This window comes from Gopherus evgoodei, chromosome 4 (assembly GCF_007399415.2).
Source record: "Gopherus evgoodei ecotype Sinaloan lineage chromosome 4, rGopEvg1_v1.p, whole genome shotgun sequence".
Taxonomy (NCBI): Eukaryota; Metazoa; Chordata; order Testudines; family Testudinidae; genus Gopherus; species Gopherus evgoodei.
Genome location: NC_044325.1, coordinates 35,904,284 through 36,034,336, shown reverse-complemented (window position 1 = coordinate 36,034,336; position 130,053 = coordinate 35,904,284). Strand labels below are relative to the sequence as shown.

Here is a 130,053-nt window from a genome sequence, read left to right as displayed (position 1 = left end):
TCACTCTCAGCTTCAGTGCTAGAGAGGGTCTCCTTTGGCCAGATCCAGGGCTTTAAAAGCCCCATTACACCACCCCAGGCCCCTTTACATGGCTCAGACAGGAGTGAGAATCTCATTTTTTGTCTTTTAATCTGTAATGCACTCTGCATATATCTGGCACTGGATACACAATAGTATTATTATTATTATTAATTCAACTAATTAGATTGCTGTAAACAATTAAGCTCTTTCAGGAAAGTTTCTGTACTGTACAAGAGTCTCCTTGCAACAAACTGTGCAGCTTAGATATTGGGCCTGATTCTGATCCCACTAACACCTGTTTTACCTTAGTGTAACTTGATTTCAATGGAATTACACCTGATTCACAGTGTTGTGGGATAAGAATCTGGCTCTTAGCATGTAAAAACTATCACTGAAGAGTTCTCATTGGATCAAAGTCAAGTATGTTAAAGAAAATAGCAAACTAGATTAATAAAATCAAGCTGACTTTACAGCATTATTCTGTTTCCTTTTGTCATTTTCTTCCAAAAAATTTCTTACCAGCTCGATATGTAGTGCCATAGTTTAGTAGATGGCTAAAATTCTGGAATTTGGGGGTTCAAATTCTAGTGATGTCTCAGGAATGTTTCTGTGATGTGAAAGGAAAAGCCAGGGTCATGGAAGAGTATGTATCAAATAAAGAAAATATGTTAGGTGTATTTCAGGACCCTGGACAGTTAAAAGCACATTCATACCTCATGACAGGCCAATCCTTAAGCAAAGCCCTACACTCAAACTTGGGGTCATTTCTCTTTTTTTGTCCATCTGTTTGGATGTTACATAATAACTCTTTAATGCTGTATCTGTTCAATTCCAAAATTTGGGGGAATGTTCTATGCATAAATGGGCGGAACACTACTGGTTTATGTGAATGTCAGAAAAAATCAGATACACACAGAGCTCTTTGCATCTGATTAGCAGACCCAGTTTTTAACGAGGATTCTAATTGTCTATAGATTAAAGAACCAGCGGGTGACAACTCTTCTGCCATAACACCCTCATCTCAACTCTGCCCATCATCCCAATGAAGTTTAAAGTGTTGACACCGAGAATGATTTATCTCCCAGAGAGATAGAAATCATTGAACAAATTACAAGTTCCACAAACTTAACTATTTGTATTTACACATATACCTGAAATAAAGGGGGATGGAAGGGAATGGGAGGCATGTGAGGTGGAAGTGGAGGGATGCAAAGAACCACTGTGTGTGCAGTGAGCTCAGCCTAGAGACACAGTGAAGTGTGTGACCCTCTAGACATGGGTAGGCTAAAACGGGATTAGTCACAAGGGAAATCCCTAGCATGGGAAGCAAGGGAAAATGGAGGCAAGAATGAAAGACCATAGTAAGGGGAAAGGAGGAATGGAGAACACAGAAAACCCCTGGCATAGGCAAGGGGGGGTGGAAAATTGTGGTATGGGAGGAGGGAGGCATAGGGGACAAAACACCTAGCATATAGCAGAAGAGGTAATGAGGGACACATAGTGTCCCTGGCATGGAGAAGAAGGAGGGAACATTGTGATAATTGGGGCCTAGAAGGCCTAATTCAGCTGTGAGCCTAACTGTGGGAAGGTGTATGGAAGTTTGTAAAATGATTTAGTCATCTGTACCAAATCTTGATGTAAAAAAAGATAACAAAAGTCCAACTCAGACTGTTACATGTGAAGAATGCATTCATCTAAACAAAAGGGTTTTGCTGACGTAACTCAAGGACTGTGTTGAGAACATACCTATCTTGGTATCATGTGGTAGTACAGCTGTACTTAGGACCAGATCAGATGGAAAGCAGAAACAAAGCAGGATCATACATGATCACAGCTGGAGTCTCCACTGAAGTGATGGTGCCAACCAGGTGTCTTCATTTGTGTATCTGAAGAATTTTCTTCCCAAGAGGAAGGCCAGCAGGCCTTGTTCTTGGTCAAGGAACTTTGTTATCACCTGTGAGTCTGAAAGTCATCATATCATCATGACATCCAGGCCTCAGCCCATCTGTGGGGATACCTAATTGGCAGTACGACAATAGGATCTGGATCTGTGTCCATTCCTTTTTGTGTAACTTTCTGCGGCACTATTTTTTCCTTCTATCTTATCTCTCTCCCTCAGCTTTTCAATGGATCCAAAAATCAACTGCACACATTACCACAGCAAGATGAAATAGCCCATTCAGCTCTACCCTGTCTGAGGAGAAAGGATCCAACCAAACAATATCCCTGATTGGAACATGAGCCTGGGTCCAAAAAACAGGCTGTGACTGACCTGCCATCCAGTGTTCCAAGGTCACCACCAAAGCCATAAAAGCAGCAAAGAATCCTGTGGCACCTTATAGACTAACAGACGTTTTGGAGCATGAGCTTTCGTGGGTGCCATGTCATGCATCTGACGAAGTGGGTTTTTACCCACGAAAGCTCATGCTCCAAAACGTCTGTTAATCTATAAGGTGCCACAGGATTCTTTGCTGCTTTTACAGATCCAGACTAACACGGCTACCCCTCTGATACTTGACACCAAAGCCATATTTCTCCCCACCTGTTCTGTCCTGTCTCTCCTCCACCTTGTTAAAAATAGAAGTGAATACATCTCACATATCAGAACTGAGAGTAAAGTTAACCTTTTCCTTCTCATCAAAGAAAGGTTGTTCATGAAAATAAAAGACTGATATTTTGCCTCCTAAAGGCAAGAGACTTTAATAGGTTTTAATTAAGTTTGCTTTGCATACTTACTCAATTTCAGTTTCAGTGTAAGTGCTTGTTTTGATTTCTTGTATTTGATCAATAAACTTCCAATTTAAGAATGAAAGCTTCTGGTTGTTTGCCAAAGAACCAGGGTCTCTGTAAAAAACACCGAACCTTTGTATCTGATTTAATATTGGACTGTGAAAGTTTAAACACCTTTAAGTCTTTTGGCCCTTGATATCAATACAACAGCTTACAAGTGAGATAGGCCTTCTAGGCTCCAATTATTAACACAGGATAAATCCCTGAAAGAGATGTGGATAGCAAGGTGGCACACAGGAAGTCTGTGTAGAAATGGAGAGCACAAGGAGCCCCTGGTGTGTGCTGTGAGCTCAGCCCATACAAACTATGAAGTGTGTAAGCCTTTAGCGTATCCAGATCTTGGAGGAAAAAAAATTCCTCTAATCTGGTGTTTCTTAATGAGAGAAGCAAAGATTAAAAATTGACAGATTGCATTTAAAAGGTCACAGTATATCTCTGCATGTTGTTTGTTTGATTTATTTTTTTCCCTATTTCTTGGGGAAAGTGAAAAAGTCTCTCTTTAACAAATACACTCAGTTTATAGTAAAAGAAAAGTAGACATTAAAAATAAAGTTTCTTATAACCTAAGAATACCAACATTTTATTGTATAGCTACAGTGTTTTCTGTTGCAAGTGAATTGTCAATTAGCGAACAAAAGAAATTTGCTATGGGTGATATTCCCTAATTTAGCTAATCTACTTTGTCACAAGACACTCAGGTATGGGGAACCAAAGCACCATTATGATGCACACTGAAGTAACCATATCAGCAATATAGGCCACTCCAGTTAGTGATAAGGATCCAAGCATATGCAGATAATCAGTTATGGAAGATAATTCAGATTTCCAGAAATACATCTGTGAAATTCCACACATTGATCATGAGTTAAAAACAAAGAAACTTTGGATGCCACACATGTTTTTGGTGTATTTCTAAAGACTAATCCTGCCATCTCTCTATGCACAAAACTATTGACCTCAGTGGGGGGTTCATAGTTCTCAGCAAGTATTCTTGCACTTCTGAAATGAGGATGTTGATGGGAGGAACTAAAAAGTCAGAGCTGCTGCCATTATTTTTTCCCTATAAAACAATTGCTGAGCAATAGCAAACGTGTAAACTTTCTTCCTCTCTAAATTACTGTTTAAAGAAACAATTCTTCATTTCCCAGTATAATGCTCAGAGGTTTGCATGTATTTTCACTGTGCAACAAACAGATGTAAGATTAATTTTTAATCTTTTGCCTTTTGCATTCTTCACTGAATCTTCCACAAAATAACCATGCATCCTGTATTCTGAGTGAATATCAATCTATTTAGCAGAAGGAATCAATTTCTAGCCTGGATTAGGAGCAATCACAGCACAGTCTCTTACAGTACTGCTTTCTTTGTCTTTATTTTTCAATTCTCAGGACCACCCCTATAATTAAGAATAAGCCTTGATACCACGTGGATCATAAAAGAAAAATATCTGCCAGACTATCATCATGTCTACAAAATAAATGCTAGACATATGTCAAAAATATTCAAGATCAACAAAGTGAAAATGTCCTTCCAAGGTTGAACTCTGTAAAGTTAGTGTTCTAGAGAAACACATAGATTTTACCTTTAGGCACAGCCTCTGTAAGAAGTGGCATATAGCTCCACCTTCCCCAAATGACCAGTGAAAAGGGAGCATAGGAGGCTAGAGAATGTGGCCCCAACTATATTTCTGTTCTCCTAATACAAAATACTGCATAGTGTTTAAGATTATTTGGAACTATGCACTGATCCTGGGCTAGACTTCAGATCATTTTCATCAACATGGTTCAGATGGGCAATATCAGTGCAGGTTACCAACATTTAATATCCCTGTCATGCTGTCTGAAGTAGCTCACAACTGTGAGTGCCAATCTCAGGTAAGGCTGTCAGAAAACAGAGCAGACACCCCAAACTGGTGAAATATTCTACCATGAGATTTCACCAAGCCAGTAACAAATGTGCAGTCCTGGAACATAATGTTATTCTGACCATGGCGCCACAAACAGTCCCCTTAGGCTCACCAGCGTACCTTGCCTCCCAGACAAACTGGACTTTGTGATACTGGTCTCTATACCAAATATCACATCACATTAGATTACTCCCAACCCCAAGAGATCAGTCACTTACCTCAGGTCAATGGATAAAATCAATCTCACACCAAAGACAATGCTGGCAGCCAATTTCTCTAGTAAACTAACTAAAGATTTGTTAGCTCATAAAAAGAAGATTAAAGTTACTGAGAGGTTAAAGCAGGCAAAATACATTAACAGGTGACTCTACCTTTTTTAAGTCCAAAATGATAGCAGAGATGTAGTAATCTACTAGTTTTCCGTAAGTCTCTCAGGGTTACCCAAAATAAGTTTAGGCCAGATGCAAGACAGAGATACCCACTTTGCTGTGAGGGTCCAAATAGTACAGAAATGCTGGATCTTTTTTGAATCCATATTTATAGCTCCTTTACACAGAGAGCAAGCTGACAGATTCTGCACCCACATGGGCCTTCCTTTGTTGGCTGTGAGTGAGGAACGAATCATAGAATCATAGAATATCAGGGTTGGAAGGGACCTCAGGAGGTCATCTAGTCCAACCCCTGCTCAAAGCAGGACCAATCCACAACTAAATCATCTCAGCCAGGGCTTTGTCAAGCCTGACCTTAAAAACCTATAAGGAAGGAGTTTCCACCACCTCCCTAGGTAACCCATTCCAGTGCTTCATCACCCTCCTAGTGAAAATTTTTGTCCTAATATCCAACCTAAACCTCCCCCACTGCAACTTGAGACCATTACTCCTTGTTCTGTCATCTGCTACCACTGAGAACAATCTAGATCCATCCTCTTTGGAACCCTCTTTCAGGTAGTTGAAAGCAGCTATCAAATCCCCCCTCGTTCTTCTCTTCTGCAGACTAAACAATCCCAGTTCCCTCAGTCTCGCCTCATAAGTCATGTGCTACAGCCCACTAATCATTTTTGTTGTCTTCTGCTGGACTCTTTCCAATTTTTCCACATCCTTCTTGTAGAGTGGGGCCCAAAACTGGACATAGTACTCCAGATGAGGCCTCACCAATGCCAAATAGAGAGGATGGATCACGTCCCTCGATCTGGCAGTGCTCCTACTTATACAGCCCAAAATGCCATTAGCTTTCTTTGCAACAAGGGCACACTGTTGACTCATAGCCAGCTTCTCATCTACTGTAACGCCTAGGTCCTTTTCTGTAGAACTGCTGTCTAGCCACTCAGTCCCTAGTTTGTAGTAGTGCATGGGATTTTTCCATCCTAAGTGAAGGACTCTGCACTTGTCCTTGTTGAACCTCATCAGATTTCTTTTGGCCCACTTCTCTAATTTGTCTAGGTCCCTCTATATCCTATCCCTACCTTCCAGCATATCTACCACTCCTCCCAGTTTAGTGTCATCTACAAACTTGCTGAGGGTGCAATCCACACCATCCTCCAGATTACACTGGTCTACAATTTTTGAGAAGTCGTCTGCTTCAGAGATAAAATGTGATATTTATTATGTATTTTGATGTGCTGAATTCAAACATGACAATTAAAACAACTGATTGGCTACTGTTTCTAAGATATTTAAGTTTTTACATTTTATGTCTATGTATATTGTGTAGACAGTAGAGTTTTAATCATAAATTGTAAACCTAGGTCTTTTCATGTGTCTATGGTTGCTTTACATGATAATATTTCACCTGTCCTGTTTATGTAACACTTTAAAAATCAGCAAAAGGGTTATATAATTAAAATTTATTATGAAACAAAAGGCAAAAAACTATTATGTACATAGTTTAGTCCTATTCAGTGTCTACTCGGCGCTTCTTGGCTTGTCTCTTGTATTCATTAAATGGAGCATCTTTTGTCACTGTCCAGCAATAGTCTGCAAGCATTGATGGGCTCCATTTGCCCTGACAGCCTGCCAGGAGATTCCACTGCTGTAGTCTGGAGCTCAACAGCTCTGCCTTACTCTTGGGTAGTTCCAAATCCCTGACAAGGTCATTCAGTTCACCTTGTGTTATGAGGTGTGGTTCAGAGGAGGAGGATGGGAGAAAATGTGGGTCCTGTGACATTGATGATTCAGGACCAGAAGTTTCATCCTCTTCTTCTTCCTCGTCTGACTCAAGTGAGAATGATTCTGGTGCATCAGGAACCGGCAGTCCTTCTCCGTGGGGTACTGGGCGTATAGCTGATGGAATGTTTGGATAATGCACAGTCCACTTTTTCTTCTTTGACACACCTTTCCCAACTGGAGGCACCATGCAGAAGTAACAATTGCTGGGATGATCTGTTGGCTCTCTCCAAATCATTGGCACTGCAAAAGGCATAGATTTCCTTTTCCTGTTCAACCACTGGCGAAGATTTGATGCACAAGTGTTGCAGCAGATGTGTGGGGCCCACCTCTTGTCCTGATCTCCAATTTTGCAGCCAAAATAAAGGTGATAGGCTTTCTTAACCATAGTGGTTATACTGCGCTTTTGTGATGCAAAAGTCACTTCACCACAAACATAGCAGAAGTTATCTGCACTGTTCACACAAGTACGAGGCATCTCTGCTCACTTTGGCTAAACAGAAATGTGTCCCTTTGCAAAATCAAACACTGACAAATAAGAGAGCACGACACTGTCTGATTTCTAGAGCTGATATAGGGCAATTTGTTCAGCAGAGTGATGTAAGCTTCGTTATGATTGCATCATCCATGACTTCTAGGAATAACATGATGCAATTCATATCATGTATGACACAATACCAGCTTCAGATTGCATCATTCATTGTTTTGCCTAAAAAGCAAGTACTGTCCAAACCCAGTATTAGATTTATTCGTAGATCCAGTCAAAGATGTATTTTAGTCATTTCTGGTTTAAATTGAGATCCCTTCCCTTTATAACTCACTTATCCTCCGCCATTCCCAAGTCAAGGGTCATATATACTGACCCAATAGTATATCTTGAAAACTACAGCCAATCAACAATTTTAAGCATCATTTTCATTCTCAGTTACCCAGAATTAGTAAAGTTGGGCTACATTTATTTCAGAAGCATTTTGGCTGTAGAGCAGTGTTATTAATGAAGATATTGAACAAAACTGGCCCCAGGACTGACCCTTGGGGAACTCAGCTTGATACCAGCTGCCAACTAGACATGGAGCCATTGATCACTATCCATGAAGCCTGATGATTTAGCCAGCTTTCTATCCACCTTATAGTCCATTCATCCAATCCATACTTCTTTAACTTGCTGGCAAGAATACTGTGGGAGACCGTATCAAAAGCTTGATGCAGATTGAATCTTTGATTGAATCATATTGAATGCAGATTGAATCTTTGAATTTCTATTGTTGAACACAATTATCCTTGCCTTGAAGTTAGCATTCTACTTCCTTTGCATTCACAGATAATATAGTTCAGTGATATACATAATGCAATTGCCTGCCATTACATTATAATAGGCATACATAAGTGAAAACAATAAAAGTAACATTTCATTAGTTTTAATGCAGTTTACCCATCAAACTTCTCATTTTAGCACTAACACACACTGGTCTAGGGTTATCTAATTAAAGGGTATACATAATGTAATCCAATAGGAATCAACAAGTTATAGAGAAGTGACGACAATATCATTCACATTTCCTTTGAACTAAATTAACACTCGAGTGAATTAGTACACAACATTTTTTTTATTAACACAAAAGTGAACTGGCCTATTGCTCTGATCTGAGCTGGTCTGTCAGCATCACAATCCCATCTAAACACATTTGACAGGTTCATAACAAATACTTCTAATGTATAAATATTATAGGTTTGATTCTGACCTCACACTGCTGAGGATCAGGAGTAATTTCACTGAAGTCACTGGAATTACACCTGTGTTAGTGAAAGTAAAATCAAGCTCCAAATGGTCAACCTATGCAGGAATGTGAGCTTCATCATGATCTGGATATAGATAAAAGCCATCAAATCTTGCTAATGCTGCATCCTCAAGAGTTGGATGCCATAATCCATTCTGACATTTCTTTACATTAATAATCTATGTCCAGTCTCTTGCAATCTGGGTGATGTGAAAGCATCATAGTTTTCTAGTCATGGCACAGAAGGGATCAGGGACTAAGTTACAACTTTCAGTGTCAGTAGTATCTTATGAAAATGTCTCTAGATTTGTGATTTTAGATGGTAGCACTCAATGCTCAGTTTATGCAATTTGGGTTGAAATGCCCTTTCTGGCACAAGTCCCCCTTTCCTCCCAAATACAGCCAGCATGTAAATCTAATCTAGACATTTTGTAACACATGCCCATCACATGTTTGGTGGTTAAGGTGCAAAGAAGCCCTACCATGCATAAAATTACACACTTTTCAGATGACCCAGTGACAGTCACATAGTTGAACTGAACTATTAGACCCTAATTCCGCCAAAAGGTTTGCACAGCATATATCTGAAAGTTATAGGCCTATATGGTCTTCTCTTGCACAAAAAAATTCACAGCTGGGAACAAACTACTAGGAAGACTCCAGGGCTCTGTAAGAATCACGGAGTTTGTGGGTTTTCCTCCTGATCCACAGGACTACCAGAGGTGTGGCACTGGCAGAAGACAGGGCCAAGAGCTGCAACATAGGGTCAGAGAAGCCCAGGTAACCAAATCCACATAGCCACAGATCTCAGCCAACTACATGCAGGAACAAAGTGCATATTTCTCTCCTTCCATGCTCCCACTAACTATAGCAGCAAAACCATGCCACCATTAGATGCTGGGCTCCAGTTGCATTCTTTGATTTGGGAAGCTGCAGTATTTACAGCAGAGGTTAATGTTGGTTCATGCAGCATTACCTTGCCACACATTTTACTGCAAGCTTCACTCAGATGTTGAGACAGAGCATCTCCTCCCTCCAGCCCCATCACCCTCTCCATTTTCCCACAGGGCCTATAGACTATGCAGATTTTTGAATGATTCATTTTTTAATGAAATTACAATGTAGAATGTGGGGAGCAGCCTGTATAACCACCACTCCCCTTGACCCAGCTATACTATGTCTTTCATTAGCACTTTCTTCTTGAATAACAGGGAGGTGCATCAGCATCATAGTGAACATTTAAGGGGATGACTGCAGCTTCTGCATTAATCACCATAATTCTTTTTACAGCATTCAAAAGTAATAGTAGGTATTTTACAGAACATCTAAAACATGAGGTCCTTGGCCTGAAGAGCTTTACTACATTCTCTGTTGTTGAAAAATGTATGCTCTGTGGACCATATGCAGACTGAGGGCAATACATGGTTCTGGTATTTGAAAAGTTGGCATTCTAAATCCACATGGATCTCCAGATCTGCACATCTTCTACACATCCAGTGCCAGATCTCTAAATGGTGATGTAGTTTTGGGAGATGTATGTTTGAAGCAAAATTAAATGTTATATTATTCCTATTCTACTGTTTGAAATAGATAAATCTGGGGACAATCTGATGAGTGTAAATTACAAGTTACTTTTTAAGAAAAAATAAAATAATATTCACGATTTATGTAGCCCACTGTGTGCCAGGGACTGTAAAAGCAAGCAGGAAAATAGTCTATTCCCAAAAGGTCTGTGCTGTGGTTTAACCCGTCACCTGCAAGGCAAAGAAAAAGAAAGCTAATTAACTAGTTGCCTCGTGGCCAGAAGAGGCAGACCTAGGCCTTATAAGAAACCCCTGGGAGTTCACTCCCTCTGGGAAGGCAGACTGAGGAAGGCTATAGGGACAGAACTGATCCTTTTGGAGGGCCCTGGGAAGGGAGCAAGATCTAGGGGCAGATTGCAGAGGAGGCAAGATTCTCCTGGGGTGAGAACCCCTGAGGGAACAGAGTAGACTTCTATTGAAGGGAGCCCTGAGACTGCATTTCTAACTAGAAACAGAAGACTTCGGTAACCCAAGGGGGCACAAGAATTATTCAGATTCATTTGGACTTGTTCATGATAACGTGGAAGGTGTTTTAACTTTGATTTGGCTGGAGGGCCAAGCCATGGAAGACCCAGCAAAAGGCAGATGCCCTGAAGTAGGCACTGGAGCTGAGAATACTGGCAACATTACATAGAGATGTAAGGGGACACCCCAAGGGTGAGCATGCTCCTGTGAAGTATTGGGAGCTATTGCATTGCATCCCCCTCCTGCTAGGCCAGGTTTTGCTCTTGGGGAGCTGCTTCACTCCCTGGATAATTCTGTCTGAAATCTCTCCAAAGAATCCAGGGAAGCAGTTGCCAGCTGGGTTAGCTGTTATTTTAACCCTTCTTAACAAATCAGACCTCACAGATTCTTATCTCAAAGCATGCTGGGTAGTTCCTTCCCCAAGTTTTTCCCTCACACTGATACCTTCAGCAACCCAAAATTCCTGGCTCTTACCTCAGAGACTCAGTAATCAAGCATTTCACACAGTTTCCCTTCTATCCATTTGGTTTCTGGATCACTTCCTTTCTGCAGTGGCTCCAGTAGCAGTCCATTTGGAGCACAGCCCCTCAGCTTTCTGGAAGGTGTTGCAGTCTTAACCCGCCATCTGCTGCTGCTCTCTTCTATAAGGATCAGCTAATTAAGTTCCAGCTCTCTGCTCAGGTGCAGTGGGTAGCTAAGCATCCAGCTGTAGGCTTCTGATCCCAGAGGAATGGTATCCCTTATAAGTTCACAGCCCCCTTGCAAGGTCTTATATTATAAGTGAGGAATAACTTGCATTCTTATACTTGAAAAGAGGTGTAGACAAATAGAAGATGCATCACCACCATGGTTTCTGCACAACTTTTAGGTACAATAAATCAGAGCTCTAACTGAAAACTCATGTGGATTTTACATACTCCCTGGTGGACTTGGAGAAAACAAAGCAATGAATAAATTACACTGACTACAAAATGTAATGTTGACGTCTGTGACAAGTACAATGTTGATCATGTTCTCCATTTTATTAACTGTTTCAAAGCACTTTGTTGGCAAGAACATAATGGAATGGGAACTGTAATGTGCAAAGGGATCACAGCACTGTGTCACATATGGCATGGCTGTCAGTGAAGTGAAAAGCACACTGTACACCATCTGTTAGGCTATGGCTTGTCACAGCTAGGTGGTATGCCCCTTCCCACAAACCAGCAGGTGACATGCATTTCATAGAATTCGGCAACCTGCTACAAGACATGCTGCAGTGTATATCGTTAGGTATAGTACATTTCTGATCTATATGTATTCTGTGATTTTTTAAAGAAGTATTGAAGAGCATGTATGAACTGGGTACAATTATATCCAGATTATACTTAACTGTGATTGAGAAATAATGGAGAAATGCAGTGCATATAACTTTCCCCAATCCACATATTGTTGAATTTAGCCCACTGTTTATATATATAAGTCTGAGTCACTTTACAGTTTGAATTTACATGTTGCTTGTCTCTCTTTTCCAGCACTGGAGGATGGAGCCCTGAAGTGGCTGCAGTGATTTCTGTATGTAAAATATGTAAGTTCTCTGGCTGAAAAGCACTATGTAAATTATCATGAGTTACACATGTACATTATGTTTGTTGATAAAGATACTAACATTTTTAATTTGCTTAACTACTTTCTCATTGCGCTATGAAGCAGAACACTGAGGCATAGCTAATCTCCAGTTCCAAGAGATTGACACACTTGTTTAACAGCTAAATCAAAATTATTAGCACTAGGAAATGCATGCACATCTCTCTCTTATGTATGTATATGTATACATGTATGTATACACATACATGAGAGTGATGTGCATATATATAAAAAACAGTGCATATGTTAAATCTAGTAGAACATACCTATTAATGTGGATGGTAGTAACTTTGAAGCACACCTGTGTAAGGCGAACATTTCGAGATAAGAATTGCTTCCCAGAAGGAGTGTATGTATGTCTTCTTTTTGTATTGTAATACTTTATCTTTAGACAATAAATTTGGCCAAGTTTGATTACTTGGTCTCGAACACTTTGGAATGAACCAGGAGTACAATCAAACATTTGACTACACTTTTTGGTCAATAGCACTTTCTCTTTCTTTCTCTTTGTGAAATAGTTTAACAAGGCTATTCCTTAGGAAAAGGGACTGTTTTATGTATAAATTCCTTAAGGATTCTACAGAGTAATTGAGGGACTTTGTATTTTAAAATGTCTAGTTGGCCACAGTGAGTATACTTTCAACAGAGACAAGTGATTTTGCACAACCAGCTAAAGACATCTGAAATCTCAGAGAAAATCATTAATAAAAATACTTTCCTTTTCTTTAGCATCTTCCAGCTGAGGCACTAAATCCACTTACTAACATTAGTGAATTAAGCCTCACAACAGCTCTTGCAGGTAGATATTATTTATACCCATTTACACATGAAGAAACTGAGGCATAGAAAGGCTAAGCATCTTGCCCAACATAATAGAGACCTTGTGACAGAGACAAGAATAGAAAACAAGTCTTCAACAGGAGCGCCACCAGCCTTTTTGCCACCGTAGGCGGAGGAGGGTCCCGCCTCTGAAATGCCACCCCCGACAGAGGCAGTGGAAGGTCCAGCTGCCATGGTTGTCACCCCCCAAATGTTAGCACCCTAGGCAACCGCCTAGGTTGCCTAATGGGTTGCACTAGCCCTGCTTCTCAAGCCCAATCATTTAGCCATAAAACCACCCTTCATCTCAATGACCACAAGTGTCAGTGTATGATATATGTTGACTATACAGTGCATAAAGAATTACTTCCTTTTATTTATTATAAATATAACATCGTCCTTTGATTACATTTAATGTTGTCTCATTCTTCTATTATGTTACAGGTTAAAAAGAAGGGACTGATTTGTTCTCCTTCCTTGGGCACTGTACCTCAATGTGGTTGGAAGGCTTATGTGCTCTAATGACCCTGAGAGCTATGTTTGCAGGAGTTTTAACTCCTGGTAGGGCCAGCAAAGCCAGACAGGTAAAAGGATAGTGACCAGATGAAAAGCAATCTGCTCTACTCCCAACCTGCAGAACTAGTAATCAGCCAACAACCTACCTTCATAAAAAGTTAAGCTATAGTTAGCCATTCCTGCAAATAGCAAGATAGACGGGGCTGATAGACTCTTGTTTGTACTCTAAGTGACATCTGCTGGCACAGGAAGAATTCAAATCAGTTCTAACTGTTCTCCATAAATTAGAATATGTTCATAAAAGGTCCATCTCTTCTTCTCTTTTCCAATCACAATAAGCTATATTTTGTCCATCTAACTTTGTACATAAATATCACTTCACTCACTGCCATGCTTTTCTTGGCCTTTTTCAATCTTTATTACACCTTTCTTGAGAAATGGTGGCCAAAACTGAACAAAACACTTCAGTTAAAGATGTATTACAATTTTATGCAATGACACTAATATTTTTTGCACAATTTTCCATCCCTTCTTGACATAGAAAAGTATTCTATTTCCTTTCAGAACTGCAGCTGCACACTGGGCAAGAAAAATCTATTTTGCCCTCAGTCATTGTGCAAAACTCCTACTGATAGATTGAATTCTGCACTCATTTACATTTGGACGTAGATTCAGGCCAGTGGGGTTGCACAAAATTTTCCCAGCCCTCCAGAATATACTATTCCTCCTATCTTTCTACGTTAGGAAATCTCCTGCACATCAGAATTTCTTTTGGGGGAAAGAGGGCTAAGAATTTGAGGCCTTTATTTATACGCAAGTGAATTTTTTTAAAGGTAAGGACTGTATTCATATGAAAAATTTGGCCTAAAGACATTCAGATTCATGTGCATGGAGCTCAATTTATATGTACAGATCTTTGTCATGAAACTTTTTTTCAAAATGAATAACTCTTTAAGTTTAGGCTTTAGGGGACATGTAACTAAATTTATGGCCTATTTTTGGCCTCTTTTATGCTCTGCTATAGTATTCATTAATCAAGTGTTAGTAATAGAAGGCAGCCAACTTCTTGTTGTTAGCATTTTTCTTGCTCACAATTAGGAGGCGGAGAAAATCCAGCTGTTGCAAACAGTGGATTCATAACACTCTGACAACCTATTGTGACATTACAGCTGGAGAGGCTGCCATGGGAACTGATTCTGTTTTCCAGCTGAAAATATATGGATCTTGCTATAATTTCATTATTCTGCAGCATCAAGTTATCAGATCAGTAACACTATAGGCAGCCACAATACAACAGAAAACTAGCCCTCTACAAATACTTTATCCTCAAAAGACTGTAGAGATCCCAACAAAATGCTTGTTGAACTTTTCAAGTCGGGTGGAAATTAGTAGCAGTCAACAAACTAAAGCACTCTAGCTCTGTTTTCAGCTAACAAGACCGCAATCATTTCTCTTTCAATCTAAGATAAAGAGACGGTCGAGTCCAGGATCCTCACAAAAGGAAGAAAGGAGAGCAGCAGAATATGGACCCTGAACTTCAGAAAAGCAGATTTTGACTCCCTCAGGGAACTGATGGGCAGAATCCCCTGAGAGGCTAATATGAGGAGGAAAGGAGTCAAGGAGAGCTGGCTGTATTTTAAAGAAGACTTATTAAGGGTGCAGGAACAAACCATCCCGATGTGCAGAAAGAATAGCAAATATGGAAGGTGACCAACTTGGCTTAACAGAGAAATCTCTGGTGAGCTTAAACACAAAAAGGAAGCTTATAAGAAGTGTAAACTTGGACAGATCACCAGGGAGGAGTATAAAAATATTGGTCAAGCATGCAGAGGTGTAATCAGGAAGGCCAAAACACAGTTGGCGTTGTAGCTAGCAAGGGATGTGAAGGGTAACGAGAAGGGTTTCTACAGGTATGTTAGCAACAAGGAGGTCAGGGAAAGTGTGGGATTGTTACTGAATGGCGGAGGCAACCTAGTGACAGATGATGTGGAAAAAGCTAAAGTACTCAATGCTTTTTTTGCCTTGCCCTTCACAGACAAGGTCAGCTCCCAGACTGCTGCACTGGGCAGCACATTATGGGGAGGAAGTGAGCAGCCCTCAGTGGTGAAAGAACAGGTTAAGGACTATTTAGAAAAGCTGGACATGCATAAGTCCATGGGGCTGGATCTAATGCATCCAAGAGTGCTGTGGAAGTTGGTTGATGTGATTGTAGAGCCATTGGCCATTATCTTTGAAAACTCTCGGCGATCGGGGGAGGTCCTAGATGATTGGTAAAAGGCAAATATAGTGACCATCTTTAAAAAAGGGAAGAAGAAGAATCTGGGGAACTAGAGACCGATCAGCCTCACCTCAGTCCCTGGAAAAATCATGGAGCAGGTCCTCAAGGAATTCATTTTGAAGCACTTGGAGAAGAGGAAGGTGATCAAGAACAGTCAACATGGATTCATCAAGAGCAAGTCATGCCTGATTACCTTTTATGATGAGAAAACTGGCTCTGTGGATATGGGGAAAGTGGTGGTCATGATATATTTTAACTTTAGCAAAGCCTTTGATACAATCTCCCACAGAATTCTTGCCAGTAAGTTAAAGTATGGATTGGATGAATGGACTATAAGGTGGATAGAAAGTTGGCTAGATCGTCAGGCTCACCGGGCAGTGATCAACGGCTCGATGTCTAATTGGCAGCTGGTATCAAATGGGGTCTGTCTCGGAGCCAGTTTTGTTCAACATCTTCATTAATGATCTGGATGATGGGATGGATTGCACCCTTAGCAAGTTCGTGGATGACACAAAGATGTGGGGAGAAGTAGATATGCTGGAGGATAGGGATAGGGTCCAGAGTGACCTAGAGAAAATGGAGAATTGGACTAAAAGAAATCTGATGAGGTTCAACAAGGACAAGTGCACTTAGGACAGAAGAATTCCATGCACTGCTACATGCTGGGGACTGACGGGCTAAGTGGCAGTTCTGCAGAAAAGGACCTGGGGATTAGAGTGGACAAGAAGCTAGCTATGAGTAAACAGTGTGCCCTTGTTGCCAAGAAGGTTGATGGCATATTGGGCTGCATTAGTAGGAGCACTGCCAACAGATTGAGGGAAGTGATTATTTCCCTCTATTCGGCACTGGTGAGGCCACATTTGGAGTAGTGCATCCAGTTTTGGCCCCCCCACTACAGAAAGGATGTGGACAAATTGGAGAGAGTCCAGCAGAGGGCAACAAAAAATATTAGGGGATTGAGGCACATGACTTAGGAGGAGAGGCTGAGGGAACTGGGCTTATTTAGTCTGCAGAAGAGTGAGGGGGGGATTTGATAGCAGCCTTCAACTACCTGAAGGGTATTCCAAAGAGGATGGAGCTAGGCTGTTCTCAGTGGTGGCAGAACAAGGCGCAATGGTCTCAAGTTGCAGTGGGGGAGGTCTAGGTTGGATATTAGGGTGGTGAAGCACTGGAATGGGTTACCTAGGGAGGTGGTGGAATCTCCATCCTTAGAGGTTTTTAAGACCCAGCTGGACAAAGCCTTGGCTGGGATGATTCAGTTGGTGTTGGTCCTGCTTTGAGCAGGTGGTTGGACTAGATGACTGCCTGAGGTCTCTTCCAATCTAATCTTCTTCTATGAATCTATGAACCAGACTAGAGCCTGGTGATGAGAAACAACTGCTCTAGTTCTCTGCCTTGTGAATCAAAGGTTTTTGTGGATGTCCAAATTATTGATAAAATAACCAACTTATGTTCAATCAATACCAGGGGGAAATGATACACATGCATCTGCAAGTCTCAGTCACTTGAAGGCAAATACACCAGATGTATAATGGGACCTCCTCTCCACCTCCACTTAGTTTTAATAATAAGTGCTCTATTTTGAGCATGAAAATGTTCTTCCTTACTCTAGTTATTTATTTCCATTTTAAACAAACGTGTGATTATTGTGCAATAAAAGAACTTATCAAAGCTGTCAAAATACATTAAAGGAGCTAGGAGTGGAGTGTTTGCACATTTGGCTGCTTTTAATAGTGCAGATATGTATTGACCAGCTACTTGCACAGTGGAGTTTCTGGGCCCGGGAGATGTGTATTGACTGGTGGGATCACATCATGATGCAGATCCAGAAGAACCAGAAGTGGCTGCAGAATTTTCAGGTGTAGAAAGCCACATTTCTGGAGTTGTGTGCCAAGCTTGATGCAGCCCTCTAAGACAGAGATACCAAATGAGACTGATTTGTCAGTACTCTCTAGAAGCTTTCAGACTCCAAGACTTCTTTCCTGATCCAGGCAAGAGCATAAAGTTGATCTGGAGCTCTGTCTTTGCATGGAGCCATATCAAAGTTGGGCTAACAGAAAAAGAGGCATTTCCAAACATGCTGGGGATTCTAACACAGGGATGGTCTTCTGTCACTGACCCTGACAGCAGAGTTCAGAATTGTTATTGCAGTGGTCAGAGGGGACGGGGCAGTGTCATGCTGTTGCTGGATGACTCTATTCACCAACAGCGGTAATGCAGCATTCACACTGGCATACTGCTCACAGAAGAATGTCAGATGAAGACCTATAGTTGTCCAGGGAGTAGGGTGACCATATGTCCCATTTTGGCCGAGACAGTCCCTTTTTTAAGCCCTATTATAGAATCATTGAATATTAGGGTTGGAAGAGACCTCAGGAGGTCATGTAGTCCAATCCCTTGCTCAACGCAGGAGCAACATCAACTAAATCATCCCAGCCAGGGCTTTGTCAAGCCAGGCCTTAAAAACCTCTAAGGATGGAGATTCCATCACTTCCCTATATAAACCATTCCAGTGCTTCACCACCCTACTAGTGAAATAGTTTTTCCTAATATCCAGCCTAGACCTCCCCCACTGCAACTTGACACCATTGCTTCTTGTTCTGTCATCTGCCACTACTGAGAATGGTCGAGATCCATCCTCTTTGGAACCTCCCCTTCAGGTAGTTGAAAGCTGCTATCAAATCCCCCCTCACTCTTCTCTTCTTCAGACCAAATAAGCCCAGTTCCCTCAGCCTCTCCTTGTAAGTTATGTGCCCCAGCCGCTAATAATTTTTTTTGCCCTCCGCTGGACTCTTTCCAATTTGTCCACATCCCTTCGGTAGTGGGGGGAACCAAAACTGGACATCTCAACTTTTTTGGCAAAACTGGGCATTTGTCCCATTTGCTCTTGCCAACTGATCAAGAGCAAACTGAACAAATGTACAGTTTTGCCAAAAAAAGTGGGGTGTGACCCCTAGCAGGGCACAGAGGAACATGCAGGGGTGGGGGCGAGCGGGAATGCCAGCCCTGCATTGGAGGGAGGGCTCAGGAGAATGGCTTGGGCCAGGCTGTCCCTGTGTACATGTGTGGCAGGGGGACTCGGGCCACCTCATGCGTGCGTGTGTGGGAGGGGGGTGGACCTCAGACTGGCCCCAGGCAAACGGCAAAGGGAGGGGGTGCCTCAGGGAGGACCCGCATGGGTAGGCAGCGGGGGGCTTGGGCTGCCACGCACGGGAGATAGAGGAAAGCCCAAGGCTGGCCTTCTGCAGGTGAGCAGCAGGGGGGCTCAAGCCAGCACCATGCAGTGTCTCATTTTGGGAAAAATATGGTCATCCTATCAGGGAGGCAGTGTTATTTTTGTGACAAAAGCTGGGTTCTGTCAGCTATAATCCAATTTGTATGGAGCATATGCAAACCCATGGCAACAAAAAGTAACTTGTGTCACCTTGGCTTTATTGTGTAGACCAGGCCTTGGAGAGATCATTCACAACCACCATTCAGAATCAATTGGTACTGTTTAAGTGAGGTGGCCATCTAGCCTGCCCCCACAGTTCACATTGAAGTCAACAGGAGTTACAAATGTATTTCACCTCTCATAATCAGACCCTCATGGCAGAGTTTATCTGGTAACTTATTGAAAAATATGCTGCCTTATGTCCTTTTACAATCCACGGCTATTAGTTAATAATAATAATCAGCCTCTTTTATCCCATTGACTTCAGTGGTGTTACACGAAGGATGGATTAGACCCAGTGCTTAGCCACTTTTGTTAAAATACTTTGAGATCTACAGATTGTAAGGCCTACAGATAAGTGCGAAGTATTAGCATTCCCATTTTTACGGACGAGGAATTAGGCACAGAGAGATTAAGGTCAAAATATTCAAAGTATGCACTGACTTTGGGTGTCTGAGTTTTGGGGCACCTTCAGGTAACGTAGGTTGGATACCCAAATATTGAGGAATACAAAATCAGTGAACATTTTAAAAACTTGTCTGCACATGCTTTGCTCAAGTTCACATAAGTCAGTGGCAGAACTCAGAACAGAACCTAAGGGCACATCTATACTGCAGTGTAAGCCTTCTCTCAGACTCAGGCTTGAGTCCAAACCCTCCTTCTGTCTACATACATCTATCAGACTTGGGCTTGGACCTAGGGTCCTAGTATCCTGTGGCTTTAGAGGGTTTGAGCTCAAATCAAGCTGGGACCCAGGGTCTGAGCCCTATTGCTTTGTAGTGTAAATGCAGCCCCCACAACTCAGGTCCTGAATGTCCCCCAAAAGTAGCTCACAATCTGATGGGCCAACTTCCTTTGTCCTCTGCATCCCAAGAATCTCCAGTTGATTCTAGGGAAGCAGCCATCCCTTGGTGTAGTGCAGCAGCTTGGTGAGTCAGTGTTTAATCCTTCCATCATCTTCTGAACACCTAGCAGCAAACACACCATCCGAAAGCCTTCTGTGTTTGTAACAGAGACTGAACAAAAGCAGGCTTTTGCAAAGCACACTGCTTTGTGGTCACTGAGCCCAGCCAGATTTTGGTGAATCTCTGGTGTGGGGCCAGCAAAACAATGGAATTTAATAAAAGTACCAGGAATGACCTTGCATACCAACAAATAGCAAATGACCTGGCAGTGTTGCAAATGTACCAGACCAGTGAGTGCAGGGAGCAGATTAAGTGGTTCAAGACTGAGTATTGGAAAACCACGGATCAGAACCAAACCTTGGGCAACTTGCTGACATCATGCCCCATTTTATGGTGAGTTTGACTGGGTGCTGGGTACTGCACCAAGCATAGAGCCAAAGCTGATGCATGATGACCTGATTAGCCAGTATGGTGAACTGCTGGCCCCAGAATCTAGCATGGGAACTGATGAGAGCCAGCAGTAGATGCTGAGTGAGGACAGTGAAGTGACTCTGCTGCTGAAACCAGTCCCTGAGGAGGTTTTGGAGCAGGAGCAGAAGCAGCAGCACATCTTGGGGCTGTACTCAGAGGAGCTGTTTGATGAGCCCCTGAGGACCAGCCCACTGCAGTGTGCAGCAGATAAGGAAGGGACAGAAGCTGCACTTGAGTTGGGTAAGTTTCTGGCTCCATTTTAATGTTTATTAATATAGGAAGGGGAGGGATTGCTGTTCTATGAACCAATGCAAAAGTTATTAGAAGCCCCAGCTAGCAGTGTGTAGCCACTAATGGCAGACTGTATGCCTCCAGTGCTTGGATCCACTCCCTCCCCTCCACCCCTCACACACAAATAGAATGGAGCACAAAAATGGCAAGTGGGAAATGCAAACTGTAAACATGCCTTGAAAGTGAATTTTTATTGGAGAAGGCAAAGATTCTTTTTGCCTTCTCCAAATGTGGTGGGAAGAGAGGTGGAGGGATAAGGATGCATGGGGAATTCTGCACGTTTGCATGCAGCCATATCAGGCAAAGGCATTGTATCTATTGGGTGTCTGGGAAGTGGGCGGGCAAAGCTCGCCCACTGCTAAAAGATCCTCCCCCAGCCTAAGGGGAGGAACCACAGGGCCACAGAACCCACTGAGTTCGGGGGACAACTAATAAAAGAACAGGGACAGGAGTGAGGTCAAAGGGTCAGAAGGAGGGAACCTGATGGGGACACCGAGCAGAGAACCCCGGACAGTGCCCACTGCTCCTCGAAGGCGTCAAGGGAGCCAGTGGACGCCGCCCAGAGGAACTCCGCCCGGATGCGTGATCGGACCATGGAGCAGAAGCAAGCCCCGCAGTCACCGGAGTCTCCATCGGCCAACCTGCCCTCCCTGGTCGCGTGGATGGCCTTTTTTGCCAGGGCGAGGAGGAGGTTGACCAGGAGGTCCCGGGACCTCGTGGGGCCACGGATAGGGAGTGCGTACAGAAGGAGGTGAGGGGAAAAGTGCAACCAGAAACGTAAGAGGATGGCAATGAGGAGCCGGTGTAGGGGCTGCAACCTGGCGCACTTTAAGTAAACATGCGCCAGGGTTTCCCTCACGCCGCAGAAGGGGCAGGTGTCCGGGACAGGGGTAAACCGCGCCAAGTACACGCCCGTGCTCACGGCCCCATGGAGGAGCCGCCAACTGATATCCCCAGTGGGCCAATTGCAATTTTTGTTATTACGAAACTTTCACTTGTTATGAAGTTGTTTGTTGGGAAAAGTCACTGTTAAAGGTTTCACTCTGATAGTTACATTTCAGACTGTCCATTTTTCACTCTTGAAATTTTATTGCACGCTGCTTTCTTTTCACACATATAGTTACAAATGATTCAAGTGCTAGAAACTGCTGTTGCTTGTAAAGCAAAATTTGTTAGAGATTGTTCTCCAGTCTATTTTCACCATCCATCAATACACACAAACAATGTTTATTATAGTACCTCCTTAGACCAAAATAAAATTAAACAAACCATTCTAATTGGGTTGCAAGTTGGACTCAACTATAGGCTAGTTCTCATAAGATTACAGACTATGTTCATCCACAAAACCTTGCAGGTAGTAACAATGTTTTGAAAATGTGTTTTAAAATATGGTGACAAATTCAAATTCAGATATGGTGTAAGCAGGTGTAATTCCACTGCGTTCAATAGAGGGTATTATTTACTTCAGGCCTAACCTGACCTATAATTCTCTGTTATTTAGTGAGATACTTAATGTGACCAGAACCTGGAATGGATCATCACAGAGAATGTCACCTCAAGACAAACTGCAGGAAATAGGGCAAGCACACCCAAAAACTGGTGGTTTATTCTACAATTAGATTCACCAAGCCCATAACAAAAGAGCTTCTGTAGCAGCGCACTGGTTAACAAGAAGTCAAACACAGTCCCCTTTAGGCATTCCAGATCTTGGTTCCCCTCCAAATTGGTCTTTGTAGCATGGTGGGCATGTCCCACCACAGTACTACCTGCTGGTCATCTGGGAATTAGCTCAGTTTTAATCTCAGAGCACCTTCTATTTGCCAGTGTCTTCCTACCACTACCTGCTTCCTCCTGATCTCTACCACTTATAACACTTCAGGCCCCACATCCCTCCCAGTTCCCCTTACGATGGGATGCTACCCCACAGCAGTGCCCATGCACTCTGGGTCTCCCCTCCCAGGAGAACTCCAACCCCCTACACCCACCTTGCCTCAGTGGCTACTGCCATTCAACTTCCAGATCTTTCTCTCAGGGGCAAACTGCAGTCTGTAATGGCCACTCATCACTGGCAAGGGGGTTGGACCTGTTGCCTTTCTAGCCCTAGCTGCCTCCTGCAGCCCTATTACCTTCCCGGCCTTTAGCAAAGCCTCAGCCTGGGGACTCACCAGGCCAGAGCTCCCCAGCTCTGCCTGTCTTTCCCTAGTCCTGTTCTGGCTCAGGTACCCTGCTTCCTCTCTCAAGCAGCCTCATCCTCTTTGTTCACCAGCTAGAGCAAGACTTTTCTCTCACTCTCTCAGCCTGCCCTTTTATCAGAGTCAGCTGGAACCTAATTGGGTGCAACCACATCTGTGGCTGACTACCAAACCAGCCTCCCTTGGCTACTTTAACCCCTTTCTAACTGGAGTAGGGTGACTGCCTTGCTACAACGGCTTTGCCTGATATGGCTGCATGCAAACATGCAGAACTCCCCATGCATCCTGATATTAGATTCACAGATCCACAATTTCTTTAAAATTCCAATTTTAATTAATTGCTGCCTGAATTCTTTAATACCTACCAGTTCAAGTAAAGTAGTAACAACAGAACAGCTCTCAACACTAATACAGTACACAAGCAATTTTTCATGTCCAATCTCCCGTCTGAATTTTTGAGGTAACAGTAGATAAACAGAAAGTGGCATAGTATAAGAACAAACTGTAAGCAGATCTTGGGCCACATCAACTGCTAGGTTTTACAGTGCATCAGAGTGTAGGCTCATAGACTCATAGACTCTAGGACTGGAAGGGACCTCGAGAGGTCATCGAGTCCAGTCCCCTGCCCTCATGGCAGGACCAAATACTGTCTAGACCATCCCTAATAGACATTTATCTAAATCTACTCTTAAATATCTCCAGAGATGGAGATTCCACAACCTCCCTAGGCAATTTATTCCAGTGTTTAACTACCCTGACAGTTAGGAACTTTTTCCTAATGTCCAACCTAAATCTCCCTTGCTGCAGTTTAAGCCCATTGCTTCTTGTTCTATCATTGGAGGCTAAGGTGAACAAGTTTTCTCCCTCCTCCTGATGACACCCTTTTAGATACCTGAAAACTGCTATCAGGTCCCCTCTCAGTCTTCTCTTTTCCAAACTAAACAAACCCAATTCCTTCAGCCTTCCTTCATAGGTCATGTTCTCAAGACCTTTAATCATTCTTGTTGCTCTTCTCTGGACCCTCTCCAATTTCTCCACATCTTTCTTGAAATGCGGTGCCCAGAACTGGACACAATACTCCAGTTGAGGCCTAACCAGCGCAGAGTAAAGCGGAAGAATGACTTCTCGTGTCTTGTTTACAACACACCTGTTAATGCATCCCAGAATCATGTTTGCTTTTTTTGCAACAGTATCACACTGTTCACTCATATTAAGCTTGTGGTCTACTATGACCCCTAGATCTCTTTCTGCCATACTCCTTCCTAGACAGTCTCTTCCCATTCTGTATGTGTGAAACTGATTGTTCCTTCCTAGGTGGAGCACTTTGCATTTATCTTTATTGAACTTCATCCTGTTTACCTCAGACCATTTCTCCAATTTGTCCAGATCATTTTGAATTTTGACCCTGTCCTCCAAAGCAATTGCAATCCCTCCCAGTAGCATTGCTAAACCATAGATGGTCCTAGGATTTATATATGTTTCTCTCTTTCTGCATTTAAAAATAAGCACTCATAGGCCACTTGAATGGGTGCAATAAAAGAACCCGAACAGAACTCAACAGAAAGATTAGGCATAACTGCATCACATAGGTGGACTGTTAATATTTATTTATACTGGAGTTTTTTCTAAATTGTTAAATGGGAAAGGACTGTGTCATTGTCCCCACTGCCAGCCTACGTAACTACATACTTCTTAGTTACTCTCATCCTCTCTTGCCCCATTCCCACCTATTGTTAGTTACACTCACTCATTGCACCCAAGGCCAACTCCAGCTTTTTTGCTGCCCCAAGCAGTGAAAAAAAAAAAAAAAAAGAGAAGTGAGTGATTGAGCTGCTGCCGAAGTGCCGCCAAGGACTAGAAGTGGAGTGATTGAGCTGCTGCTGAAGTGCCGCTGAAAAGGAAGAGAGGGAACAAAGGAACTGCCACCAAATTGCTGCCGCAGACCGTGCCTTGCTGCCCCAATGATGGATGGAGTGCCACCCCTTTCAACTCGCCGCCCCAGGCACCTGCTTCCTTCGCGGGCACCTGGAGCCAGCTGTGATTGCACCTTGTCTTAAGATTGCAAGCTTTTCAAGAATTGTTTGTATAGTGCCTAGCTCAGTGGGGCCTCAGCCTTGACTGAAACGTTTGGGCACTACGGCCAGGCAAATAATAAATGTAAATAGTAATGGAGTAACCAAATATGTTGCCAACGTGTAGCACGTATATGCACCACAGGCCAATGGAAAGAGTCCCACTAACTTCAACACACTTTGGATCAGGCCCAATAAAAGTATAAAACCCTAATATAATTTTGAAGGCGTGGGGATGATTTCAGTGCATAACATGATTTTATATAAATGTTGAGACCATTCACTTGAAGAATCTGCACCTTCATCACAATTAAGGGAGAGACACAGAAATTCATCCTCCCTCCACAAAAAAAATTATGCATTTAAAAACACTATTTTAAAAACAGATACTTTAGTCCCAGTCCTCTCTCTTCTCCTCACAGCAGCCGCATGAGAGGTACCCCATTGCCTGACAATGGAATGTCATTAGTAGGTATCAGTAAACTACTAGGTCTTGAACACTTTAAATGCACTTATAAAGAAGCTATAGCTTCCTCTGATGGAGCGGAGGAATGTTTTTCTTACTAGACAGCAGTATCAGAGTGAACAGCAAGGTTTAATGGTCTGAATTTGCCAGTCAGGGATGTTCCATGACATCAGCCTGTTGAGAAACTAGTGATGGATCCAGAGCGGTAACACAGGGAAACCTGATATGGCAGTGATCCCTGATTGGCAAAGGTGCACTGTTGCCAAACCCAGAGATCAGCAATCAGAATATAAACCCAAATAAACCTATGAGATTTATTTCCAACCTGAAATGCAATTGTGATGGATCTGAAGCTGTTCTGTAATAGTTTGTGAATACTGTATGTTGACCTGGTTCTTTGGGATGCTTATTGTATGAATATATTGATTTAGTTTAACAAGGGCTGGAACAAGCAGAAAGGGGAAACAATGGCTCCAGATAAGCCACCCCTCCATAACCACGAGGGTTGTTAACAGACAATGCCTGAACAGTTAGGTTTGAAGATTTTACCATCTCCCTAACCAACCTGCAAAACTAGTTTTTTCTAGAACAGCCAACACTCAGAATGCAGAAGAACAAAAGACTTTTGGCAGTTTTAAAAGTCTCTCTCTTTCAAGAGGGAGGCTGGGAAGGCCAGCTGAGATACATGACATCTCACTGGAGGTGCCTGGAAAAGTTAGGCCTGCCTAGGTTACCATCAGGGGATTGTAAGCCTTAGGTAAGATAGACATACGTAGACTGTGGTTTTAAAATAATTTTTCTCTAAAGGCTTTGTTCCAACTGTGGAAATAAACAATGTTTGGGTTTTCAGAAGGCTGCTTGATTGGAGATTTACCACTGATCACAGACTACCAAAGGGAAGAACCATAGGTGTCCAATCTCACTCAAACTTGCTGGGTAAATCCACATGATACACAGGGTGTTGTAGCCCTGGGCCCAGTCTATCAATAAAATAATTGCAAATATTTCACCCCAGGAAAGGTAAAGGCACAAGGCCTGCCACCTAAGGGGGTGCGCTCAGACGAAGACCTTAAAGGGGACAGAGGTGCAGCTAGCCCAGCAACCATGAAACTTGCAACATGTTCCCAGTGCATTATGGCACCATGGCCTGTTGCACTGTGTCCTGAAAATAGTGGAAAAAAACACTACCAGGGAAGGGTGTCTGGGTATTCAATGCTGTGCTCCCTGTTTGTCAATTAGGGGGAAATACTGCACTCATTTGCATCACTGCTCCCTTTGTAGTGAGAGAGCTATTTCTTTTGGTTAGAACAGTGACTCTGACTGATCCAGCCCTCTTTCAGCCTTATTTTTGGTCAATATATGTAGGCACATCCTGGTGCATTTGTGCACAGTTATATATTTAAGCCCATTGTTTATACTTCTGGAGGTATTCCAGCAGGTAAGAATGTGCCACTCTTAAAGCCAACATGAAAAAGATTTACAAGAGGCAAAGGGGGTATGAGGTACTTTAACAACAGCAATGAAGCCATCTCAACACAAATCAAACTGGTGAGAAATGCAGGAAGCTTTGAAGTGTGTTGGCATAGAAGGTCAAGAATTTCAGACCAAGGACATCTTTAATGTGATGTGGCAGCTGATGGGCAGAAAAACAGAACTAGATACATTCTTTAAGTGATAGGGACAGGTTGTCTAGTAATCAGGGAATGAGTGTGATACTCTTGAAATGTTTTACTCACACGATTACAGTTGTTTTTTTGTAATTCTCAGACTTGACCCACTAGGTGGTGGAGAGAACTGAGAGGTACAGAAAGAGAGAGACTGTAATGGAAGGATCATTTGGGCTAGGCTGACTAGCCTGGCTTTGTCTGACAGTTACACTGCTGGGAACGTAGGGTTTTATTTCTGGATGAAGGAATCATTCAGAAAATATCAAACTAGTTATGAGAGAGAAAGCGTAAGAGAAGAGAATGGAGTATCTTCTGTATTATCCGCTAAAGTTTTAGCTTAAGCATATAAGTAAGGTTGTGTTTTGTGACAATTTATTTTTATGTTCTGTAGCAGTAAATATCTTACTTAAGATAACTGTAGTATTTTATTTTAGGTAACAGGAAATAAAATCATATTAATACAATCTCTGTTTCCATCATTTGAGGGTTTAACCATTTAGGCTAGGATTTTCAAAGTAGCCTAACGCAGTTGGGCATCCAAATTCCATTAAAATTCAATGGGATTTGGGCACCTAACTCTCTTTGGCTTCTTTGAAAATCCCAGTACCATTTAACATGTAATTGAGCATTCATTTCACTTTTTCCACTGTGTAAGAGCTCCTGTAGGTTCAGGGTGTGTCATGAGGAACTAAGAGGACTGCTGCTCTCACAGCCAGAAGAAACGTAACATGTAAAACAAAACTGATGCTCTGTGCACATAAAGGAACTTCCCCCAAACTCAAGGGAGGATTTGGCCATGATAAAAAACAGGGTACTTGTAACATCATGATTCATACATGTGCTTAGATACCATGATGAGAGGCACTTTAGGAAAACCAAGATACACAGACCGACTGACAATCCCAGGACCTGAAGGGTCCCAAAGTGAATTTTAAATTGATCAAAGGAAATAATTTTTTTACACAATGCACAATTAGTCTGGAGAATTTATTGCTACAAGATATCAAATTTCCAAAAAGGCTCTGCTGTTTATACAGCTAATAAGAATATCCAGTGTTAAAATAGAGGAACTAAAAATGTTGAACAGGGTATAAATATTAATATTTCAAGACATAAGACAACCACTAACTGATGGAGATTAGGAAGAAATTTTGCCTAAAGGCAAATTATTTTATAGTTCTCTTCCTTCCTCTCTAGTATTTAGTGCTGGCAACTGTCAGACAGAATATTGGACTAGATAGACCATTGGTCCAATCAGCATGGCAATTTCCGTGTCCCTATAAGTTAATAGGAGTTTTGTCTGATTTAGGAGTAAGAACAGAGCCCCTGTAAATACTATTTCATTGTTTTTGTAACAAGTTTGAACTGTTCCAGGTTTATTCAGATATTTCTCCAGGGATGCCCATAATCAAATTATCTTTTTGCATGAAGGGAAGGAATTACTTGCAGACAAAATGATCACATTGTAATGAATGTTTCTTTACTTCCATTTCTCTTTGACATCTCATGTTCAGATATGAATGATTTTAATGAAACACATTAAGGTAGGAAAGAAGCAAAACTCACAGCTATTATAGCATTAATCACTCTAAATATTCCTGATTTTTTCAGAGTAACTTCATGGCCCTCTACAGATGGGAGATCATTTAGCGAATAATGCCCTGTCAGTTATTTCTTACCTATGGGACTAGAATTTTAATCCATCCTTAGGTCTTCAGCACGTGTAAACATCTGTTGTAGTATTAGCTAGTAAACCAGTGGTTTACAGCTCATATCTGTAAATTCATAACTAGCTCAACTGATCGCTCCTTTGGGTGGGTTGAAAGTTAAATAGCACATACAGATGTCAGCTAGAACAGTTTTTCCTCCCAAATACTGTATTTCCACTTTCAGCTCAGCCATACTGGGGAACCTCCTAACCCTTCCTGAGGTGGATCGGGACTGAAGGGCAACAGAAACAAGGCATAAAGGGAGGAGGGAATGGAAGCTGTGCTCTACAGGAGTTTCATCCAAGGTAGCAGGGAAGGGCAGACAGGAGAAAAGGTGGAGACGTGGTGAGTAGATCCATGACAAGAGAGATCAACCAGCCAAACCTTCCCCCCAGGGTAGGGGGAACCTCGCAAGGCAAGGTTAGCAGTAGTGGCCATAGAGCAATGGTGCTGCTATAGTCACTGTACTATGAGTGATTAAAAAAACTTCCTCTTTTTAAAATATTACCTTTTTCAATACTCCATATAGGTGAGATTATTAGAAATCTCTTTTAGGCCAGCACTGTAAGAACAGGACTAATTTAAACATACAGAGAGTTAGAGTCCCAAATTGGTACAGTTTTTAATTATGCTGTCATGCTGGTGTTTTGACACTAATGGAGAAAGAAAACAAAAAGTAGCCCCTCCTCCCACTGTACTACTGAGATTAATAATAAAATAGTCCTTTTTATTATTATTTACATTGGGTCATAGATGTGTGCAGCTATTTACAAATTACGGCTTACAAATTATCCTTTTGCTAATAAAGGTAAAGCGCTATTGCCTTTTAAAACCTTTACTAAAAAAAATCTGGGCAGCTGTGATTCAGTGTTCTCCAGTTCACTGTTAGAGTTCTCATAAAAAAATCAGAGCTTTCTAAATGGACTTTTATGTATGGGTGGCCAGTCTTCAGGTGACTACTTTCCACATTACAAAAACACCACCACAGAAGATATAATTGCTCCCATTTTTGACAGTCTCAGCACAGAAGTAAACAATCTGAGGGCTGATTAGATTCTAAAGACAAAAAGACCACTATTAGCATCTAGTAGTCAGAGCTCCTGATAACACAGGCCACAGAACTCCCCTAAAATAATTCATACTTGAACTACAGCAGCGGCCCCCAAACTTTTGAGAGTCATGCCCACTCTTACCCCGTCAGCACCCTCCCCACCCTGCTGGAGTTAGACTGGGAGCAGGGATGTGGCTCTCGGGGAGTAGGAGGGCATATGGATAGGAGTAAGGGGGCCAAGGCTGGGGCCACAGCTAGGGGTGGGTCTGGGACCAGGAGTGCAGTTGCAGCAAAGGGCCAAGGCTGGGGGCGGGAGTGGAGCCAGAGCCATAGCCAGGCTGCGGTGTGGACCGGCAGTCGGGCCAGGTGCAGCTCCGTTCCCAGCCTCCAGGCTGGAAACAGGGCTGCGGCCAGTGGGCGAAGATAGCATGGGGCCAGGAGCAGAGCCACCCCACCAGGCTGTGGTGGTGGGGGCTGGCAGCCAGGCTCCCGGCTGGGTGTGGAGCTGCACCGAGGCTGGGGACAAGGTCAGGTACAGGGCTGGGAGTGGCAGACACAACTGAGTGGGACCGGACCAGAGCTAGGGGGGTGCTCCCTCCCCTCCTCTCTGTGGTGGCTGGCCTGGGCCCCACCCCGGATTTTCCTCCACACACCCCTGGGGGGGCGCACCCCAAAATTTGAGGACCTCTGAACTAGAGCATAGTGTTGTGTATCCTCATCTCTCATTGAAGTCAGGCTTTGTTGGTAGTTAGACACTGCAAGATCAGGGCCTTCATAGTCTGAAGATTCACTTACCTATTCATTCTCTAGAGGATGATTCTCCTGATAAGAGCTGAGGCTCCCTGGAATAGCAGCATGGGTGAAGCTTGCACTGCCACTGCCCATGCTGCACCTGATCTGTGTACTGGATGTCAGTCCCCAGGACCATCAAAGCAGCACCTTCTACCAGCAGTGTTTTAGCCCAGTGGGGTCCCATCTTGGTTAGTTCTCATTCACTACTGTAACGAACATGCTAAAAAATACTTCTGTTACCATGGGTGGGAAGTGGTCCTTCATTTGTTAATGTTATTGTTCTAGGAATCTGCAAAGGAGCAACAAGGCCCACGACCAAGAGGAACCCCACCCCCAAGCGCACACAGAGCTACACCCCTTGGATAGGGCCACTAGCTACTAAATTTACCCATTGCCATGGCCTATTGTGGCTCTTAGCTACAGCCCAGAGATAGGTCAGACAGCCCCAAACAGGGCCAGACGGGTCTTTGGTAGGGAAGACAACAGGTGCTGTACCAGACAATGCCTCACACAGCCCCCTCCATGGTCGTGCCTTGGCGGGCTGCACTTTCTCCATCCTCTTTACCCTTGTGGTCTCCTCACCCCTCCCTTCTCCATCCTCCCATCTCCTCTCCTCTCATAGACTCATAGGTCAGAAGGGACCCTCTCCTCTCCCTTCTCCGTCCCCCATGCCATCTCCTCTCCCCTCCATTCTCCATTCCCCCTGCCCTCTCCTCTCCTCTCCCCTCCCTTCTCCATCCCCCCATCTCCTCTCCTCTCCCTTCTCCGTCCCCTATGCCATCTCCTCTCCCCTCCATTCTCCATTCCCCCTGTCCTCTCCTCTCCCCTCTCCTCTCCCTTCTGTCCCCCCTGCCCTCTCCTCTCCCCTCCCCTCCCTTCTCCATCCCCCCTGCTCTCTCTTCTGCCCTCTCCTCTCCCCTCCCTTCTCCATCCCCGGCCCTCTCCTCTCCCTTCCCCCACCCTAACCTCTCCCCTCCCTTCTCCAACTCCTCTTCCTCGCACCCCCCCCCCAGCCCATGCCCTTCTCCGCCCTTAGCCTCTCTCTTCCCCCGCCCCTCACTGGCCTCCTCCTCCCCGGGGCTGCCGGGCCTCGGGACGTAACACTCCCGGCGACGTAACCGGGTCCGTGGCCATAGCAACCGTGCATGCGGCCAGAGCGGCCCCGCCCCGGCTAGGGGGGAGGGGCCGCCGCTACTCCGGAGCTGAGAGGAGGGGCCGGGCCGCGGCTCAGGGAGAGGAGCCTGGGGCCGGGCCAGGCCAGGAGCATGGGAGTGAGGATGGAGCGCGGCAGCAGGAGGAGCCCAGGTAGCGCGGGGCCTGGCGCCCCCCGGCGGAGGGACGGAGCGGGCCTGTAGGGACTCGCCGAGGGCGAAGCTGGGCGGGGGGCGACCTCGGCTGCAGCAACACCTTCCGCACGGAGCTGTTAGTCACTGGCTGGGGGAGGGGGACACCGATCGCTCCCAGCAGCCATTGCTCTACCTGCTCCGACTGGGAGAGCTCCCAGCATGCATCGCTCCACCCTGATCCCAGGGGGCAGGCCCCTGGGGGGAGAGCTCCCAGCATGCATCACTCCACACTGATCCCGGTGGGTAGCCCATAGCAACAGCCATACTATGTTCAGTCAATGATCCATCTAGTCCAGTATCCTGGCTTCTGACAATGGCCAATGCCATATGGTTCAGAGGGAGTGAATAGAATAGGGCAATCATCAAATGATCAATCATCAAATGATCCATCCCGTCTTTCAGTCCCAGCTTCTGGCCGTCAGAGGCTTAGCGAAACACAGAGCATGGGGTTGTGTCCTTGATCATCTTGGCTAATAGGCTCCATGAATTTATCTAAGGCTACATCTACACTACAACTGGGATCGACTCTCTGAGATTGATCCACCAGCAGTCAATTTAGCGAGTCTAGTGAAGACCCGCCAAATTGACAACAGATCACTCTCCAGTTGACCCCTGTACTCTACTCCCAATGAGAAGAGTAAGGTAAGTCAATGGGAGAGTCGACCTAAGGTACGTCAATTCCAGCTACGATATTCACGTAGCTGAAGTTGCATAGCATAGGTCAGCTTACTGCGGTAGTGTAGACATAACCTTATTCTTTTTTGAACCCAGTTATACTTCTGGCCTCCACAACATCCACTGGCAATGAGTTCAAAGGTTGACTGTGTGTTGTGTGAAGCTTTGCTTCCTTTTTGTTTGTTTTTAAACTGCTGCTTATTAATTTCATTGGGTGACCCCTGGTTCTTCTGTTTTGTGAAGGGGACAATAGCATTTCCTTATTCACTTTCTCCACACCATTCATGATTTATCATTATGATACCTCTATCATATCCTCCACTTTAGTTGCCTCTTGTCCAGTCTGAACAGTCCCAGTCTTTATAATCTCTTCTAATATGAATCTGTTCTATACCCCTAATCATTTTTGTTGCCCTACTCTCTGTCTTTTCCTATTCTAATCTATCTTTTTGTGTAGGAGTGACCAGCTCTGCATGCAGTATTCAAGGTGTTGGCATACCATGGATTTATATAGTGACATTATGATATTTTCAGTTTACAGTAAACGCTCATTAGTAGCCACAGATGCAAGCATCTGTTGCTGTTATGGGGAGTGTCATCTGACCGAAGGCATATGAAGAGTAAAGGATGTTTTGGAAGGGGAGGGGTAGCCACTTTGTGTGGGGGTTGGGGGAGGGTGGAGTAGAGAACACCAAGTTTGGAAGTGGAACCCTGGGTGTGGCAGGGAGTCCCCAGTCACAAAATGGCTGAGTGAGCCCGACTATCGGACTTCCTTGGCGAGAGATATATGGCGAGAGATATATACCTCTTTTTCCAGATCATTTACTAATATGTTGAATAGCATTGGTCCCAGTACAGATCTCCCTGCTGTTTATGTCTCTTCATTTTGAAAACTGACCGTTGATTCCTATCCTTTGCTTCCTGTCTTTTAACCAGTTACTGGTCCATAAGAGGACCTTGCCTCTTATCCCATGACAACTTACTTTGCTTAGGAGTCTTAGGTGAGGAATCTTGTCAAAAGCTTTCTTGAAGTTCAAGGACACTATATCCATTCAATCACCCTTGTCCACATGTTTGTGTCCCCCCATCCCCTAATTCTAGTAGGTTCATGAAGCATGATTTCCTTTTACAAAGGCTGTGTGGATTCTTCTCCAGCAAATGATGTTCATCTATGTGTCTGTTAATTCTGTTCTTTACTATAGTTTCAAACACTGTCTGGTACAGAAGTTAGACTTACCAGTCTGTAATTGCCAGGATCACCTCTGGACCGTTTTGGAAAAATTGGCATCACATTAGCTATCCTCCAGTCATTTAGTACAGAATCTGATTTAAGTGATAGGTTACATATCACAGTTGATAATTCTGCAATTTCATGTTTGATTTCCTTCAGAACATCTGGTCTTGGAAATTTATTACTGTTTAATTTATCAGTTTGTTGCAAAACCTCCTCTATGGATACCTCAATCTGGGACAACTCCTCAGATTTGTCACCTAAAAATAATGACTCAGGTATGGGAATCTCCCTCATGTTCTCTGCAATAAAAACTGATGCAAAAATTTCATGTAGCTTTTCTGCAACAGCCTTGTCTTCCTTGAGTGCTCCTTTAGCACCTCAGTCATCCAGTGGCCCCTCTGATTTTTTTGGCAGGCCTCCTGCATCTGAAGTAGGTAGAAAAAACTAACAGCAATTTGTTTGTCTTTTGCTAGTTGCTCTTCAAATTCTTTTTTGGCCTGCCTAATTATACTTTTACACTTAGCCTGCCAGAGTTTATAGTCCTTTCTCTTTTCCTGAGAATTTGATTTCCAATATTTAAAGGATGTCTTTTCTCCTTTTTTCACCTTTTTTACTCTGTTCTTTTGCCGTTGTGGCATTTTTTTGGTCCTCTTTTTTTTATTATTTGGGGTATACATTAATCTGAGCCTTATTGTGGAGTTTTTAGAAAGTTTCCATGCAGCTTGCAGGCATTTCACTCGTGTAACTGTTCCTTCTAATTTCCATTTTATTAGCTTCCTTATTTTTGTGTAGTTCCCCTTTTTGAAGTTAAATGCAACTGTGGTGGAATTCTTTGATTCTTTTCCCCTCCAACAAGGATGTTAAATTTAATTACATTATGAAACGAGCTATAGCCTACGAAAGCTTACGCTGAAATAAATTTGTTAGTCTCTAAGGTGCCACAAGTACTCCTGTTCTTTTTGCGGATACAGAGTAACACGGCTGCTACTCTGAAACCTGTCATTATGATCACTGTTACTGAGCAGTTTTGGTATATTCTCCTCTTGGACCAGATCCTGTATGCTATGTAGGACTAAATCAAGAATTGCCTCTCCCCTTGTTGGTTCTAGTACTAGCTGCTCCAAGAAACAGTCATTCATGGCGTCTAGAATTTTTATCTCTGCATACCATCCTAAGGTGACGTACCCAGTGAATAGCCTCTCAAATCTCCCTGAGCATTTCACAGTCACCATCCCCATCCTGGTCAGGAGGCTGATAGTATATTCCTATTGCTATACTCTAATTATTCAAGCATGCAGTGTCTACCCATTGAGATTCTATGGTACTGTGTGATTAACTTAAGATTTTTATTGTATTTGACTCTATGCTTTCGTTCTTTTATTGTTCCACTCCCTCACCAGCATGACCCACTCTGTCATTCCTATATATTTTGTATCCTGGTATTACCATGTCTCATTGATTATCATCATTCCACCAAGTTTTTGTGATTCTTATTATAGCAATATCCTCATTTAATATCAAGCACTCAAATTCACCCATCTTAGTATTTAGACGTCCAGCATTTGTATACAAGCACTTATAAAATTTGTTAATATTTAGTTGTCTGCCTTCATGTGATGTAACTGTGAGAGACTTTTTTTCATTTGACTGTTTCTCTTCAGCTCCGACCTGTACTTTTTCACCTTCTGTCCTCTCCTTTTTATTAGGATATAGAGAGTCCCTATAAATAAATCCTCCCCTAAGGGATGTCTCTGTCCAAACCATGTGGTCCCCACACTTATTGGCTTCCCCCCAGCCTTAAGTTTAAAAACTTCTTTACAACCTTTTTAATTTTACATGCCAGCAGTCTGATTCCATTTTGGTTTAGGTGGAGCCCATCCTCCTGTATAGGTTCCTCTTTTCCCAAAAGTTATGGTAACCATATTTTTCAAAGCGAAAACAGCACATCCCCAGCCACTCGCCCAAGACTGCCCCCCAGCCCTTTGCTGTTGCCAGTTGGAACCCTGCCCCTACCCTGAGCCAGGCTGTTGCCCAGTTGCTGGAACCCTGTAGGGGGTCCACATGCTGGAATGTCTCTTTCCCCCACTCAGCCTCATCCCCACTCACCCCCTCTACACCACATCCAACTTTTTTGACCAAAATGGTCATTTGTCCTATTTGCTCTTGCCAACTGATTAAGTCAGCAAGAGCAAATGAGACAAATGCCTCCTTTGAGGTGAAAAAAAGTTGGGACAGCTGAGGCAGTGCTTAAAAAAAGTACTGTCACGTCCAAAAAGGGACTGTCCCATCCAAAATGGGACTTATGGTCACCCTACTAAAAGGTTGCCCAGTTACTTAAATGCTCCTCCCTACACCATTATCTCATCGATGTGCTGAGACCTTCAGTTCTGCCTGTCAGAAAGGCCCTGCATGTGGAACTGGATGTATTTCAGAGAATGATATGAAGGTCCTGGACTTGAATCTGTTACCTTGCAGTCTAAATTTGGCCTCCAGGAGCTCTCTCCTTCATTTCCTTATGTCATTGGTACCTACATGTACCACAATCACCAGCTCTTCCCCAGCAATGCGCGTAAGTCTCTCTAGCTGTCTTGAGAGAACTGCCACCTTCACATCCGGCAGGGAATCCACCAACCCAACTATTTATATTTCTAATAATTGAATCCCCCATTACTATTATTTGTCTCTTCCTAATAACTGGTGTCCCCTCCCCTGGAGGGGTATACTCAGTGCTAGATGATATCTTCAGTGGCAGAAGGGTCCCAACTGAGGGATTGTTGCCATCCAGTTCAGTTTGATGTTCTCTTTCCCAAGGCTAGCATCCTTGTTAATAGCACAGAGGCTGTCAGACAGTGGGACGGCTCTGTGTCTTGGAAAGTATTGTCTGTGTACCTCTCTGTCTCCCTTAGCTCCCAGCATGCATCACTCCACCCAATCCTAGGGGGCAGTCCCATAGGAGGAGAGCTGTCAGCATGCATCACTCAATCCTGATCCCATGGGGCAACTCCCTGGGGGAAGAGCTTCCAGAATGTACCACTCCACCTTAATCCCAGAGAGCAGCTCCCTGGGGAGAAGGCTACCAGTATGTCTTGCTCCACCCTGATCCTGTGGCACAGGCCCATAGGCAGAGAACTCCAGCATACCAAACCCTAACATGATTTCATGGAGCTGAAGCATGTTGAAGGGATTTTGCCAGGTTGAATTCCAATCAGTATCAAAACAGAAGTTAAAGGTAGTTTCAGATAATACTATACTTTTCCCTGAGTCCCTTTGTCAATTTTTTTAGCTTTTCAATCACATTTTCCAATTTTTTTAAATGGCACAAAGGTCCACATGGATCAGATGGCAAAACAGAGACCCTAGTGACTGTAATACATATAAGCAGCTAATGAAATGAAACATTATGCATGTGCTTAACTCTATTCACTGTGATTAGTTCCGTTGACTGCAAAAGGACTACATCAGTACATAAAGTTAAGTATGCACATAAGTCTTTGCAGAATCAGGGCCTTAGAAGGTCTGCTTTATAATAATAATAAATCCACATGTGTGTTTTTAATGGTATCAGGTGCTAATATGGTAAAGATTTAAGTTTCTCACTAATAACCACAGTTTTCAGGGTTCAGACTCTCAGGGTATTTGAAATCAACATAATTTTATTTTTACCTAAAATTGTTATTAATAGTTTATGTGGAAATAAAAATATAACTTGGATTCTGATTCAATGTTCTTGGCTTTGAGGTTTTTGGACAAGTTATAATTTAAAAATAAACGGCTTTAGAGATTTAAAAATTATTCTTTGCATGGATTTAATCTGTTGTGTCCTGATCCTGCAAACACTTGTGCACATGTGTAACTTTACTTCTGAGAATGATCCCATTGGCATATATGGGACAAAACAAAGGAGTGAAGTTAAACACATCTGTGATTGCAGGATCAGGCCCTAGCTGTTTTTAAAATGCTCAAGATATTTTTAGGTCTAAAACAACAACAGTATGTGCTAATTTCCTAGCTATCTCTTGTGACAATTGTGTAATGAGGGTAGTACTAATCCATGGCTGCTACGCTATTCAGCACCATATTGAAGTGCCATAGTGATATACAAGTAAGTTTAAGTCAACAGGGATGACATTACATTATCATGCAGTATGAGTGGTGTCAGTTCACATCTGTGGTGACACTGACAAGATGATTTCTCTGCAGACATTGTTTTGCCATCAAAACCACAGTTTTAATGTGAGTTTTAATAACGCTTAGAACAATGAAATTCGGCACAGAAAAATACTATCTGTGCCCAAGATTTTTAGTATTAAATTCTCTATAAGGTATTCTCAAACTGGTTTACCTGCAGATTACTCACTCAATATAAAGAAGATCCACTTACAAGCTCACTTCCTTCCCAAATCCTTCATCTCTTACTATTGGTTCTCAAAATATTTTTTCTGTGGGCCCATAAGGATTCTGTGGGTTTCTGGTTGTCAACTGGTTTCTGGTTGTCAACTGAGATTAATAGTCTGTAAGATCTAGTCTTCCATCTGTGCAGTGGTATTTGCATGAGTTACTCCTGCTAGTGTATGTGTAAGAGTGTAAAATACTTTACAAGTATGGAAGAATTAGACTGTTATATTTTAAATACAATTTTACACTTATTCCATATATCATATGGGACTTCTGTTCATGTCAATGTGAATTTTGGGCAGAGATCAAACTTTACAATAGTCATTGCCTTAGGCTATGTTATGTTATTTAGTGGTGTGGAATTCTTCAGAACCATATGTGATGGAATGTCTTGGCACAGTTCAGACAAGGGTATGGCACCTTGCCCTATAAAAATGTAAAGTATTGTTGTTGAAATACAGGGTAATTGGTTCTTTTTACACCTAGGATTAATTTGAAAAGAACATGGTTCACTTTTTAAAATTCCAGATACAAAATTAAACCCAACAGTTATTTACTGTACTGATCCCAGAAGCCAGTTAGGTTAGTCACAGATTCGTGTTTTTTATGGCCATATAAGGAACATAACTATCCAAACCAGCTTTATTATTTAAAACTAGTAGTCTACATTTGGTTCATCTTCCACTGCCTTTGCTTGGCACATTACTGAACAGTAATAAAATTGTAGGCTTATTGCTTATCAATGACACACAAATGTGATGTTGTTCTGTTACGGCAACACAGAAGTCATCATTTAATTACCACAAGGATGTTGCTATGATATTTCTGTAATTTGAATGGGCTTCAGAGTGTATCAAACAAAAATACTTCTTTTATTCACAAGCAACACCAGCCCTTTCAGTTTCTTCCCTCAGCGTAGATACTGACACTGCTCTGATCTAACTGTGAGCTGGAAGGGCATTCTGAGTATTTACATGCAAATATGACCACCTGTGCTGCTTTTGTATTTCTCTGTATAACACTTTGCTAACAAATAGGTTTTAAACTGGAGCAGGACTATCATATCCTAGGACTAGTATGAGTTTTTCAGAAATCAGAATTGCCCCAAAATGTTCATTGACCAGTCAGGCAAGTGGAAGAATAATGCATTCGTGATATCTAAAGGGAAAAAGCAGTCACAGGCTTAGAAGTAATGTGTGAAAGATAAAGGCACACTTTAGACATAGCCAGGAGAGTTTCCCATTTTGGGGGCAAGTATACCTTAGGCTTCTATTCAGCAAAACACTTGAGTGTATTTAACTTTAAGCATTTGAATAAGTGAAGTATATGAGTGGTTCCATTGAATTTCAAACAAACTACTAGGGAGACAAGGTGGCCGAGGTAATATTTTTAGTGGAATCAAGAAAACTACTGACATGTACTGCATAGGCACAGTAAATAGGTTTTTTCCTCAAAAAGCATTTTATCAAAAAAAATCTGGTTTAAATTAAAAAAATCTGATTTTTTTAAAAAAAATTTTTAAATCATTGATTTTTATCCACCCTGGTCCTCCTACACATTGAGGTAGTAGTGCCAGTCCTGTAGAGCAGTCAAAAGAATGATTATGATTTACTGATGCTTGCGTCTTCCCACTTGCGACACTTGCAGCAGTATTCGGAGCGGTGCACTCTGGGCAGCTATCCCACAGGGCATCTCTTCCTCTTCTGCCGCTAAGAGTTGTGGGAAGGCAGAGGGAGTCCCGGAGTATCTTGGGTCCTGTCCCAGTGCCCCATGATGCCTTGCTTCACATACCAGCAATCCTCTGTGCTTCCATCCGCATTTGGCACCCTCTTTCAACAGTTTGAATACTGTGTGCTCTGGCTCTTTGATCTGCAGGAACGGACCCTGCACTGTTGACCAATATGCTGCTTGCTCTCACTAGCACATCACGAGTGGCAGTGGAGTTATTTCGTAAACCACAAAGGCAAGAGGAGTTTGACACTGATCTCGCCACGTGTAGTAGATATGACACGAGATTGCTTGTGGCGTTCACAGAGGTGCTGACTACAGTGAAATGCCGCTTTTGGGCTTGGGAAACAAGCACTGAGTGGTGGCATCACATCGTCATATATGTCTGGGCTGCAGAGCTTTCGGATGAGGAAAGCTGCATTCATGGGACTGTTTGATGAGCTCGCCCCAGCCCTGCGGCACAGGGACATAAGAATGAGAACTGCCCTGTCATTGGAGAAGTGTGTGGCGATTGCGCTATGAAAGCTGACTACTCCAGACTGCTACCAATTGATCGCTAAACAGTTCAGAGTGGGAAAGTCGACTGTTGGACTCTGGGCAATGTGCATGACGTGGATGTCTTTGCACAGATGGGTTTCCCTAACTGGGGAGGGGGTGTTGCCGGCAGATAACTGCCTGAGGCCAAGCAACAGCGGGGGGGTCCGTCGCCTGGTGTGCCGCGCCAATAAACACACCAGGGTGGAGAAGCAAACCAAGTTTATTTGAGATCTCAAAGCGGTGCAGGGAGATTGACTCAGATCAAGCACACCTAAAACAAGCAGTCTGTTCCTTTATATCCATGAGAACTTTTCTCACTGACTAGCAATCCCCCGTTTCCCCTCCCTCCTCCTCCTTCCTCCCCCTGTAGCAATTACGTAAGCGCAGGTGCATTAAGTAATCTTGGCCGCGGCAGCTCATTAGTAAGTTTTCCTTCTGCAAGTTACCTTGTCCTTCTGCTAAAGGTGCACAGGCCTCATTATTTCTGCTTTAGACCAGTTAGAACTGTTGCAACTGATAACAGCTGTTACACCTGGCCTTTTGGGTCGATTAAAGTTCAAACATGGAGGGACTCTTGTCTGCTGAGGCCTAAAACCAGGAAGGCTCCATACTCTTGTGGCCTTCCACCCTCCCGAGTTACGTAGGGTTATGCTTAGTGACACCAACAGGGGCGATAGATGGTACACACATTCCAATTCTGGCATCAGACCACCTGGCCACCCAGTACATTAATCAGAAGAGGTATTTCTCTATGGTTCTCCAGGCGCTTGTGGATCACCGTGGGCATTTCACAGACATTAATGCAGGCTGGCCTGGAAAAGTGCATGACACACGCATCTTTCAGAACACTGGCCTGTTCAGGAAGCTGCAAGCAGGGACTTTCTTCCCAGACCAGAAGATCACCGTAGGGGAAGTTGAAATGTCCATTATGATCCTGGGAGATCCTGCCTACCCCTTAATGCCATGGCCTATGAAGGCATACATGGGGAACCTTGACAGCAGCAACGAATGATTCAACAACAGGCTGAGCAAGTGCAGAATGACAGTTGAGTGTGCTTTTGGCCATTTAAAGTCCCGCTGGCGCTGCTTATATGGGAGGCTGGCCAATTACAATATTCCTATTCTTATAGTTGCGTGCTGTACACTCCATAATATTTGTTAAGGGAAGGGTGAAAGCTTCACTCAGGGTTGGACCACTGAGGCTCAGTGCCTGGAGGCTGAATTTGAACAGCCAGAGACTAGGCTATTAGAGAAGCACAGCCCAGGGCCCTAAGGATCAGGGATGCTTCGAGGCAGCAAGTTTAAGCTGAAAGTCACTAATATTTGTTGCTATGCTCGAGAGTGCAGTGCTTGTAATACTAGGAGATGATTAAGACTGGTGCATGTGATGCACTGTGAAGGTTTAAGAAAATTGCCTGTTGCTTTGAAGGGCTCTGTTTGCGTTCAGTTAATGGAATAAAGATTGCTTTCAAAGCAAAATAATTATTTTATTAAAAAGCAACAACTGGAGGAGAGAGACTAACATAAAAACACATCAGCACTATGGGGAATGGGGGAAGAGAGGGTCCCAGAAGGAGGGGCAGGTTCTGGGATGGTTAAAGATTTGGCTCTGTCCGGATATCATATGAAGTCTTGTCCTTTGGAGTACAGTGCAGCAGGTACTGTACTTCAGCAGGGCCTAATTGCAGAGGGATGGGTGCTGAGTGCAGTGGGTACTGGGAGTCCTCAGTGCTGGACAGTGACAGGGGAGGAGTGGAATGTCGTGGGTGCAGACTGCAGCCAGGAGGTGGATAAGAGAGTGTTGGTGGTGTCAGGGAGGCGCATGGGAAAGAGTTTTGCGACAGCAACTGTGAGGGAGGGCGGACACGGAGCTGCTTGGTTTGCAGTGCTAGTAGCGCCTGGAGTATGTCTGCTTGGTGCTCCATAATGTTTAAGAGCCGCTTCGTGGCTTCGTTCTGGTGTGCCGCGTTCTCCTTTTGGTCCTTCTTCTCACTGTCCCACCGCTCCTTCAGTTCTTGTTTTTCAGCCACAGAGTGCATCACGACATCATGCAGAAAGTCCTCTTAGTTCTTCGTAGCTGCCTTCTTATTCTGCGCAGTCGTTCAGCTGGCAATAACAAAGAGGGAGGCTGAGCTCCCAAAGTCATCTCTCTGAAGCCAAAATGCAACACGCAAACCACTGATTTAGTGATTTAAAACACAGCCACTATTCACATAACTGTCTCTAACTGGCTGATCTCAGGCAAGCACATATGAGCCACAAGACCCCCAAAATTGTGAGTAACCGCAGGGGCAGGAGAAATGAGTGTTCCAGGACCGTACTTTACACTGCGCAGGTGGCTCTTGGGGAGAGTCAGCCCTGTAGGGGGGGCCTTATAATCATTACTGTCTCCACATTTTCCAGAGGATGTGATCATTATGGAGGATATCTCGCTGCTGAGAGTGAGCAGGGAATCAAGGGACGGTCTTCTCCAAGACCGTGGTTTCCACCCTGGCCCTTATGCGGCTCGCCTCTGTGCAGCAATGGTGTCCGTCCCCCCGCCCACAGTGATGGCAGAGTAGTGCAGGAAAGTTACCCTTAATGGGGCAAGAAACAAAGCAGCTCTGCCAAAGAACCTGCAGCAGCGAATTGCCCAGTATCTCCATGAGAGTTTCGTGGAGATCTCTGAGGCAGAGTCCCGTGAAGTGAGGGAGTCAATCAACAGCCTGTTCCACCACTCAGACTAGGCATGTGGTGTTACATGCAGGGCTGACTCCAGGCCCCAGCGCGCCAAGTGCGTGCTTGGGGCAGCATGCCCAGGGGGGAACGCTCTGCCGGTTGCTGGGAGGGCGGCAGGCGGCTCTGGTGGACCTCCCGCAGGACCAGCGGACCCTGCGGGAGGTCCACCGGAGCCGTGGGGCTGGTGAGCGGCAGAGCGCCTCCCGCGGCGTGCCGCTGTGCTTGGGGCAGTGAAATGGCTAGAGCCGGCCCTGGGTACACTCATCATTCAGACACAAGCCTGCTTTCTGCAACCTTCCTGCCCCCAACAACTCGCTTCAGCGATTCCCAAAATCAGAGCCACTTTCCAGGGACCTCCTCCCTTGTTTGTGCTTCACCAAGCTCTGACAGCTGTGACTGGCTAGCCTCCTCCAGGGTAGAGAAGAGCTCATGGCTGCATGCATCTCTGACCTCCTAGTCATCCTCTGCCTCTGAGTCCCCCTCCTCCTCCACATCCTCTTCCAAGATTTCCTCTTCCTGGCACAGTTCACTCTTGACTGGCACACGAGCCTGGGAAGTATCCACAGTGGCCTTTGCAGTGGAGGTGGGGTCGCCACCAAGTATCACATCCAGTTCTTTGTAGAACCAGCAGCTCGTGGACACAGCACTGGAGCAATGGTTTGCCTCCCACGCCTTTTGGTAGGCATTCCGCAGCTCCTTAACTTTAACCATGCACTGCAGTGTGTCCCAGTCATAGCCCCTTTCTGTCATGCATCGTGAAATCTGTCTGTAGGTATCCAAATTCCTGCAGCTGGCGTGCAGCTGGGACTGGACAGCCTCCTCTCCCCAAATGCTGATAAGCAAGTTACACTGGCAAGTTTCTGCACAGTAAAGCAGCTTTTTGCACTCAAACTGCAGACGTGTACACACTGCCAAGCCACTTTGTGTGCAGAAACTCCTCGGTGGCAGTGCTGAAAAAACCCACCTCGACAAGAGTCATAAGGCTGTTTGTGCAGAGGCTCCAACACTGTATTGCCAATGTAGACACTCGATTGCTTTCTGTGCTGTAATTGGCCTCTGGAGCTGTCCCATAATGCCTTCGGTAACTGCTCTGCTCATTGTTTTGAACTTAGCTGCCTTGGAGACATGTGCCCCTCCCTTTCAGAGCACCGTTTCAGACAGCCATTGTGTGCTGTGCTGATCTGCTCCAGAACTCGCGTGTGTGTGTGTGTGTGTGTGTGTGTGTGTGTGTGTGTGTGTGAGAGAGAGAGAGAGAGAGAGAGAGAGAGAGAGAGAGAGATTCCTGTGCAGAGACCCCAGGGAGGGAGACCAGGGCTGATGTCAATGTTTCCCCCTGCCTCAGGACTGATTGTTTCCTGCCGCTGTCTGAACTTACAGGACAGCATGCTGTCACACTCTTTGTCCCCCAGAACACACTGTCTCTCCCCCCCCCGCTTCATATATATACACACACACACTACCTGTCATGCACACTCCCCCTCCCCACATACACACACTTCAGTTGAAAAGCAGCTGGCAATGTAGTAGGATGCCCATGGGACAATGGAATTGGGAAACCTGCATCATGTGACGCTGTACCTGCCGCATGAGGCATTGAAAGCCCTTCCCCTTAGCACCCTGCAGCCAGGTACACAGTGGGATATCTACCACAATACACTGCTGTCTTTTTCAGTGTGAGAGCTGCTAATGTGGATGCGCCCCAGCATCACAAGGAGCGCAGTGTGGTCATGCAACAGCTGTTTATTAATTCCAGCATTTTAATATAAGTGGTATAACTTGTGGTGCCGAAACTTGCCAGTGTAGACATACCCTAAGATGCTTAGACCCACTGCTTTAAACATAGAACACAGCTACCTATTGAACTTTTCTGGGCATTCAGATTCAGTTACCTTTTAAACTAATTTATTTTTTCCTATTTAGTTTCCATTAATAAATAAACCACTGATTGACACAGCAGCACTTTCTGCAATTGTCACAAAGCAAGAGCAATAGTGCTTCATCCATAACTTCCTCAGTCAGCAAACTGAAACTTTTAATTAGGAAAAAAAATGGTAATGAATGTTTTCAAGATTTGCTTTTGGTGTCCTTTGGTTTGAGTCAGTTTAACACAAGATTATTTCATTCATCACATTACTTTCTAATCAATCAATCAATCAATCAATCAGGGGTTTTTTAGGTAGTGTTATTTTGCTTTTTGTTTGGGATTCTTTTTAACTGTAAAACATAAATATCTTTCAGTTTGTTCATTTTACATTGTTTATGCAATGTGTTTGTAGGTTATTTGTCCTGGAGCACTGAGAAAACTAGTATCAGAGGGTAGCCATGTTAGTCTGGATCTGTAAAAGCAGCAAAGAATCCTGTGGCACCTTATAGACTAACAGACGTTTTGGAGCATGAGCTTTCGTGGGTGAGGATGCATCTGAGGAAGTGGGTATTCACCCACGAAAGCTCATGCTCCAAAACGTCTGTTAGTCTATAAGGTGCCACAGGATTCTTTGCTGAGAAAACTAGCACACTGTTGGGCATTAATAGTAGACCTTAAAGAAGAGCTTCCTGCATGTAATTCAGCCTGCCTATTAATAGTCTATGTTTAGTTAATGGACTGTATAGCGTTACCATTGTACATATGGCAGACACTAATATCTGTTGTAGGAAGCCTGTCACTTTCATAACATTCCAGTTTTACACCCAAATGTAGTTGATTACATGCAAAATTCAAACACAGAAAAAATGGAATTTCATTTTAAATGCATGTTATTGAATTTTTTTGGAATTTAATATGTTCTTTTCAAAAAGTCTAGGAAATTACAAGAACTCTCATCCAGCAAACACCGCTCATCTCATATTAAATTATAAAGTTAACTGCATTAAAGTCAGATTAATGATAAAATCTTTGTCCCATCAAGGTCAATGGGAGTTTTGTCATTGACTTCACTGAGTCCAGAACTTGGTCCAGTATGCTTGAATTCAGTTTGCATAAACAGAAAAAATCATAGTTAAGACCACTATGTGCTCAATTTTGCCTTTATGATTTTAAAAATAGTTTTTGTAGCTTCAAAAGTAGGTGCAGGCTCTTTTCAGTTTGCATCCCATATGGCAGCCACAAACAAGCCCAATACCTAATTTTCAAATGAAATTGAGCTTTTTCAAAGCTGTCATTGCATCTGGCTGGCTCTTAAAGTGAATGACTCCAAAATGGCATGTAGGAGTTGAATAATCCCTCAGGGAACCACAAAACCTTGCAGATTTCTTCCATGCATGTACCCCATGTTTTTCTAAATAATAAAGTGATATCATCATGCTAGTATAAATGGAAATGATAAACTCCTGGGCTGACATCTTACTTATTAAGGCCATTCCTACACTACCGCTTATGTTGATAAAGCTTTCGTCTCTCAGGGGTGTGAAAAAACACCCCCTCTGGGCAGCATAAATGTTGCCAGCATAAGCGCTCTTGTACACTGCACTATGTCAGTGGGAGAGTGTCTCATGCCTACATAGCTGCCGCCACTCATTGAGCTGGTTTTATTTTGTCGACAGGAGAACTCTCTCCCCTCCGCATTATGCGGCTACACGAGTGCTCTTACAAGGGCAGAGCTCTATTGATACAGACATGGTCCAAGTTTCAGGCCAATACAGAATTTTGTGGACAATTTATAAATCCTATTATAGGGCCTGAGTTTGAAATGCTAACATTATTATATATTATAATTATTGTAGTAATCAGATATAGGTTACTCTGTCCCTTCAGCATTCCTTCTCAAAAACAGATTCAGGGCCAAATTCTTTCCACTTTATTCACTCAAGTAGACCTGTTGAAGACCTTGGGATTGGGAATGTGAAGGCTCAGCCCTAGGTTTGTGGGGTCCTGTGCAAGATGCTTGAGAAGAGGTTGGGTTGGTCTGTTAGAATTCTGTAATCTCTCTTTCATACAGGAGGTAGAAGGAAAGGATTTCAACAGCTGGTAGATGATGATGGATCAAAATGTAATTGTAGATGGGAATCATCCAGCGAGGGTGTCTCTGGAGGGATCCCACTGGGATCTGTTCTTGGCCCAGTGCCCTTCAATATCTTTATCCATGCTGTGGAAGGAAATATAAAATCATTTCTGGTAAGGTTTTCAGGTGACATAATAATTGGTGGAATGGCAAATAATAATTGTGGGGACAGGTAAGTTATATAGAGAGATCTTGATTGCATGGTAACCTCACTTGAACAAATTTGCATTTTAATACAGCCAAATGAAAGGTCATATATACATCTAGGAACAAAGAATGTGGTCAGACATGGGGTGGTGGACTGTATTTTAGAAATCAGACATTCAGGAAAGAATTTTGGGATCATTTTGGATTATCATCTGTACATGATTTCTGAGTGCACTGTGCTGGCTAAGGGAGCGAATTAAACCTTTGGATAGGTAAACAGGGGAGTATCAAATAGAAGTAGGAATGTGCTATTTACCAGTGCATATGGCTTTAATGAGACCATTAATGGAATATTATGTCTCCTACTGTGTCCCATTCTGGTGTCCACTATTTGATTCGTGCAAGACAAGATTAAGAGGGAGTCTGTTATGATGTATATAAGTATATACCCGGGGAAAAGATTCTGATAATGAAGTGCTCTTTACTTTAGCAGACAAAAGTATAAGAAAATTCAATGGCTGGATGCTGAATCTAGATAAAATCAGACTAGAAAGAAATTGTACATTTTTAACAGACCTGTGTTATATGGGAGGTCAGACAGGATGATTACCATGGTCCCTTCTGGCCTTAAAGCCTCTGAAACAGAGAGAAAAGTTAACCATGGAAATAGGGTTGCCAACTTTCTAATGTCACAAAACTGAACACCCTTGCCCTGCCCCTTCTCTGAGGCCCCACTCCCAGTCATTCTATTCCCCCCTACCTCCTTCACTCGCTCTCCCCTATACTCACTCACTTTCACCAGGCTGGGGCAGGGAGTTGGGGTGAGGGCTCCAGCTCGGGGTGCAGGCTCTGGGGTGGGGCCAGAAATGAAGGGTTCAGGGTGCGGGAGGGGGCTCCCAGGGCTGGGGATGGAGGGTGGGATGTGGCAGGTGGTGAGGACTCTGGCTAGGGATGCAGGCTTTGGGGTGGGGCTGAGGATGAGGGTGGAGGAGGGGGCTCAGGGCTGGGGCAGGGAATTGGGGTGCAGGAGGGGGTGTGGGCTCTGGGAGGGAGTTAGAGTGCAGGAGGGGGTTTCGACTTGGGGCAGGGGGTTGGCGTGCAGGAGGTGATTTGGGGTGTGGGCGATATTTACCTTGGATGGCTCCCAGTCGGCAACAGGGCTAAGGCAGATTCCCTGCCTGCCCTGGCTCCACGCAGCTCCCAGGACTGGCAGCATGTCCCCGCTCCGGCTACTAGGCAGAGGTGCCAGGAGGCTCTGCACACCGCCCACACCTACAGGCACTGCCCTCACTGCTCCCATTGGCCGTGGTTCCCAACCAATGGAAGCTGCGGACCTGGCATTCAGGGTCGGGGCAGCGCATAGAACCCCTGTGGCCGCCCCTGTGTCTAAGAGCCGGACATGCCAGCTGCTCCCAAGAGCTGCATGGAGCCAGGGCAGGCAGGGAATCTGCCTTAGCCCCGCTGCGCTGCCGACTGGATTTTTAGTTGCCCAGTCAGTGGTGCTAACCAGAGCCACCGGGGTCCCTTTTCAACTGGACACCTGGCAACCCTACGTGGAAACAACTTACCTAGGAATGCAGTGAATTCTCTGTCAGTCCAAGTATTGTACCATAGGTACTGTGCTATATAATTGGTTATGTTTTGGCTATGTATTATGTATGTTTTATAGTAAGAATTAAGTATCAGAGGGTAGCCGTGTTAGTCTGGATCTGTAAAAGCAGCAAAGAATCCTGTGGCACCTTATAGACTAACAGACGTTTTGGAGCATGAGCTTTCGTGGGTGAATACCCACTTCCTCAGATGCATGTCTGAGGACATGCATCTGAGGAAGTGGGTATTCACCCACGAAAGGACATGCATCTGAGGAAGTGGGTATTCACCCACGAAAGCTCATGCTCCAAAACGTCTGTTAGTCTATAAGGTGCCACAGGATTCTTAGTAAGAATTAAGGTATTAAAATAAATAGAATAGTGAATACTAGTATTAGCCATTTTCTTTTAATGCCTTGTAAGTAACAGACAGAATTTTGTCAGTGTCCATGTTAATTAAATTAAAGGAATTTTGGAGGCCCAGGCCCCAGTAAGGGAAAGGACAGCTACAAAATTTAGTAAAGTCTAATTTATATTGCCTTTCTTGTTCAACATAAAACACTGCTATTTGTAACCTTTTGAAGGTCTCTGCAAAAACTATGTATGTGAATAAGGAATGTACGCATCAGGAAAAAATAAGGTGTAAAGGCCATTTTTGAAGCCAAATGGCCAAAAAAAAATAAAAAATAAAAAAACCTCAAAAAACTAAAAAATGCCAAAGAACCATCAGTGTGCATCCATGGTTAAGGGGAGGGGGGCAGACCAACAACTCTAAGGTGAAGGCTGGCACCCTTAAAACACAAAATAATTAATTCAAAGCCAAACAAAATAACTCTCTCAAAGGTGTTTTGGGCCATCAAAAAATAACACCAATTAAAAAGTAACCAGTCACAAACTAACACAGCAAAATCCATAAACTTCAGCAACAACAAAAAACTATAAAAACAAAGTGCTTTGCCATGAGACTTTGGGTTCGTCTTGCCACTACTCCAAAAGCATCAGATCGTGATCGACAGAGCCTAGTTCCCCTCTGTGACCAATTTGGCTGGCCACTAAATTAATCCAGACTCTGGATTAGTAACTATAAACATCGACTGGCAGAACTGTGTGTGTAGCTAAAAAGCACATGCTAATTGCTGTATTCTCAATAAATGCGACATATTGCCTTTTCCTCTATAAAAAGATCTTGTGTGCTCTGTTTAAGCATAACATTTTTGGTAGAGAATGTGGGCAAGTAGTAATAGCACCTGTGTAAAAAGTATTTTTAAAAAAAAGTAATCCAAAAATAATATTTTGTTCAAAAAATTACTCCTTTTAAACAAATCTTGCTCTGGTAAACCAAACTCTAAAAAATATAGGCATTTGGTAAAATCTAAATTAATAAAGATGTCATTTTAAAAAATAAGCAAATAATTTTTTTAAAAAGGTAAAAAATTAACTCTGCAAAGGCTAAAAAAAATTAAGCAGTTAAACTTTATGAAAATATTGAAAAAAATAAAAAAATCTTGGTTTCTTTGCAGCTATTCTAAAAAAAAAAAAAAAGGGGGGGGTGGGGAGGGAGGGTTTCCAAAAAAATCTGTAAATAAACCAGGCAAAAAAACAACCTAATATAAATCAAATTTGGATGTCTGTTTCTAAAAGATATGCTCAAACTGGAAAAAAATTGGGTTTGATGCAAGAATCATTTGATGAAATTATATGGCCTGTGTTACACAGGATGTCAGACTAGATGCTCATAATTGTCTCTTCTGGCCTTAATTGATTAATAAAATTTATAATGAACTAAATTATAATTATTTTGTTTTTTAAAATGTCACTACTAGTATGTACAGATGTATTGGAACGTAAACTTTCGTGGGTGAATACCCACTTCGTCAGATGCATGTAATAGGAATTTCCGGAGGCAGGTATAAATATGCAGGCCAGAATCTGTCTGGAGATAACGAGATTAGTTCAGTCCTGAGCTGATGGTGTCAAATTTGCAGATGAACTGAAGCTCAGCAGTTTCTCTTTGAAGTGCTTTTGCTGCAGGATGGCTACCTTAAAATCTGCTATTGCGTGGCCAGGGAGGTTGAAGTGTTCTCCTACAGGTTTTTGTATATTGCCATTCCTAATATCTGACTTATGTCCATTTATCCTTTTACATAGAGACTGTCCAGTTTGGCTGATGTACATAGCAGAAGGGCATAAATGGACAGTAGTCAGAGCTGAGCTTCAGTTCATTTGCAAATTTGACACCATGAGCTCAGGATTAAACAAAGACTGTGAATGGCTAGCCAACTACAAAAGCAGTTTCTCCTCCCTTGGTGTTCACACCTCAACTGCTAGAAGAGGGCCTCATCCTCCCTGATTGAACTAAACTCGTTATCTCCCGTCTGATTCTGGCCTGCATATTTATACCTGCTTCTGGAAATTTCCATTACATGTCTCTGATGAAATGGTTATTCATCCACGAAAGCTCATGCTCCAATACATCTGTTAGTCTATAAGGTGCCGCAGGACTCTTTGTTGCTTTTTACAGATCCAGACTAACACGGCTACCCCTCTGATACTTAACTACTAGTATGATATTTTATTTTAATGTTAGAAAAATATTGATAATGAAGGCCTTCATCCCACACATATTTAAGTAAATATGTAGGTTTACTCATATTAATAGACCCATTATCTTCAGAGGAACTTCTCATGCTTAAAGTTAAGTATGAGCATAAAAGTGTTGCAGCACGGGGCTACTATTGTATTTTTATTTTAAAAACAGTCTCACAGCATAAATCTTTGTCAAAACAGAAGCATAAAGTTAATATCCTAAACCCAGTATCTAAGCACTGAAAAAGGTGGTTTTCAAAGGAATATAAATGACTTAGGAATACAAGTCTGACTGGTTTTAAACTGCAAACCTTGAAGAAAGACTATAGCCCAGTCAAAGAGTGTCATCTGTCTTGATGTGCAGAAGTTCAGCACATCAGAAAGTGGTGTTGGTTGTAAAAATAGCCCTGCTACTTCCTTATCAGTTTTGTATTTGAATTTGTGTTGATCTCACACAAAGGATGTTAATGAGACATAGAATTGTCTTTTTCAGTATAGATGAATGTTATAAATATCTTCTTAAAAATTCTATGTAAACTTTGAAATTCTTCTAACAATTAGGAAACTGTTTAAGAAAGTAGTACAGAATATCCACCTTAGCAATTTAATGCTATAAAATGGGAAGAAAGTAAGAACTGGCAACAGGTAAATAAAAAAAAAACAATTTAATGGAGAAATCATTTAAACAAAATATTTTTTCAACAAACAAAAAGTCATGATTGATATCCACCCTTGCCACTGGCTGGAAAAAAAAAAAGTGAATGATTCTCATCCAGTTTTCCCTTCTGTACTGCACTGTATCCTTCATTAGCAAGCAAAGGCCACAAAAGGAAGCAATTACAAGCATTAACAATGTACTTAAGGACCTAATTGATTTTTGATGTTTCTTATGTAATTTTGTTTACATTCTGTACGTTGGGAAGCTGTATATATGACAAAACTCTTGTGTAAATTACCTAGGGTGACCAATGCAATGTCTCTGAAATTTGAATAAACATTTGGCTTACTACTGCAGTTATTTGCATTAGGTATCAGATATATGTATCCACATACTACTTATTGGCAGGAAAAGTTCATTTTCTGAAATGACACATTTAAATCAGATTAATTTCTTAAAGCTAAAACTGGTTTGTACAGTTCCCAGTTCAGTTCTACATATGTGTTAACAAAAAGTTTAAAACTGTGGTCAAAGGGTGTTTACAATGGAATCATTTATTTTTACAAGAAAAGAAAAGCACAGGTAGCAAAGGTTCATTTTCAATCAGAAATTTTATTATTATTTATATTACTGTTGTATTAAAAGTCCCCAATCAGGACTGGGAACCCATTGTTCTGGGCAGTGTACAAACATGATTATTTCCCAAGAGAATTTACAGTTTGAGAGCCTAATCCAAAATTTATTGAAATCAGGGGAAGGACTGTCATTGGAAAGACTCCCACAGACATAAATGGGTATTGGATCAGGTCCTAAATAGACAAAGCAGACTTACAACAGTAGACAGAAGTAGGTGTAGCTTCAAACACCTAAATTCGATATCTTCCATTGTTGTATGCAGTGTAGTTGTATAAAACAGAGACACTGGATTATTATAACAATCTATAACACTAACCCCATCTTTTTTGTCCTATGTGTGCAGAGGTGTTAGCCGGTTACTCTATCTTGAATGATCCCTTAGAACAGTATTTCCCAAACTTGGGACACCGCTTGTGTAGGGAAGGCCCCTGGCAGGCCGGGCTGGTTTGTTTACCTGCCCCGTCTGCAGGTCCGGCGGATCGCGGCTCCCACTGGCCACGGTTCGCTGCTCCAGGCCAATGGGAGCTGCTGGAAGCGGCGTGGGCCAAGGGACGTACTGGCTGCCGCTTCCAGCAGCTCCCATTGGCCTGGAGCAGCGAACCGCGGCCAGTGGGAGCCGCGATCAGCCGGACCTGCAGACGGGGCAGGTAAACAAACCAGCCCGGCCTGCCAGGGGCTTTGCCTACACAAGTGGCATCCCAAGTTTGGGAAACATTGCCTTAGAATATATGTTGACTATTTAACAACCTGTTTCACCTTGCACTTAGCTGTGAAGCTTGGAGTACCTTTCCCAGACCTGAAGAAGAGTTCTGTATGGCTGAAAAGCTCGTCTCTTTCACCAATAGAAGCTGGTCCAATAAAAGATATTACCTCTCCCACTATATCTCTCTTACAGTAGACAGAATGCATTTATATTGTTTGAAGTGATAGGTACAAGTCTTACTACCTTTATTCCCCCTTCCCATCTTCCCAGAACAAGTCATCTTTACTCCTCCCCCTCGATTATCCAAGTCCCCCAGAAAACATCTCTATTGTCAAGCTTATGTATATTCTATAGCCATGTTATTTCCTGAAGAATCTGCCCCCTGTGCTCCCAAGTATAAGCCTTACATTTTAATTTCTAGTCTTTGTCATTGTGAAGATAACCTTGAAATATGAACTGAGTGTAAACTGACATAATGTTGTCTTCCTGAGTCTATGGGGGAATGATAGCGCCTGTTATTAGATGGCTTTGTGTCTTCAGCTAATTTCCTGAGGTCTGTGTAGTTTGGGGGCAGACCCTGCTCCTCCTGAGGAGAAAGACTCAGAGGTAACTCTGCAAGATATCTCCCTCTTGGCTCTGTCTTTCGGGTTTTCCTGTGGTAGACGGATGATTTAGATCATTGTTTTGTTTTTTACAAATAACATGTATTAATAGTAAAAGGCTGGTACAGTAGCACCAAATATTTCCCTTGTTACAGTTGAACAGTGTGCCATCTGCTGGTGGTATAACGTGCTGCTTTTACAGATGGCTATAATGTAAATGAATGTTAAAAAATAAAGTACCTGATTTCCAGGGGTGCTAAGGAGCCACAGTTCCAACTGAAGACAGTAGGAGTTTCACGTCTGTGAACGCCTTTAAAATCAGATCCAAACTGTATGATTAACTGAATAGGATCAAAATTATAGTTACAGGAATGCACAAATGGATACTCTTATGGTTCCTGGACTGTTCTCTCCAGGATTCCTTCACCTGAAATAATACATTAGAGATGATCTTATAATTAGACATCTGTCTATAAAATGTGTATTTTTATGGTATTATCTGACTCAGCTGTACATCACTTACAAAGTGATGGAAAACTTAGGTTCCATTTGATCAGCTCTGGATGAGAATCTGTTGATTCTATGATCTCCTCTCTAGCCCAGATTTCTGAATTATGTAGATGCCGTACCACTTCATAAGCAGCTAAAATACAAGTCCCCTGCTTCTTGATGTTTATAATCTGTGGCCCCAATCCTTCAAAGACATACCTCCATAACTTTAACTGTGAACAGTCTGACTAAGTTCAGAGAGTCATGCTTTGCAGGATAGAGGTCTAAATTAGATCATGAATACTACGCAAAAGTAACAGAGACAGGGAGATTCCTAGAGCAGATTGCTAGTTTATTATTTTCACATTTGTTGTTGGATACTTAGGATTTTAATATTTTTTTTAATTATAATTCAATTTAATATTTATATTTGTTCTAAAACTATAAATATAAATTCTCATTGGAGGACACTGTGGAAGGAGCGTTTTAAGGATGCCTTTAAGTGGAGTGGCACACAAGACGAAGCTATTCCAGCGATGAGGACAAGATGAAAGATGGGTTGCAAATGAGAGAAAGAAGGCTACGAATAATATACGTATACTAGCATTTTCCTTCAAATTTCCTTCCATCATACTACCACTGCTAATAATGGTGGGAGTGCTAGTATAGACTATCTGCCAGTATTTTAACCACTGCATTGTGTATGCTTGCTTAGAGCAGATCTAGGTGACATGATAATTAAAAAGCCAGTATCCAGGTGTCCACAGTAGTGATGGTGGAAAGTTTGAAGGAAAATACTAGTGTGTGCACAGCCAAAGGTGATAACTAGTCAGGAGGCTTCAGTGAAGTCAGAGGGGCAATGTTTAGAAAGATACAAGAGCAGAGATGAAAGCAGGAGTGTAAATGTAAAGAGCCTCCCTGATGAGACTGAGATATTTGAACCTGGTATGAAAGATGAGAGGAAGTCAAATGAGGAATTCATTTAAGGGGTTAAGCTGATCTGATCACCAATCAAGAAAGATGACTTTACTAGTGGCATTTGATATGTACTGGAGGAAAGGCAAGTCAGAGGCAGGGAAGCCAGGGAGAAGGAGTTGCAGTAGTCAAGTAGATAATTGACTAAGGTAGGGCCAAGAGATAGTGATCTAAGTGCAGGAGAAATGACCGATTTTAAAGATATTTTAAATGACGAACAGATAGGATCTGGCAACAGTCTGGACGTGGCTCATTTTATTTCTTGTAGGGTCAAATAATCTGTGTGTATAGTAGACATTCAGGATGTAAATATGTAGTAACCCAGATCACAATGTGCCTCTCAAATTATTTAGTTGCATGTGAAAATTAGCAACAGATATATCCTGTCCTTTTCAAGAGTAATAGCTTTTGCAGTGCATCCAAAAAACAGATAGATGCTTTAAGCTAATGGACTTGATAGCTCCTTCTCTTTTGTAGTCAGAGCTCCTGGTGAATAGTCAGAAGATTTCTATAGCATTTGTGCTTTGTTTCTGTGAAATGTAATATGCCTACATTTGGAATACAGTAAAAAGCCCATTAAAGAGCTTGTATAATAAAACTATACATTCACTGAGCATTAAGACATCCCAGGTTTGGAAATGCTGTTATATTATAAAAGAAGATTCCATGTGACAGTGGCTTTGACTATCTATTCAGGATCTATAGTACACCTCTACCCCAATATAACGCTGTCCTCGGGAGCCAAAAAATCTTACCTTGTTATAGGTGAAACCACGTTATGTCGAACTTGCTTTGATCTGCTGGAGCATGCAGCCTCCCGTCCCTTCCCCCCCCCACCCCGGAGCTCTGCTTCACCACATTATATCCGAATTAGTGTTATAACTGATTGCGTTATATCAGGGTAGAGGTGTATTTAATGTAACTACACAGAAAGAAATTTACTACTTTGCCCTCATTGAAATCATTACACCCATCCAAAAGAAGAATGTCTTAAGATTTCCCCTTCTATTTTGATTTGTATTAGCAGTGCTTTAAAATACTACAGCCTTTAAAAGCCAAAAGGGTCCTATAGTTTATAGCTAGTTTTTAGAAATCATCAAATGCAAACCAATTTTATCTTGTTCCCCATACCTTCTTTACTGTTACGTTCCATGTGCCAGAAGCAACAAATATAGCCCTCAATTCTGTAAACACTCACCCAAGTGCTAAACTTTAAGCATGTAATTAGATTTCCCATCTGGTTAAAGTTAAGCAGATATGTAAGTTTTTGGAGGATTGGGGCCATAACCAGAGAGCTGCTCTATTTTATCAGTTTCACTTTGTTTCTCTGCTTGTACATGGAGCAGAGGTGATGGGAAGGGAAGCAGTGAGGGATTTGGACTGGGAAGGAAGGGTACGCAATCAGAGAATAGGAGAGGAGTTAAAGAGAAGCAACCAGGAAACAAGAATGGATAGAAGCAGTAATGAAGAATGGAAAAAAGATGCGGATGAAGAAAAGGATGGCTAGGTTTTGGTGTTGACCTGAATAGTAAAAGTTACATCCCTACTTCTAATATGAAGGACCTTGAATTAGGGGATTTAAAAAAAAACATAATATTTTTAAATTTTAATTTTAAAAAATACTATGTATCTCAGAATAAAGACATCTTTCTTTTCTCCACAATTTTTCAAATATCTTAGTTTTAAAAAAAATTAATATAGTAAAAAGCATAGTGTATTTCATGGAGTGTAGTTGTACCAGACACCGAAGAGTCCAAGTGCATTAGATAACCACACATTATTGGTTACTTTCAGCCTCTTACCTCACAGAGCACCTGAGGTGTGTTTACATCTGTTTATGACCATGCACCTTGTCATGTGTTTTTACTTGCACACAGTGGTGCCATGTATCAGTTGCAGGGCAATCATTCACATGACCATTTCAGGCTCTCTTAACATCTACAGGTGAGAGAGAACGAGCTAGTTCAGCCCTTGACAATGATCATATGTTCCTTGAAATTGACTGCAAATTATTATAGTCAATAGTAAGTGGAGTAGGTATGGTACTTAAACTTCAAGAAAGAAATCTTGTTTTAGAAGAGTCTTATGGATTTTTTCTTTGTTTTATATTTTAAATTCTTGGGATTAGCCACATAGAGTGAAGGCTCAGAGCATGTTATTGCTCATATCAATCAATATTTCCTTTTAAAAATGGCTTCAGAAATGTGGAGTTTCTCTGAAATCAGGTGGTGATTTTTAAGATCCTAATTTACATAAGAGACAATAGATGGGATTTTCAAGTGCACTCAGTGTGCTGAGCCCTTTTGAAAATCATACTGACTGTTAACGGGATAAAATATTGACCAGTGAACAACAGCTGCTGCATTTAATATTAAGACATTTATTTTCTGAGCAGAATATGTTGATTCTATGATGCTTATTCTCCTATTATGCCAAACAACTGGTACTAGGGTGAGTTGTTGCATCAACATTTGTCATAGAATAGCTGCACTGTGATTGTTTTAGATCTAAAAATATTAAATGGAATCTCTGCCAGTCCATCAAACTGTTGGAAAGTTGAATGATTATTTTTTTAAATGACCTCAGCCAGTGCAATACCAGGTTATCTATACACAGCATACTTCGAAACAACTCCTTTATTGCCAAGATGGTTTCTTATTGGAGGAGAAAGCACAGATTGTTTCCTTAAAGTGTTCAGAATTTAGCCGTGTAAATTATGTGCATGAATTTAAATTACATCAGCATCTATCATCGGAAAAGATTATACGTACATCAGTCATTTGATGTAATGGATTTAAAGTCCTTACAATAAAACATTAAAAGAAGTTATACTTTAGCCAAACATGAGTTTTTATTGGGCCCTGTACGGGATAACTGAGTGAAATTTAATGGACTGTGATATACAGGAGATCTAATGATTCATTCTGGCTTTAAACTCTATGAATCTATGAAAACATCACAGTCATACTTTGTATGCAGTGTTGTTGTAGCTGTGTCAGTCCCACGATATTAGAGAGACAAGGTGGTTGAGGTCATATCTTCTGTTGGGCCAGCTTCTGTTGGTGAGAGAGACAAACTTTCAAGCTTACACAGGCTCTTCCACAGGTCTGGGAAACAGACTCAGAGTGTCACAGCTAAATAGAAGGTGGCACATATTGTTTAGCATAAGTAGTTGTTATATTTCAAAGGAACGTTCCTTTGAAGGGACCATTCTCTATGCAGAACAATTTGTGCCACCTTGTATTTAGCTGTGACACTCTGAGTACCTTTTCCAGACCTGAAGAAGAGCTCTGTGTAATCTCGAAAGCTTGTCTCTCTCTAACCAACCAAAGTTGGTCCAATAAAAGAAATTACCTCACCCACGCTGTCTCTCAACAATCATACTTTGGTATTTAGGTAATATGTGAAGCTCATTGAACTGTAATGATGTTCACGTTATAGCATTAAATAAAGTCCACCCTTCCAGTAATGATTGGCTGCCGCAGATTCAAATTTCTCATAATAACCAATTTAAGCAGACCTTCGCAGCTTTAAAGAAACATGTTCTGCTTTATCCTATTTGTCAAAATATGTATTTCCTTCTAATTGTTTGACATTTTTGTTTAAGTGAGCGAATACCCAGCCATTCCCAGATATGGTCCAGCAAGCCCATTTAAAGGACATTTAAGTACTCAGAGTAATGGTAAGTAATATGTATGATTAGGTAAAATGGTTGTCATTGTTGCTTTGTATGGACATGTTCATTTTATGATTTTTAAAAAAATATTTTTGTTAAAACCTTTGACTTAAACTTTTACTGAAGTTTTAATAATAGTAATATACAAATGTGCTTTACTGAAAGGACATTTGGTCTTTTCACATTGGGTTTTATGTATCTTGGTGCTTTTGCTGGCTAGAATACATAAAATTACAGCTAAAAAGGTAAAAATACTACCTTTAAGTGTTATTTTTTATGAGCTAATAGCTCAAATAGAACGAATAATATGTATTCTAATATGATATTGAGCTTGTTTCCATTCAGGTGATGAAGAAGCTATGGCTCCCATTGAGCAAAGCACTTAAGCATATGTATAACTTTAAGATTGTGAGTAGTCCCCTCTGTTCTGTAGACCACTTGAGTATGTGTTTAAATGCCCTGCTAAAACAGTACCTATATTTACAGGGACTTCTTGAACTCTGTCCAAGCTAAAATTTTTGTGTCGTAAGATATCTTAAACATGAATGACAAAGATTATGTTTAAATAAAAATAAATGATTGAAAATGGTTTAGGACTCTGTGGGACAAATCTGATCATGTCAGGTGCTGAGTGTGCTGAACTCTCACTAATGTCAACATTTCACAGCATCAGGCCCTTATCCACAATGTCGTGAGTTTAGGAATCTCTGTGTAACCCTTCTGCCCCGCTGATTTGGCAGCAACAAGGGCCGGGTTCAGTATCCAGGGGTTCCATTTCAGTAACACAATGCATAACCGGCTCGAGCCCCCACCCAGTGACCTGGGACACTCACATACCACACCCCCCTGGGCGCCTCTAGGAGGCAATACTTCCCCTCTCGCAAGCACAGAGTCTGAGTGTAGTGAAATCTTTTTAATAAAGGAAGGAATCAATGCGGCATTCCATTGGAGAAACACCACAAACAGGGTTATAACACAGACCATAAACAAAAACCCACCTCCAAGTACGTTTGGCACTGTCCTTTTTCCCCTTAGGGTTTTAAGTCCAATCACCCCAAAGTCCAACAACCCAAAAGTCTCTGGTCAATGCCACCCCAGAGTTCGAGAGTTTATCTGTAGAGGTCCCTCCCCCCAGCCTGGGTAGAAAGGGGCATCTTACGTGGTCCGGGGCCAACTGCCCTGCCTCTCCGTGGGTTCTGCTTCCGCCTTCTCCACGAGCTGCTCCGCTTTACCAGCCGCTCCACTCTGCTCCTCCAGCCGTCCTCAGAAACTGCTCCGCTCCACCAGCTGCTCTGCTCCATGAGCTGCTCCAGTTCTCTCTGCAAACTGCTCAGCTCCGCTTGCTCTGTGGGCCGCGCCACCCGTCCCACAGCTACTCCGCTCTGCTAGCCGCTCTGCTGCCACCAGCTGTCCCATGATCTGCTCCACTCCGCCAGCTGCTCTGTTCCACAGTATAGCTTCAGGCTCCCCCACTAGTTAGCACAGTACTCAGTGCTCTCAGCTCAGTAATTTCAGCTCTTTAGTGATTTCAACTCTTAGTGATCTCAGCTCTTAGTAGAGGAGCCCCAGTGCTAGTGCACTATTAGCCCAAAGTTCAGCTCAATAACCTGTATTTAGATTCTTGAGGGAATAAAAAAAATCAACTCTGACATTCCACAGTGGAGAGAGGAGGAGGTGGAACTGGTGCTTCTGGCTCCACAAGGAGACTGCACCACCAGGCACAGATACCTGTCCCCAACCTCTCTCAATTCACTGGGTTTTGGAACCCATGTCCCTTGTCTAGCAAGTACCACCCAACTGAGGGTGAGTCATTTGTCACCAAGCAGTCCCACAGCTCGGCAGTCTGGGATAGGGTAGGCGTGCCTATGCAAATACACTCTCTGAAATTCTTTCCACCAGATGTCAGGGTAGAGCTTATGCTGACTCTGCTTACATCTGTTTCCCATATAACAGTTGGTAATATCACTAAACCTTCTAACAATGTGAATAACATTTTCCTGCAGACCCTCACCTTGAGGGCTGGCAGGTAAATGGAGGGGTGGGACAGCTAACTGAGTATTGTTTTTAAATGTATTTATTTATACTGATGAAATTTAAACATATATTCTGTTACTGGTTTGGAATAAAAGTTTTTAAAAGTTTGGGGTTGGATGGATGCGGTGGAAGTGATGGAAAACTGGGACTTTATCAGCTCAGCATTTTAACTATGAAAATGCTACCAAACCAGCCCATTAATGTGAGAGAGACAAAGTGCCTTGGATTCATGGGTAGAACACCTGGATTTGAGGCTGTCAGACATACGCTATTCAGTTTTAAAGAGGGGAGGGAGCATTAGCACACTTTGATGACCACCAAATTGCAGTTTGGTTTAGAGATGCAGTATGATCTTGTAGAAGATGGAATAAGTGTGCTTAAACACTGAATCTGGGGTTGTAATGCAAACTAACACTGCAGGGAAAGGAGAAAAGGTAGGAGGGAGAAATGATATCCTAGAACCAAGCATGAGTGAAAGCCTCGGTACCCTTTCCCAAAAGTACCATGATTCTGAAGCTGTTAGGAAAGACAAGTGTCCCCTTAGGGCATGTCGCTTGTGAAGTTGGGAGGAGAAAGGCAAGGGCAGCCTGATGCTCTGGTTCTTGTGGCCTCCATTATGTAACACTGCCTGCCATCTTTGCAGCTCTTGTTTGGAACTGTGTTGGGTTTGAACTGTAATTAATTAATAACTATCTTTACATTACTTTTTATAACATTCAAATGTGTTTAATTTTATAGCTTTTTGCATTGACTCCTCCCGGAGACTAAATAACCAGTACCTGATCAGGGATCACTTGGCTTTTCATTATAACAAAATCCTTTCAGCCAAAGGTAAAAACATCCAAACATGAAACTTCTACATCCAGTTTTAGCTCCTTCCTTCACTTTGCATTAGAATAGACCTGTAACAGAAATTGGGTTGTAGAAAGTTTTGTTTTTGCTGGTACAGTTCCTTGCTGATGTCAGTTGGCTGCTTCCCACTAATTATAAATATGAAAAGTCATCCAGTAATTCTGTGTGTGCTTGTTTTTCTCACATTAACATCTTGTTTTATTATTCATTCAGGTGATGATAGAAAGATACTACTTTATTTAATGATGTTTAGTGCTGTGAGTCTGTCTTTGATTTCCCTTCATTTCACTCTGTTTTGTTGCTGATGCTAAGTAAATTGCATAGAGCAAACAAAAACAAAAAAACCTTCATTAGGATAGGTTTGTGGTGGTAAACACAGATTAGTTACATCAGAAGAAATGTAGAGCATTTCATCTTTTAAAAACAAACAAATGAAACCCCAAAAAGGCCTAATTTTCAAAGGTGCTAAATACAAGGGTTCTCATTGCAGTCAGTGGAAGATGTGAGTGTTTAGCACTTTGAAAAATTTCCCCAAATGTTGGTAAATTATTATAATCTATTATTAATCTTTAAAAGCAGCAAAGAATCCTGTGGCACCTTATAGTGAATACCCACTTCGTCAGATGCACCAAAACATCTGTTAGTCTATAAGGTGCCACAGGATTCTTTGCTGCTTTTACAGATCCAGACTAACACAGCTACCCCTCTGATACTATTAATCTTTGTTATTCATAAAGTAATATTAATGTTCATTGTTCTTTACAGAGAAGTAAATTCAAACTTTAGAGTAATGTTTTCACAAAGCAAATGTTAGGAAGTCTGGAACTTCAGAGTAAAGGTTCCATGCACACCTTAATTTTCTGTGGCAGAGGAATGAGCACTCATGAGAGGAATCAGGGAGATTGTTTTAGTTTGAATATCAGATAGCTGTGATAAATTGAGCTTATAAGGGAAAGCTAGTCAACCACTGCCTTTTCATAACAGTGCAGTTTATATTGGTTGCTTATGAACTAAGAATCCAACACTTTATCCTCTTTGTTGCCTCATCCATTTTGCTTGTTGTGGGATGACGGTCAAAGGAAATCAGGCTAATGATACTGCTAATCTTCAGGTATTAATAATCACTAAAATTCAGACTCAAGAGTTTGAATAAGAAGATAATGCAAATAACTTTTTGTTAGGCACAGAGAAGCACCAAAAGCTGAATACAGAAGCTCCAGTGTGTGCTTCATTTACAATTTTATTTTTCTAAAATTGTGATTCATAGATTCAGATACCTAGGACTGAAAGGGACCTCGAGCGGTCATCAAGTCCAGTCCCCTGCCCTCATGGCAGGACCAAATATTGTCTAGACCATTCCTAATAGACATTTATCTAACCTACTCTTAAATATCTCCAGAGATGGAGATTCCACAACTTCCCTAGGCAATCTATTCCAGTGTTTAACTACCCTGACAGTTAGAAACCTTTTTCCTAATGTCCAACCTAAATCTCCTTGCTGCAGTTTAAGCCCATTGCTTCTTGTTCTATCATTGGAGGCTAAGGTGAACAAGTTTTCTCCCTCCTCCTGATGACATCTAAAAGGGTGACATATCACAAGCAACCTGCTCCAGATATGATCTGAGGAGTTGCAGTTCTCAGACATTTATGCAGGCTGCTTCACAGATTTCCTTAACTTGCACAACCTTTTCATTTTAATTTCTTATTCCAGTTTGGAGAGGTTATTCCCAACTATCTCTGTCTTGTATTGTATTTGGAAATTTTTTGCACCAAAGCACAATTCAGATTTCATACCAGCCATTACAGCCTTCTGAAGCAATACCTTTTCCATTTCAATTACTTAGAACAGCTAATTCATTTTTTGTATACATTTAGTGCAAAACTTAGTACATTATGCTTAATTATGGCAAAACTTTGCCCAAAGGTTGAATATTACTGAAGCTTAGAAACTTGTGGTGCTGTCCTTATGCAGTGTTTACAGTCAACCTTTCATTAAAGAATCAAGTGGAAAAAAGTAGGTTACAAAGCTCTGCCTAACTTTTTTTTTAAGTCAAATAATAGAATATAATGTCCTGGATCTGAGGCAGTGACCCAAGGGTCATTGGGAATTTATTAAATATTTTGTGCGCATACTTTAAAAAAAAAAGTAGATTTTTGTGTGTGTTGTTTGTTTTAAATTTCACAGCTTATTCCCATGCTTCATGGCATAAACTGGTCCAAATCCTGCAAATATTAATGCTCATACTTAAGGCTGCGAATCATTCATGGAGGTCATGGAAGTCACGGCTTCCGTGACTTTCCATGACCTCCATGAATTTTGCAGCATTGATGCAGCTGACCCCAGGGCCATCCCAACAGCTGGGGAAGTTGGTAAGATTTAGTCACAGATATTTTTGGTAAAAGTCATGGACAGGTCACAGGGGCGTGAATTTTTGTTTATTGCCCATGACCTGTCCATGACTTATATTAAAAATAGCCATGACTAAAATGTAGCCTTACTCATATTTAACTTTAAGCACCTGAGTAGTCCTATTGAAATCAATGGGATTACTCACATGCTTAAAGTTAAACACACACGTGTTTATAGGATCAGGACCTAGTTAAGGTCAGGAAGAAATTCCTCTCTCATGATATATTATCACAACACTAGATGCATTACACTTTTCCACCTTCTTCCAGCCATTCTCAGAGACAGGGTACTGTATACCTAATTAGCTAAACTGTTAGCCTTTAATTAAACAAGTCATTGTTTAGTGATATTTTGGTAATATATTGTTCTAACCATAGCAATATTAAGCATAGGATCTTGCATACTCACGTCTATTTTTTTTGTTTCAGCAGCCGTAGACTGTTCAGTGCCAAAAAGCAGGTTAACCAGCATCAAATGTAAGTATTTTCCTATGAGATGTTAATTCTTTAAAAGTTTTATAAAGTTATGGTGTTATTTTCTATTAATAAGGTTACGATTTAATCAGGGTATTTTTAGTAAAAGTCATGTACAGATCATGGACAATAAACAAAAATTCTGTCCCGTGACCTATATGACTATATGGCTATATAACTTTTACTATAAATATCCCTGACTAAATCTTATGAGGGGGCTTCTGGCTGGTGGGGGCGTGCCCAGGGGCCAGCAGCACCAGCTGCGGGGCCGCCGACCGTGGCTGCTCCGCAAACACTCTGGGGACCGCTGCAGGGGGCTGCCTGAGCAGCAGCTGCTCCGGCAACCCCAGGGATTCTGCAACATCTATGACAGACATGGGGCCCTAGCTATTAATGATATAACATTCAAATTTGCAGTAGGCACCTCACAAATACAAGAAAAATCCCGGTCCCCACCCAGAAGGGCCCACAATCTAAGTTTCTCACAATATAAGAGGCTCATAAATGGAAAAGGGAGGGAAAGAGAGAGGAAGCACAAGGGTAACAATAAAAGATCACAGTTACTCAGTAAGGTACACGTGTATCTTCATGACTCTATAACGCCTCCTCATTCCCCTTTTTATGGCAGTCTGTAATGAATTTAGCCTAGTGAAATGCATCTAGCCAGTTATTGCCAACCTTGAAGTTTAAAGTCATCGTCTTCCCCATGGTGGATGCAGCAGAAGCAGGAGAAGTGCAATATTCTCTCTCTCCCACCTCCCTTCCAATGTATTACATCTCTGACCTTATGGCACCACATATAGGGTGGGAGGTAAATTTTGTCTCCATATATACTCAGCTTCTCTATGAAGACTTTTAACAAGAGTGCCCATTACTGCCAGTTCTGGATGTGTTTTGGGAAAGTCAGCACCTGCCAGGAACTGGACTGAGACCAATCAACTCATTTCACAAAAACAATCAAACAGCCATCAGGTGGTAACAACATAGGTCACTATCAACCTGGATTGAGCTGCAGTTATTACCATTGTTAGTTATATCTCTGTATCAAATATTGTTTGTGATAAGAGAAAGGAGAAAGTTATTGCGACAACAGTGCAAGCGGAATGCAGTGACTTTCAAGACATCAGCTTACTGACTGCTAAAAGAAGTATACCAGTCAAGAGGCTAAACCTCAGCTGCTTGTTAAATTAACAAACATATTTCTTCATTGTATTCTTGTCAAGATACATACTAATGATTTGTTTATCTGTTTCCATGCTTGTATTGTAATTAGTAACAAAAGATAAGATGATGATGGTGATAAGTGAATTATTAAAGCAAACATTTTGGATGGAAGAAGGCCATGGAATGTGTTTTCTACTCAGTGCACAGGGCCGGCTCCAGGCACCTGCAAAGGAAGCAGGTGCTTGGGGCGGCCAATGAAAAGGGGCGGCACATCCAGGTCTTCTGCGGCAATTCATCAGCGGGACCCTCAGTCCCTCTGGGAGTGAAGAATGAAGCGGCGCGATAGAGCTGCCGCTAAAGTGCCGCTGATCGCGGCTTTGTCTTTTTTTTTTTTTTATCCCCGTTTCACAGCTTGAGGCGGCAAAAGAGCTGGAGCTAGCCCTGTCGGTGCAGAATCTAGACCCTCCTTCTCTGTACTTAGTCTGAGACACAGCCAAATCAATGTGTTGTGGGGAGACCAAGATACATGGTTCACACACCCTTTGGGCAGCAGAACTCAATTTCACAGGGCTGTTACATGTCCCTGGGGAATGGGTTTTAGGGATGTTTAGGCAAGAAGCAAAGCAGAGCCAGAAGGTTCAAGACAACCTGTGGATTCATCATCTGCTGTTTCAGAGGGTGCAGCACAGACTGGAAGCGGTATCAAAAGGGATTATTACAGCCTCTAGGCTGCAAGAGCAGCTTCATATCAGCTATCCTGCAGATCAGCCATCTAACTAGCCTGCAGATCCACAGCTTGGGATATAGGATTCCTCCTGGCACCTTGGGGGGAGGGATAGCTCAGTGGTTTGAGCATTGGCTTGTTAGTCTAGGGTTGGTGAGTTCAATCCTTGAGGGGACCACTTAGGGAGCTGGGCAAAATCAGTACTTGCTTTTGCTAGTGAAGGTAGGGGGCCAGACTTGATGACCCTTCAGGGACCCTTCCAGCTCTATGAGATAGGTATGTCTCCACGTATCAATAGCTCCTCTGTACCAAGCATGGCTACTTCAGCTTGGTGTAGGATGGAGGATTAAAGTGCTTGGGTTTTTTGGAAAAAACAGTTCACTTCTGTGACTTCTCTTGCTGCCTCAGTCAGGGCCTTTTTGAATTCCCACCTGAGTAAAGAAGATTCTGCTGCACTTGCTTAGGCCTTCTGAACTTTCTGCCCATTTATTTCAGAGTCTGCTATTTTCACAAACAAAATATTCCTGAACTGTGAGCCAGTTCATGCCATAGTGAATTTTTCTGGATTATATGAGTACATGTTGAAAACAGGGTCAGAGCCTTAACCTTAGCAGATAATTGTAATGGCACTAGTAGGTGTATTCCATAGTGAGTAAAATTCCATTTCAAATGGAACTTGCCTAGGTACAGTGTATTTCCCTTTCCGTTCAGTTTACTCAGACCAGTCTCAGACTGTGTAACTTTGTCATGGTTACAGAATTTGAATTAATCTCCTACCAGTGTGTGATGGAAACTGTACACCTTTGCTGCTGCTATTGTGTTTGCCCTTCTGTTTAATAAAAACAGTACACTAAATCCTCACTAAATTGCTCTTTCACCTTATTTTCAAACTGGACTGGAACTTTTCTTCCCATCCCATATCAAATAGGTGGTAGTGTCATTGCAATCAACACACAAGCACTGAGATTGCTAGAAGGGTATTGAAAAAGAAAATATGAAAAAGATCTTATCTCAGTTGTCCTTTCCATCTGAGCCTTAGGACATGGAGTAGTTAGTTTATAGCCTCTGTTGGAACATATTAATTTACTTTTTTTCCTTTTATATTCCATATCCTGCTACTATCTTACTACTTTTTACTTCTTAACTGAAAATATTTTACTTGTGGTGCCATAATCTGGGATTTACAGTCACTTTATTGAGCTGTTGGAAAGTTTCTTCAGTTACTTTCTCAGATGTTGAATTTTCTCACTATTCTGCTTTGAAGTCCTCTTCTCCCCTCATTGCTTCTCAAAGCACACATTGAGAGCAAATTTTAAGTATGAAGTGCTGAGATTTATCAGGCTGACTCCTCTTAACATTAGTGAGAGTTGCAAAGCAGAATACCTGCACATCATGCTGAACGTTTCCCCCCAAAATTGTGCTGCTTGTCATGCTAAAATAGCAGTTGAATAGTTCCCTTTGGGCTGTTGCCATGGCTCAGTCATTGGTTCTTAAGCACTAACATGATACTGAAGCTGGCACTTCCTCTGAACAACTGAATAGGTCTGCCCTTAAAGTGTATTTAGTTTCCACAGTTCTTTTCCCACTATCCTAGCTGGCAGCAAAGCAGGCAAGCTGCCATGCCACTGAGCCAGCAGCGAACATTCACATGTGTATTAGATCATTCTATTGACTTAAAATAGTTGTTAAATGTGAAACTTCTTGAAATTTGAAAACTTCTATGTGCAGAATTACCCTAAACATATCAATGCCAGTGGCTATTAGAAATCTCATTATTGTAGCATTTCTTCCAGAAAACTCGACAAAAGCCCTGCCAAATAAGACAGGTGTTGCTACACATGCCTGGATTCCAATAATAACAACTCTTACAACCCATATGTTTTAGAGGTTTTTCCACAGAACACACTGATAGTACAGCCTGAACCTAGTGATTGAGAGTAGAGATCTCCTGCTAGGGAAAATATGCATTCTGAGAAATTGTCCACCAGAAGTCCAGCACACATAGTGGATAAATATCAAATATGAACCTGGGGTTACATTTGTTAGAAGTTATTAAACATATTCATTTTTAGGGAAAAAAACTAATAATGATGCAGTGTAAGTGATACTTTTCCTTGCCTGGACCTAGGAACTTATCAGGATTTTTATATTTTTAGGCCTGATTTTTTTTCAGCATTACCTCCACGTGTGAACATGTACATTTTGTGCATTGTCACTGATGATCTTTGTGTTGTGAAAAACATAAACTCTCTGTAAATAAGGAAAATCAAACTTGTCCATGTTTTGCTGCTGTGCAGGAAGTTTGCACAGTCTTTCCTGCACTGGCCCTTCCACATCCCCATATGAGTCCTTCCTCATTTTCATGCATACTTTCTAAGAATCTATGCAATAAGGGAGCCCTACCTCATTCCAGACACACCTGCATTTTTTAATGACCTGGAGTTTTCTTACATACACAGACAGTGCTAGCAGAACAGTGAGAATTCAGGGAGGGATTAACTTATTTACTACAATTGCCAAATTTCCAAGTTGTGTCACTCCCTGAGGGCTCATTAGAGCCATTAAGAGCTGTTTATATTTTTCACTATTATTGTACTAAAAAATGACAGAACCATTTTCCTCAAACTTTCCTAAAAAATAATCCTTCAACTGAGGTCAGACTCAGAAAATTTCAGACCAAAAGGTGAAGGTTAAAAGTATCTGAAATACAGCCTTTAAATGGAAACACTCAGGCAATCTTTATTATCGCTGTTGTTGTTTGCTCCAACTATAACATACGTATCTTTTCCTAAAAGATCCATTAGAATTATGCATATAAACTCTGCGTGTTTGCGCACATATGGTAATAGTGCACAGAAATCAGACATATGTTTTTGAAAATATAGTCCTGTGTATTTGTCATCTGAATTTCTTGCTTATAAATATGAAAACCAAATGTGTAAATATTTCTATGTCCCTGCACTTTGAATTATAGCAACTTGAAATACTTCTGCAGTAGATACACATTTTGTTCTCTATGAAAGGCAGAACCTCTGACAAAGAAATTTATTTAAAGCAACTTAATACATTTTTCATAGATTAAGGCTAGAAGGGACTATTAGATCATCTAGTCTGACCTATATTACCATAGCCAAGATTTCACCCAGTCATCCCTGTATTGAGCCCAATAACTTGTTTTTGACTAAGCACATCTACTAGAAAAGCATCCATCTTGATTTGAAGACCTCTAGAAATGGGGACTCCACCACTTACCTTGATATTTTGACCAAATGGTAATCACCCCTCACTTTTAAAAATGTGTGCCTTATTTCTAGAAATTTGACTGTCATTAACTTCTGGCCATTGGTTCCTGTTATGCCTTTCTCCAATTAGATTAAAATACTTTTAGCAACCTATTATTTTCTCCCTGTGAAGGTACATATACATAAACAAGTCACTTCTCAGTTTTCTTTTTGATGAGGTAAACAGATCAAGCTCTTTAAGTCTCTCACTGTAAGACACTTTTTCCAGTCCTTGAATAATTTTTGTGACTCTTCTCTTTTAAACTTTATACATAATCCCCAATAAAGATTGTCACAAACTATATTGAAGAAAACAACATTTTACATATAAAGGTCAGATTTTCATCCTAGTCTTGGCCTCTTATTTTTTCTCCCATAATTTTGCAATTATTTGTGGATGCAGTGTATTGTATAGATATTATACTGATGGACACTCTGTGGGAGAATAAGATGGAAAGACATGGAATGGAAATTGTTTTAAAGAAAAAAAACATATTTTAAAAGTGTAAATGAGTGTGTTATGTAGGCATAAATTCAATTAACATCTAACCCTAATCTTTGTTTTCTACCAATGGAGCTTTGCATGATCAATGCACTTTCTGTCATGTGCAGCACCAAAAAGTCAAAAGCAAGTTTGTATTACTGACTCTAATCCATAAGAAACTAGATTGGTAAATGCAGAGGTGCAAAGTACACACAAGACTGTTACCAGTAAGTCTGTAGTTAACAGATGTCCACTCTGTGACTCACCGGATGATTCAGGGCCTACATCTTCATTCTTACAAGAAATCTAACCAATTCTCAAAACAGCTGATATTAGCCTTTCGTCTTACGGGATCAATTACTTTACTGGCAAACAAAAAGATGGAAAGAACACTGCATTCTTTTTTTTCAAAACAGGATACAATACTAACATTTATTATTTTGTAAAATAGTTGCAGAACTTGGTTATTTTGGGCAGGTATGGAAGGGGTGCGTTTTGCCCTTTGCAGGAGTGGAAAGCCGAATAAGCAAGGGGGAGATGTTGCAGTTATGCTTCCCATGTGGGGTTAGTGGAGCCGGATGTGTGAAACATGCACAGAGGATCGGTGCCCTTACATTCCACGGAACCGTGCTTTGTGTGGGCTCCTTCTGCCACAGAGAGGGTTTCTAAGAAGTGGTGGGGCTGTGGTTATTGGAGCTGTGTAGCGCATAGAGCATGTAGCGGTGGGCACAGCAGCTGTAAATATGAGTTTGCCTAGTAAAAAGACCTAGCAATAAACTAGTTCCCAAGTAAGAGCTGAGTATGAACCCCAGGATTTGGTCACATAGAATATATTGCTCTTACTAAGTGTACCCTCTCCTTTTAAATTTGCTCAATCAGGTATTTATTTTCCTGATTGTATTTATTAAAGTTAAATTGATCACTTGGCCAGGGAGCACTTAGTGCAAGTTTTGAGATGAGGGTGTGAGTCCAGTCCCTCAGCATAAATTGGAGCAATTTGAAACTATCATAATCTATACCAGTAGCCAACAGCCCCGTGTGGATATTCCAGCAGCTGAGGATCTGGTGGACAAGGGGATGACACACCCTCTTTTCTCTGAGGACATTCCCTACATGGACATCTGGGAGAGTGGGTGTTGTTGGGAGTCAGCATGGCAATTCTGTTTAATTTTAGGATCCTTCAACTGCAGAGTAAGGAAGCTAGTTTCAAGGCAGTCAGTCCTGGGATTTCTGAGGAGCACAAAATAGCCACATTACACTGGAGAATTGGGGCTTAATTTTGTGTTTTCCATTGGACTACACTAATACAGCTGTGATTCTTAGTCTGTTTACCCTCAGCTATGCAGGTGTTTAACTCTGCTTTTTACTTTTAACCAATTCTGCCATCTGCATTCACGCTAAGTAGTACCTTGCTTCTTGAGTAGTCCCCTTTGATTAAATGAGACTACTCTGAGTAACATTCCACTCAACACAAGTAAGGCTGGAAGAATCTGTTCCTAAATAAATATCATGTGTTCACCTTTACTCTTGTTGAGTGCTCTTATTCCACAAGTAGTGCCGTCTGATTGAATGGGCTATTCTCAGAGTAAGGTGAGGAAGTGTGACAGAATCGTGTCCTAAAATTATGAAAACCATAACCTCATATTGTCTGTCCTTTTAATAAACAGTGAATGCTCCAGGGGTGAAATCATGGCTCATTTAAAATGATAGTGAGGCCAGGATTTCACCCTAGATGGCTAAGTTGTGGTGTGATTGGGACTTTTGTTAACTGAGACTGAGCTATGCAAAGGAGAAGGGTGTTAAGAAAGACAGCACTTGTTTACAGAACTAGCTTCATAGCCTCTTCCAGCACATCCAAACTGAGGATGGCATCTCCACTTTGAAAGATACATGATGTGACTTCTTTGCATGCTCTTGATCTGGGGGAGTTCATATGGGAAAATAATGCCCAGAGTTGAGTTGGCAAATAAATAGTTCGTTCACATGGGGAAGTACAGCATTACTCAGTGTTAAATTATGCTCTGAGACATGTGCTAACCCTTGGCTAAGCTCAAGAGATAATCTTTTATTTGTTCAGTTAATATTTCAATATCTGAAATAGTTTATTTACATTAAAAAAATCAATTCAGGACTTAATATTGCAAATTGTATTTAGCTGTGATATACGGTGACTGTAGAGATCTGAAATTCAGAGCAAAGGACAACCACTCACATTAAGCAATTGCAAATTTGTACTGTGGTTATAAGCACCGGACTGCCAACTCCTTAGAAGTGTGACATGTCTGATAGATTTTTGAATTACTTCCAAGTTCTATCATCTTCATTTCAGTCAGCCAAGCAATGTTTTGTAACTCCAGGCAGGTTTCTAGAATATTGCCGAAGTGCTGGTTTATGGAAATAGAGTCAAACCTGTAGAGGGAGCAACCACTGCAGAAAAATAAAATTATAATGAAGGGAAATTTGCTTGGTATCCTCTGACCTTTGTGTAATAGGCATTTGCCTAGTCGGTAGTGTAGTTTCTAATTGGATTAGTAAGAATTTCATAGCTCGGTACCCTTAAAAAAGGGGGGGGAGGGGGAGGGGAGGAATAGTATACAATACAGCCTTTAAAATGCTTGCAGCCATACGTACACATACATACAATAGCCATTTTTGTTGCCTGCAGAATTAACATAACAGGCTCACAGACTGGGTAGAATAAGTTAAGGAACTTATTCGTACACACTGTGCATTTAACTGTCAGTGCCTTGCTTATAATATAATGTATTATCTTATTACTAAGCCTGACAAAGATTGTGAGCAGAGTCACTGATGAAACTCATTGATCTCTAGATTTCACCAAGATTTGGAGATCTTGCCATTTAAATCTGCAGGATGCATTTTATACTCAGATATTAATCACTGGGGGGGTTTTTAAAGCGTGGGTGAAATTTTTTTTTGCTTGTAAACAAGCAGATTTTGACATTTGACATTTTGACATTTTTGATCAATTTTGATCTTTAATTTGGGGATTCTCTGTACAGTTAAGGCTATTTATAGTTCATTTGTCAGACATTCCTACTAAATCTGTTAAAAGATGCATCTCCTTTTGTTTGAATTATTCTGCTGGTAGTAATGGGCATTTAGTCCATGGCACAGTAACAAGGACACAGACAAATTCATCCCTGGTATGACCCCATTTAAATTAGTTGAGATTACATCAGGGACTAATTTGGCCTGTACTATTTCTAGGGCAGAAGGAAGTGAGGAAGCTTATCGTACTGTGTCCAATTAACTGATAACATTTCTCCCCCACCGTACTACACTTCCTTCCAAATGCCTGCCTGTCTCTTACTGTAATTAACATAGTCATAGCTGCACCATCGCTCATGTCTTGAGGCCTGATCCTATGGGGTGGCGGTGAGTGTCTTCAGCTCCAGTTGGTTGTAGTGGGAGATATGAGTGCTCAGTGCCTTATGGGAGCAAGCCCCTTATATAGATTCACTTGTTGTCTGAGTAAAGCCATACTTTAAAGAATGGAGCTTCCAGACCTGATTCTCACTTTGCTTGGTGCAGGACCCAAGAGGAGGGGCGGGGAAGGTGGATCTATGTTATTTTTTTGTCTCCCTTAGTCTGGGGCCATTGGGAGGTTGCCTCCGAGCTACCCCAACTTGCATCCAGCAGCCTACTGTCCTCTAGATTCCTTCTACACAGGGGGAATTCCTCGGTGGATGGCTTGCAGTCCCTTTGCACTGGTAGAATCGGCCCGATGCTGTAGCATAACAACAAATCAGGATTTGTATCTGAGTAAAATTTTCTACCATTCTGGCTAGCATATTTCTGTGATGCCACGTGACACCCCATGTGACTTTACAGCTTTTGGACCAGATTCTCTGGATTTGCTGAGTTGTGCAGTCAGTGAGGGGAAAGTTTTTACAGTACCCAGAAATTTACATCTAGCTGCCTGTAGCCCAAAGGGATCATTTGGGCAGCTGGGAATAGCCAGAGATACTTTGGCCACTCCCTTTGTCTCCTTCCCCCTGCCCTTCCCCAGAATCTGTCCATTTATTTGATTTGATCTGAGATACCCTTAGTGGGCTCAATCCTTACTGCTCAGATGTGAAATATTGCAAACATGTTGGGGCAGATCGCTACTCCAGTCAGGAAAGGGTTAAAGAGCTCCTCTGTGCACAGTCAATCCCAGTCCAGCACACCGGTGAGGCCTTATCAAGTCTGGAGATGGGCAGATCCTTAAAAGGGAGGGTCCCTGCTTAGTCCAGCTTGACATTCTGAAGGAGCAGGACTGCAACTCGAGCACTCCGTCCCCTGGAAGCAGGGGGTTGTTGATTGAGGAAATGGTTCAGAGCCTGGCCTCCTGGGCCCTCTCAGAAAGGAGAGGAGCTAGTTCTTTTATTTTTGTCTTCCCAAAGGCCCAGGACTCTGCCCTTTGTGGGCTGCTGAAGCATACTGCCTTTTTATTTGGACTACTTTATCACTCCCATGCCCTTTGTAAGGGGGCAGATACCATGAACAGCACAGGCAGAAGACTGTGCCCTCGAGGCTGAAACAGGAGCAGCACCCATCCTCTCCTCAGAGGGGTGCCAGAGTAGTCTATCCTACTGCAGCATATAAATGCAAGATAAAAAGTGATGATTAGGACAAGGAAGTAGAAGATTCTGATCCTTCATTAATGTTGATACTGATGCACAGTTGCTCGGATACTCTTCCCTAGTGTCAGGAGTGAGGCCTAAGAAGAGTGTGCAGCTAAGAATCTCATTAATATTGAATATTTTGCTCAAGTCCATGTCTTCTCAGACATACCTATTCTCCTCCTGAGCATTTGTGAGTAAGGGAGTAGGAACACACAAGCTTTGCAGCGTCAAGGCCAATGTGTATTATATGGACACAGAAGAAGAATCAATGTAAAATATTCCCTGTGACTTAAATACTGGGCTTGTGCTGGAGAGGGAAAGTAGGTTTCTTCTGAGCCATATCTGACAGAACTTATAAAAGGTAAAGAGATCTAAACTCCTTGTAGAGGCTGAACTGATTTCTTCAGTCTGTATTTACAGGTGATAGTATCCTATCATTCTATCTGTCTCCCTCTCTCTAGGCATTTGTACAATGCTCATCTCAATAGTATCTGAGCAGCAGGCAAAGAATGCATTTTGCAGCCTCCAACACACCAGCTATATTAGCATAGTCAGAAGGCTGGTCTACACTACACAGTTAAGTTGACATAAGACAGCTAATGTTGTCCTAATTATGTCAGTATCTACACTACAGCCTTTCTCCCCCCTGATATAAGTGCCGTACTACACAGACATATAACTCCACCTCCTTGAGAGGTGTAGGGCTGATGTTGGGTGTAGTTAGGGCAACACAGTGTCTGGCGGGTATGGGGGAGGGCAGGTAAACAGCAGGGAATGGGGCCATGGGGGGCAGCCAGGCTACTGTCAGGGGAGCTGCCAGCGAAGCAGAGAGACCATGCTCTCAGCTCACCACACTGCCCATTTGCTCAGTGGAAGCACTCCTGGTGAGGACACATGCACCACCACAGTAACTACTGCAGTGGTGATAAGTCAACCTAATATAGGTTGACTTAAGTTTGTAGTGTAGACATACCCTGAGTGATTATTTGGATCAGGCACACACAGGCTATCTGCTTCTGCTGGACTGGGTTCTTAAGACCTTTAGTTATTTTTCAGATGCTTCTACTGTGAGTTAGGACCCATGCGATTGGCAACTCCAATAAATTAGAGTAGTCATGTTTTAGTTCTGATTTACAGTATTTAGCATCAAACTGCTTACATTCTTCACAGGATGGATTTTCACTAATAAAGGTCAATGTATAACATAAAGCACTCTTAACAGAAAAGGCTGCAGCAATTAGCGGCTGTAGAAGCAATTCCTTTGCATCTTCCATGTCAACTGTAAGAATTAAAAGAAACAGAAAAGGGCATTTGGCTGAGGAATGAGAGCAAGAACATTACATCTGAAAAGCACCAGCACCTGACTTTGAGGAGGACTGAAATTTTTAATAAAACTAATACATATTTGTTTTTGCAAGTCATTAACGACTATCTGTAGGATTAATACATACAGAAGAATACATTTTAAAGGTGAATTGAAGACCCTCTAAAACCTGAGTTCTGACCCTCTGATTCCTGTGGTTCTTCTGCAAAAGCTGAGAACATCACCGAAGTGCTGTCTAATACCACTAATTTCTTGTGTAAAGTTAAGTCTCTGTGGATTGGGGCCTAGCAGAGTATGAGCTAAATTCAGTATGGGGTAGATAAGGCAGAAATTGGTTTAAGGTGGTCTTCTGGGTTGCTTCAGGCAGACTGTTCATGCAGTGGAGAAATGCACTGAACTCAAATGAAGTCAATGAGAGTTGTGCCCATGCGGCTGAGGGTAAAACTGGGTCCTATTTGCATGCATTTTACAAGTGTCTATCTTCAGTACAGTCTCTTTATTCACATTTGGAAATGAGTATGTTGGAGTTTTTGGTTCAGGCTATCTACACTGGGACATGCAGCTTTATGAATCTCATTAACGTTCAGAGTTTGTGACACCCCACTGTGCAGCTAGAATGCTCATGAAAAGCTTTGTAACATTAAGAACAAAGGGCCATGTTGCAGCAAGCCATGGCTCCTTCCCTTCCCTCAGCTCCCCCCCACAATATCTTGATGGCATAGACACTTTGCCAATCTTCTGCTCTAGAGAGGTATTTGGACCAGGGTTCAGTAGCTTATCTGATTCTTCCCTCCTGATCCAGCAATGGCCCGTCCACACAGACCCTACCTAGACTATTCATGGTCCTGACATGTAATTTGCTGCTTTTACAGTGTTATTTGTGTGCCCATTTTGGGGGCCTTTCTACTTTTTTCCAGAGCTTGACCCTGAATTTTTTGAGTCCTGCAGTTCCCTTTGTACATATAAATTTATCAAGATTTAACATTTACAAATGATGTTGTTTTTCACTAAAAATTTCAATACTGTTGTTCAGCAGGATTAAAATTGGAAGGGTTCTTAATGCTGTATGGATGGGAACAGTGCAATGTATTTTCGAGTAGACTCTCATATCACTGAAGTTGGCCTTCCAGTTCCACTGAATTTTTTTGTAGTTGTAGAACTTAAAATTTCTAACCCTAAAGGAAGCAACATAATTTTTAATATTTCCTTTTGACAATAGGAGTTATTTTTCATGCTTACAGCATGTTCAAACTGGAACACTGACAACATTTTACTTTTCTGAGTGAGTGAAAGGCCACACAAGGAATGCATTTAGAGAGAAGGATTCAGTAACGTTCCTTTAAAACCTCACTAATTTTATTTGGTTTTTTCTTTCCTAGTTGCAGACCAGCAACGGAGAGAGAAACTCAAGAAGGAATTGCCAGGTATGAGAAGGAGATGAGCTCGGCAAAAAATGCCTCACGGTCCAGCTCCAGAGGGAGCCGGAGGCCACTGTTGTCCACTTTTGTAAAGGTAAGATATTTAACTTTGTTTCAAATTGTAGATATTTCCCTTTTTACCTACAAAATTACCAAGATTTAACAATTAGATATTATGGGCCAAGACTTCAAGTCCTTATTGAGGAGTCCAAAGAAGTTCAGACTGAGTAAAAACTGAGTGAAGACCTTGGGATTTGGCCCTTGGTGTTTAAAACGTTAGTGTAAAAGAGCAGAGATCCCATGCTGCTCTCACACACACAGTGCTATACAACCCAAACCTTCCCTGTTCCCTTTTATTACTGCTTGGGTTTTTTCTCTTTTCCTAAGAAAATGAAGATAAGCCGTAGGCCCAAGATGTTTCTTGAGCTGTCATTTTCTTGCATTTTCCTCCTGCATCACCCCAATGCCTGCTTTCTTAGGGTAAACCTTGAAGGAGGAGGTTGAAGAGTGGAAATTCCCACACACCTCGAGGCCAGAAGGGCTACTGTACAGCACCCTCCGCCACACCCAGCTGCCATTCCAGCTTGTGGGATGGAATAACAGCCGTAGCCTCTCTTTGTCAGTTGTACTAAGCGCAGTGTTGCCGAACACCTTTGCCCACTCCGTCCCGCCCCTTCTCTGAGGCCCCACCCCACTCACTCCATCCCCTGTCCCTCAGTCACTCGCTTTCTGCCATCTTCACTCATGTTCTCATTTTCACCGGGCTGGGGCAGAGGGTTGGGGTGTGGGAGGGGGTGAGGGCTCTGGCTGGTGGTGCAGGCTCTGGAATGGGGCTGGGGATGAGCAGTTTGGGGTGCAGGAGGGGGTTTGGGGCTGGAGGTGGGGCTGAGGGATTCAGAATGTGGGAGGGGGCTCAGGCTGGGGAGGGGATTGAGGTATGGGAGTGGGTACAGGCTCTGGACTGGGATGCAGACTCCGGGGTAAGGCCAGAAATGAGGGGTTTGAGGTGCAGGAGGGGCTCAGGGCTGGGACAGGGGAGATGAGGGGGCTGAGGGCTCCAGCTGGGGGTGGGGCTCCACAATGGGGACCAGGTATGAGGGATTTGGGGTGCAGGAAGGGGATCTGGGCTGGGGCTAGGGTTTGGAGTGTGGAAGGGGGTTGGGGTGTGGAAGGGGGTGTGGGGTGCAGGCTCCGGAAGGGACTTTTGGTGCAGAAAGGGGCTCAGGTCTGGGGCAGGTGGATGGGGGGTGTGGCTGAGGTCTTCAGCTGGGGGTGCAGGCTCTGGGGTGGGGCCAGATGTGAGAGGTTGGGGTGCAAGAGGGGGCTCTGGGCAGTGGACCGAGGGGTTTGGAGTGTGGGAAGGAGCTCGGGGCTGGGGCAGGGGGTTGAGGTGTGGGAGGACGTGCAGGCTCCAGGGGGGAGTTTGAGCAGGGGATGGGGCTCAAGGCTGGGGCAGGGGATTGGGGCATGGGAGGAGGTTCGGAGTGCAAGCTCCAGCCAGCACTTACCTCCCGCTGCTCCTGAAAGCAGCTGCCATGTCCCTCTACCTAGGCGCAGAGACAGCCAGGAAGCTCTATGGCTGCCCCCATCTGCAGGCACCACCCCTGCAGCTCCCATTAGTCACAGTTCCCATTGGCCATTCCAGGAGCCATGCGGAGCCAGCCATTGTGGCCAGCCGGAGTTTTAGTGGCCCCACCAGGATCCCTTTCTGACCACACATTCTGGTCGAAAACTGGACCCTGGCAACCCTAACAGAGCCCTGGGCGCAATGGAGCAGCATAAATGCCTATCCACAGCCCCTCCCACAGCTCACCATTGTGTCTCATCTCACCCCACCCCTGAATTGGCCTTCTGCACCAGGCCTGCATAGACTGCAGCTGAGACCAGTTCTGCAGCACCCAGGAGTGGCACCCCTGCACAACCACTCAGACAGCTGAACACCATCCTGTGAGTGTTGCCACCATGCAGGAGTTAGGTGATGGGAGAAACTGCATGGTAGACTATTCTCACAGGGTTAAGCAATACTCCATGAGAATAAGGGTTCGAGGTTTGAATTCAGTGCCCTCAGTGGTGTTAATATAGAAAATGAAATATTTATAGAATGAATAATAGCACTGTTGCTGACAAAGTAAGATTTTCCTGTTTGCATTAGACAATTACATTCCACACTTTCAGTAACAAGTTAGGCAGATGTCACCAAAATAAAACAGTGTGAGGTTTTTGATGATTAACCAGTTACAGGTTATCTTCACCAGGAAAGGTAATTCGAGTGTGGTGTTTCTGTGTTACTCTGTGTTTGCATTTTACAAAATATACACAAATGTAACTATCATAGATATCTATGCAGAGGTTCGGAAATATGTGGTGCTAGATCTGTTCTAATTTACACATAGGCAACAAATTGAAGATTCTTTTGTTTCCCTATGCCACAAAATTCCTAATCTGGGGAGATATTCCATTAGTTACATGTTCACACAATTGCTATTACTAGAAAGTCAATTTTCTGATTTCCAACATGCTACTTAAGCCATTGAAACAATGGAAATAAGTGAAGACTTTGCTATCTATATTTTGTAAGCTGACTTTTGTTAGCAAGAGATTCATCAGATATATTAAATATACTTCTAAGAAGAGAGGAAATAAATTGCTGAAAGAAAGTATATTAGTCTAGTAAGTGTTCTTCACTAGTATGGGATGGAATTTCATTAACCAGCAGCGAAAGCTTTTGCCAACTTTATCTAAGGGAGAATACATTATTTTCACTGTTTTGACTTCAGCACAGAAAGCTTGATTTCTTTAGAATTTATCTGTGTTTAAAGCATGCACAGACATACAGTACATTCCAGTTAAAATATAAAACTGATCATTAGTTGGTTTCTTTCTGCATGACTGTATTTCATAGCAGACAATTTAATAACTTTATGAGAGTGCTGGGTAATAATAGTTTGAAATTTTATGCAAGACTTTTGGATATGGATGAATGCACAGATCTGTATTGGAAAAAGGGAGGGTTATGTCAAATTAAAGCTGTGAGATCTCATCTTTTAGTAACCATTATATTTTCCTCTCTCACTGTTATTTTCTGAATCTCTCTCTTGTTCTTAAATTCCTAACTGAAAATCCTGAGCAACAGTTACTAACGCACTGTCTCTATTATACTTTATTGTGTGGTGTAAAGGAGTCCCCTGAGGTTTGTCTCCCAGATGGTGGGAGAACCTGACCACACCCAGTTACTTGCACTGGTTGCCTCCAGCACTGGCCCTAGTTCCTAACTTCTTACAAGGGACCCCTACCCCTTGTGGGTCTCCTTAAGTCTCTCCCTGGGAGTTCACTGCATACCCTATAGGGTTGGGATGAAGATCTTCTGGATGGAAGTTCTCCCTGTCGCTCCTGGGATCATGCCAGCAGTCTCCTGCTTGGCAGTCCTGCTCCTTCCCTTCCCACCCTTGCTGACTGCACTTTTCTCCCTTTTAAAGGCCTCCTGCCTATCATATGTGATTGACAAGGCCACAGGGGCGTGGCTAGCCTTGCCTCCTGTGCCTCTCTGGTACCTTGCTCCTCTGTGTGGAGTCTATACACCCCATCAAATACAAGATCTGAGGGGTTTATTAAAGTGTTTTTAAATGTGTGTTTTGACATAGCAATGTCAGAGCATTGTAGTTCCTTGTCTGTATTTTAACCTCTTCCTCAAAGAAGAGCTCTCTCAAGTAGTATGTGTCACTTAGCACTACTAATTACTTGTAGGTACCTGTTCATCAATGTTTGACTCACATGTATGGTGACTGCAGAATGATTGTCAACAAGAACATCTCAGTCTTGCCAGCATTTGTGTGTGATTCAATCAACTGCATGTTTGAGTGAGATATAAATAGGCAATCATAATATATTTTATAAGTGGTTTTGGCAGACTTGCCTGTTTAGGTAACGTTGGATAATACTTAATGTCACCTATTCTGAGCCCTTTTCTGGAGATCTTTTCATCTCCATGTAGACAGGAAGCAGATGTTCCAGAATATAAAACTTGGCATGAGAGTCCCATGAATTCCCTCTCTGCATAATTCAGAACAAAAAATACAGCCATTAACATCTTTTCATCCAAGCCATGGACCTGATGATAGACATTAGATCATAATATGGAAAATCTTTCTTAAAGATTTACAAAATATTTTTCATCAGCATGTGAATCGAAGCACCATTGCATTAGTAAGAAGTCAATATATTTCTGCAGGAGGGGATCCTTCTATAAAGTGAGCGGTGGTAGTAATTGAGCTTTCATAAATCTGTACCACAACCAAAGCAATATTTAAATATTGTTTCTTTTACCAGACAGTATATTGATTTTACTATGTTTATTTATGTACCTAGGGAGTTTTATTCCTGTTGACCTGTTGGATCTCCAGAGTCCTCTATCCTGGGCCATTCGTTCTGGATCACTCCTAATGCATCCTTAGGGTCACTTAACTTCTCAAATTGTATTTCTTTAGCTGTAAGAATACATAAGTAACTAGTAACCACAAGACGACTTCTACGTATGCCTATTAAAAGATATGATAGGACACAGAATTATCACCAGGCAATATAATTGTACTGCTGTTGGTGCTGTTCCCATTTCCTGGGGAAACTGCTGATCTTAAATTTTCTGCCACCTCTACTTCTCCTTATACTCAGCACAGCTCAGGATTGAGGCTAATACTATGATAAGTTAAATGATTCCTTTTAAAAGTCTCTCATTGTATTTATAAATATTATACAAATACATTTCTTAACATTTCCCCTTCTCTAGTCCCCATAGCAACACATTAATGATTGCTGGCACATATGAGTGAAAGGTACTCAGACAGTATGGTGATCAGCACAATATAAGTACCTAGATAGAAAGAGGCACTTAACTTAAAATTGTATGTATACATGCAAAAAAACTTTGTTAAAAGAATGAAAGTTAGGTTGAAAAGTCAAGCACTTAGATGTTAGGATTTGAAAGATTTATGGTTGTCCACACAATCTTAATTCTTCCCCCTTGTCCATCCAGTCTGTGCAATGCATGAGGCACATTTACTCCTTTTTAAGTGTAGCTACTTTAAATATTTTAATTGGCTTTCCTGCAACAGAAAAGGGTATATGGACACAGGAGCTAGGGAGGGCAGAGAGTTTTATTAACTTTCATGGAATTTAATATTTATAAAAGTAACATTGTGATTCTTCACCTAGATGGTATAAAGGTTTCCCCCTGTTCAATAAAAAGTAGTGTTAGATTGCATATTTCAGCATCTCCATTTAAAAGTCATCAAAGCTATCAGTAGTGCTGACTTCTTTCAGTTTCACCTGCAGATGACATTCATAATAACAACTTACTTATATAGTGCCCTTCTCCAAAAGGCTCCCAAAGTACTATATGATCCATCTACGCAGAGCACCACTGAAATGCAACCACCCACAGGGTAGATAGCAGCAACTAGGAAGATAGCACAGTAGCATTGTGCACAACACAGGGAGCAAGGGTGGGAATGTTTTACCCCAGTAGAAATCCTTGCCCTTGTGACAAGTGCCATGGCATCTTTGATGCCAAGGCAGAACAGCCTTGGTTCATAAGCCCTCGTCTAAAAAACCCTCAGGCATCAAATTGGAGCTCATCTTATAAAGGATACATAGCTAGGCTGATCCTACCATGAGTCAAATCTGTGATTCAAGCAAGGCTGGATATTTCTTATCTGATGCTCAGACAACTCTGCTAGTGGGTCCTTCTGACTGACCAGTTCTGAGATGAGGAAATTTTCAAGATACAGCCATGCCAAAAGCCAAACCCTGATGCTAGCATCATTCTGAGATTCTTTCTTCTGGAGAATAAATCCCTTCAACCACTTAAGTTATTAGAGGATGAAAAATATTGAATTCAGTGAAATTACACTGGGTGTAAAAGCCATGTAAAATGAAGCGAGAATCAGGTCCACTTCATTTCCCATTTTCAATTATTGTTGCAGGGGTTTTTTCCAGAGAGAGACGGCATAAAACTGGCTGGTAGCTCTTAATGTGTGGTATGTGCTTTGCTGAGTTTCAGAAAATCTAGTTGTAAAATGACAGCTCTGACCATATGGAAATCTGTTTGTGCATATCAAATACATATTAGGAAGTAGTGTTAAGTTTTTATCTATATTGTTAATTTCAGATGCACTGTGTATGGATTCATAGCTATAATTGCCTAATCAGATGTCTCTAATTATTTATTGTTATATTGCTATTAACATTCTCAAGATATGTTATACTCAGATTAGTACTTTCTGAATTAAATAAATGAACTCCTAAGGAAACCAAAAATACCATTTAAAGTATTAAAATAAAAACCCATACTTATATTGTGAACACATAAATACAAATGGAAAATTCCTTCTTGGCTTGCTGGTGTCAACTGTATTTTTGATGCAAGAAGTCCAAATTCATATATTTTCACATATACATTTAGTTGTGTCTTTAGTTGACAAATGTAACCTATGTCTACTTGTTGAAGACAGGAATATATCATACTATACAATCTGAATATTGCATAATAGATTACTGTACATATGAATACCAACACTACAGGGTATTTTGTAAAATGAGAAAAATCATGAATGTTAATATATCTGCTTATAAACAAATTAGATCCCTAAGGGCTGGTCCACACTACGGGGGGAAATCGATCTTAGATACGCAACTTCAGCTACGTAAATAACGTAGCTGAAGTCGAATATCTAAGATCGGATTACTCACCCGTCCTCACCGCGCGGGATCGATGTTCGCGGCTCTCCCTGTCGATTCCGCAACTCCGTTGGGGTTGATGGAGTTCCGGAATCGATATAAGCGCGCTTGGGGATCGATATATCGCGTCTAGATGAGACGCAATATATTGATCCCCGAGCAATTGATTTTAACCCGCCGATACGGCGGGTTGTCTGGACGTAGCCTAAGGCTCTAGTCTGACCATCCCTGAATGACAGAAACAGGTTTGTGTGAACCTGCTCCCTCATTTTATTCATTCATTAAGTAAATATTAGAGTGTAATTAGATAGACAGATAGTATGTACAAGGAGTGATGGAAGCACGAATTATGTAAAATACTAATATTTACCAAACGAGATCTTATTTTCTGCTCTATTCAAGCAAGCTACTCTTCAGATATGTCAAGCAGAAGTCAGACCTGCCATCCTAGGTGCTGGAACTAGGGATGCTGCCCCACCCTCTGGCTTGAAGTGGTTTCCATCATATACAAGGTTTACAGTTTGATTCAGTGGCTCTCAGCACCCCCACTATACAAATTGTTCCAGCACCCCTGCCTGCCATAGGCATCTGTAAGTAGCTATGACAACTCAGGTTATCTCAGGCTAAAAGAACTAGCAGATCAAAATGATACAAAATTGCAGCTTCTGCATTTTGACAGTATAGCTTTCAAAGTGCCTAATAATCTCATTAAAGGAAACCCTCTAAAGTGCACAGGCTCTTGTTGCTGTCACGACTATTGCAAATATTTTTTAGTCAGACTGAATGGATATTAAACGGCAAACTGCTCTCTGTAGCAAACATGAGAATACATTTTATAATTCCATCCTTTATTTAGCTTGTAAAATATTAAATTTTGTGATGAATTACCTACAAAGATATAAATCATGAAGCTTGTTTTCTGACCATTAGAAGATGTGTTGTCATATTCTAGACCCTCACCTACAGCAAAAATTAATTTCCTGAGCCAAATTTATCCTTATGCACTTCTGCTGGCTTCATTTGGGGATGAATTTACACCTTTGTATAAAAGCAGATCTTTTCAATGAACTAGCCCGATTTTAGGAGGCATCTGTGACATCAAAGTGAGTTTTGGTTAAGCAATAACACTTTCTTTTTTAAAATAAAAATAATTTAGAGGGAAATCCATTTCTCCCCAGCTTGTTGTGTGCATCTGTTGCCCACCACTTAGCAAGTTATAGCCTTGATCTGCAATTTGTTCTGTTCTGATGGACGGACCCTTGCTTCCATGACTTCAGTGCAGGTTCAGGGGTCCACTGGTGCAGAGCTCACAGCAGGGTCAGGGCCTTGCTCTGTAACTAATGCACTTTTCACAAAACTGTGACTACTGACATTCAGCTAATTCAGTGCTTCATGATTATTAGTAGTAGTAATATGCACATATTTTCTGGAAGCCTTTTTTTTACTGCTGTGAAAACTACTTGTCTCAGGCTATGTCTTCACTATAGCTAGGGGTGTGATTTGCAGCTCACGTCGATGAACCTGCATTAGGTGTAATCTACCTTGCTCACTAAAAATAGCAGTGAAGATGCACAAGCCTGCATGACCTCACCTAGGTGCATTCTTTTTGTGCAGTCCATGCTGAAGCCCGCACCACCCCAACTCAGTCCTATTGTGAGCTAGCTAGATTAAAGCTAGTGTGGGTATGTGTCGTAGAAGTAGCATTAGTAAGGTTGTGTTGTAAGAACATAGGAGTTGTAAATTACTCATTCATATACAGTCGGATGATAGAAAATAGAAGTGAAAGAGAAGTCAGCTCAGGATTATCCCTCACAGTATATTTTCCAGTACCATACTCAGTCTAGTTTTACATGTCCCAAACAATGGGGTTTCCACTATTTATTTAAAATTGTTTAGTTTTTTTTGATGGCTAGAGTAAAATCTCCCATGCAGTCTCACACTGAATATTTGTAGTATTGTGTAAAATTAGCCATATTTTCATGGTTAGATAAATCGCTAATGTTAAGTAGATCCATGACATCGTAATATAAATGAATATATATACACATACCTATATAAAGAATTGTTAAACATCAGAATCAGTTTGTTGTACGCATAGGAGTAAAGTGCATGCAAACAGCAGCGCCTAATTTTGCACTAGCTGACACCCCTTTCACTCAGCTCAGTGTATCTAAGGACCGGGTCCAATATATTTTCATGAGATGGAATCAGCACAATAGTTGACCCATTACCCTTAGCAACAAAAAGTCATTACTCTATTTTATTTTAGATGAGATTAAGTTGTCATATGTACTAAGTGCTTCTAAAGTTTGACTTATGCTTCAACTCCTTAAACACTTTTAAAAAATAAGAGCACCAAATATACATTGAACAACACAAACGAAATTGTTTATGTAAATGCTAAAGGATTTGGAATTTGCTTTCCAAAACATTCATATAAGTGGATTTTGAAGCATTCCAGTCTTATCTGTTTTCCATAGCACCAAACTATAGGAGCAATTACTTTATATCCAAATAATCATGTAGCAAACCTTATTATACTGCTTGCTAACACAGGCATTTGTTTGGCATTGTTATTGCAAGTTACCAGTTCAGCACTTAATTGTGCTGTAGTAGTAAAATTAAGCTGGTTCATGTGAAACACTACAAAGAAGGGTATGTTGCATCCCTACTAGCTGTAAATATATGAGCTGTTTGCTCTAGTTATTAGCATGTAAACATATCTCAAATGGTTGTTCTCACTAGAAAAGTAACATTTCTATTAAATTTAGAGAAAAGTGTAATGAAGGCAAAGGGAAATATCATGTTATATGTGAGCAATGTGTACTGTCATTTATTTTTGATGGTATTTTGAGAGAGAGGTTTTCTTTGTTTGTTTTAAAACTATTACAAAAACTGTTTAAAATACCACAAAGGCACGTTTGTTTTTTAGTTTAAAACACCATGGAGTTCTGAGAGTGAAAAAATAGGCTATTGGTGGCACAGGGATTAATAACAGTTATTAGGAGGTAATGTAACATCATTTATACAGCAAAAAGGCACATTTTCTGGATCTTAAAAAAAAACAAACATTGCTTAGGTGCACAGAAGAGAGCAGAAAATGTACTATCCGGAAGTTTTAGAAATAGTTAGGCCTTTGGGAGCTGCGGAGCTTGGGAAGGAGGCCATGCGCAGAGCTGCCTGGCCTCACCTCCGCCTAGGAGCTGATGGAGGAATGTGTTGCTGCTTCTGGGGAGCCGCGCAGAGCCAGGTAAGGAGCCTGCCAGCCCCACCACCCCCACCCCTCAGCACCAGCGGGAGTCCTGGGTTGCTCCCCGCAGAGCACCCAAGGTGGTCCCCAGACCGGCATACACCCCCCCAAGCACTCACAGCACCCCTGGGATGCCCCCGCAAGATTTAGTCAGGGATATATAGTACAAATCATGGACAGGTCATGGGCCGTGAATTTTTGTTTATTGCCTGTGACCTGTCCATGACTTTTACTAATAATGCCCATGACTATAATGTGTCCTTAATCGTGTGGTATTTGTGAGTAGGACATTGCTTAGAATCAAGGCTTTGTCAAGTGATAATCTGTAATCATTTGTATGAAAGCCTGCTGATGGACTGAATTGCATGTTATTTTTTAATTAATCTGTATAAAGAGCTAGATGTTTAAGATAATTTTAAACTCATACACATTCCTGAATGTATTTTATTCATGAATTCAACTGTCTTGGCTCCCTTCTTGTATCGCTTCTAAAGTACCGTACATGCTGCCTAATCTTTAGTCATATACCAGTGTCTTCAGATCTACCTATTCCTAATTAATATGTTGGATATATATCATATGAAAAGTTTCTACTTCTGCCTGTCTGAAGCTAAACTTCAAATTCACAAGAAATCTGGTAACTAATTAGCCTTATGAATTAAATTCTGCCCTTCAGAAACCCCTTTTCTATATTTACATTCATTTACATTTTACAACATTTGATGATATGAATGCTAGGCAGGCAGGCCCATTGAGTGTAACGAGCAATGAATCCCTCATTTTTAAGAAGCCTCTTTATTCAGTTTAAAGTGAACTAAACTGGCAGGTTGTGTAAGTTGCTCTTTTAGATTGAGTGCTGCACTATATTGTTTATACAGTATGATAATGAGATGTGCTAGAGTAACACTATATCCTTGTGGCTTTTCGCATGGGCCTACATGCAAATGAGATGTTTCTCTCTTGAGACTATCCTAGTGAGCAGTTTTAAATACATATAGTATGTGCGGTGCCCTCCTCCCTCACATAGTTTATACTTTTTGTGCAGATTGTACAGATGAAAAAAATATATTCTTCTTCGAGTGATTGCTCACATCCATTCCAGTTAGGTGTGCGCGCCGCGCGTGCACGTTCGTCGGAAACTTTTTTACCCTAGCAACTCCAGTGGGCCGGCAGGTCGCCCCCTAGAGTGGCGCCGCCATGGCGCTCTATATATACCCCTGCCGGCCCGCCCGCTCCTCAGTTCCTTCTTACCGCCGTGTCGGTCGTTGGAACTGTGGAGCGCGGCTTAGCTGTCCTCCACGTCCCTAGCTCTCCTAGTATCTCTATCGCTTGTCTATCGTTATCTCTAGTTCCATATAGTTGTTAATTAGTTTGTTAAGTAGATAGTTTAGTTAAATAGTTGTTAAGTAGTTCTTTGCCGGGGTCTTAGCCCTTCCCGGCACCCGGCGCCAGGCTCATGCCTGTTTCGCCGGGCTTCAAACAGTGTGCGGCCTGCAAGAAGCCCATGCCTACCAGCGATCCCCACGAAGCGTGCCTGAAGTGCCTCGGGGAATCGCACAGATCTGACAAGTGCCGCATCTGTAAGGCTTTTAAGCCGAGGACAAAAAAGGAGAGGGATCAGAGGCTACGAACTCTTCGCAGGCCGTGGTATCGGCACCGGCACCGGATCGCTCCGGCACCGAGAAGACTCCCCGGCACCGACCTTCTCCGGCACCGGAATCAGAGCCAAGGCTGTCGAAGTCTGATACTCCGGCCAGGCAGACCCGGCTTGAGCGCCCGGCCTCGACATCGGCCGCGGCGCCGCCGGCACCGTCAGCACCGTTGACTCCGGGCCCGGCGGGTCCGTTGAGTCCGTTGCCGCCGAGCTCCCCCATGAGATCTGGGGTTGAGATAGTGGTCCCGTCCACACCGGAGACCTTCGCCTCGGCTCGGGACCTTATTGCCCTGACTGAGCCCACTCGGCTGCCACCCCCGGTACCTCCGGTGCGGGTTGTGTCCAGAGGCAAGCCCATGCTGTCGGCGCCGCCCAGAGACAGTCGTTCGCCATCCAGGTCCCGACGTCTTGGGCACTCCAGATCCCGACGTCGCTCGCAGTCCCGGCACCGCTCCCCTCAGCGGTACTGGTCGCACTCGCGGCAACGGTCGGCATCGAGACGGTCGCGGTCAGGCTCCAGTCGGCGACACCGGCACCGCGACTCCAGGAGCAGGTCCCGACGCTACTCGCCGCACCGGTCGACCTCCCGGCACCGAGCTGGTGGCAGGTCCCGGTCTCGGTCGACCTCCCGGCGCCGAGCTGGTGGTAGGTCCCGATCGACCTCCCGGCACCGAGCTGGTGGCAGGTCCCGGTCGACCTCCCGGCACCGAGCTGGTGGCAGGTCCCGGTACCGAAGCGGCACCCGGTACCGATCAGGATCCCGGCACCGTGATAGATCCCGGTCCCGATCCCGGTCCCGGCACCGATATGACTCCCGGCACCGGTCCCCGGCACCGAGACGATCCTCCGTGCCGGCCCGCGCAGACCCTTACCATCCGGGGTCGGCCCCACCATGGCCCTCGAGACAGCCGTCCGTATCTTCCCAGACGGACAGCGGGTATGCGCTGGGCACCGACCGGCAGGCAGCGCTGTTCGGTGATCCGCCGCTGCAAGACCAAGGCCCACAACAGTGGGGATTCTGGACACCCTGGGCATACCATCAGGCCCAGGGCCCCCAGCAGCTCCCTGCTAGACCGGCGACTGCGGAGCGTAGGGCCCCTGAAGCCTCCTTGTCTCGCCCCCCTCCCTCCCCGGAAGGGGACGAAGGGCCCAAACAGCAGGACTCCGCTGTGGCTCCGGAGGCAGAGGCGAGGGCTGAGGAAGACCCTCAGTTGGACACTATCGTGCCTGGGGTCTCATCATCCTCCTCCCCGGATGAGGCGGTGGCGGGTACCTCCTCCAACAGTCCCCCCCCGCTGGATCTCAGGGCGCACCAGGACCTCCTCAGGCGATTGGCTCAAAACCTGAGTCTGCAGGCAGAGGAGGTCTCGGAGATAGAGGACCCAATTGTCACCATCCTCTCTTCTGATGCTCCCACCAGGGTCGCCCTGCCCTTCATACGGACCATCCAGGCCAATGCCAATACTATCTGGCAGTCCCCGGCCTCCATCCCTCCGACAGCGAAAGGAGTCGAGAGAAAGTACATGGCCCCTTCTAGGGGCTATGAATATCTACATGTTCACCCGACTCCCGGTTCACTGGTAGTGCAATCGGTGAACGATAGGGAGCGTCACGGCCAGGAGGCTCCGGCCCCCAAGTCCAGAGAGGCCAGGCGGATGGACCTCCTTGGCCGTAAGGTGTATTCGGCTGGGGCGCTGCAGCTCAGGGTCTCTAACCAGCAGGCCCTGCTGAGCAGATACGCCTTTAACTCCTGGGTGGCAGTGGACAAATTTAAGGAGCTGCTGCCACAGGATGCTCGCCAAGAGTTTACGGCCATCTTGGACGAAGGCAAGAAGGTCGCACGCACGGCCTTACAAGCCTCCTTGGACGCTGCGGACTCGGCTGCCCGTACCCCTCGCGTCAGGAGTTACGATGCGTCGCATCTCCTGGCTGCAGGTTTCCGGCCTTCCGCCGGAGCTCCAGCACACTATACAGGACCTTCCTTTCGAAGGCCAGGGCCTGTTTTCCCGATAAGACAGACCCCAGACTCAAGAGTCTAAAAGACAACAGGGTCATCATGCGGTCCCTCGGGATGCATACCCCCGTGACGCAGCGTAGACCCTTTAGGTCGCAACAACAGCAACAACGTAGGCCGTTTTCCCAGTTCCGCCAGCGGCAGGACCTTTACAGGCGCCGCGGCAGGAACGGCAGGCGCAGGCAGTCTGGGAACCAAGGGGGGCAGAACCAAGGCTCCTCAAAACCCCCGCCTGGTCCTAAGCCTTCATTTTGAAGGTGCGCCCGAGGGCGCGGTAACAGTTTCCCCTATGGATCCTTTCCCCCGTTTTCAAACCGCCTTTCGTTTTTCCTCCCGGCGTGGTCCCAAATAACATCGGACCGCTGGGTCTTAAGTATGGTGCAGATGGGATACCGCCTGCAGTTTGTTTCGTTTCCTCCTTCCCGCCCTCCTTCCTCGTCCCTCTTCAGGGACCCCTCTCACGAGCAATTCCTTCGGCAGGAGGTGCAGACGCTCCTCAGCAAAGGAGCCATAGAGGCGGTTCCGGAAAACGAGAAAGGCAAAGGGTTTTATTCCCGCTACTTTCTGATCCCCAAGGCCAAGGGGGGCCTCAGGCCTATCCTCGACCTGCGAGAACTCAACAAATACCTCGTGAAGTTGAAGTTCCGCATGGTATCCCTGGGGACCATTATTCCATCCCTGGATCCGGGAGACTGGTACGCCGCCCTCGACATGCAGGACGCGTATTTCCACATTGCCATTTGGCCGCGCCACAGACGCTTTCTCCGCTTCGTTGTGGGGGCTCTTCATTATCAGTTTGCAGTCCTCCCATTCGGCCTGTCCACGGCCCCGAGGGTGTTTACAAAATGCATGGCAGTTGTCGTGGCGCATCTTCGGCGCAACCGTGTCCACGTGTTCCCTTATCTGGACGACTGGTTGATTCGGGGCACGTCGGAACAGCAGGTCAACAGCCATGTCCGCATGATCACCGCCATGTTTGCAAGTCTGGGCCTCTTGATAAACACAGACAAGTCCACTCTGAGGCCCACGCAGAAGGTGGAATTTATCGGGGCCGTCTTGGACGCCACTGTGGGCAGGGCCTCGCTGCCTCTGCAACGGTTCCAGACCATGGCGGCGATCGTTCTACGTTTGCGGTCAGTCCCATTGACGTCAGTGAGGACATGTCTAACCCTGTTAGGCCACATGGCGGCGTGCACTTTTGTGACCGGCTATGCTCGGCTCCACATGAGGCCTCTCCAGCTGTGGCTTATCGGTCGTTACAGGCCGCAAAGGCAACCTTTAGACATGTTACTCACAATCCCCCAGAAGGTCTTAGATTCTCTCGGCTGGTGGTTAGACCAGTCCGTATTATGTGCGGGTCTTCCCTTTCACCCCTCTCAGCCATCGGTATCCCTGACAACGGATGCCTCAGATCTAGGCTGGGGGGCCCACCTAGGGACCCTGCGGACACAGGGCCTGTGGTCCCAGGAGGAGGTGGGGCTCCACATCAACATACGGGAGTTGAGAGCGGTCCGCCTTGCTTGTCAAGCGTTTTGTCATCAGCTTCAGGGTCGTTGTGTCGCCGTGTTTACGGACAACACGACGACCATGTACTATATCAACAAGCAGGGCGGCACCAGGTCCTCCTCCTTGTGCCACGAGGCGATACGTCTCTGGGACTTTTGCATAGCCCACTCCATTCACCTCAGGGCTTCCTTCCTCCCTGGAGTACGGAACACTCTGGCAGATCGATTGAGCAGATCCTTCCTGTCACACGAGTGGTCCCTTCGCCCGGACGTCGCTCTCTCCATTTTCCGGAGGTGGGGTTATCCCCGGGTGGACCTCTTCGCGTCCAAGGGGAACAGGAAGTGCCAAGCGTTCTGCTCCTTTCAGGGCAGGGAGCCGGGGTCGATAGCGGATGCCTTCCTCATCCAGTGGTCGACCCACCTGTACTATGCATTTCCCCCATTCCCTCTGGTCCACAAGGTCCTCCTGAAGGTGCGCAGGGACAGGGCTCTCGTGATCATGGTGGCCCCGGCGTGGCCCAGGCAGCACTGGTACACCATGCTGCTGGACTTGGCCATAGCCGACCCAGTTCCCCTGCCCCTTCATCCGGACCTGATTACCCAGGACCACGGGACCCTCTGTCACCCAGACCTGCAGTCGCTGCACCTAGCGGCGTGGCTCCTGCGTGGCTGACTGGTTCAGAGCTGCGCTGCTCTACGCCTGTGAGAGAGGTGCTCTTGAGCAGCAGGAAACCGTCCACAAGAGCCACATATCAGCGAAATGGGAAGCGCTTCTCCTGTTGGTGCGTAGAGAGAAATCTCCGCCCTATGGAGGTTTCGGTTTCCGAAATCTTAGACTACGTTTTGTCCCTCAAAGGGCAAGGTCTGGCCTTATCGTCGTTGCGAGTCCACCTAGCAGCTATCTCCACCTTTCACCCGGGTGTGGACGGTCGCTCCGTTTTTTCTCACCCGACGGTGTCGAGATTCCTTAAAGGGCTGGAACGTTTATTCCCTAACGTCCGTCCCCCTACTCCAACCTGGGATCTTAACCTGGTGTTGTCCCGGCTCATGGGACCCCCCTTTGAGCCGTTAGCTACTTGCTCCCTGCTCTACCTCTCTTGGAAAACTGCCTTTCTAGTGGCTATCACCTCAGCTAGACGGGTGTCGGAGCTCCGAGCTCTGGTGGTAGACCCCCCATATACGGTCTTCCACAAGGATAAGGTGCAGCTGAGGCCACACCCTGCTTTTCTGCCCAAGGTGGTCTCAGCCTTTCATATCAACCAAGAGATTTTCCTTCCGGTTTTTTTTCCCAAAACCTCACTCCTCAGGCAGGGAGCAGCAGCTCCACTCGCTGGATGTCCGTAGGGCTCTCGCGTTCTACATAGAGAGGACTAAGCCCTTCCGAAAATCCCCCCAACTTTTCGTGGCGGTAGCAGACCGTATGAAAGGTCTTCCTATCTCCTCCCAGAGGATATCCTCTTGGGTTACGTCCTGTATCAGGACTTGTTATGACTTGGCCCATGTCCCTACGGGCCGTGTGACTGCGCATTCTACCAGGGCGCAGGCGTCGTCGCTGGCTTTCCTAGCCCGTGTGCCCATCCAGGAAATCTGTCGGGCAGCGACCTGGTCATCGGTCCACACCTTTGCTTCCCACTATGCCCTGGTCCAGCAGTCGAGAGAGGATGCGGCCTTCGGATCTGCAGTGCTCCATGCCGCGACTTCTCACTCCGACCCCACCGCCTAGGTATGGCTTGGGAGTCACCTAACTGGAATGGATGTGAGCAATCACTCGAAGAAGAAAACACGGTTACTCACCTTTGTAACTGTTGTTCTTCGAGATGTGTTGCTCACATCCATTCCGCACCCGCCCTCCTTCCCCACTGTCGGAGTAGCCGGCAAGAAGGAACTGAGGAGCGGGCGGGCCGGCAGGGATATATATAGAGCGCCATGGCGGCGCCACTCTAGGGGGCGACCTGCCGGCCCACTGGAGTTGCTAGGGTAAAAAAGTTTCCGACGAACGTGCACGCGCGGCGCGCACACCTAACTGGAATGGATGTGAGCAACACATCTCGAAGAACAACAGTTACAAAGGTGAGTAACCGTGTTTTTTAAGTTTTTGGCAAATGGTGGTTGTCTGTGAGTTTCTGAGTCAGTTTCCTAGCTGCAGCTTGGCCTTGGAGTTAATAAAGTGTTACAAATAACTCTTGCCAGTTAGCAGAGTCACTAGAAGTTTTGCTATCCTTCAAGTCCAACTGTGACACTACACATTTCCAGGGATGTGTTAAAGGCTTGTGCAATAACTGTCTTGTTAGGATGCTTCCTGAACATTTGGACCTATATCAAAATGGGCTTGACTAGTGCTGATACATTACACAGCCATTCTAATGTGCCTTTCCTCATTTAGTGCCTCTGAATCCTTTCCACACTGTCAGATGTTGCTTAGGGTTGGGGAAGGCCAATGGAGAACAGGACAGGACCATGACTGGTTCTTCCAAAGCCTACAGCAGAGTCTATCAGAAAATGGCTCCTCTCACCCAAGCAACCACCTAAGGCAGCCCAGGAGAGGGGATAAAGTGGAGAAGCTGAGAACCAACAACCAATTATGGCTCCTTAATTCTGTGGCCAAGCCCAAGTTAGAGCAGCTCCCAAATGGCTCTAAGTTGCACCACCTGGTAATGGTCACCTTCGGGATAATACACCATCTGAGGATAGCAGGAATGCAATATGCTCCCACCAGCAAGGAACAGTGGGGAGGGAGGTATAGAAGCAGGCTATGCCAGCAACACACCTTCTAGAGGATACCCTCTGGTGTGGGAATACCACCATGCAGGGGAATTGTCTGTGGTTTCTACTCATCTGTATCTGTGCAGCACAGAGGGAGCTAAATAGGTCAGAGAACCTGCACCAAAGCATTGATTGTGGTCCTCTGACCTTTTTGAAATATGGTTGGCCCTCAGGCTGAAAAGGTTGGACATCTCTAGTCTAGTCTCTAGTCTAGAGGTGAGCAAACTACAGCCTGCAGGACCATCCTGCCCAGCCCCTGAGCTCTTGGCCGGGGAGGCTAGCCCCCAGCCCCTCCTTTACTGTCCCCTCTCCTCCGCAGCCTCAACTTGCCGCATCACTAGCATTCTGGCCCACTGCTCCTGACGGGCAGTGCGGCGGTGTGGCTGGCTCCAACTGGGCAGCGGGGCTGTGAGCTCCTGCTGCTCTGAGCGGCATGATAAGGGGGTAGGGGGGTGGATAAAGGGCAGGGAGTTCCAGGGAACAGGGGGTGGTTGGATGGGGTGGAGGTTTAGGGGGGCAGTCGGGACAGGGAACAGGAGGCATTAGATAGGGGGTGGAATCTCCAGGGGGTGGTTGGGGTGGGGGTCCTGGGAGAGGGTGGTCAGGGGACAAGGAGCGGGGGGGTTGGATGGGGTGGGGGTTCAGAGGGGGGCAGTTAGGGGGCAGGAAGTGGGTGGAGGCCGATAGGGGGCGGGGGCCAGGCTGTTTGGGGAAGCACAGCCTTCCATACCCGGCCCTCCATACAATTTCATAAGGCCGATGTGGCCCTCGGGCCGAAAAGTTTGCCCACCTCTGCTCAAGTCTATACAAAGGCTATATATAATACAGCATCTCAGCGTTTGTAGGGATGTTCTGATGTAAGACATCGCATTTAATTTTTAGTGTCCAACCTACAACCTTTGAGCTTTAAAATCCTTCATTGTTTGGAGGTGACTAAAAATACCACCATTGGTGCTTCTTGCTAACACATTTGACTTTATTGAAATGCAAAACCATAGCCTGAGCTGCAGAGACAGATGTTCTTTCTTACTGGCAGCCCTGCAAACTTCAGCCTGGGATCTGAGAGTTACGCGAGGGGTTTCTTTCTTACACATCATCCTCGGCAATGAAGGTGTTCTTCAAATCAATCCAGGCCTTCAGTTACACCTGTACAACCTCATTGTCTTCAGTGGCTTTTTGCACTGGTGTAAATTATTGAAATTTTGTACACAATTCTGTTGATTATGCACAAGAAAGAGTAGAATGCAACTCACTATTCCCTACCTGTCTGTGTTGGTTCTGCAGTGCTAATAGTAGTAAAGATTAGTATGCTTTTGTCTCTAAAGCCCACAGGGAGCCCATCTATTGAATAAGTATGTGCATTTTTTATCTTGACAGTTTTTACTTTTCAGAGTAAAAATGTACAGACATTTTACTGTATTAATAATTGTAATTTTTTACATTTTGTTCAGTTTCATAATTTATAATTATTTCATATTTAATTATTTCTTTTATTTTGGGTCAAACTAATTGTTAACACTGATTTTCTGAGATAAATATTTGCTCTTTGACACTCTTTATGTGCCTCATACTTTAGATGTGCTCCATGTAATCTCTTGAAAAGAAACCAGTTAAGCAATCATTTCATGGAACATTATCATTTGTGTTTTTCTAGAGTTCATTTGAAGCAGAAGCCAATGACCAGCTATCTCCTCATGCACAAAATGCACAGAAGCATTTGTCTAGATCATTACTGTCTTCAGACAGGCAAGGCCTGGATCTTCCCAACCCTGCAAAATGTGTTAGAAAAGATACTCGGAAAATATCTAATGCCTCGATCTCTAATTCAAGTGTCAGTGTTTCAAGTCCACAAAGAAAATACTCTGGAGTTTCATACAGTCCTTCTGCTGAAAGTGTTATGAACATCAGTCCTTCTTACAAGCATCAGGATACTGAATCCAAAGTGTACAGCGGGGATCTCCTAGATAGGCACTCTGACCACTTTACTGACAGCCATCAACCGTTCACTCCACGCACCTTAAAATCACATGCTAAATCCTTCCTGTCACAGTATAGGTATTACACACCTGCTAAAAGAAAAAGGAAGGACCCCCCCAAGCAGCAGGTGGAAGCAGAAACACAAACTGACTTGAGCAGGTACAGAGACTAAAATTTTAAAATAGTGTTAGTTAAGCGTTAATTATGTCAGGATCTTCATAAAGCTACATACTGTATTGAAGTCTTCTCCCATCTATACAGGTGCAAATCCAGCATAATTTAATTGAAATCACTACAGTTCTTCCAGACTTATCACTAATGTAAATTATCACCGAATTTGGTCTCTTGTGTTAAAAATCCTCCAAAGACCTGCTGCAGTCTGTAGCATAGACTGTGGACATGATTCTCTACTCCCTTTTACCCTGTGTCACTGTTTACACCTATGCATTCTGGATTTCAAATGCTACCAGATCCAAATGGCAGTATTCTACATGCACTTTGCACTGGTGTCAATGGCAACACAAGGTACAAGGAAGTGGGGACTCATTCATCATGTATCTGTTCTCCTCCCTGCTCTCTATTTTTTACACTGGCTTTCTTTCTGTCTTTTCTCACAGATTTACACATGAACCTTCCCTTCTGCAGCTCCTGCAGTCTATATAGAGAGTACTTTGGTGTCTCCCTAATTGACTCTCCATCCCTTTTTGAAATCTCACTCAGAATGCCTTTTTCCCCTTGAACAAATCGCTTAATGCTTGCTTTTTTTTCCTTTCTAAGATATGTGATTCTATTTTTAGTTAAAACATTTTAAGATACAGTTTGTTTGAACATTTTAAACAAGATAAAATTGCCTTCTCTTGCACTGTGCTGCAGCTTGGAGCAGTGGACATGGTAATGCAGAAGAAGGCAATTTTATTTTGTATAATATGTTCTTATAGGCAGAATTTTTGTTGTCAAATTTTTCCTTCTAAAAAAGTTTCTTATAATCAGGACCTTAGTCGCCTCAGTGTCTGTATCCCTAATGCTCTTCTCTCTTGTGTGAGCTGTCTATGCTGCCTAGGGTTTTTACCATGTCCATCAGCATAGTCTCTGAGCACCTTTAAATGAGAGAGCTACGGTGCATGTGCATATTTTGAAGAAACAGTGGATAGAGGATAATCACTGTGGGGCCAATATGCAAGATGCTGAATGGCCTCCACTCCCGCTGAAGTCAGTGGAAGCTCAGGGGGCTCAGCACCCCATAGCATCAAGACTGAAATCCATACTATTGGATTTCAAGTGGCAAGTGCAGCACCCCTGAAAGCACTTGTCTAAAGCAGGAGAATTGTTTTCCAAAATCTTGGGAATATTGAGGGAGGAAGAGTTCAACCTCTGTCAACTTCCTTGGTCATTCAAGTAGGGTTCCAGATCTGAAACCAGGGCTTGCCTGGTGGATGTAATGAAATGGTTGAACAAAACATTTGCAAGAAACTCTGTGAGCTTCTCCTTCCTCCCTTACCTCTGTTAACTTCATCACTTCCTTTTGATATAGATTGTGACTAAAGTAATATGATCTAATGGCAAATATACTTCACCGCAGATAAAATGCCAAAACACCTTTAGACATTAAAATTCGGGAAAGGTAGTCCCTTTTTATAGACAGGTAGATAGATCACTTAGATGAGATTTCCACTGATACCTAGAGGAGAATAGGCGTTTTAATGTATATTTAAAATAAATACCTATGCCTCTTTTCCATCTGCAGCAAAAAGGCATATAAAAGAAATATTAAGTTTGGCTGTTTTAAATAGTTCTGTTAAGACATTTGTCATCAAATATCTTTTTTCTAATACACGAACCACTGCTGATTGAGTCTGATCATTTAAACAAAGATCAAGATTCCCAATATCATTTGATTTATGCTTCTTACCTCGTCTTTCATAAACCTTTTTGAGAATGTCAGTTACTTTCTGTGTTATAATTCTTTTTCCCTTAGCAGTTGAAGTTTATGTGATATATATAAGTTAATTTCGTGCTCATGAAGGATGATATATTTGCCAAACTGGACACTCAAGCCCTCATTTTATTAAAAACTGCAGGCAGTAGTAATGCAAGCGTCTCCTGTACTCTACCCTGTACTTGGAGGTGATTGTTTTTTGCTTATTTTATTCCATATATTTTGGAATTCAGAAGACTGCAGTGGTGGTAATTTACCATGTTTCATATTTGTAGGTTACATAATGGCCCCATTGCAGTTTATATTAATTTTTTGCACAGTCTCCACTCCCAATCCCAGACAATTATTCTGAATATTTTGCTATGCAGTCAGCAGATCAATTTGGATGATCTGGATATGGCTTTATTATCTTAAATATTGCCATCCTTGAAAATTGACTCTTAGTTTCATTATGAGAGTAGAAGCTATAGCAAAGATTTTCAAAGATGTCTAAAGGATCTGAATGCCCAATAACCTTTAACATTGATAGGAATCAAGTGTCTAGATTCTGTAGGTGGCTTTGAAAATCTCTGCCAATGTATATAGAAAACAGCTGTTTCGACTACAAGGCATGTATACTCTGAGAGATCTGTCTAATGTTCTTTTTAAACTTTGTAGTTTTCAATCTGAGGCCAGAGAACCTGAGAGAAAAGATACTGCCATACAGCAGAAGATCATAACACAGGTAATTACAAACAATATCTCTGTCAGTCACTGATGTGTTTTGACTACATGTCCACCATGCAGAGAACCCATATTTTATCTTTGCCACTTCAGTGTAAAGCTGAATTAAAATTTCATATTCTGGATGGGTGGCAGATTAATTTGGTGTGTGTCAAGCTACTTGTTTCAAAGGAATAAGCTGGAATGGTAAGAAATAATATGGAAAAATGGAAATAGATTCTGAAAAACTAGGGTTTTTTAAAACCTATGTGTAGTATGTGACATTTACAGGTAAGCACACATGTAAATATACACATATGAAATTGAGATACGGATAAGACTGCAGACAGTTGGCCCAGTATTATTAAACATGATGAAGTTAGTGCAGTATTGTAGGTAGGCAGATAGATAGCTCAGAGGTCCACAACATGGTGTATGGAATTTTTGTACATATGGAATGCAGTCCTAGAACTTTTGGAGAGGGATTTGAAAACCAGAGCCAGATCTTTAGTGACTTTTATTTTAAATACTATAGCTCAAAAATGGCATTGTTTCTAAGCTGGAATGTAGCAGCCCATTAGACAATAGTGTGGATTTTGGGCTTTTGAGGAATCTTTGCTGGAAAAGAATAAAAAATCAATTATTTTCTTGAAAAAAATGACTTAAGAATCATGTACAGGAGAATTTATTTGGAGATGGATTCTGTAAGGATTTTTAGTACTTGCGCTTGAATGTATGTTTGAGAGCTGGACAGACACACAAACCTGAATATTAAGAAGGAGCCTTTATATGCTATTAGGTTAGGGAAGTAAAAAGAACCTGTAAGAAACCATTCAGTTCCTGAATATGTAGTAAAGAAGCTTCTGGTACTCCGAAAATAAAAATAATTCCTGTTGTAGTCCAAAATAGACTCTTGAGAGCCATCTCTTTAGTATGATACCAGTTGTTTGAATCAGATATATCTGTACCCCATCTTCTTCTTCGAGTTCTTGCTCATGTCGATTCCATTCTAGGTGTGTGCGTGCTCACATGCTCATTCCTCTGAGATTTTTGCCTGTAGCCTCTCACATCAGCCCACCAGATGATTTTAAGGAGCACCAATCTCTGTTCCAAAGGGTGGCCACAAACTTAGGCCTAGAGGTGGAGGAGATGGTGGCGCAATTGGACACCTTGTTTAATGTGCTCTCCACATCAACCCCTGCACATGTCACGCTTCCAGTGCACGATGGGGTCCTAAAGATTGCCAAAGCCCTCTAGCAAACACTGCTCATGAGCAACTCCTTGGTCGACAACCACCTGCAGTTGGGGGCAATGGAAGAGGTCCCTCAGGAAATGAGGGGAAAAGTGTTTTACTTCTGCTATTTTTTAATCCTGAAAGCAAAAGGGGGCCTAAGATGCATTCTGGATCTGCAGCGACTAAACAAATATCTCAAAAAGTTGAAGTTCTGCATGGTCTCCCTAGCCTCCATCATTCCCTCCCTGGATCTGGGAGACTGGTACGTCACTCTTGACTTGAAAGATGTTTATTTTCATATTTCCATCTTCCAATAACATAGATGGTTCCTCTGTTTTATGACGGGTCAGATTCACTCCCAATTTATGGTGCTGCTGTTTGGCCCCTCGTCAGCCACACGAGTATTCTTAAAATGCATGGCCCCAGTAGCCGCTTACCTGAGACATCAAGGGGTCCAGATCTATCCTTATCTTGATGATTGGCTTATCAAGGGCAGATTGCGGGATCAAGTGCAGAGGAGTCTCGATCTGGTGCATTCTACCTATCACGACCTGGGCCTATTAGTAAATGAAAATAAATTGATCCTCATACCAGTGCAACTGATAGAGTTCATAGGGGCAGTCCTTGACTCGACACAGGCCAGAGTATTCCTTCTGAAGGCCCGTTTCTAAGCTATGTCAGACTTGAATTCCCATATAAGGGTCCACCCGCTCATCACCGCCCAAACCTGCCTGAGGTTGTTGTGCCACATGGCAGCGTGTAATTACATGGTCCGTCATGCCTGGCTCCATCTCCTGCACTGCAAGCATGGCTGGTGTCAATCTACACCCCCAAAGGGCGTGATCTAGACCAGGTAGTCAGGATGCCAGACCACATCCGGTTGTCACTGGAATAGTGGTTGGACCCCAGATCGGTGTTGGATGGGGTTCCCTTCATGGCCCTGTCCCAGGCACTGACCCTGGTTTCCGATGCCCTGAACCTGGGCTGGAAAGCCCAGTTGGGCGAGCTCAGCACGCAAGGCCTCTGGTTGTGGGACAATTGCTCCCTCCACATAAATGTCAGGGAGCTCAGAGTGGTTCATTTGGCCTGCCAGATTTTCTTGTCCCACTTGAAGGGCAGAGTGGTACAAGTCCTGACAGACAAAACCACCGCAAAATTTTATATCAACAGACATGGTGGAACCAGGTTGACAGCCCTTTGCTAGGAAGCCCTCTGGCTCTGGGACTTCCGTGTGCAGAATACCATTCATTTTGTGGCCGTGCACCTCCTGGGGACCTGGAATGTATTAGCAGATCGCCTCAGCAGAACCTCTGTGTTTCACCATGAGTGGTCACTCCATGCGGAGGTGGTCAGCATGATCTTCCAAAGGAGGGAAACTGCCCAAGTGGACTTGTTTGCTTCTCAGAGCAGGAAATGCCATGTGCTCTGCTTGATTTGAGGGATCGACAGAGGCTCCTTGTCACATGCCTTTTTACTCCCGTGGTCAGGGGCCCTGATGTACTCCTCCTCACCAGTGCCATTAATCCACAGAGTCCTCATGATGATCAAACAGGACAGGGCGAAGGTAATGCTAATAACCACGGCTTGGCATCACCAGCACTTGTTCAGCATGCTGCTGGACCTCTCGGTGGTGGCCCCACTGCAGCTGCCTCTCTGGCTGGATCTGCTGTCCCAGAACCATGGCAATCTTCTGCATCTGAACTTGGCAGCTCTGCAACTGACTGCTTGGCCGCTGTGTGGTTAAATGTGGAAGAGCAGGAGTGCTCAGGCTGTGTCCAGCAGGTACTGTTGGGCAGTAAGAAGCCCTCTACCAGAGCAAACTACCTGGCCAAATGGAAACAGTTCACATGCTGGGCCTTGGACCAGAATATTAGGCCTGGGCAGGCCTCGATGCAGTCAATCCTGAACTATCTCCTACATCTTAAGCTCCTGGGCTTGTCCCTTTCATCAGTTAAGGTCCACTTGGCTGCTATATCAGCCTTTCACCCTCCAGTCCAGGGCAGCTCGGTCTTCATTCATGAAATGATGGTCTGGGGTGACTCTACTCCCATATCTGAGACCCAGTCCCTCTTTGTGACCTGAATCTAGTGCTGATACAGTTCGGGGGGGCCCCATGTGAGCCATTGGCTTCCTGTTCCCTTCTTCTGCTCCCCTGGAAGGTGTCATTCCTGCTGGCAATAACATCTGCTCATAGGGTCTCTGAGATTAGGGCACTCTCCTCAGAGCCGCCCTATGTGTTTTTCAAGGACAAAGTCCAGCTGCAGCTACACCCAGCTTTCCTACTCAAGGTTGTTTCAGTTTCAGTTTCATGTGAGCCAGGACATATTCCTGCCAGTCTTCTTCCCAAAGCCTCATAGGTATGAGGAGATGCGTAGATTGCACTCTCTGGATGTCAGAAGAGTGCTAGCCTTTTACATCAAAAGGACCAAGCAAGTAAGTCGATGCAGCTGTTCGTTGCAGTGGCGGACAGGATGAAACATCATCTGATGTCCACCCAGAGGATCTCATCATGGATCACTGCCTGCATTCAGTTTTGCTATGAACAGGTGAAAGTGCCTCTTCCAGCAATTGTAACCGCCCATTTGACTAGGACACAAGCCTCATCGGTGGTCTTCCTGCCCGAAGTGCCTGTTCAGGATATCTGCAGGACCACTACCTGGTCATCTATGCACATGTTTATGTCTCTCTATGTGCTTATCCAGCAAGCCCGAGATAATGCTGGCTTTGGCAGAGCAGCGCTGCAAGCCACACAACTGTGAACTCCGATCCCACCTCCAGAGATACTGTTTGTGAATCACCTAAAATGGAATCAACATGAGTAATCACTCAAAAAAGAAAAAATGATTACCTACCTTTTGTAACTTGTTCTTCGAGATGAGTTGCTCATGTCCATTGCAAGCCCTGCCCCCGCCTGCCCCTCTGTCAGAGTTTCTGGCAAGAAGGAACTGAGAGGGCATAGGGCTGGCGGCGCCTGATATACTGATGCATGAGCGCAGCATTCCAGAGGGTGCCACAGCCAACCCTATGGATACCACTAAGGCAAAAATCTCTGATAACCATGCAGGTGAGCACAAACAAACCTAGAATGGAATGGACATGAGCAACACATCTCTAAGAACAACAGTTATGAAAGGTAGGTAACCGTTTTTTATTAAAGACTTAAATAAGTATTTATATAAGAAACTATTATAGCTGCTTAACCTCCAAATGTGTATTAGGGCTTCAGAATCAATAATCATGTTTCAAATGCCCTGTAAATATGTATTTTACAGAATCTTCATTTCATAAAAAGTATAAAGTATGCAATAGCTGCTAGATTCTCATATTGCAAATGCCTAGGAGCTGTTTTATCAGGGTATAATTTGGGAATTTCCTTGTGTCCTTGCATAGTTACCTTCAGTGTGTGATTGTGTGTGTGAGAGTGAGAGAGAGAGAGCATGTGTCTGTGTTTGGGCCACAAACATACACGTATGGTATCTCCGTTTTGAGCTTAATTCTTGATTTGCCTCAACACCTTCACACAACAGGATGATTTGAGATAGAAGTCTCAGCCTTTTGTGTATTGGTGTCATCAGTCAGTTTGTCTTTACGCTACACCAAGGGTTCTCAAACTGTGGGTCTGGACCCCAAAGTTGGTCACGACCCTGTTTAAATGGGATCGCCAGGTCACAAGGACTTCAGCCCAGAGTGGTGGGGCTCAGGCTTCAGCTTCAGCCCCGGGTGGCAGGGCTCAGTTTACAGGCCCCCTCCTGCCTGGGGCTGGGTTTCGGCTTTGGCCCCTTCTCCCCCCGCCCAGGGCAGCAGGGCTGGGACAGGCTCAGGATTCAGACCCCCATTCTGGGGTCATGTAGTAATTTTTGTTGTCAGAAGGGGGTTGCGATGCAATGAAGTTTGAGAACCGCTGCACTACGCTATTAAATATAGTCTTGACAGTTATAGGAGATTTTATAATGATTGTGGTTAGCTGGTGCTTAGTTTTGTCTTTTATACCAACAGATCTCTTTGTTAGGCTCTGCTGCCCTTGCTCATGTTGAATAGTACCTTACTCTACAAGTAGTTTCATAGATTCCAGTAGGACTTTGAGGATCAGGGTGCTGCTCAGCATAAGCAAGGGAGGCAGATTCTGTCCCTCAGTTCATATTTTTCAGATATAATATATAGCTTGTGACAATAATTGCAATAGCACAGAAATGTCTTTTATTGGAGAATTTTCAGTAATTTTTGAATGCACACTATTGATTTGTGGTGATAAGTGACTTCAGCTCTGAAGATATTTTGTCTTAACATTTTCCCTTTCTGGTCATTTTTGTGTTGAAGAGTATGACCTGGAACTGAGATTTTTCAAATATCTACCAAATTTTGGACCTCATCCTATAGCCTGTACATAGACACATATTCCTTAAACAAATAATCCTATCCACGTTAATAGAACTATTCACATGAGTAGGGACTTCTGACTAAGGGTATGTCTACACTACGGAATTATTCTGATTTTACAGAAATCAGTATTTGGAAACCAATTGTATAAAGTCGAGTGCACGCGGCCACACTAAGCACATTAATTCGGCAGTGTGCGTCCATGTACCAAGGCTGGAGTCCATTTCCGGAGCGTTGCACTGTGGGTAGCTATTCCGTAGCTATCCCAGAGTTCCCGCAGTCTCCCCCTCCCACTGGAATTCTGGGTTGAGATCACAGTGCATGATGGTGCAAAAACAGTATAGCGGGTGATTCTGGGTAAATGTCATCAGTCAATCCTCCCTCCGTGAAAGCAACGGCAGACAATCATTTCACACCCTTTTTCCTGGATTGCCCTGGCAGACACCATAGCATGGCAACAGTGGAGCCCGTTTAGCCTTTTTTCACTGTCACCGTATGTCTACTGGATGCTGCTGACAGATGCGGTACTGTAGTGCTACACAGCAGCATTCACTTGCCTTTGCAAGTTAGCAGAGACGGTTACCAGTCCTATTGTACCATCTGTTGCTTTGGAAATGGGCCATGACGGTTACCAGTCCTATTGTACCATCTGCTGCTGTCATGGGTGCTGCTGGCTGGCGTCGGTGAGGTCGGCCGGGGGAGCATGGGCAAAAATGGGAATGACTTCCCAGGTCATTCCCTTTTTTACGTTTTGTCTCAAGATAGAGTAAGTCCTGCCTAGAATATCGGGCAAGCCTACTGAAGAACCAGACAGGACAGCCGTTCTGGGTCAGAGCCCCAGACATCCCGCAGAAATGATGAGCTGCCTGCCATTCTAGGGGGTGCCCCTGCAACAACCCCACCCATTGATTCCCTCCTCCCACACCCCTCCTGGGCTACTGTGGCAGTTATCCCCCCATTTGTGTGATGAAGTAATATAGAATGCATGAATAAGAAACACTGACTTTAGTGAGATAAAACCGGGGGGGGAGGCAGTCTCCAACTGCCATATTCCAGTCAGGACTGAATCTCCAGGAGACAAAGCTTAAAGAAGGAAATGACCGGGAGTCATTCCCATTTTTGCCCAGGCGCCCCCAACCGACCTTACCGAGGCCAGCCAGGAGCACTCACAGGATGATGAGGATGGTTATCAAGCCTATTGCATTGTCTGCCATCAGGAAGAGGAGGGGAGGGGATGCTGCTGTTCAGCGCTGCAGCACCGCGTCTGCCAGCAGCATTCAGTAGACATACGGTGACACTGAAAAAAGGCGAGAACTGATTTTTTTTCCCTTTTCTTTCATGGGAGAGGAAGTGGGGAGATTGACAACATATACCCTGTACCACCCGCGACAATGTTTTTGACCCTTCAGGCACTGGGAGCTCAGCCAAGATGCAAATTGTTTTTGGAGACTGAGGGGACTGTGGAATAGTTCGAGCCCTGAGTCCCCCCTCTCTCCCTCTATGAGCGTCCATTTGATTCTTTGGCTTTCCGTTACGCTTGTCATGCAGCACTGTGTTGAGTCCCTGCTGTGGCCTCTGTCTATCATAGCCTTGGAGATTTTTTCAAATGTTTTGGCTTTTCGTCTATTGGAACGGAGTTCTGATAGAACAGATTCATCTCACCATATAGAGATCAGATTCAGTATCTCCCGTACAGTCCATGCTGGAGCTCTTTTTTGATTCTGGGACTGCATGGTCACCCATGCTGATCGGCGCTTCACGCTGGGCAAACAGGAAATGAAATTCAAAAGTTCGCGGGGCTTTTCCTGTCTACCTGGCTGGTGCATCTGAGTTCAGATTGCTGTCCAGAGCGGTCACAATGGTGCACTGTGGGATAGCACCCGGAGGCCAATACCTTCGAATAGCGGCCACACTAACCCTAATCCGAAATGGCAATACCGATTTCAGCGCTATTCCCCTCATCGGGGAGGATTACAGATACCGGTATTAAGAGCCCTTTATATCAATATAAAGGGCTTCATTGTGTGGACGGGTGCAGGGTTAATGCAGTTTAATGCTGCTAAATTCGATATAAACTCATAGTGTAGACCAGGCCTAAGGGTCCAGGATTGGACCTTTAACATCTCAGATTATGAATTAAAGCAAATAGTTCTGTTTCTGTTTGCAGGATATCTGTTGCTTTATACCTTCCCTGAAATGACAGAGTGGCTGCATCTGAACTGGGAAAAAATTGGTTCAGACAAAGCTTTATAATTAGGTAGCTCCCCTCCCAGTCCAGCTGAGTACTATGTAGTCATATGGCAACATCTGTCACATCAGCCTTTTTCTTGCTGATGAAAGAGTGACAGTCAGTAATGGAAGCAATTATGACCTTTTCTGAGTGTTGTCGTTTAAAATGCAGGCAGTAGACAACTTACCATCTCTATGTTTGTGTGAGTGCCTGAAGTGAGGGGGAATGGTCTGGTGGTTAGTGCAACGGAATAGGACTCAGTATGGCTATATTTTACTCCCACTCTACCACTGACACATTTTGTGTGGTTAGATAAGTCATTTTGGCCTGATTTTCAGAGGAAGTGAGTACCCACAGCTCTCTTGGCTTCAGCTGGAGATTTAGGTGTTTAGTCTATGCCTATGTTCAGATTAGGCCCATAAACCTCCAGGTGCCTTAATGTACTGGTTATTATTGACCTCAGAAAAGTTTTATTATATTTGTAAGTACTCTTCTGAGATCCTTGAATAAAAGATGTTGTATGCTTATACTATTATAGCAAAGGATTATTGAGAACGTAGTTTTAAAACTAAAGTTAATAGATTAGCTGAATCACATGCAGATGATAATATTTAAAAAAATTTCCCCCCTGGTCTTCTAAGCTGGAATTTCCTAATGACTATATGCTTGGCACAAACCTCCTGTCCCCCCCACACTCCTGACGCCTCAATGACTAACCATGTTCTGATCCTTGTTTTGCTATGTAGTGTTGCACAATAATAAAGATGTTATCTCTGTGTTTGTAGGCTGAAGTCACGTCTGTTCCCGATGAGTCTGAGGGAAGGATGGATGCTTTTCAGTACTCCTTGCCAAGGTGCTGATTTGCAGAAGGAACTATTTCAAACATTCTTATTGCTTGCCTACCAGTAGTTATTAGGCCATATGGCATCATTACCATTTCTGTCTGTGAGCCCTGTTTTATAGCAAGGAGTTTTTGGAGATTAATGCCTTTGTGCTAGATCAGGAAGCAATATTCACATTTTCCTATGATAAAATTCCAACATGAAGCCAGTAAAGTGAGCATATATGTGAAATAAGTGAAGAAATCTTGATTATACTCTTATATGTAGATCACTGTGTTCTTGCATCCTGTGCTTATTTGAGCAAGAGTTTCTATAGCCAGGAATGAGGTATGACAGAGTCAAACACAACTAGTAAGTCCTTAGACACACTAGAACTAAGATCAGAACTTACAACGCTATTTCTTTTGTTAGGTTGGTGGTGATGGTGTTATTGATGCATTGCCATAGTCATGCATGAATAAGTACCTTTCAAGAGAAAAAAGATCCCAATATCTGATCATCTAAATTACCCATGAAGCAAGGCCATATACTGAATAGGTTATTAAGTTAGACTGATGGTGGTACCCGGCTTTCACCTTTTTGTTCATGGCTACCTTTTCCTTCCTCCCTTTTACAATCCCATCCCTCCCACCTGTGATGCTTACGTGGTGATGCTAACTATGCCCAGATAGCAGACTGCCTCCTATGAGACTTTAATGCTTTATGGTCCTGTTTACCACAGCATACCCCATCTTCTACCCTAAACAGCCACACTGCCAGCTGAGCCCATCGCTAATTATCCCTGATAATCCACCTGTTGTCTGCCATAGAGGGCTAAAAATAATACTAAGTCTCATCTGAAGACAAAGCACAAGTGTGTTTGTATTCAGGTCACGCTATGTTGCTATAGCAGATATAGTCTCAATGGGTTAAAACATCAGGATAAAATAGATTTGGTATGTGATGTTTTCTGTAACACAAGAGCCAGTGATAGGCAAACTATAAATCAGTGAGTCAATCAAAGCTCCCACTTCTGAAGTATTTTCCACTGGACATCTAGGAAATATTGTAAATCTTACAATGCTAAATGACCTTTCCGGTTCTTGTCTCAGTTTCTACCTGAAAAACGAACAGAAATTGATCTAGTTTTTCAAGTTCAGAAAGAGGGCATTAAGATGGAACTGATCTTTTGAGCCACCTCAATTATCATTATGTATACACCACCTGTATACAGGTACATTAGGAACCTCATAGATCAGATAGATAAGCTCTGTGCTCCCAAATGTTTGCAGTCTAGAATTTATACATAATAGAAGTTATGAGGACATGCAAACAAGAGGGCACTGAGTAGGGTTAGGTAGAGTCGCATAACTAAGATCATGCAGAGAGATTTCGTTCATTTGTGTACACTAAGTTCTTGATGAACTTTGAGCCTATAATTTAAAATGATAGATAGTTCACTTCTTGGTAGAAGTGTGTGTTTCTCTGGAAAAGATTTAAAAGAGGCAAGAGTGGTGGATTGGTGGGCAGTTTCTGGACAGTGTTCCAAGGCATATGTGGCTAGGGCTGGGTGTGAATTTTTTTTTTTTTTAGCACATAGTTTTGTTTGACTGAAAATGCATTTATCAGTGAATAAACTATTGCAAATTGGTTTAGAAATTAGCTATATTGTTAAAGTTTTTTTAAGAATAGAAACACACCTGAGAACTTAATGAAAACAAAACCATGGAAGAATGTTGTTTTGGATCAGATTAAATGTTTAGTTTGACCCGAAACAAAAGTTTGTTTGGGTTTTTCTGTATCTATCAAACCAAAAAATCCAATTATTTGCTCAGCTCTATATATAGTGGCATGGCAGAAGTCATGGAGCGTTTGTATGACAAGAAATAAAGAATAGTCTCCTTTCTGTGCCAAGATAATATGTGAGTGCAATGAGATTACGTACATGAGTAAGAGTTACATGCACCATATTAAATGTTTCTACTAAAGCACTAAATGGATTATGGGATGCTGTACTGCCATGATGGAGAACCCAGCCTCAGGTGTAACATGGGGACTTCCTTTTCAGTATGAGGGATACCTTCCATCTTTGGGGTAAGGGTTCTGACTGCCCCAATATTAGAGTTTGAAGGAGTAATAATACTCCTGAAGGAAACTCTCATCTGCCTTGAAGTTAAGAAGTGGAGTTTGCCACTGGAGCAGGGGATTGTTTTCTATAGAGATGAAATGGATAAAGGATGTTAGTGAATTCCCATAACTCTCACTGGTACAGCTAACCTAGTTATTACCACAGGGGTTTGGTGTTCTTTGGCAGACACTTTTGGGTGAGGGCATCTCATGATTGTGGGTTGCTCCAGAAAGAGTGAAATGCAGGGAATTGGAGGTTTCGAGGAAATTGCCTAATGCTTTATTTTTTAATATCTATTTTTCTGATTAGCATGACATCCATGTATTCTATGGAATCCTCACCAATGAGAAAAATCCAGGCTGAGTAAGTATATTTTTTCCTCTCTCTTTTACTGGGTGAAACAGTAAAATGGCAACAAATTTAAAGTTCCTTTTAAGTTTTTACAAATATAAATTTAAGTTTCATTAAAAGGCATCTAGAGACAGAAAAGCATAAATTAAAAATTTGAAGTCAAATCAGACTGAGGAAAATAGAAAGAAGCATAAACTCTAGCAAGTCAAATATAGAAGTATAATTAGGCAGGCTAAAAAATAATTTGAAGAGCAAATAGCAAAAGACACAAAAACTAACAGCAAAAAATGTTTAAGTACATCAAGAGTAGGAAGCCTGCCAAACAATCAGTGGGACCACTAGATGATCAAGATGCTGACGGATCACTCAGGGAAGATAAGGACCATTGCAGAGAAGGCGATTTCCACACCTGAGGCCATTCTTGTAAGTGACAGATCTGAGGAACCATTCTAGACTAAGGTGTCAGTAGAGGGTGTTTTGGACCATATTGATAAATTAAACAGTAATAAGTCATCAGGGCTAGATGGTATTAACCCAGAGTTCTGAAGGAACTCCAATAAGAAATCGCTGAACTACTGACAGTGGTATTTAGCCTATTGCTTGAATCAGTCACTGTACCAGATGATTGGAGATTAGCTAATGTAACGCTGATTTTTTTTTTAAAGTCTCCAAAAACAATCCTAACAAGTACAGGCCAGTAATCCTACTTCAGTACCAAGCAAATTCGTTGAAACCTAGTAAAGAACGGAATATGGGACACATAGATGAACATGATATGTTGGAGAAGAGCTCAAAAGGAAATCATGCTCCAAGTCTGTTAGAATTCTTTGAGCAAGCATGTGTACAAGGGTGATCAACCGCTGATACAGCATACTTAGACATTCAAAAAGCCTTTGACACATCACAGGCTCTTAAACAAAGTAAGCAGCTTTGGGATAAGATAGAAGGTCCTTTGGGATAAGATAGAAGGTCCTTTCATGGATCAATACTGGTTAAAAGATAGGAAAACAAAAGCCGGGAATAAATTATCAGCTTTCACAATGGAGAGAGATAAATAGCAGTGTCCTCTCCAGGGATTTGTACTGGGATCAGTGGTGTTCAACATGTTCATAAATGATGTGGAAAGGTGGTAATCAGTTAAGTAGCAAATTTTGCAAATGATACAGAATTATTCAAGGTAGTTAAGACCAAAGCTGACTCTGAAGAGTTACTGTAGTGAGGCGCCCTGGCTCCCAGCTGGGCCTGAGAGGACCGAGCCGCTGCAGCCTCCAACGTGGGCGGAACCACCGCCGCCCGTTCCTGCCCCCCGGAAGTCAAGAGGCGGGACAGGAAGTATAAAAGCACAGCCCAGGCACATCACTTGGAGGCTGGCTGCCGAAGAGACCAGACGTGGGCGGTCGAGCTCCCGCCAGCCTGAGCTTTTCCCGTGCCCAGTATCCTGAGGAGCTGCCTGAGCTTTCCCCGTGCCTGGTATCCTGAGGAGGACTGGCCGAGCCTGCCCCCATGCCCGGTATCCTGAGGAGCTGCCTGAGCTTCCCTGTGCCCGGTATCCTGAGGAACCCATGGTCTGGGACCCACCGGAAGACGCGCCGGTGAGACACAGGTACCCAGAGAGGGGGAGGTCGGAAGTGGCCCGGGGTAACTGACCCTGGTTTGGCTCCGGGAGAGCCTGAACCGATGTCAGTGTGTTGCGGCAGGATCCCCACTGACAGCAGCATGCCTTTGCCGCTGTTAGGGCCCCAGGCTGGAACGCAGTGGAGTGGGAGGGCCTGCGTTCCCCCTGCCACCCGTCCAAGGGTGGCAGGACTCCCCTCTCGCTGGCCTGAGGAGGCCGTTCCCATAGACTGATAGACTATTTGTTTGCTCAGCCCCCTGCTGAAGGGCCTGAGCTTTGAACTGTTTATTGCCCCGCCCTGACCCTGGGCCTGGGCTCAGAGACTATTTGTTTGCTCAGCCCCTGCTGAAAGGCCTGAGCTCTGAACTGCTTACTGCCCCGCCCAGACCCAGGTCCTGGGTTTATCGACTGTTGGTTTGTTTAATCCTTGCTGAAGGGCCGGAACCCGGAACTCTTTGCCCCGTGTAGTGAGGCGCCCTGGCTCCCAGCTGTGCCTGAGAGGGCCGAGCCCCCATACCGGACAGTTACACGTAGTGCCTTCTCTGAGGCCCTCCGCCCAGGATGTGGGGGCGGGCTCTTGACTGCGGTGAGAAGGGGGCTGTGGGGGAGAGACTCCCCTCCCGAGAGATGGATCTTTCCCAGCTCCTTGCGCTCGTGACCGAGACTCAAGAGCGACAGCAGGCGGACCAGTCACAGCAGCAGCAGGAGCAGCAGGCGCCCACCTCCAACACAACAGCAACTTGTTGAGCAGCTGGGAACCCCAGCAGCACCAGCTGCTCCAAGAGCTGATCATCCAACACCAGGAGTTCCAACGCCAATGCCTCCAGCACCTCGCAGCGGCTCGGTCCGCGCTAGAGGGAGTCCAGCCAGGGGGCACGGAGGGGGCCCCGCGGCCCAGTCCCCCGATCCTGCTGATGAAGATGGGCCCCGACAACAACCCCGAAGCTTTCCTCATCACGTTCGAGCAGGTGGCGGTTGTCGCAGGGTGGGTCCACGATCAGTGGGCTGCCATCCTGGCCCCCTACCTGACAGGGACCATCCAGGCGGTCTGTCGCGGCCTGTCTGCAGAGGTAGCCCAGGATTACGACCAGGTGAAGGCCGCAGTCCTAGACCCCCAAGATGTGAGTCCGGAGATGTTCCGATAACGATTTAGGAGCCTGGCCTACCCCACCAGGGCCCGGCCCCATATGGTGGCCCAGGAACTCTGTGAGACCTCTAAGCGCTGGTTGCAGCCAGAACACCGGACGACGGAGGAGCTAATGGAGCAAGTGGTGCTTGAACAGTTCGCCCACATCCTTCCCCCCGGGGAAGGGCCTGGGTCCTCCGCCATCGGCCTACGACCCTGGCCGCCACCGTCTCACGGATGGAGGACTTCCTCGCGGCTGAAGTACCGGTGGGCCCGGCGGCTCGAGTAGCCCCACTGGGGGCAGAGCACCCTAGCTCCGAGAAGAGGACGGCGCTCGTCCGGGCTGACGGATGAGCTTCATGTCGGGGAGCGGAGGCCCGGACCCACACCACAGCGCCCCCTGGCCGATCCGCTCGGATGCCGACTCCAACGGCGAGGGGGGGCCCCCAGAATCCTCTGGCGGACAACCCCGGACCCGGCCTTGGTCCAAACGAACAGACTGGGGGCCCTGTTTCTCCTGCGGGGAGTATGGCCACCTACAGCGGGACTGCCCCGGACTCGAGTCCGCCTTTGGCCAGGTCTGTTCAGGGGAAGCCCGTGCCTGCCGGTCCCAGGCAGCTAAGATCACTGTGCCCATGATGGTTGAGGGAGACCCGACAACGGCCCTCCTTTAACTGGGCTGTGGACAGATGTTGATCCGGCAACGCTTGGGTCTCCCAGTTGATGCCCAGCTGGGAAAAATCCAGCTACAGTGCATCCACAAGGACATCCGACCTTACTCCAGCACCCGGACCCAACTGACGATTGATGGGGTCATCCGGTTGATGGTGGTGGGCCTTGCACCGTGGCTCGCCTATCCGGTGATCCTGGGCCAGGACTGGCCTGAGTTTCCTGCGGTCCTGCACCGCCACACTGGGGATGGCCCGGAGCCCATGCCAGCCTTGGAAGGGGAGACCCCAGAAGCCGAGGAAGACGAGCCGGAAGCACCCGACCCCACCAGCCAGCCAGAAGGATTGGGGGACATCTGCCCGGGAGCTGTGGAGGATCCCTCGACCCCCACAGATTTTGCCGAGACCAAAGGGCCAACCCTACCCTCAAGCAGGCATACGAACAACTAGCTGCCGTGGATGGAACCATCCTCGATCCCAGCTGGGAGGTGCAGTGGCCGCTTTTTGAGCTGCGATGAGATCACCTGTATCGGGTTGAGAAAGACCCACACACCGGGGAGCCCCGGACCCGACTCCTCGTGCCCCGATGTCATCGGCGGGCGGTCCTGAAACTGAACCACGACGTCCCAGCCTCTGGACACCTGGGTCACGAAAAGACACTGGCCTGGATCCTGAGACGCTTCTTTTGGCTGGGTATACACCAGGAAGTAAAACACCACTGCAACTCCTGCCCAGAGTGCCAGCTGGCCGCCCCCGCCAGAGCGCCCAAGGCTCTCCTAGTGCCCATGCCCGTAATCAAGACCCCCTTTGAGCGCATGGCTATGGATCTAGTGGGGCCTCTCCCCAAGAGCATCGCGGGGTTTCAGTACATCCTGGTTATGTTGGACTATGCCACCCGGTTTCCCGAGGCGATTCCCCTGCAAAGCATCACAGCCCGCACTATCGCAGGCGAATTGGTGAAGGTCTTCGCCCACGCCGGCCTGCCCCGGGAAATCCTCATGGACCAGGGGACCAACTTTACCTCGCGATTACTACGCCAAGTATGTGAACTGGGGACCAAGCAACTGCGGACGTCGGTATATCATCCCCAGACCGACGGATTGGTCGAAAGGTTCAATCGGACCTTAAAGGACATGCTGCACAGATTTCCGCTGCCGGACCTCCGCCGATGGGACCAGCTACTACCACCCTTGCTTTTAGCAGTACAAGAGGTCCTCCAATCGTCGACCAAATTTTCGCCATTTGAACTGCTCTATGGCCGCCAGCCCCGGGGCCTCTTGGACCTAATGCGGGAAACCTGGGAGCAAGCCTCGTCCCCGGCCCAAGGCCTTTTGAAGTACGTGATCCAGCTGCAGGAGCATCTGAGGCAGGCGAGCGCCCTGGCCTGAGAGAATTTGAAAGCTGCCCAAGAAACATAGGCCCAGAGTTACAATCGGGGTGCACAGACCCGCAACTTTCAACCCGGCGACTGGGTCCTTCTCCTTCTTCCCTCCAACGAATCCAAGCTCCTTGCTTGGTGACAAAGACCATATGAGGTAGTTAGAAAAGTGGGCCCAGTTACCTATAAAATCAACCAGCCCGACCGGCGAAAGAAGCTACAGCGATACCACATTAACCTTCTCAAGCCATGGCAGGAACAAGAAGGTCTTCTAATTAACCCCTACCCACCAGAACCTGAGCTAGGACCCCAGGTAACCCACACCGAGGACCCGGAGGGACCCCATCTTGGGGAAGCGCTGACGGAGGCGCAGCTTAAGCAAACCCGGTGCCTCCTACAAGCATTTTCCCGCACTTTCATGGCCCAACCAGGACACACCACCCTGGTACACCATAGGATTCAGATGGAGCCTGGAGTGGTGGTCTGGGGCACAACCCGGCTCCTGCCATACCATAGGAGGCGTGTCGTTGACAAGGAGGTACGGAATATGTTGGACTTGGGGGTGATTGAACCCTCGCAGAGCGAGTGGCGTAGCCCCATGGTGCTGGTCCCAACGATTCTGCATTGACTTCGGGCGCGTCAACGTCCTCTCCAAATTCGATGCCTACCCCATACCCCGGATAGACGAGCTGTTGGCTCGATTAGGAGAGGCCCGTTATATCACTACCTTGGATTTGAGCAAGGGGTACTGCCAGATCCCCCTCGATCCGGCCTCCCGGGAGAAGACTGCCTTCACCACCCCTACGGGCCTCTATCAATTTACCCGGATGCCCTTCGGCCTCCATGGGGCCCCGGCCATGTTCCAGCGCCTGATGGACTGCCTCCTCCGGCCGCATCAAGACTACGCGGCAGCCTATCTGGACGACATGGTCATTTACTGCCGCTACTGGGAGGGGCACTTAGAGCAGGTCGCAGCCGTCCTGAGGTCCCTGCGGACGGCCGGGTTAACGGCCAACCCGAAGAAATGCCGCATCGGCTGGCAAGAAACCACCTACCTGGGGTACACTATCAGAAATGGACAGGTAAAACCCCTCGTGGACAAGGTTCAGGCCGTTGCAGCCTGTCCCCCACCAGCCACGAAACGCCAAGTACGTCAGTTCTTGGGGCTGGCCGGGTATTATCAACGGTTCATTCCCCAGTTCACAGCAATCGCCGCTTCCTTGACGGGGCTCCTAACCAAGGACCGCCCACGACAAGTGAAATGGACCCCCGAGTGTGACGAGGCCTTTCAAACGCTTAAAGCAAGTCTCTGCCAGGAGCCAGTCCTGTATAGCCCCAGTTTTGATCAGCCGTTCATCCTGCAGACGGACGCCTCGGAGGTGGGGCTCGGGGCTGTCCTTTCCCAAGAGTTGGATGGGAAGAGCATCCAGTCCTCTACATCAGCCGGAAGCTGTTCCCCCGAGAAGAAAATTACGCGGTGGTTGAGAAGGAAGCCCTCGCAGCGAAGTGGGCTTGCTATGCCCTGCGATACTACCTGCTTGGGGCCCCGTTCACCTTGGTCACTGACCACGCTGCCCTCCAGTGGTTGGCCCGCATGAAGGACCATAACATGCAGCTGCAGTGCTGGTACCTGGTGCTGCAGCCCTATGCCTTCACCGTTCGCCATAGGGCCGGGAAGGATCATGCCAACACGGACTTCCTTTCCCGCCTGGGGGGTATGGAAGGGTCTGGCCCCACTTCACGGGAGCCAGCCTTGAGCAGGGGACGTGTAGTGAGGCGCCCTGGCTCCCAGCTGCGCCAGAGAGGACCGAGCCCCTGCAGCCTCCAACTTGGGCTGAGCCACCACCACCTGTTCCCGCCCCCGGAGGTCAAGGGGAGGGACAGAAAGTATAAAAGCACAGCCCCGGCGCTCACTTGGAGGCCGGCTGCCAAAGAGACCAGACGCAGGTGGCCGAGCTCCCGCCTGGCCTGAGCTTCCCCATGCCCGGTATCCGGAGGAGCTTCCTGAGCTTCCCCGCTCCCAGTATCCTGAGGAGGACTGGCCAAGCCTGCCCCGTGCCCGGTATCCTGAGGAGGACTGGCCGAGCCTGCCCCGTGCCCGGTATCCTGAGGAGGACTGGCCAAGCCTGCCCCGTGCCCGGTATCTTGAGGCTGACTGGCCGAGCCTGGCCCGTGCCCGGTATCCTGAGGAGGACTGGCCAAGCCTGCCCCATGCCTGGTATCCTGAGGAGCTACCTGAGCTTCCCTGTGCCCGGTATCCTGAGGAGCCCATGGTCTGGGACCCACCGGAAGACGCCGGTGAGACACAGGTACCCAGAGAGGGGGAGGTCGGAAGTGGCCCGGGGGTAACCGACCCTGGTTTGGCTCCGGGAGAGCCTGAATCGATGTCAGTGTGTTGCGGCCAGGATCCCCACTGACTGCAGCGTTTCTTTGCTGCTGTTAGGGCCCCAGGCTGGAACGCAGTGGAGTGGGAGGGCCTGCGTTCCCCCTGCCACCCGTCCAAGGGTGGCAGACTCCACCTCTCACTGGCCTGAGGAGGCCGTTCTCATAGACTGATAGTCTATAAGCCCAAGCCCTGGGTTAGGGTGGGGCAATAAGTAGTTCAAAGCTCAGGCCCTTCAGCAGGGCCTGAGCACTGAACTGCTTATTGCCCCGCCCTGACCCAGGGCTTGGGCTCAGAGACTATTTGTTTGCTCAGCCCCTGCTGAAGGGCCGGAGCTCTGAACTACATTGCCCCGCCCTGACCCAGGTCCTGAGCTTATCGACTGTTGGTTTGTTTAATCCCTGCTGAAGGGCCGGAACCCAGAACTCTTTGCCGCATGTAGTGAGGTGCCCTGGCTCCCAGCTGCGCCTGAGAGGGCCGAGCCCCAATACCGGACAGTTACAGTTACAAAGGGATCTCACAAAACTGGGGGACTGGGTCACAAAATGGCAAATGAAATCAATGTTGATAAGTGCAAAGTAATACACATTGGAAAACATAATTCTAACTATACATACAAAATGATGGAGTCTAAATTAGCTGTTTCCAGTCAGAAAAGAGACCTTGCAGTAATTGTGGATAGTTCTCTGAATTCATCAGCTCAGTGTGCAGCTGCAGTCAAAAAAGTTAACAGGTTGTTAGGAGCCATTAGGAAAGGGACAGAGACAAGACAGAAAAATATCATAATACCACTATATAAATCCATGGTAAACCCACACCTTGAACACTGCATGTAGTTCTGGTTGTCCCATCTCAAAAAATATATATTAGAATTGGAAAAGATAAAAAGAAGGGCAACAAAAATGATTAGAGCTATGGAACAGCTTTCATATGAGGAGAGAATAAAAAGACTGGGACTGTTCATCTTAGAAAAGAGACGATTAAGGGGGATATGATAGAGGGCTAAAAAGTCATGAGTGGTGTAAAGAAAATGAATAAGGAAATGTTACTTACCTCCCAATACATAAAACAAGAAGCAGAGTCACCTAATGAAATTAATAGGCAGCAGGTTTAAAACTAGAGTGACTAGACATCCCAATTTTATCGGGACTGTCCCGATATTTGCTTGTTTGTTCCGCGTCCCGACCGATGTTTGCACACAGGTGTAACCCAGAGGGGTCTCGTGCCCCCCCGACTCTGCCCCCTCCTTCCCCCATTGGATCCCTCCCCAAATCCCTGCTCTGGCCCCACCCCCCACCCCCGCCCCCTCACTGCCCCATTGGATCCCTCCCCAAATCCCCACCTCTTCCCCAAGCATGCTGCATTCCTCCTCCCTCCCAGGCTTGTGCCGATCAGCTGTATGGCGGCACAAGCACTGGAGGGAGGCCCGGGGGAGCCAGGGTGAATGAATCCAGCCTGGCCCCGAGAGCAGGCAGGAGGGTGGGGTGGTATCTGCAGGGGCAGCCTCGGGTCTGGCCTGGGGAACCGGCTCCCTGTACGCGCCCATGGCGGAGGGGGCAGCAGCTGCCCATGCGGGGACTCCGACGGGGCTTCATTTCCCGCCATGTGGAGGCAGTGGCAGCCCCATTCGTTCCCCTGCAGGACCCGAGCGGGACAGGGGGGCTGGGGCCTGCTGCCCCATTTCGGGGCCACCCGCAGTGCTCTGCGGGGCAGCTGGGCGTGGGCCAGACCCAGGTACACTCGAAGTGACAGAATTGTGCCGCCCCGCAGGACGGGCTGTAGGGAAACTCCGCCCCGGGGCGGAGGCAGCGGCAGCCCCGTTCATTCCCCTGTGGGACCCGAGCAGAACTGGGGGACTGAGGCCTGCTGCCCCCACTCCGGGGCTGCCCGCAGGATTGCACCAGCTGGGCACCTTCCCCTACAGGGGAGGTGGAGATGAGGAAAGCTGGTGCGGAGGGGGGCGCTGCAGCGGCTTTTTTTTCCTCCGACTCCCCCCCCCCAGCGTCCCGATGTTTCAGTTTTGTCATCTGGTCACCCTATTTAAAACTAACATGAGAAAGTATTTCTTCACACAGTGCAGTCAACCTGTGGAACTTGTTGTCAGGGGATATTGTGAAGGCCTAAAACATAACTGGGTTCAAAAAAGAATTGGGTAATGTCAAAAGCGTCCAAAAAGTGGGGACCTGCATGTACCTTTCTAAGCTTAATTCCTAGCTTAGATCTGATAGCGCCGCCACCAGCCAAAATATAGTGTTTGGCACACTTTCTGTTCCCCCAAAACCTTCCCTGGGGAACCCAAGACCCAAACCCCTTGGGTCCTTCCCCCTCCTTTCCCCCTCCCAGACTTTCCCCTCCCTGGGTACCCTGAGAGGCTACACTGATCCAGACTCCTTGGATCTTAAAACAGAGGGGAATTTACCTTCCCCCCCTTCTTTCCCCCCACTAATCCCTGGTGAGTTCAGACCCAATCCCCTTGGATCTTAGACAAGGGGGAAAAAATCAATCAGGTTCTTAAAAAAGAAAGCTTTTAATTAAAGAAAGAAAAAGTAAAGATTATCTCTGTAAAATTAGGATGGAAAATGTTTACAGGTTATTCAGCTCATATAGACTAGAGGGACTTCCCTCCCCCCCCCCCCCAGCCTGAAATTCAAGTTATAGCAAACAGAGGTAAAAAATCCTTCCAGCAAAATGCACATAAGACTAATCTGCCTTTTCTAGCTAGTACTTACTATTTTGAACATGAGACTCTGTTTCAGAAAGATAAGGGAAACCTGGGGTGCACGTCTGGTCCCTCTTAGCCCCAAGAGCGAACAACGAACAAAACAAACAGCACAAACAAAGACTTCCCTCCACAGAGATTTGAAAGTATCTTGTCCCCCCATTGGTCCTCTGGTCAGGTGTCAGTCAGGTTCACTGAGCTTCTTAACCCTTTAGAGGTAAAAGAGACATTAACCCTTAACCATCTGTTTATGACAGGTAAATTCATGGACGATAGGGTCCTTCAATAGCTAAGATGGTACAGGATACTAACCCATGCTCCAGGTGTCCCTAAACCGCTGACTGCCAGAAGCTGGAACTGGACAACAGGGGATGGATCGCTCGATAATTGCCATATTCTGTTTCATTCTCTCTGAAGCATCTGGCACTGGTCACTGTTAGAGGATAGTATGCTGGGCTAGATGGATCATTGGTCTGACCCAGTATTGACATTCTTATGTTCTTATGTTGAAACAATAAATGAGGCATTGTAATAAACTATCACATCAGAGTCTGATCTGGATCTGACATGGCCACAAATAAAGAAATCCATTTGACAGCATGTGAAGTATCCCCCACGGATCTAAGAATCAGGAAAACTAGCTACAACTTTTTTGGGGAAAAGTGACTAGATTTTGCTATTCTTGTTTATTCTTGTTCTTGTTTATTACTAGGAATATTTCTATGAAGATGGGATGTTTGTTACTGCAGAGCTCCTGCTACTAGTTCCCCCCTTGATACCATGGTCTTTTCTTTGTATTGACAACAGACATATACAACAAACATTTCCAGAACAACCGAAGTGTAATGTTGCAATCAGGCATCAGGTGGAGAAAAAGTAGCAGGAACAGAGAAACTTCTGAGAACAAAGATCCCCTTTTACGTGCAATAGGAATGAAGAGGAAAGCACACTGAAGAAATAGGATATTCAGAGAGGCATTAATAGTATTTTGCACTTTCATAGACCCTTCCATCTGAGTATCACAAAATGGTTTGCTGACATTAGTGAACTGAGCATTACAATCCCCTGGTGAGTTAGGTAGTTATCCCCATTTCATAGATGTGGCAGTTGGGTTCAGGAGGGGCTAAAGCCAGGAATAGAACCCAGATCTCCTTCCCAGTCTTGTACTTGTAGGGATGGGCAGCCCGGTCCAAATAAAGTCAGAACGCCTGCCCCATCCTTCACTCCTTTTTAGAACCCAACCTTTTTTGAAATTCTAAAACTCATGGATAAGTTGGTGGATTGTTGTTTTTTTCCAGTTTATATCCAGGAACAGAACTGATCATGAAGGAGATCATTCTCCTAGTATTTCTGGCCAGAAACCTGGTGAGACCCTGGAGTCAGAGATTGGAATTATATTCCCAGCTCTTACATTGACTTACAAGTCACATAATTTCTCTATATCTTAGTTTCCCCATCTATAAAAGGAATGATAATGCTTCCCTATCTTGAAGAGGACTTGACTGAAAAGCTCTTTGGAATCCTTGGAAGATGCTATAGAAGGAGAACATATTACTGTGTTGTTATTATTGTTGTTGTTATTATTAGGTTGTCTCAACAGAACTCCAAACTTTTGGAGGCTCTCCCAGCTATAGTGATTGGCATCACCACTGGTTCTAAGAAATGTTAGCCAAAGAGCTCCAGAACACCTCAGCACTCTTCAAGGCATTTGTGATGTTGAACTCCCATAATCCAAGCAACTCATTTTAGCTATATCATTTGTTTACTTGAAAGGACATTTTACCATACATTACATCAATATATTTTTATGCTGATGCCTGATTAATTCTCTTACATATTTCTTAATGACAGCTGCTTGCACGTGCCACTGAAGAATACTTGTAATGCTTTGCTGTTTGAACAGTCTAGAGTTCCCCTGTTCTTCCTGGAGTAGTTATAGGCTAAAACCCTTGTGTAAAAAATTCCTTAGCGTTGTTACCAGTAAAACCTTTACCTGTTAACACTGAAAATATGTTAATCCGATGAACTTTCTACTCAGGGCATTGTTTTTCTATCTGAATCTCTCTGACTCTACAATGAAAATTGGCTATTATTAATTATTATTATTATTATTATTATTACTTGTGTTACCATAGTTACTAGGAGGCCTGGTCCTGGAGCAGGACCTGTTGTGCTAGGTGCTAGTGAGTTTCATTCTCTGATTCTCCTGCAGTAGCTGAATGCTGCAACATTTGGGTTGCAAACACTGCAGAGGAATGTTTCTGTCTTGCTAAAGGGTTGTTTCCATTGAAATATAAAAAGAAAGGATCAGAAGGAGTGAAGTTGGCTCCAAGAGGTATCCTTTACCTCTCCCTGCACTGGCAATGCCTGAAGTAAGGGAGGTTTTCAGTGGAAACGCTGCCCTCCCACCAGGGACTAACAACTGAAGTTCCCTAGAAACCCCTGTGAAAGCTGTTGAATCAGAGCATTGCATTGCATCACGACTCTCCCCCTACCTGGCTAGCACTACCCATTTCTTGAGCAGTGTTGGCCTTCCAGATCTCATGGCACAAAGCAGGTTGTGATCTGTCAACCCTCCTGCAGGACTTCCCCCCTCAGGAGCTCTGGACTAGTTTATACAAGAGCAGGAAGTTAACATAAAGCTTGACAATTTTGCTCTGAAATGCCAAGGCAACGTTTCTGCAGATATGATCGTACTTTATACAGAGTTTATTTTTATTCACCCTAAACATGGGGCCTAAGTAACTTGTCTTCTGTAAGACAGGAAGCTAAGTTGCTCCCAACAGTTACAACTGTTTCCATTTCCTCCATAGTATTTGCTAAGTAATGTCCCTTAGCAGGTAGAGCTTCTTGCTTTGTTGTGTGACAGATGTCTCTACTTTTAAACATTCAGACTGGATTTTCTGTTCTCTGTGCAGAGAAGAAGAGCTTCGGTATTTGAGTTTCATTGAAGATGTAACAGATGAAATTCTGAATCTTGGATTATTTTCCAACAGGTTAGATATCTTTGTTTTAAGGTTTGTAGGAACTGTGCTCAGAACAGATTGGATTCTGTAAGCAATGTGGAGTGCAGTATCTCTGAACCTGGTGACATTTTTATAAGAAGATTTTGGCATTTAACCTCCTATTAAATACACTTCTAAAAACATAACTTCCCTTTGCTTTCATTCTCTCTCCTTTCCGTTTACTTCTGTTGTAGATCTTGGCACATCTTCATAGTCTGCTCTCTTTCTTCCTCTCCCCCTCTATCTCTTGTCACTCTTCCCTTATCAGAGATACATAGATTTTAAGGCCAGAGGGGACCATTGTAATTATATAGGATGACCTCCTATATTACACAAAGCAAGGAACCTCACGCAGTAATTTCTGCATCAAGCCCATAATTTCTGTTTCAACTATAATGTATTTTCTAGAAAGATCTCCAATCTTATAGACTTCAAATGATTGAGAGTCCACCATGTCCCTTGGAAGTTGTTCCAATGGTTATTCTCCCTTAATGTTAAATTCTCTCTGTGCACTGAATTCTCTTCTGTCTCTCTTTTTCTCATCTCCAACAACCAGCCTGTCCTCTTTCTCTTTCCTTGTTTCCAGTCTCTCCTTTCTTTCCCTCACTCTCACTAATTCTTTTTTCTTTCTATTCTCAATCTGTTTCCTTATCCCCCCCACCCTTTCCTTCATGCACATTCTCACCCTTCTACTCCACTTCCTACTTCCTCCCTCTTCAAATCAAGTGGAGCAGAGGGGCACAGCCCATACCAATCTTGGCACTGACAGTGGTGCCCTCGCAGCATCTCCTTCCTGACTCTCTCCTCAGAGTTTCTTCTCCCCAGTCTATGAAGAAAGGACCAGAGGTTCTTTCTCTCTGCCTTCCCCACAGGCCATGATAGAGTGCCTTCAGGGCCTGAGGGATCTTCTGTCCCTTGCCATAGTGAGCTGCTGAAGCTGTGTTTTGTCTCTTCCCCCTCCCCGGCCTGGGACAGGGGGTCTGCTAGGAGTTTTGCTTGTACCTCTGCACATCAGCAGCCACTATGGGGAGGGGTTATGGGTTTGTGAATGCTTCAGCCTGTGGCGTCTGCTCACTCTATCTGAACGGAGACTGGCTAAGACAGAGCAAGGGGTACATCAGTTAGTGTTCTCATTCAGCCCTATGACAAGGCCTTGCCCACTGAGAAAATGTCCGTTAGCATGTAGACACAATGTTGGCTTCTTTGTGACGAAGTATAATGAAGGCAATCTGATTATTTCCCCTTAGTAAATGCATGAAGACTCTGGAGTTTGTATCCTTTACACATCTAGGCTTGTTTAGGACATTTTATCTTTCTCTCCTCAAAATAATGATCTGCCTGAGCCTGCCTTATTTATTTATTTTTAGGGTTTTGGAGAGATTGTTTGAGCGACACATAGAGCAAAATAAGCACCGTTTGGATGAGGTATGTTCTTTTTCCGAACAGAGTTTGTAATGTTCTCAGTCCATGTAAGTGACTTCAGAGAGGTCTTTCCAAAGTGCACTTTTAAAAATGCTGCAGATGTAGCCATAACCCCAGTACAGATCCACCTTTTAAATGAGAGATTGTGTGGTGGTACTTTGTCAGCAGTGCAAGTGGGAAATGTGACCTTTCTAGATCACCCACATCATGCATACTTTCATACACTGGGTAACAGTTATTTCAGAAACTTGATAATTGTTTTCTGCAAAGTAATTATAAGAATAATTAAGTTACTTGACTTTATGCAGCCTGTATTTCCTCAAAAATGTAACTAAATGGAAGATGCTAATTTGAAAATAAATTCTTAATACATTCCGCTATTTGGACTATGAAATATGTTACAGAACCTATCTTAAGACTGCAGGCAGCTGTGGAGTGGGCCATAAGTGATTAAGAACCTTATTTCTTCTCTTAAATTCTAGAACAAAATGCGCCACCTACTGGATGTCCTCAAAGTCGACCTGGGCTGCAACACAGAGAAATCTGAGAGAGTCAATGGCAGCATGGAAGTGATTGACCCGTTTGATCTGGAAAGATTTGAGACCTTGGACCAGCTCCAATTTACCAGCAAAAATTGGAAACAAAATAAGACTACGAAAAGTGAGGAGTTCCTAAAAGCCATGGATTTATTATCAAAGGAGACAAACAACCTAAAACACCCCTTAGACAGTGAAACTTCAAAGCAGATACATGACAAGGATATCTTTTCAAAAGGTATAACTGAAGCGGTGAGTGTTGGAACAGATCCTTACTCTTCAGTGAAATCTGAAGAAGCCCCAGATATTTCACACACATTTGAGCCAACACTGAACTCAACCACGTGCGACAGTGACTTTGAATCAAATAAGGAACTTGATGATCTTGAGGAAAACTTTGCAGAGGCCCTTCAAATTTCCTCTATGTAAAGTAGTAGACAAGAACTAGCTGCAGAACAGGACAGTAGACTGTTGCAGAGAGCTGACCTTTGTTAAATAAATGCTAGTGAATCATTCATTTTACCTTTAACTTTTCTCTTTGGACACTGCTATAGCCTCTCCAGCAGGAGTACAAGCATTATTAATCAGGCTTTAACTGATTCATGTACTAACATACACCTGTAGTGTATCAAATGACACTGGTTAAAAAGGACTTTATATATTTCAGCTAAGTGTCTAATTTGGAAATAACTGTTGAAAGTGCTAAAATTAGAGATATATTTTTAGGATTATTAGAGATGTAATAAGTTATATTATTTATTCTTTGTTTTTATAATAAATGAGTGCAATAACTGAAGCATTTAAAGCACAGTTGTAATACAATAAGCTTTTTCCACCAAGATCACAGCTTAAGCTGTAACTGAACATTTCAGTATCTCTTTGCAGGGAGAATTCAGGATTGATCAGCATCAGAAAACAAGATACAGAGTTTAGTGTCTGCAGGAAATGTGCAGAGTGAACATGTAGTCTCTTGCATCCATGTTGGAGGGGATTTCTGCATCTCTTGGCACTCCTAGTCCATTGTTCAAGGTTGTCCTAAATTCCCAAAAGGAGATAAACCCCTCTTTAAATCCAGTTACATAGGAATGACCTATGTACATATAGTCACAGTCTGAAACATGAGCATTTCTCTGTGCCAGTGACTGGCTGCTAGGGGTGATCACTCCTCCTTTCACTCCCTTCTTTCCTGTTTTCATCGCCAGATCTTTTCTACCCTGCCTTTACCTGCTGTAGAAAGCAGTAGGACTTCTCCCATAATAGCAACCCTCAGTCTTCACTTAACCTCCTGCCGTCTTGCTTGGCTAAGAAAGGATATCTTTTGGTAACTGCTGCAGTTGACTGGCTTTGCTGGTACACTGTTTTAATCTGCATCAGAGGGGTAGCCGTGTTAGTCTGGATCTGTAAAAGCAGCAAAGAATCCTGTGGCATCTTATAGACTAACAGAGGTTTTGGAGCATCAGCTTTCGTAGGTGAATACCTACTTCGTCAGATGCATGTAGTGGAAATTTCCAGGGGCAGATATATATATATGCAAGCAAGCTGGACATAATGAGGTTAGTTCAATCAGGGAGGATGAGGCCCTGTTCTAGCAGTTGAGGTGTGAAAACCAAGGGAGGAAAAACTGGTTTTGTAGTTGGCAAGCCATTCACAGTCTTTGTTTAATCCTGAGCTGATGGTGTCAAATTTGCAGATGAACTGAAGCTCAGCAGTTTCTCTTTGAAAGACTGTGAATGGCTTGCCAACTACAAAACCAGTTTTTCCTCCCTTGGTTTTCACACCTCAACTGCTAGAACAGGGCCTCATCCTCCCTGATTGAACTAACTTCATTATCTCTAGCTTGCTTGCATATATATATCTGCCCCTGGAAATTTCCCCTACATGCATCTGACGAAGTAGGTATTCACCTACGAAAGCTCATGCTCCAAAACCTCTGTTAGTCTAAGGTGCCACAGGATTCTTTGCTGTTTTAATCTGGATGTTCATGAATCAGTTGATATTTTAGGAGGGTGGAGATTTTTGCAACAGTTGTCAAACTGCACAATACTAAAATGTACAATTCAGTTTCCTGCACTGAAGAAAGCCTTGATTTAAAGTGCTGCATATATTTTTGTTTTAATAAATTGATGAGAGTTGGGCTTTAATTCAAGATCAGGACTGTTTGGCTAAAACATCAGGCATCATGTAGAAAATGTAGAAAGGACAGGTTTTTATTTAAATATGTATTTATACTAGTACACATGAAACATACTGCACTGAGAGACTGAAGTTCTTGTTTATCCATAGTACAGCTACAGCCTGAACAGGGGCTGAGCAAGCTTCATGCTGTAGCTGGACCGATGTGTCTCCGCCAGTACCACCTTTTAAAGAGGGGTTAATGCCATAGGGAAGCACTGTGGGTTACTTGACATCGTCCTAGTATCTTAAACTATCTTACACTTCAGTATTTTTAAGTGTATAATTAGTTGGTTCAACATTTACCTAAATAGATTGGGCCTGAGAATACATATGGATAAGTCACATCTTGCTACTTTTCCCCTTAAATTACTGACATTCATCTTCCTGATCCAGTTCATCCTGAAGTATCTGTGAGAAATAAGTAATTGTCTTTGCTGTAGTGGAACAGCACAACTGCAGAGGCTAAACAAAGGCTATGATTTAATTATAATTAATTATAAGAAACTTCAGGAACTGGAAAAGGCCACCTGTTCCAGTGTACCTGCTCTTTTCTTGGTTTTATCTCTTAATCTCCTTCTTCCAGAAACAAGGTTAGGTGGCTAGAGCTCATTTGTACAACTCTACCTGTTTCCTTCCCTCCTTTTCTGATTAACTGTCTTTCCCAAACAATTTGCAAAATAAGGAACTAGCTACAACTGCTAACTTCAGTTCCAAGGGGTGCAGTTACCTGTGTGGTTGCAATTTTCAGAAATTAATGTAGCAAAGGCCACCTCATTGATAAGATTTTATCAATAGTGCAAGTTGTTTTTTGGGTCTGTGTTCTTCTGTAGTGCCTTAGTACACAGTATCTGTTTCCTCGTGCACAAATTGAA

General features: G+C 44.1%; 1 protein-coding gene across 1 annotated transcript; it reads left to right on the top strand.

Moving 5' to 3' along the window:
* The first annotated feature begins 32,154 nt into the window (after positions 1-32,154).
* SPATA7 (spermatogenesis associated 7) lies at positions 32,155-128,411 on the top strand. The gene is given in 13 exon segments (XM_030558969.1): positions 32,155-32,298; positions 59,617-59,691; positions 62,458-62,550; positions 65,410-65,457; positions 78,442-78,477; positions 78,480-78,574; positions 98,053-98,534; positions 100,969-101,035; positions 109,640-109,707; positions 112,113-112,166; positions 124,962-125,039; positions 126,416-126,473; positions 126,953-128,411. Coding segments are annotated over 13 exon segments (1,677 nt in total). The 5' UTR covers positions 32,155-32,258; the 3' UTR covers positions 127,436-128,411.
* Positions 128,412-130,053: the final 1,642 nt, after the last annotated feature.